Source organism: Miniopterus schreibersii, assembly GCF_964146895.1.
Source record: "Miniopterus schreibersii genome assembly, chromosome: 3".
NCBI lineage: Eukaryota > Metazoa > Chordata > Mammalia > Chiroptera > Miniopteridae > Miniopterus > Miniopterus schreibersii.
In genome coordinates this window covers 75,445,248-75,554,084 of record NC_138103.1, presented here as the reverse complement: position 1 = coordinate 75,554,084, position 108,837 = coordinate 75,445,248, and the positions used below count along the sequence as shown (strand labels likewise).

General features: G+C 39.5%; 1 protein-coding gene across 1 annotated transcript; it reads right to left on the bottom strand.

The window, feature by feature from the left end:
• Window positions 1-54,010: 54,010 nt before the first annotated feature.
• On the bottom strand, window positions 54,011-107,631 carry DEPDC1B (DEP domain containing 1B). The gene is made up of 11 exons (XM_081132318.1): window positions 107,512-107,631; window positions 97,541-97,806; window positions 82,887-83,022; window positions 79,901-80,028; window positions 79,115-79,245; window positions 77,491-77,538; window positions 73,752-73,892; window positions 60,919-61,085; window positions 59,069-59,245; window positions 56,204-56,389; window positions 54,011-55,002 (listed from the first exon to the last, which is right to left on the bottom strand). Exons 1-11 carry the CDS (start codon window positions 107,557-107,559, stop codon window positions 54,841-54,843), a joined length of 1,590 nt encoding a protein of 529 aa, XP_080988444.1. The 5' UTR covers window positions 107,560-107,631; the 3' UTR covers window positions 54,011-54,840.
• Between the last annotated feature and the right edge of the window lie 1,206 nt (window positions 107,632-108,837).

The following is a 108,837-nucleotide window of genomic DNA, read 5'->3' as shown; positions in this document are numbered from 1 at the left end:
AAAGGAAACATCGCCAGAAAAAGACGTTGATGAGATGGAGTTAAGCAAGTTATCAGAAACCGAGTTCAGAGTATGGATGATGAAGATGTTCAAGGAACTTAAGAAGGCTCTAGATGATAAGATCGAGGACTTTAGTGAAAACATGAAAAAAGAGATAAATACCATAAACAAAACTCAGACAGAGATAAAGAATGCTGTATCTGATCTTAAGAATGCACTGGCAGGAATTAAAAGCAGGCTCAGTGAAGCAGTGCATAGAATAAGTGACTTAGAAGACAAGGTAGAAAAAAATCATACAATCAGAGCAGCAAAAAGAAAAAACACTTAAAAAAGCATGAGGACAGTCTAAGGGAGCTTTGGGACAACATGAAGCGAAACAACATTCTCATTACAGAAATGCCAGAGGGGGAGGAAAGAGAGCAAGGGATAGAGAACTTGGAGGAGGAAATAATGTTAGAAAACTTCCCTAGGCTGGCGAAGGAGAAAGCCACACAAGTTGAGGAAGCACAGAGGGTTCCAAACAAGAGGGACCTAAAGAGACCCACTCCAAGACACATAACTAAAATGGCAAATGTCAAGGACAAAGAGAAAATATTAAGGGCTACAAAAAAGAGACAAGCAGTGACCTACAAGGGAACCCCCATAAGGCTGACAGCTGCTTTCTCAACAGAGACTCTTCAGGCCAGAAGGGAATGGCATGAAGTTCTGCAAGTAATGAAAAGCAAGAACATGCAACCAAGATTGCTTTATCCAGCAAGGCTATCATTTAAATTTGAAGGTGAAATAAAAAGCTTCCCAGACAAAAAAAGGCTAAAGGAGTTCAGTACCACTAAACCAGCATTGCAAGAAATGCTAAAAGGACTGCTTTAAGAAAAAGAAGGAATAGTGAGAGAAAGGTACATTAGCATAAAGGGGGAAAAATGGCATTAAATAAGTTGATATCAATAGTAACCTTAAATGTAAACAGAATAAATGATCCAATCAAAAGACAAAGGGTAGCTGAATGGATAAGAAAACAGGACCCAAATATATGCTGTCTACAAGAGGCCCACCTGAGAGCAAAAGACTCACACAGGCTAAAAGTGAAGGGATGGAGTAAAATATTCCATGCAAATGGAAAGGAAAAGAAAGCTGGAGTAGCAATTCTTATTTCTGACAAAACAGACTTCAAAATAAAGACCATAGCAAGAGACAAAGATGGTCACTATATATTACTAAAGGGATCAATCCAACAGGAGGAAATAACCCTTATAAACATTTATGAACCTGATACAGGAGCACCTAAATATATAAAAAATTTCTTGGGGGACTTTAAAGGGGAGATTGACAGCAACACAATCATAGCGGGGGACTTTAACACCCCACTGTCAGCATTGGAAAGATCATCAAGACAAAAAATCAATAGGGAAACACAGACCTTAAATGAATCACTAGATCTAATGGATTTAATTGACATTTACAGAACATTTCACCCCAAAGCAGCAGAATACACATTCTTCTCAAGTGCACATGGAACATTCTCAAAAATAGACCACATGTTAGGGCACAAGGCAAGTCTGTACACATATAAGAAGATTGAAATCATATCAAGCATCTTCTCGGATCACAATGCCATGAAACTAGAAATCAACCACTATAAAAAAACTCAAAAATATTCAAACACATGGAGGCTAAATAGCATGTTATTAAACAATGAATGGGTTACCAAGGAGATCAAGGAAGAAATCAAACACTTCATGGAAAGTAACGAAAATGAACAGACAACAACCCAAAACCTATGGGACACCGCGAAAGCAGTCTTGAGAGGAAAATTCATATCATTACAGGCCTATCTCAAGAAACAAGAAAAAGATCTAATGAACCATCTAACACAACAACTAAAAGAACTAGAATGAGAACAGCAAGAAAAGCCCCAAGGAAGTAGAAGGAAGGAAATAATAAAAATCAGAGCAGAGATTAATTACATAGAGACTAAAAAAACAATACAAAAAATCAATGAAACCAAGAGCTGGTTCTTTGAAAAGGTAAATAAGATTGATGCACCTTTAGCCAGACTCACTAAGAAACAAAGAGAGAGGACCCAAATAAATAAAATCGGAAATGAAAGAGGCGATATAACAACTAATCCAACAGAAATACAAAGGATTGTAAGAAAATATTATGAGCAACTATATGCCAACAAATTGGACAACATAGAGGAAATGGACAAATTCCTAGAAGCATACAACCTTCCAAAGCTGAATCAAAATGAGGCAGAAAATCTGAATAGGCCGATAACGACTAATGAAATTGAAGCAGTAATCAAAAAACTCCCAGCAAACAAAAGTCCTGGACCAGATGGATTTACAGGTGAGTTTTACCAAACATTCAAAGAAGAATTAACAGCTATTCTATTCAAACTATTCCAGAAAATTCAAGAGGAGGGAAAACTCCCAAACTCTTTTTATGAGGCCAGCATCACCCTAATCCCAAAACCAGATAAAGATACTACAAAGAAAGAAAATTACAGGCCTAGAGAAAATTACAGAACATAGATGCTAAAATCCTCACTAAAATACTAGCAAACCGGATCCAGCAATACATTAAAAAGATCATACATCATGACCAAGAGGGATTTATTCCAGGGATGCAAGGCTGGTACAACATCCGCAAATCAATAAATGTGATACATCACATAAACAAAATGAAGGACAAAAATCATATGATCATATCAATAGACGCAGAGAAAGCATTCGACAAAATCCAGCACCCATTTCTGATAAAAACTCTCAGCAAAGTGGTAATAGAGGGATCATACCTCAACATAATAAAGGCCATATACGACAGACCTACAGCCAACATCATACTCAATGGGCAAAAACTAAAACCATTTTCATTAAAAACTAGAACAAGACAGGGGTGTCCACTTTCACCACTCTTATTCAACATAGTACTGGAAGTCCTCACCATAGCCATCAGACAGGAAGAAAACATAAAAGGTATCCAAATTGGAAAGGAGAAAGTAAAACTGTCATTATTTGCAAATGACATGATATTGTACATAGAAAACCCTAAAGACTTCATCAAAGTACTACTAGATTTGATAAAGGAATTTGGCAAGGTAGCTGGACACAAAATCAACATCCAGAAATCAATGGCATTCTTAGACACCAACAATGAACTTTCAGAAAGAGAAACTAAAAAAGCAATACCATTTACCATTGCAACTAAAAAAATAAGATACCTAGGAATAAACTTAACCAAGGATGTAAAAGACCTGTACTTGGAAAACTACGTGACACTGAAAAAAGAAATAGAGGAAGATTTAAACAAGTGGAAGAATATACCATGCTCATGGATTGGAAGAATTAATATCATTAAAATGTCCATACTACCCAAAGCAATTTATAAATTCAATGCAATTCCTATTAAAATACCAACAGCATATTTCACAGACCTAGAACAAACATTTCGAAAATTTATATGGAACCAAAAAAGACCCCGAATAGCTGCAGCCATCTTGAGAAAAAAGAACAGAGTGGGAGGGATCACATTACCAGACTTCAAACTATTACAAAGCCACTGTAATCAAAACGGCCTGGTATTGGTACAACAACAGGCATATAGATCAATGGAACAGAACAGAGACCCCAGAAATAGACCCATGCCATTATGGTCAGTCATTATTTGACAAAGGAGGCAAGAGTATCCAATGGAGTAAAGACAGTCTCTTCAATAAGTGGTGCTGGAAAAATTGACAGATACATGCAAAAAAATGAAACTAGACCACCAACTTTCACCATACACAAAAATAAACTCAAAATGCATAAAAGACTTAAATGTAAGTCACGATACCATAAAAATCCTGGAAGAAAACATAGGCAGTAAAGTCACAGACATCCCACGTAGTGGACTTTTCACTGATACATCTCCTAGGGCAAGAGAACAAAAGAAAAAATAAACATATGGGACTACATCAAACTAAAAAGCTTCTGTACAGCAAAAGAAAACAGCCTCAAAATACAAAGGAACCCCATGGTCTGGGAAAACATATTTGCCAAGATGTATCTGATAAGGGGCTAATTTCCAAAGTATACAAAGAACTCATACTACTCAGCAAGAGGAAGACAAACAACCCAATTAAGAAACGGGCAAAGGACTTGAATAGACACTTCTCCAAAGAGGACATACGGATGGCCAAGAGACACATGAGAAAATGCTCAACGTCGCTGATCATCAGAGAGATGCAAATTAAAACCACAATGAGGTATCACTTCACACCTGTCAGAATGGCTCCATCAACAAATCAACAAACGACATGTGCTGGTGAGGGTGTGGGGAAAGGGGAGCCCTAGTACACTGCTGGTGGGAATGCAGACTGGGGCAGCCACTATGGAAAACAGTATGGAGGTTCCTCAGAAAATTAGAAATGGAGCTGCCTTTTGATCCAGTGATTCCACTCCTAGGAATGTATCCTAAGAATCCTGAAACATTAATCAGAAAGAATACATGTACCCCGATGTTCATAGCAGCACAGTTTACAATAGCTAAGATCTGGAAACAGCCCAAGTGCCCGTCAGTAGATGAGTGGATAAAAAAGCTGTGGGACATTTACATCATGGAATACTACACAGCTGTAAAGAAGAAGAATCTCGTACCCTTTGGGACAGTATGGATGGACCTGGAGATTATTATGCTAAGTGAAATAAGCCAGGCAGCGAAAGACAAACATCACATGATCTCGCTTATACGTGGAATCTAAAGAACTTAATAAACTGATGAATAGAATAGATTCAATGACATGGAAGCATAGATGAGACTGACAAACGTCAGAGGGATGGAGGACGGTGGGTGGGTGGAGCGGGAGAGAGTAACCAAAGAATTAATATGCATATATGCACAACCCAAGGACATGGACAATGGTGGGGAGAGGGACTGGGGGGGGGGGAATGGGATGGGGTGGAACGGGTCATTGGGGAGAAAAAGGGACATCTGTAATATTTTAAACAATAATAAAATTAAAAAAAAAATTGAACTAGCTTACCTAGCAGGGCGTGGCTCAGCGGTTGAGCATCGACCTAGGATCAAGGAGCTCGAGGTTTGATTCCCCGTCAGGGCACATGCCCAGGTTCTGGGCTCGATTCCCAGTTGGGGGCGTGTAGGAGGCAGCCGATCAATGACGACTTTCTCATCATTGATGTTTCTCTCTCTCTCCCTCTTACTTCCTCTTCCTTAAATCAATAAGGATATCTTTAAAAAAGGAAAAATAAAACTAGCTTAAGCTATACACATACATATCCACACACAAACATATGCACATGTATACAGAGACCGTGATGTAAAAATCTTTTTCCTATTGTTGATTGTAGTAAAAAATATTTGAAAAACCATACTCTGGAAACTACTTTTCAACAAAATCCTAGTTGCCATTACACATTATATCAGCTGGTACTTACTAAATGTAAATGGATTAAATGCTCTAATAAAATGACACAGGGTGGCTGAATGAACTAAAAAACAAGATCCATCTATATGCTGCTTACAAGAGACTCATTTCAAATTGAAAGACACATACAGACTGAAAGTGAAGGGATGGAAAAAGATATTCCATGCAAATAGAAACGGTAGCAGTACTCGTACCAGAAAAAATTTAAATTTAAAACAAAGAATATTTTTTAAATTATAAAGAGGTGAATCCAAGAAGATGATATAGCAACCACTATCTATGCACCCAACATAGGAGCATTGGTCCCTTTCTGAAAACCACTGTCATTTGCTTTCTGTGTGCTTTGGTCTTCCAGACTCTCCCTCAGTGGTTAATGAGTCACCCTGCCACCATGTCTGGCTCTCCATTTTTTCTCTCAAGAACCACCATTGCAATTTGCTCTCTAGGCTCTCTGGGTCAGGACCATCGTCTCCCTTACGATGCCTTCCAAAAGAGACTGGGGTGCTAAGACATGAAAAGGAGAGCAGCTTTAACATGAACACTGGGCTTACGCTACCCCGACCAGAAGAAACCCTGCAGGTCAAACATCTCCATATGGCACAGCAATTAGTGAAGAAGATTTAGAATTATAGAAAAAATTATAATGACGATGATGATGATGAGAGTTAATGTTTATTGAGTATCTATTTTGTGCCACGCATTGTTCCAAGCCTTTGACGTGAATGAATTCATTTAATGTTCACGGTAACACTGAGGTAGGTAATGTTACCCCCATTTGCAGATCAGGCAAATGAAACACATGAGTTTTTAAGTAACTAGCACACAGTCTCACAGCTAAAACGTTGTGGAGAATATAGAAAGAAAAGAACAAAAATCCAACTATGAAGTCATCCAGAAAGAAGAGAATATTGAATTATCTGCTTGACAAAGGGAGAGTCTATGAGTTTCCAGGGTATCTTTAGTCTGCCTTTAGTTAGAACTCCTCAAGGTAGGTAGATGCTTGGATACCAAATGCCTTTACCTGTCAACTTCAGTGTGGCATTTCTGGGGATCGCCAGTGTCAATCTCAGAGAGGTTTTTCCTTAAAGAAGATACTGCTTTTATTACTTCCAAACTCGAATCCTCATAATAAAATCTAACAAAATTTCTAGGCACTCACCAGGACGGTAAAGCGCAAAGCAAGAAGCCTTAGCACCTGGTGGCTAAAATTCACCCTACTTATGTGAGATAGGTTAGTCCCTACCTTATTTTGGGAAACTCAGCAAAAAGGCTGGTAGACAAAAGGTGCTATGAAGATCAACAAAGTAAGCCACTTAACACATGCATCCAAAGTCACTGAGGGGGGAAGTCACTGAATCCCAAATCAGTGAAGTACCCACTTCAGAAATTAATATCAAACAGCTGGGCTAAATATTGGTGATTCGATACTGGTTTTCAGGGAACTAAAAAAAAAAAAAAAGAAAAGAAAATCACTAAGGGCTGAGAGGAAGGAAGCAGAGGGTTATTAGCAGCTCTCTCTAGCAAATCTTAAGTGCTTATTAAAAAGAGAGAGGACCTCCAGCCTGACATTTAGACATTGCTGATGTGACGTGCACCGTCCCATTAGAGCCTGACCTAAATTTCAGAGTTTAAGAAGAACTAAGTCTCTGCTCCCACCCATTTCCAAAAGTCAGCTGAGAACTCATTTCTCAGACCCTTTTCATCTACAAGAAAGCCCTGAGAACTTTTTAAAAATTTAAGGACAAAAAGGTCAGAAAGTTAAAAACGCAGTATGCAGTCTCTCCTCCTTCCTAAAATGGCCATTTGGCTAAAAGCCATGACAATGTAAGAGTTAAAATTCTGCACTGTTTAAGAACAACCAGTTGACCTTTAACTATGCTGGTTTGAATCCAATCACCTTTCAACAAGCATGAAATTTGGCACAAGGCGTCCTAACACACACCAATTATTTTCATAGTGTACATGACGGAGCTCACAGCGTCCTGTTTAGAAAAAAGAATAAATGTTCGTTTTTCAAAAGCCAGACTCAGAGGCTGAGTGTCTCTGGTGACGGGTTTGTCCTTCGGTTAACTGTCTCCAAAAGTGCTGCTGGAGACGGCATTTTCTTGAAAAAGCACAGTTCTTTAAAGAAAACGACTTGTTCATGTTGTTTAAATTCTGTTCTGTGGAATGGTTTCCCCCAACTTTTAGTACATCGAAAGTAAATATAGCTGGGAAATAACTAATTACTATGCTCAGTTAAGAACTTTGCATACCATACAAGAGGGAAACTTGCTCCTCACACTGCAAGGGCGAAAGGCAGAATCCTACTTTGAGCAGATATATTAAAATCCAGAGATTCAACACCCACCGTTGAGTGTCTGCTCCCTAAAATGAGTCTTTGCTTTTCAGAGGTAATTGCTATGAGTCTTCTATAAGTGGTGATATTCCCTTGTGTCTTCAAAACAATTCCATTTTCAAAATTCTGGCTCAGGCTTCTTAAGAGCAAATTCCTTGGCTGTTTTGGTGCAACGTGCAGAGGTAGAAGCCCTCTCTGCAGGACTGTGCCAGGCAGACAGACAGACCGACAGCCTCTGGTCAATTGCAAGACTGTGTTCTTCATCACTTCCCCAGTTGTCTATCTCCAGGTCCCCTCCGTGACTCTCCTCAGCCCATTTCTGTCAGCCAGTTCCATGGAACACTAACCCCACACCTAGGCCATATTCTTGTCTGTTTTTTCTTTGTTTAACCCTTTGCCTTCGGACTGAGACTTCTGAGATTCCTTCCCAAATCTCAGAATCCTCCTCTCTCTCAGCATCTTGCTCTAGTGAGAGACTTCTGCCAGCCATGCCTCATTTGCCAGCCCCTCCTTGCCACAATATTTGACTTCATTTGCTCTGTGTCATTTGAGTCCAGAAAGAGAACAGTCAGGTTTCACAGCAACGTGAGCAGTGGCCCCAGGCCAGCACTTAGATTGTCACCCATCCAGCCACTTCTGCTTTGGGGCCGGGGTGGGGGGGCTTGATTCAGGAACAGAATCTCCTGGCTTGGGTACTGCTCACAGACTGGCAGGAAAATATCTGCCAGCCTGACGGTCCTTTGGGGTTTACTGTCTAACAGGACAGGCTGGTTACTTGTATTGTTCTGAGGACTCCTTTGAAATCAAAGGGACCCTCCAGGAGCTCTGGCAGTATAGGGTCATTCTACAGATGTGTCAGGCAAGACAGGCAGCCAAGGCTCCACAGGCCTCGCTCACTGCCCCTGCCCTAATTCTCACTCATTCCTAAGAAGCAGGGGCCCCTCGCCAGCCTCTTCTAGGCAGCCACTAATTCCAATCCCATTTTCCTACCTCCAGACCGAGTCAATGTTTTAAAGTCCAGGCTCTCATCACTGACCCCAACTCACAACTGATTTCCCACCCACCATTTGCCTTGCCAAGATTTAGGGAGCAAGGGACATGAAAGTGTCTTTTGCTACCATCCTCAGCTCAAGTGCCAATAGAAAAACTCAGGCCACCGAAGTATAAGGTGTGAACTACCACGAGGCCCACACCTGACCTTCTTAGTTACTCTCCTTAAACGCAGTGAGTGACTCCCTTGGTCACATCATCCTAAAGTCTGTGACACAAAAAAAGACCCAAAGCCCTGTATGCTTGAAGAATTGCATGGCAATACACTTAGTTAACATTTGCTATTTTATTAGGCAGGGTACACAGTTCTATGGTGGATGAGATTTGCTCAGGCTTCCCACGCCAGCTACAATTTCCTGTCCTTTCTGTCAGCATCCTGCACAGGGCAGCCTCCGCTAGAAACGCAATGTGGTACTGGGGAAAAGAAAACACGGAAGGCCCGGAGACAGGAGTCTGAGGATTCGGCCTCAGGTTATTAGCTGAGAGACTGGCTGAGTCACTGAAATTCACTAACACCTGTTTCATCTTCTGTAAAATGGGGATGGTAATATTCACCTCACAGGGTGTTACAAAAGGAGCAAATGAGATCATGAACATGAACATAATTTTGAATTATAAACAGAGAAAGAGGGTAAAAATGGAAAAAAACTAAAAAGATCCGCCTCCCTCACCCTTTTACACTAGAAGGTAAAAGAAAATGTTCAGACAAGGAACCTAAAGAAGGCAATTCAAAGTACAATATTCTTAGGAACTTTCAAAGGGGAAGCCACTCTGCTCTCCCTGGTCAAGAGCTCGGCCTGAGCAGCGTGTTGGGAGCCCTGAGTGCCTGGGGCACAGGCCGAAGCGCTGGGACCTGCAGCGAAAGACCAAGATGCTTCCCTCCTGTCAGTCCCAGGAGTAGGGACAAGAGCTGCTGAAGGACAAATGTTGAGAGTGAGGTGAGACAAACACCTCAGACTATCAACTTACTTTATTCCTTTGGCAGATCACCTTCAGGAGAAAGTCCCAGCATTGTGTTTCCTGCTTGGTCCCCTCGAATGGGAAGTTATGCTGAGAGACCCAAAATAGAAAACGGGAAGTTAACAGAACTGATTTTCCCAACTCCCCAAAGCAAATCACTGCACTTGTTACAGATGAGAACTGCAGTGAGGAGTAAAGCCCCTTTCGAAAGGAGGTAACATGTCGATTTGCCAGCTGTGTGAAGAAAATAGCTTCTGCCCGGAAACAATCCCTCAGCTTCCTTCCTAAATGAAGGAGGAAAGCAGAGTGGCATTGACAGTGAAGTAAAGGGTACCCAGGGTGTTCCCATCAGAACCAAACTGCCACTAAAAATAACCAAGTGCCCACTTTGATGCTGACACTAGTCTACGGCGCTTTTCTTAAAGGGGGGGTACTGGCATGACTCTCCCCCCAGCTTCCTCATTACTGTTCAGGGTACGAGTATTTCCTTAGAACCCCGTGTTTGAAAGTTTCAAGCTAAAATGCCAAGCTCCACCCCCGCCCATGCCTGTCCAATCAGTTTCTAGCCTGTAGCACCAGGTGCACCTCATTTGCATCAGGCACACACTCAGCTCGTTTTCCTACCACAGCTGGACTGGGGTGTGCACACCTGGCCATTTCCTCTGCTCTCTGGTCTGGATACCTAGCACCCCGTCTTCCTGCCTGCCCTCTTTCACAGGACCGCCAGATGGACCTCCCAGCACACTGACTGCTCACATCACCCCCTGCTCCAAGGTCTGCCACAGCCCCCTCGCGCTGATCAAACCTAAACTGTTCATAAGTGGTCTCGCCACAGCTACCCAGCGCTTAGCGAGCGTGTCACAGCAGGAGCGCCCGAGCCCGGGTGCCAGACGCACTGGGGGAGAACCGGCCCTGATGAGCTTTCTCGCTAAGCAGCTGTGTGGGCCTGAGCAGGTTACGAAACCTCTCTGCACTTGTTTCCTCATTCGTGGAAAAAAGATAATAGCACCCACCTACCTAGTGATTAAGGACGAGGTGGGACAACGCTTACAGAGCAGTCACCGTGGGTTTCAGTAGGAAAAAGAGTAATGAATGTTTACGGGGTGCTTACTACAGCCCAGGCTCTGTTCTGAGCGCCGCGCATGTACACATGTTTACACAGGTATTATTACTGTCCTCATCTTACAGAAGAGGAAATTGAGGCAGGTGAAAGCGAAATCACTGAAACCACACGATGACTCAGTATAAGAACCAGTGTTTGAACTCAAGCAGTCAGATTCCAGAGCCTGCACACTCAACTCCTTCCTACGTCTCCTTCCCTCCAGTTTTCACCAGCTAGCACAGCCCACGTGTCCACTCCCTCCTCCCCACCCGTCCAGGCTTCGCTCCACATCCCAGGCTCCCCTGATGGGTGCCACGCTGCATTTTCTCTCCAGCTTCACCTGACATCTTAAAAGCAGTTATTGCATTTTCTCTGTGCTCAATTATACCATCTCTCTACTCTTTAGTTTACCTTCACTCATACGATCAGCTTGTAATTGTCCTCCGGTTCCTTCTGTAATCTATTCCTAGAAACTGCATAAGAAAAATAGACTACATCTCCAAATTCCAGGATGTCCCAAAAGAAAAATGATATTTACACCAACAGCCCAGCTGCCATGATCAAGCCAGATCTCCTGGTTTCCGTTCATTTACCCAGCAAGCACTTACCAAACATCTGCCATGTTCGTTTCAATAGGTGAAGATGACATAAGCCCTGTCCTCTGGGAGCTCACAGTCTAGTGAGGAGATCATGTTTATATAGAAAATTGTAATAAATTGTGGTAAGTACAAAATGCATGCTGCTAACAGCATCTCCACCTTTGGCTCTTCTCGCTCAGGCATTTCCCAGGTCCTGTCCTTCACAGAGGCTGTCACACTGCCCCTTCCTTTTCATCTCTGCTGCCACCCTGTGGTCGACTTGCTCCCCATCTTGTTTCTGAACTATTGCAATCACCTCCCAACTTATCTCACCACCTACCTCACTCTCCTGCCCTTCAAAACCAGCCCACCTCCTGCTGCCCAATAACCTATGATGTCGCTCTCATATCTGAAAACCACATAGGCTGCTGAACCAAGTGCAAAAGGCCCTGAGCCTGAATAGGCAAAGCTGCCTAGAAACAAATCCAGCTTTTTATCGTTGCTTTGCTCCATTTCCCTCCACATAGATACACTTCACCTCACACACCACACCCAAGAGAGACTTGCAGTTCTTCAAAAATGATTCACCTTCCTACCTCCTATTGTTTCCTTTGCCTGCCCTCCCCTCCCACTCTATCAGCTCATTATTATCTCTGAAATTCAGGTGCTTCTCCAAGGTTCAGGTCAAGTCACCTCCTCCATGAAGCCTTCTCTGATTCTCCCACAATGTGTGATAGTTCTGTTCTCGGATTTGCTTTAGTCATGCATTTGTATCTCTTTTAGGGCACTTTAATTCTATCTTGCATTACAGTCATTTGTATGTTTTATCTTATGGTCTCTGCATCTTTAGGATAGTACTTTGTCTTTATGATCTTTGTTCAGTACAGCGCCTACATTAGGCCTCAAGCATAACATGCTCAATAAAGAATGAATATGCTCTTTATTTTTTGTATGTGATATAATGGGAGAAATATCTCATGAGGACCCAAGAAGAAACTCAAGTTTTTTTTCTTTTTTATTATTATCATCCAATTTTTCATTCCTAGGTAATATGCTAGGCAATAGAAGTACAAAAATAAAGATGCAAAGGCCTGCACTAAATAAATGTACATTTTCTATCAGGGAGATTGGCACATAATATGAATAAAATAATAAGATACTTGCAAAATAATATAAATTGCAAAAATATGGCAGTTCTACCACCAACCAGGTGTGCAACCTTGGGCATATTACTTATTCTGTGAGGTAAGTGTTGATAATTATAAAATCAAAATTCAAGGGCAGGCTATGAATTTATAAATCTAACCATTGCATGGCCTGCTCGGCTAATGGATGGCCCTCCCATATTAGTAAGTGCCAATATATCTGCAATAATTATTAATGCTAATTAATTCTAGGGAAATTAAGTATGCAACAACCAAAGAAAGGTAAAAGCCAGCAACTGAAATTGATAATTAGACAATGAGAAAAATCAATTATATGTGCTTTACCACCACCAGTAGATTTTTTTAATTGCCTGCCAGTCAGCTGTTTGTAGGCAGGGGACAAGACCGCATGGTCAGCATTTTGGTATCTTCCTGGCTGGAATGCGATCTATAGCAGCAAACTGATGGACACAGCCACGGTTACGGTTCTGAGGAGATGGCTGGGGCTTGATTAGCGACATTTCATTTGGAAGATGAGTCTGAGAGATGTCAAATGATGCACAAGGATACACAGCTGGTTAATGACAAAGCTGGGATGAGAAATTTCTCGATGCCACAAAATACAGAGTATGTGTATCTGGGCTCCTCCACCAAACCCCCAAAATGGAAATTAGATCACCCTCCAAGGTTCATGATTCAAACTATTAAAAATTAATAATCAGAATAGCCATGTGTTTTGTCACCTTAAAGAGAGCTGCCTTATAATACAATTGAAAACACATCTCATTAAAAAAAGACTTGATACAAAGAGTGGTTATCACTCATATAATCATAGGAAAGTGAGACCATAGAGGCAAATACAGGCAGCGCTCACCCAAGCTCTCTCCGGGTGAAAAGGAGTCTTGATCAGCAGATTCTGAGTTTGACATTTCTCGGCCAAGGCTATTCCAAAGATAGAGGTGAATGTCCTACTTTACTCCAGCATAAGACATACAGGTCATTTAACGGACTTTCTCTAGCGCTGAGGCTGTGCGCATCCAGCCTGGTTATTTGCTATAACGTTTGCCTGTTGGAATAGAATATGACGGTCAAGCTGATGAATATTTTGGTTTCTCAGACAGTTGTCTTTGTCATCACAAATTAATACGTCATTCTCACTGACACATCAGTCTTGTTAGCTGCTGAATGTGAGTCCTCCTCTAAGAAGCAGATGCCCTCTCAGAAGGCTCATGAAATCAAGTCTTTGGACCTGAAAGGCTGAGATTTAAACCTTGGAACTTGGAAAATTCTGCCGCACAGACACCTTGTAGGGGCTCCAGAAAGACAGTGGATTCCCTTCTCTTAGAGCCTTACTTGCCCGTTACACAAGCCATGTACCCTGTCTTCAAAATCTACTAGTTAGTACTTAAATTAGGTAAAAACTAGGTTGCTTTTTCCTTGTGCACCATGGGGCCCAGTGAGGAGCAGTGCTGTGGCAGGCATGAGAGACGCTCTCCCCTGGGCTCCCGTGCTGTGCCACTCGTATTGACCACAGGGGACCGGAGATGCATGTGTGTGCAAGTCAGCACCCTCCCTGCAATGCAGGCAAGGGCTTCACTTTGTTCATCTCTCTATCCCCGCACTGGGTTACTGGCTCACTGAAGATATTCAGTAAATGCTTGGGAATGAAGCAGTCTTAGTCAATACCATGAAAAACTTACTGAGGATTTAACATACTAAATTAAGAACTCCAAATGATATGGTTCCTATCCTCAAGTAAAATAGATTAAAAATTTAAGACCCAAACTGTGAACCATGACTTGGTCTTAGGTATGGGTCATTATCAAAAAAGCAACAACTCAGCAACCAAGAAGTAATTTCAAAACAACAAATTCTCTTTTTCCATTTCTCAAACATTGGGAAAGGGACTCTTAGTCCCCAGCAACAATTCATAAAGCCCTCTTCTTTTCATATGGTTGCTTCACATCGCTCAGGCTCTTTCCATGTACCTCTCTTCTTTAGATTCTCCCACCAAAGCACCTCTTCCAGACCTAATCCTTGAACCTCTGTCCTTCTAATCCTCCATTTCCCTTGATTCTGCATCACAAAAGCCCAAAAGAACTGTTTTGGCAAAATTAAGCCAGGCATGAAATTTAGAGACATAAAAAAACCAAATAAGCAAAACCAGGACCATTCTTTGTAGGCAGTGTTCTGAAAGAAGCACACCTCGAAATTGTCACACATTACAAATGATGGCCTGTTCATAGATAGATCCAATTTAAAGATGCCAAAATAACTAGGAAATAATACAAAGAAAAGAAAGTGCCTAAAATTTTTAAGCATCCACAATGTTTAAGAGACTTATGACAGACATCCTGCTACCTGATATTAAACTATACTACAATGCTATAGTAATCAGAACAACATGGTACTGGCATAAAAACAGACACATAGATCAATGGACTAGAGAACCCAGAAATAAAACTATACCTATATGGTCAATTAATCTATGTCAAAGGAGGCAAGATTATACAACGGGGTAAAAACAGTCTCTCCAATAAATGTTGTTGGGAAAACTGGACAGACACATGCAAAAGAATAAAAGTGGATCACTTTCTTACACCATATACAAGAGTAAACTCAAAATGAATTAAAGGTTTATATAAGACTCAAAACCATAAAACTCCTAGAACAAAACATAGGCACAAACTCTTTGACATTACTCTTAGTAATATTTTTTTTTTTGGACATGCCTCTTCAGGCAAGGGAAACAAAAGAAAAAATAAATAGAACTACATCAAACTGAAGAGTTTTTGCACAGTGAAGGAAGCCATCAACAAGATGAAAAGATTACCTACTGCATGGGAGAAGATATTCACCAATGATATGTCTGATAAGAGGTTAATATCCAAAATATATAAGGAACTCATATAACTTAAAACCAAAAAACAAACAATCTGATTAAAAAATGGGCAGAGAACCTGAAGAGACATTTCTCCAAAGAGGACATACAGATGGCCAATACACACATGAAAACCTGCTCCATCACTAAACATCAGGTAAAGCAAAGGGGACATCTGTAATTCTTTCAAAAATAAAGATAAATCTTTTTTAAAAAAGAAAAACACAATGAGATATCACCTCAAGCCTGTCAAAATGGCCATCATCAATAAATCAACAAATAAGTCTTGGTGAGGGTGTGGAGGAAAGGGAACTATCACACACTGTTAGTGGGATTGTAAATTGGTGGGGGCCACTAAGGAAAAAAGTATGGAACTTCCTCAAAAACTTAAAAATAGAGCAACCATAATGACCCAGCAATTCTATTTCTGGGTATTTATCTGAAGAAACATAAAACACTAATTTGAAAAGACATATGGACCCCTAATTTCATTGCAGTATTATTTACAATCGCCAAGACATGAAAGCAACCTAAGTGCCCATCGACAGACAAATGGATAGATAAGATGTGGTACATATCTACAATGGAATATGACTTAGCCATGAAACAGAATGACATCTTCTCATTTGCAACAACTTGGGTGGAACTAAAGGGTATTATGCTAAGTGAAATAAGTCAGAAAGAAAAAGACAAATACCATATGATTTTGCTTATATGTAAAATCTAAAAAACAAAATAAATGAACAGACAAAACAGAAACAAAGTCATAGATACAGAGAACAGACTGATGGTTGACAGATGGGAGGGGGCTTGGGGACATGGGTGAAAAAGGGAAGAGATTAAGAAATATAAATTGCCAGTTATAAAAACAGTCATGGGGATGTAAAATACATCATAGAGAATATAGTCAATAATATTGTAATTACTAGGTATGGTGTCAGATTGGTACTAAAATTTTGGGGGTGACCGCCTTGTAAGTTTTATAAATGTCTAATCACTATGTTGTATACCTAAAACTAATATAATATTGTAGGTCAACTGTAATTGAAATATATATATATATATTTTAAGAGACTTGAGACATTCAATAAGAATACATTTATTGAACACCTACTATAAGATTTTGGAAAGTATATTGTGTGGGGGTACTCAAGACCACCTGTACATTTGGATATTCACTAGAAGAACTCACAAAACTCAGCTTCTATTTGTATTTACAGCTAAGATTTCTTATAGCAATGTAGTAAGGACATACAACCAGATCATAAAGGAGAAGTCTACAGGATTCCATATACAGACTTCCTGAGGCTCTCTCCCTCTCATAAGAGATCATATGGAGAACACATCCTTCCACTACAAAAATGCAGCAACGTGTTCATGACGAATCACCTACGGAAGCTCCTTAGAGACTCAGTGCTCGAGGATTATATTGGGGGTTGGTCATGTCGGCACTCTCTGCCTAGAACGTAAAAAATTTTTCACTCCCAGAGGAAAGCAAATGTGCAAGCACAAACTGTATTGCTTGCACAAAACTCTAGGCACAGTGAGCAACACCTATCAGTTACCTGTTGACTGAGCGTACTCTTAGAACCAAATTCCCAGAGGTCAGCCAAGGGCCAACCTTGCTAACAGGACTTTCTAAGGGTAGCAGCCTCAGGCCTGCTATGTTAACTCTTTTCTGCATGAAGGCCAACTTCTTACCCTTGAGACAATTAAATTTAAATAAATAAGATTTATACAGAAAACATCAATGCATATACAGTAGGTATACCATGCTGGATAACACTAACACAACATTTCCCAAAATGTCCTCTAGACAGACTTTATCAGAATCACCAGGGGGCTTGTCAACCTACTGGCAAGTAGAATTGGGCATCAGTCAAAGCCATACGTTCAGGTGGGATTATAGGAGACCTTGAATACTATCATGAAAAATTTGAATTTGATTGTGTAGCCATGGGAGGTTTTCCCACTGAAGGTTTTCTTTTTTCTTCAACAGCTAATAATAAGATCAAAACAGCATTGTATGTAGATGATACTGATCACCTTACGCAGAACATAAAGGGTAAAAATAGTAAGCCAGGAAACCAAAACCTTGGAAAGAAAGTGATCATAACATCTAGAGACTGCTCACCAGGAGTTAGACACTATCCAAGGTGATTTACATGAATTCTACGTCAACCTTCTAAAGTAGGTGCTATTGTCCCATTTTATTGAAAAGCTTGCCCAAGGTCACACAAAGAACTCAAACCTAGATGGTGTGATTCCGAACTCGCTATCCAACAGACCCCTGGAACAGAAAGTCAGGACCGCAGAGAAAGAAACGAGTGGTAGGCCAGTGCCCACGGCACAGGAGAGGAAGTAATCGCGGGCTTATCTTGTCTTTCCTCCCTGTGGGCACTTTCTTCTAAGACGACAGGCAGAAAGTCATATTCCAAAAGAGGTGGAAGATCAGAAGAAAGAACAAAACCCAGAAATTGTCAAGTTTTTCTGAATAAGAGAGGTGAAGAATAAATAGGAGTCATGACTTCTTGACCCAGACTGAGAGCAAGAAACAAAGCACCACCCTGCATCTTGATCTAAAGAAAGGAGTGGACAGCTGGCGGCATCCTTTTACCTTTAATATCTCAGAAATTTATACTATTAAAAATCTTCCTTCCTGTTTATTTCCCTCTGATACAATACAACCCAAAAAATCACTTAATAACTGAGCTACTCTTGAGACTGTAATTCTTAAGACATCTAAAATTAACCCTCTAGAATCATCACAGTTACGTTGATTGATCACTTGATTGCATAAAAAGTTTTGCAGATGCTAGACTAAGACACTAACCCACAGGGCTTTAGAGGACGCAGTGCAAGTAATTTGCTCAATCGATAAATATCTATCTTGGTACTTCATAAAACCCAGAATTAAGCAACAAGACATGACAAGCCACGATTCACAGGGAATTAATCTGTTGCCTCAATTGGCATTAAGCAGGAGACCAAAGGCCATTAAAACAAGTCGAAATTAATGTAGCAAAATAACTCAGTCCTAGGGTACTGATCTTATCATGTTGAAAATGACTCTAAAATATTTATGAGCCATTAACATAACTTCTAAGCGAGCTGTCTATCTCTCTCCTACTCAAAAACCCTGTCAGCCAATTCAAGCGCTCAGAAGTATGGCCAAGAAATGACCAAGAGGAACAACTTGAACAAAATCTTCAAAACCTTTGACAACACCCGGACGGCCTGTGGAATGTACCCTGCGAATGGGGAAAATTCATTCTGATTCAGATATCCAGCTGAGTTACAGCTTGCGTGGGAATTCTTTTCCCCTAAGAGGTAATGTCAGTAGAGTTATTTGCTCATTTATGGTTACAGCACTCCGACATGGGATAAAAGGATGGAAGGAGACACAACCTGCCTTCCAGGAATCTCAGGAGAAAGATGGGACAGACACAGATAAAAGCAACATGAATACGTGCAGGTAAATACTTATGAATGGTGGTAAAACCATGGGTCGTAGAAGTCGAATGGCCGAGGTTTGCACCCTGGCTCCGCTAGTCACCATCTTCAGCAAGCTTTACAAATCTCTCTAAGCCTCAGTTTTCCCTTCTGAAAACTGAGTTAATAATACCCATCTCTTAAGTTGCTGCGAAGAGTCAGTAAAATATGTGAAGAGTCAGTAACAGAATGTGTAGCACACAAAAGTTCAACGAATGTGAGCAGCTATTGTTATCCTAAACAATATTTTGCTTTCACTACCCTTACGACTCCCCCTACCACTGTGGCTCTCTCATCTATATTTCGCCCCTACCTTAAAGATAAAGAGGCTCCCAGGCTGCATGAAGGGGTCCAGTGCAGATGGAATCATTCCTCTCGGGCTGGAAGTTGAGAGGCTCCCGGTGTGTCAGAAACGTCAAAGAGGAGCACTGTGCTGGAGGGGAAGGCTGTAGAGAGAGGAAGCCTAGCTTAGATAAAGCAGATAAGTCAGTTTGCTCTAAATGGCTTCCTGAGCTGAGGAAGGGCACATGTTCATAGGTCATATGATTTTCAGAGCTGGAAAGTGCCTTAGAAATCCTTAAGTTAGGCAAAAAAAAAAAAAAGCCACAAAAATGGTGTTTGTGACATTTTGGATAGCCACAAGAATTGTATGCCTTCCTCTAGGGTTATTTGAAACACTGAAACAAATTCAGTATCAAGGGGAAAAAATAGATGGATGCAATGGTATTTTTTTTTAATTTTTTTTTTTTTTATCTTTAAAGATACATATTTCTTCCTTCGATCATGTGGCAACAATGTGAGCACAGAATCTGCTTGCTCATTACCAGCCTTTCCTTTCTAAGTAACGGGGAAAGCAGAGCCCAAAGCAGGTTACTCTCAATGTCAAACTTATCTGCTGCTTTCTTTTCAAATGGCCTAGGACACTGTCACCCTGACTCCGATACACCCCACATGGGGCCAGGACAAAGGAGCTCAAGTAAGACTCAAGTGACTGCTCTTAGACACACAACTAGCTGGCAAAGGGAAGCAGGAGTCCTGCTGGTGGAGAGGAAATTCAGAGGAGGAAACAGATGATGGCGAGGGCTGGGAATAACGTGCTGAGGGAACCAAATGATGTGGGCAGCTGAGGAGATTTGAGCAAGAAAGCAACGGAAGCAAAATGATTTTTTTAGGAAAAGCATTCTCGCTGCTGTATACAGAGCACAATAAATTAACTGTGTCAGATTCCTTATCGCGACGAAATCTAGAATGAAAAATCCACAAAATATATTTAAAGGGAAAATCCAGTTGTAATTTTTTTCATTTGAGGAAGTTTTCTGTTTATAATCCACACTTAACCCAGTTTAGGAATGAAGTTAAAATGGTTTGGGTTGTGTGTTTTTCTCAGTTGGTTATAACAAACTTAAAGGCTAAGTGGCTTTAAAAAAATTGTTTTCTTTTTTTTTAAGGACAGAAAGTTACCAACTAAGCACGTGGGAGCTCAGACTATTTTTTAGGTATTCCCCAAGTCAAAAGTTGAGTTTCAGTCCTGCTTCCCTTAGAGACGTCCTTTTGCTCTGGCAACGTGAAGACCCTGAGTTCCCCTCAGCTCAGGTTTTTGATCCAGGGAACTGGAGGTAGGGCATTTTCCCAAGAGAGTCCTCCAATTTTCAACCCCTCTTTCCTTCCCAGGACACCTGTGTGCATATTGACCTAGTCCAGACCTGTGGTCTCGGTAGACTCTCAGCCAATGTTTAATGATGACCCCGGCCTTCAAGGCTCAGCCACCACCCTCAGCTTTTATAGCCTTTTCTCAAAGGGGAGAGAATGAAAAAAGAACTTTAAGACGGGAATGCACCCTGCTTAGCCACTGCCCCTACTAGCTATCAAAGGCCCTGCCGATGGGAATGCCCGTAAAGGGCAACATTCACACACCCATGTTTGAGCTGCCGTCTGAAAGCGAAGTCAAATACACTCGTAGCATTCCACCTGCTGACCAACAAACTGCCGCGTTTCCTCGGAAGAAAGGAAATGTGGGAATGCGGGAAACAGGCGGGGTTGGAGCAGGAAGCTGCCAAGAGGAGGACGCTGGGGGACTTCGCTGACAGCTGTGCTTGCAAGCGCCCTGCTACTGTGCGCACTGCAGGCTTCCTGGGCAGCTTCCTGGGTCTTACCAGGAGAGGAGCTGTAGCTGACGGAGCTGGTGCTTAGGTCCCCACATCCGAGAGATCCCCTGGCCTCCCACTGGAGGGTGAATGAAGAGGTGACAGGCCACAGTGGGGAAAGTCTTGGAGAACGATGAAAACCCTCTGTCCGTGCGTCGACTGGGGTACGAGTCTCTGACGTCTCTCACGCTGCTTAGGCCCTGGGAGGCTTCCCAGCCCAGGCCGCTGCGAAGTGCAGGGCCCTTCCTGGAGTGACGCGAGCGAATCCTTCCACGCCCACCGCCAGCATGTTCTCCCTGATTCGTATCTTGGGTCGGGTTTGACCAAAAAAAGTGAAATATTTTTTGAAGAGATAACACCATAAATGGTACAAAATTGTAAAGTTATACAAGAAAATAGTGTGAAATAGAATATTCCTCCCTACCTCTGTCTCTGAGCTACTCAACAACTGTTACAGTCTCTTGAATATAATTCCAATGCTGTTCTATACATATTCAAGAATGTACATGGCATGTATTTTTATGAAAAACTTACATATGACAAATATAGAAGAGTCATTTGCAAACTTTTTCACTGTGATCCGCAAAAAGAGAGGCAACTCTTCTTTCCACTGGTGTAGCTCCTGGTGCCCAGTGCCGAGGGCGTTAATCATCTTAGCTTCATAGTGTGTGTTCAGCAGGGCGTTTGTGCTTCTCATTGTTATTCTGATTCAGGATTTTTCCTGCCAATTCTTACTCTTTTATTTTTCCATATAAACTTTAGAATCAGCTTCTCTGGGCACATATGGTCTTTTTTGCTCTGTATTTTGCTGCCAATTGTTTTTGTTTTCTAAATATTCCGCAATTTCAGTTTCAGGAATTATTTACAGAGTATAATTTCCGGGAGGTCAGGTTTTGTGTGTGTGGGTTTTTTCCTATCTTCATTTTTAATTTCTGATTTGATCGCATTATCATCAGAGTATACTATTTTCATTTGGGAGGGTTTACTGCCATTTTCTTCGTGGTTTCATATGTGCTGGTTTGTGCGGCGGCTCCGCTGTTAAAGGGAAGCATGTTTTCCGAGAGCCTGATGGACATGCATCCGAGCGCTCACTGACTGTATCATTCAGACAGCCCATATCCTTCCTTGCTATTTTTTAACTTTGTGTGTCAGTAGTTAAGAGATAAAAATTAAAGTTTTCCATTGTTAAAGCATTTCTGTCTGTTCCTGTTTCCTGTAACTCTGGCACCATGTTTTCCAGGGGGGTTCACCCACACTGAATTTCGCCCCCAGCCGACACCCTTGGGCCGCCCCCACCTGTCTTCTCACAGTCCGCGCGGCCCCGGCGCCCGCACCTCGAGGGGACTTTCCTGCCGTCCCCACGGCCGGGCCCCTCCCGCGGCCGCGCTTCCCCAGCCGCGCCCTTCAAGCCTCCTGGGGTCGGTCATCTTTCCAACAGCGGGGGCCCGATGGCGGGGCTGATGGGGGGCTCCCCCTGCCACCCGGCCTCCTGCCGCTGCCGGCCACCCCCCTGCCGCTCCCTGGACTCACACTCACACTCACACACACTCACTCCATACACACACTCCATACACACTCACACACACTCACTCCATACACACACTCCATACACACACACACTCCCTCCATACACACACTCCATACACACTCACACACACTCACTCCATACACACACTCCATACACACACACACTCCCTCCATACACACACTCCATACACACTCACACACACTCACTCCATACACACACTCCATACACACACACACTCCCTCCATACACACACACACACTCACGCACACACACTCACACATACACATTCACACACACACTCCCACTCACACACACTCACTCCATACACACACTCCATACACACACACACTCACGCACACATACACATTCACACACACTCCCACACACACTCCCACTCACACACACACACATACACATTCACACACTCCCACACACACACTTTCACACTCACACACTCACACACTCCATACACACACACGCACACACACACACTCACACTCATACACACACTCCCATACACACACACAATCACACACATCAGTCACACACACCCTCTCACACACTCACACTCACACACACACACTCGTGTAGACACTATTCCTGTGATTCCAAAGAAAGGACGGTTTTGTCCCTCAGAGCGCCCTCTGCTGAAGAACATGGTTTTGTGGGCTGTGCCGAGATCTGCACCTCACCCCCTCGGGCCTGCGCACCCACAGCGACCTTGACTGCACCCATCCCTCCCCGTAGAGTATCTTTTGGGGGTTAGCCTTCAAGCTCTATGAAAGGTGAGATTCACACGTAGGCCGTCTTTCTCTGGCAAATTCTAAGGTGATGGAAAACATTTCTCGAATCTGCTCTTTTAAAAGGAAGCCCCAGTATTTACAAAAGGGAAAATAAAGTTTAAATAAACTTAAAAGAGCAGCCACACAGGGGGAAAGGTCCTGGCAGGGGGACACAGATCCTGAGAGCCGAGCAAGGAAGGGAGGGATGACATTCCCAGTGCCCAGTGCCCCCATGCGGGATCCGCATGTAGACTGTACTCGGGTCCCTCCTCATGACACTTATTTCCCCCGCCCCACTGTCTTGCCTCATCCCCTCCCTTTAGAGTCCTTGGTCCTGGAAGTGTGGTCCGTGGACCTGAAGCCTCAGCACCACGTGGAACTGGTTGGAGATGCAGAATCTCAGGCCCCTCCCCAGACCTGTCCCAGTACAGGACTCTTCATTCGAGCAAGATCTCCAGGTGATTAATAGGCATACTGGGGAAGTGCCAGCATACAGTAATTCCTCACTTAGCACTGTCAATACGTTCTTGGAACCTGCGACCTTAAGCAAAATGACATATTTCCAAACCAATTTTACCACAGGCTAATTAATATAAGCAACAACTAAGTTTCTGCAGCATATTTCTGGTCACAAAAACATCACCAAACTTCTAAATAAGAACCCAAAACACTTCTAATATTAGACATTAAAATAAATGTGAGCTATATATACATTTGAGAAAATGAATGAAAACTCAGAGCTTTTGCTTCCAAACTGCTTATTCCAGGTCAAGGTTACAGGTGGTTGGAGGCTATCCTGGCAGCTCAGGGCACAAGGTTGGCACGCACCCCGGACAGGGCCCCTTCCACGGCAGGATGCACTCACACCCCCCACACTCACTCACACCTACCCACACACACCCCTACCCCCACTCACACCCCCACGCTCACTCACACCCACCCACACTCACACTGGAACATTGTAGACAGGCCAGTTCATTTCATGTGCACATCTTTGGGATGTGGGAGGAAACTGGAATCCTCTGAGAAAACCCACACAGACACGGAAAGAACGTGAAAACAACACACTGACAGCGGCCTCAGCTGAGGATCAATTTTTTTTTATCAACACTGTAACAAAACACCATTATTAGAGGATCTGCTGTAGATCTCAGCTCGAGCATCACGTCCCTCTGCTAACCAGTCACCCCGGGCTGCTTTGTAAACACTCATAAAGCATCTGTTTTCTTTTGAGCGCTCAGTCTGTAACTATACTTCAGGACAATTTTTTCTATTCACCTGTATCCTCCCAACTAAACTACTGCCAGGCCCCACGACTCTCCAACAACCAATCAATAAGTGTTTGCTGAACAAGTAAATGAATGTGCATAATATTATATTTGCATCTCAGAGCATTTTTGGTGCCAGCTGGCTGACACCCGCACATTCTCCCACCAGGGGCCTCCCTGCAGGGAACCCACCCACACCTGCATCAGCCTGGGACTCCTCGAGCCAACCCTCCGACTGGCCCAACTCAGTGCCTGGCGTGGCCTTGGACAAGGCCCTGCCAGAAGTGAGCGAGGAAATCAAGGAATGAATGGCATCGCTGAAAAGAATCCAAGAAATCCCATTACACAGAGCACAGTTCCCCACGGCTGACATACTTGTAAATGGTACAAAGAGATCCTGCTACCCGAGTGTTATTTTGGAAAATCTGATCCCCATGTCTGTGGGAAGGGAACCCAGTCCCCACCCATTGGAGCAGCTTCCACAGCCCCACCAGCCCGGCCCACAGCGGGTGTGTGCAACGGCAAGGTCCCGGCAGACAGGAGTGGGAGGCCGCTGAGACGGGCCCCCCACGCTGGGCTCGCACTGAACCCCAGCAGTGGAATTTTCTCTCGCCCAGTGCCCTCACCGGGTATAGCTGAAATTGCCATTCTCAGCTGCGGGGGCTGTTTTGATGAGCAAGGAATGAAAGGTGACAGCTTGAAACTAGTTTCCCCGACTTGGATAATTAAACCTTCACTAAATATAGTAAGTTTAAATGAATGTTCACAACATTGAAACAGAACATGCTACTTCTAAAAATACAGACTCCCTTGCAGCAAAAGGCCTCTTGGGAAAGCAGACACTGACTCAAAACAATGATTTCATCCCTCCTGCCCACCCCCACCCCCCACCCCCCAGACCCAGTGAGCCAATTTTTTCCAAGATGAGGGTCACCAGGCAGGGGGGATGCCAGAGCTGTTACCAGGCACTCCATGAAACTCTCAGGAGACTGATGGTAGAAAGTCAAGAGAGGAGACTGTGGGATCCTGCCAGCCCCAAATCAAGCAAACCAGCACTTGTTATGTATACTCAATACAGGGTGTCCCAAAAAATGTATACACACTTTAAATAATTATAAAGGCAGTGTTTATTAAAATACATTTTATTTTCAAAATGTAATAGAATCAGCTGTTTAAGCATGTCTACATATCTTTGGGACACCCTGTATATGCAAATCTAAAAGTTCCTAGGGGAAGGAAATTTCATTAGGTTCCTTTGCATTGTACTCCAAAGTGTATTTTGTTAGAAAGGAGAGACATTTTAATGAGAGATTTCCTTTGAAGATGGTATAAACTTTCTAGGAAGTTTTCCTGAATGATTAAACCAAAAATGACCTCTCCCCATGGCCTCAAGAGCAGTTACATTCAGATCTCAAAGAACATTGTTCCCCGGTCGTAAAATTCTCCTTCACAATTCACCTGGTGTAATAAATGATCAACAGACCTCCTTGTAAGAGCTGAATTTGCTTGGTCTCCAATTCTAAACCTGTTTTCCTTTGAACCCACTCCAACCACAGAAAAGTTTGCATTGTGGTCACAATGCCCCTCATGTTGCTCAATCCAGTCGTCAGTCCCCAGTCACCTGAGCAGCATGTGACATGACTGATCACTCCCTTCTTGAAAATCTTCACATTTCATTCATTTGGCTCTCAGCCCACCCACCCTTCCCTCTTGGTTCTCCTAGGACCTCAGTAGGGACATCTTAGCTAGAACAGAAATTCAGATTCTGCTTATGTGTGGCCTCATCTCCAGTGCCCATGTATCCTGTTTTTGAAAGGCTTGAAATTTCAGTTATCTTTACAGCAAAACTGTGTACATGGACATGACAGAAATAGCAGCCTCTTTTTTCCCAAGATGACATGTGGATCCTCAATCCTTTGTACAGACAAGATCTCCTTTCCCTCCTTTTTCTAAAACTGGTAATTAGTCCTGACATGTGTGTTGCTCTAAGATATTCTGTAAAGCATTTTCACTTAATTTTCTTTTTTCAAAAAAAAATATATATATATGATCCAATTCATGGCTTTTGAAGAACAAGAAAAAATCATTGCCCCAGAAAGGAAGGAGTCATCATTTACCCCTCAAAAGGCTCTTTAGGAGGTTCAGACATCACAGCAACCCCCTCACCTGGTCCCCTGGGACATCCCCCTCTTTCTAGCACCCTGGTACACTGACACCCACACGAACACCTGGTGGCAGAGTTTTTCGATAAGCTTCTCTGTCTTCTGACTACGAGTTATCACATAACAAAGAATAGACTCGATAGAGCTGAATCCCTCGAATTCCCCTTTTGGGCACTTAGCTGATTCCCCCTTAGTGAATATGGGAACCTTCGGACTAGATACAAATATGCACAAATTACACCTACAATTCAGTGTAGGACAAAGGCTACTTGGCACCCTATTAATATGTGCCTGCTCTTGAGTTTTAAAGATTTTAGGACCGGAAGGAGGGCCTGAGTTTTAATGAGGGAATGGAGGCTCAGAGAGGTACACGGTTGCCTCTGTCCAGTGCAACAGCTCCAGGAGCTTAACTCTCTCCTGGAGAAAGGGAAAGTCAGACCGCCACACAGAACTTTCTAGCCACCTTCAGCTAATAGGGATGGAGGGTAGGGAAAACAATCAGAAAAGACGGTTCTTTCCTCAATCATTTCATTCCACCAGTAAGTTATTCGTACTGTTTATCACATCACAGCCATGCTTAAAGATTTGGTAAATACAACATCAAATCATTCCAGAAGGAGAGGTAGGAAGGGTTCTTTTTCTTTTTAAAGAATTGGGGGCAAGTAATGAGGGAGATGTGGGCCAGGAAAATTTGGTTTCAGAGGTATGAAAGGCTTATCTGCTTCTCCTACTTCATGATTATCAAGTAACATGAACTGTTATCTTTTTTAAATGGGAAAAGGCCATGTTCACAATAAGCTCACTTCATTTCCTCCTGTATCTGCATTTGTTATAGTCTTGACTTGTCTTCCAGTTCAACATAATCAAACCAGATTGACTGGGCAAATTGGCATAATTTCATATATTCTGAGGGTCTCCCTGCATGATATTTAAGGACTTTTCATATGTATTACTCAGGGAGCTAGACTTGAAAGGAGGAAACTGGTTGTTTCGAGAAGGCTTTCACCTTTGTGTGTAAATTCTTTAAACTGCCAATTGCCCTGCTGCCGTCTCCAAATGACGGTAACTCATTTATAATCTACAAGTTTATATAACTCAGGAATTCTTCTAGCGTAAGTTACATAAAGCACATTCTTAACGTCTACAATGTGATGGGTGTTCTATGTTATGTTTACTTTTTCCATGGGAGCTGCGAGAGAAATCTGGCAGGTCTGACACTTTTAAGAGTTGTGCTTGTTCTCTGCTCTGAGTCCAATTCAAACGTTGAAAGTTCAAGAGAAAATGCTTAAAAGGAAATGGCTACAACGTATATCTACACTATAGATAAGGACATTTATAATATATGAAGCATATATATAAATGTACAATTTATAATTGCCAGAATTTAATTACTTTGTAAACTTTCAAATAGGCAGCTATTTTAGGATCTATTTATATATTAAAAGGTAGAAAAAGAGTTGTGCCCTGGCTGCTGTTGCTCAGTGGTTAGAGTGTTGGCCTGCACCCTCAAGGGTCCCTGGTTCCATCCTGGTCAAGGGTATGTATGTGGGTTGCAGGTTCAATTCCCGGCCCCGGCTGGGGCGCATGTGGGAGGCAATTTGTCTCTCTCACATCTATGTTTCTCTCTCTCTCCCTCCCTTCTTCCCTCCTTCCCCCCTTCCACTCTCTCTAAAAATCAATGGAAAAAATATCCTAGAGTTAGGATATCTTTTTTTTTTTTTTTTTAAGTAAACTGCTCTTTTTTTTAAAAAAAATATATATCTTTATTGATTTCAGAGAGAGGAAAGGAGAAGGAGAGAGAGAGATAGAAACATCAACGATGAGAGAGTCATTGATCGAGCCCACAACCCGGGCATGTGCCCTGACCGGGAATCGAACCCCGATCGCCTGGATCCTAGGTCGACGCTCAACCGCTGAGCCACGCCCGGAAAGGCAGGCTATCTTAATTAACAAAGAAAAGGAGTTGTAAGATTATATTTTGCTCATTTTTTACTATATTCCCCCTTTACAAGCAGAATGTCGGCTCTTTGTTCACTGTTTTTGGGAAGAGTAAACAGGCAGAAAGCAGATAAGGCCCATGGGGTTTCCTAGCAGTGGTTTCTGAGGGGGGAGTGGAAACTGAACCCTTAAGGCTAAGAAAATAAACCACAAAGTGTCTGAGACAAACAAGAAAGGAAAATAATTTCCCGCCTCACCCTCCCATTAGCTCAGAACAAAAAGGTTTCCTGGGACTAGAGGAGAGCAGAGACTGGGGGAAGGGGTGTCCTTCAAAGGGGTGTCCCCTGTGCAGGGATTCTGGATCCCCAGCACTTCAGAGAAGCAGGCAGCTATAACGGCAGCACGAACGCAGCAGACAAGCCATCAGAAGGGGACATGCGCAGACAGGCATGAGGAACGACTCGGCAGCAACCCCCGAGGCCCAAGGGCCCAAGATCACGCAGGAACACAGTCACGAACAACTGCATAGGACCAGATGACTCATCTGCGACGTTAGAGCTATAGGACCAGATGAGTCATCGTCAACATTAGCAACAAGCCCTAGAACTGGGACTCCAAGTGTGAAATGAGAGAAAAGGTGGCCTCAGGCCTGACCAAGATTGTCTGCACTACACTAGCAGAATGGGGATTGATAATAGGAATTATGATGGGTTGTAGGAAAACCACCAATATTTGTGGACTGAGAGTCATACCCCTATGAGGGTAATATTTAATCATCTACTGTAAGCTTTTCAACTAAGCAGAAGGACATTTACGGTCTTCATTTCATTGAGCTTATCTGTTTTTATTGCATTGTGAAACCAGTACATTGTAAGGAAGCTTAAAATCTACGAACGTTTCTATAATCACAGTGCCCTCTACTTGGAGGTCAGGAGGAAAAGTTTATTATATTGCAGATAAAAACACTAAGACATAAAAATCAAAACAGAGCAGGTCAGTGATAGAACTGAACATAGTTTTGTTTCATTTTTTAATGGATCCTCTGGTGCTCAGAAAGTATTCTAACGACTATACCATATGCTAACAGGACATCATATGGTAACAAGACATCATAATGGCCAAAATAAGGATTATTTAATCATACAGCATCAGAAAGCCCAGAGACATTTAATTACTTATTATAGCCACAGGGCTGCTATTGCTAAAATTCAAACACAAAATTTAATAGTAGAGGTTGTTGAATATTCAATATCAGTTGAATTTACAATCTCACTAAGTTCCTAAGGTGAAAGTGAGGGTACTGATTTGGAAATAATGGAGCCATAAAATGTGGAATGAGGACACCTGGTTGTATTGAAATGAGGTTGACAATCCTAAAACCCCCAAGTCACCCGAGTCTTCCTTACCTGGGGAAGTAGCTTACCCTGGAGAAGTAGCTTACCCTATTTTGTCGGAGGACACCAGCCTTTCTTTGTTTGAAAAGCCTATGATGACATCACCTGGGAAGATGACAGGAAAGGGGGTGATCATTCTTCTCAAAACCCACCACAACTACAACTACCTCTTGTGGCCACTGAACCTGTAAGTAGGGCTGATTCTCAGCACGCTCCAGGGACTCAGGCACACACTATAACATAGAAGGAAATAGCTCACTCTCAAAAAGAAATGCAGGATTTTGCTAAATACATTGGCATAAACCAGGGGAATATATGTGGAAGTAGAGTCTAAGGGTGATAGCATAAGGATAGAATATAACATTTTACTGGGCCAAATTCACTGATATGGGTATACTTACTAGACATTCTGGATTTAATGTGTTAGATTGTGCAGCAAGAAGTGGCTCTAACAATTTATGTGGATGGCTGACTGAAACTTGGTCTCAACAGTGGTCTACATTTAATGAGGTTGAGATGTCAGGAAGTACATACACTTAGGGAGACAGGAGTGTTAGAGAAGATTTATTATGTATGACCTGCAAACCCACCTCCCAATGATAATCCCCAAGAAGGCTCAGAATATACTCTTCATTGAGACATTGATACATACATCATTGGGTGGAGCACCTATATCCTTAACAAGCTCTATGGTTGCTCACTTTATAGGCCTAGAATGACCATGAAAGGAGCTTCCACTGAAATGTGTCCCGATTTCAATGAAATGATGGGATTCCAGAGGAACAGAAGTCATGAGGCAGCAGTTAACCACCAAAGATCACCAGATGGACACCTTTACCATGAAGGGCACCAAAGATGTAATGGTGATCTGAAAAGAGGGTTTAATGGGAAAGAAAACTCTAAGTTTGGAGGCCAAGTGCCTTGCAACAAAGGATGGGAAGAGGTATTTAGATGTAATTCTCAGAACAAGCATAGTATAAAGATATTTGTGTTGCATGTGAATCCTTACCAAAGGGCATCCACTACAGAAGAGGCTCTTTAAAATGAGATTTTCTGAAGTCAGACTCTTTCCCAGCTACCCCATGCTACCTAAAGGGCCCATGAGCTAAGTGGCCAGAGAGTCAGGGATAGAGACTCTGCATAGATAGGCTCAACAGCACAGATTAGTCCTTAATAAGGCTGTCCTGGCTACCACTGCTATTGCCTTTCTAATTGGCCAACAGCAGAAACCAACACTGAGTCCCTCATATGGCACCATTTTCCAGGAGAACCAGCCAGCACCTGCTAGCAGTTTGGTTATGCTGGCCTTTTTCCATTACGGAGGGGATGGAAATTTGTCTTCTCTGTACTATACATAATCTCTGAATGTGGATTAGTCTTTCTGCTCATAATGCTTCTGTCAGAACCACCATTTGTGGACTCAAAGAATGCCTCATCCATCATCACGGTATTTCACACAGCACTGCTTCTGATCGAGGGATTGATTTCACAGCAAATGAAGTACAGCAATGAGCTTATGCCCAACTAATTAACTAATTTTATCACGTCTCACCACCCAGAAGCAACTAGGCTAATTGAAATGCTGAATGGCTGACTGAAGAGTCAGTTGCAGCACCAGTTGGGAGACAATACTCTAAAAGAATGGGGTTCTGTCTTATAGAATATGGTATATGCCTTGAATCAGAGATTTTATATGGTGCTATCTCCCCCACAGCCAGAAACATGGATCTGGGCATCAAAGGATGGAAATAAAAGTGGCTCTTCTCACTATAAAGGGTATGTGAAACACAGTTTATTCTTGTATAACTATTGAATTATTTTCCATATGAACTGTAAATCTACTTTTCCCTACCCTGTATAAATAATAATCCATTTGCAGAATTTGCACTTCCCTTCCCAGAAACTTTTACCTCTACTGGTTTAGAGATTTAGGTGATCAAGGAGACAATGCTTCCACCACGGGACATAGAAATGGTCCCACTGAGCCCTGGCTGGTGGCTCAGTTGGTTGGAGCATCATCTCGTACACCAAAGGGTTGCGGGTTTGATTCCCGGTCAGGATATTACCTAGGTTGCTGGCTCAATCCTCGGCTGGAGCAGGTAGGGGAGGCAACCAATCCATGTTTCTCTCTCACATCAATGTCTCTCTCTCTCTCTCCCCCCATCCCTCCCTCTAAAAATATTAATAAAAACACCCTAGGGTAAGGATTTAAAAAACAAAAATACTGGTTCCATTGAATTGTTGGATGAAAATGCCACCAGGCCATTTTGCACTCCTTACGCCACTGAACCGACAGAAAAAAAGAGTATCTATTGGCTGGAGTGATTGATTCCCATAACCAAGGGGAAATTAGGGTGCTGCTACCCAATGCAGGCAAGGAGGACCGTGTCTGGAATGTGGGGATCCTCTGGGGGCACCAATAGTAAGTATTAATGGGAAATTGTGGAGGTTTCTCAAAAAATTAAAAACAGAACTACCAGATGATCCAGCAATTCTTCTTCTGGATATTTACTCCAAAAAAAATATGAAAACACTTATTTGTAAAGTTATATGTACCCTTATGTTCACTGCAGCATTATTAACAATAGGCAAGACGTGGAAACACCCTAAGTGTCCTCTGGCAGGTGACTGGATAAAGAAGATGTGGGTTTAGTACAGTCACTCTGGGAAACTGCGGCAGTCAGTTCCTCAAAGTGGTAAACATATCGAGCGATTCCACCTCTAGGTATACACCCGAGATTAAATGGAAACATATGCCGCACAAAAACCAGTCCACGAATGTTCGCAGCAGCGTTATTTCTAATAGCCAAAAGGTGGAAACCATCCAAATTTCATCAACTGATAAATGGACAAATAAAGTGAGATATGTGTATACAATGGAATATTTAGTCATAAAAGGGAATATATGCTATAACAGGATGAGCCTTGAAAGTGTTATGCTAAGTGAAAAAAGCCAGAGCCGGCCATAAAAGCCCACATATGGTATGACTCCACTTGTATGAAAGTCTGGAGCAGACAAATCTGTCCAGCGCCAAGGGCGCAGCGGCTGCCTAGGGCAGGGAGGGGGCGGACAGAGCGTGTTGCTGATGGGAATGGGGCTTCTTGGGGGTTGATAAAAATGTTCTAAAATTAGATTGTGGCGATGTCTGCACAGCTCTGGGAATATAATAAAAACAGTGAACTATATACACTTTAAATAGGTAAATTTCAATGTACATGAATTAGATCTTAATAAAGCTATTTTGAAAATTTGTCTTTTAAAAGTGGCTTTACTTCTGCCACTATAGTTCATGAAATGTATCAAAGTGAGGCTACAATAAAACCAAGAATTAAACCCAGTAAATCACAAAATCTTCAATTTGAAAAGTTGATCTGGCTATTTCTTGCCGTTTCATTTTATTTGCTTTCAATAAAAGTTGTTTTGAGAAACATCTGAGAGGATAGCGGATGATTTTTCTCAGATGTGTTATAATAGGCTGTTTCATCAGCCTGCCTGAAGGGCATGCTTTGTGAGCGTGATTGAAAGCGCCCCGATCCTAAATCCATGCTAAAGACCAGCTCATCAGAGAGCAGAAGCAGGGGAGCCCACGGGAAATGCCAGGGGGCGTCCTTCTGGCTTCGCCTCTACACACGGAAGCCAGAGAAGCCTTCACCTCTCTGGGCCTCTCTTCCAACCTGTAAAAGGAGGGCGTTGAAAAGAGATGGGCTCTGAGGATCTCTGTGTCTCTCATTTCTGTGAGTTGAGCATCTGCTCTGCCGATTTCATAATCTTTTATCAATGATAGAAGGCAAAGGTAAGTACAGGTGAGATCTAAGCAAATTTTGCAAATGGAAGTAAATTTTTGATGCTAAATGCTGATGTGTGATGGCCCACATGACCATCAAATTTGCCTAGAAACACAGTCTCTCCAAAACAGCAAATTAGAAGCTAGATGGGAATCAAAACATAACCTGACTCTTCACAGTGAGCACTTTGGAATGAGGTTAAAAGAGTATTTGTTACAGTTGTCGGCTATATTTATTGCCACTTTCCCCAGGAAAAGTAATCATTTCTTCTTTTTTTTTTTTTTTTTAATAAAGGCTTCTGTAGTTATTCCTGATTGAAAAATAAAGCTGGGCAATTCTGAAATAATTAAACCCTCTATATAGTTTCCTTTCACACTACTCATCTATTCTCTTGCTCCCTGAGGATTTTGCAAAGCAACGTACCTCAGGAAAAATGCAGGAAAATGCAATTCCTTTTTTCCCCCCTATTTCTTTTTGTGTGCAGTAAGAGTCCCCAAAAGAGCTTTCTAGTGTAATGCCAAATGTACAAATCTGATTCTAATTGCTGCTTACATTAGCTAAGCTCACATTTAAATCATGTTGATGACATTTTATCAAGGCTTTGAAAAGGGCTTAAGCAATTTCTGTCTACTTGAATGAATTATAAGCTAGATGTTGCTCAAGGATTTTTAAATTTTAATTTTATTCCCTCAAATTTTACCTCATTTAATTTACTAAGTATGTAAAATGGTCAGCTATTCAGTGAATGAGAATCTTCTACCCACAAAATACAAAGGAAACTACAGACTTGGCCTTTACTGAGCAATATAAAATATGAATTAATAGAAAATGAACAAAATTATAAAATATAAATATGTTCTTATAAAAATATGAAATGAATATAAGTGTATATATAAAATATTTGATATAGAATACTATATACTATTAGGTACAGATATATAGTATTAGATACGAAGTATTCACTTAAAATTAAGAAAGAAATTACAAGTTATTAACTTTTAAAAGGTAATAAAGCTGATAAATATAACAAAATCTGGGGAAAAAAACTATTAATTAGCTGTCTAACACATTTCTAGAATACTTTTATCCCTACAATGTTAGTTGAATACTCTTTGGTTGCCTTGTCATATGATAATATGTGGGGGTTTTGAGAAGCATTGAGAAGCATCTCTTTTGTCCATTGTATGTCTGTTTGGTTCTCTGTAAATATTATGAGCTCATGATTCTGAAAAAGTCATTAAACATTGTTGAGTGAAATACTGCTCAAGTAACAAGTGATAACAAAAGATGACTATTTATCCAAAAGCAATGACCTCGTTATAATGCAGCCATTCCTGACCTTTGCACCCTTCTATTGGCTTTTTCACTTCCTGCTGGAGAAGGTCCTGGCTCTCATGAACATCTTTATGTCTCTGTTTTCATTTTTATTCACTATAGTTCCTGGTTATCTCGATTCTTTCCCTTATCTTCATGATTTGGAGCATTAGAGCTCTTAGTTCATATTGTGACACAGTAAGAGAGTTTTTGGTATGTCAGAGCTTCTGCCAGCCTTCTTTCTTTCAATCTTGTTTCTGGCTTCCCCTGGGGATACTTCTTTTGTATTTTTATTTTTGTGTAGTGAATAATTCTTCAGTAACTTACACAATATATAATTAACATGCAACATGTCATATAACTCATGCAACATATGACAATTCATCTGACATCCAGGCATACACAAGAGTAGGAGCTGGCATATTCTTAGGTAAAGAGTCAGATAGTAAATATTTTGCGTATTGGGGGGCCTTACAGTCTGTCTCAACTATAAAACTCTGCCTCTAGAGCACTAAAATAGCTGTGGACAATATGTAAATACATGGGCATGACTGCATTCCAGTAAAACTTACAAATAAGGCAGCTAGCTGGATTTGGTCCCCAGGCCATAGATTGTCAACTCCTGCCCAAGAGCAATTCAAGTACATTCTCAAAGTGCTGCTAGAGTGTATTAAGCCACACGATTACTCATATTACTCTTAAAACACCTTTTATACCGCATACACTGATTTATTAGTGAATTTTAGGAGTTCGGGCACTTGGACTCTTTCTTCTGGCTGCTTCACTGCATTGCTGGTGACAGGTGTGCCATTTCATCTGCGACCACAGGATTTTAGCAGGACAGATGCATCTGAAATGCTGAAACAATCCAATCCATGGGGAAACACTTAAAAAAATGACTTCACACACCTTGTAGTATGGCAACAGGTTTCAGTCTTACGTGGAAATTCTGATAAATTCTATTTTGCACGTATCCCATCAAAAGAGAAAAAATACATATGGTGCATCTGTTATTGACATGAGGCATTACTGAATATATTGCTGATAGGAATTTCCATTTTGACTAGAAATCAATGAATATAATTTTACAAGACTGGAAATTAGAATAGTTTTCCCAGACGAGCTTCTGGTTCTCTACACTTCAAACCTTGCTACATGACAACCATGCTTCTGTTGCTAGACACCATGTGATGCATTCAGATCTTGACCAAACTCTGGTTCTGTCCTCTCGTGTTCCCGCTCTGCTGGGCAGACTGACACGGTGGACGGCAGGAATATTCCTGGAAGCCACCCAACAGCAGGAGAGCCAGCAATAGCTCTGCTGCCTTTCTGTTTTTGTTTCTTGTGGCTGCTGTGATAGTTGCCACACACTTGGTGGCTTAAAACAACAACACACATTTACTGTCTTACAGTTCCGGAGATCAGAAATGTGAAATCAATGTCACTGGGCTGAAATCAAGGTGTCAGCAGGGCCACACTCCCTCTGGAGGCTACAGAAGAGAAACTGTTTCCTTACCTTTGCCCACATTCCTTGGCTTGTGGCACCTTTCCTGTTCTCTGAAGCCAGCAATGCAGCATCTTGCTTCAGTGGTCACTTTGCCCTCTTTTTTGAGTCAAATCTCCCTCTATCTCCTTCTTATAAAGATACTTCTGATTCATTTAAGGCCTACCCAGATAATCCAGGACAATCTCCCCATCTCAAGATTTAATCATATCAGCAGTCTCCATTGCCTCATAAGGAGACATTCATAGGTTCCAGGGATTAGGGCCTGGGTATTAGTGGGGACCATCAGACAGCCTATCACAGTATCTAAGTTATAAATATAACATCCCTGTCTCACAACTAACCCAAACTAAATGTATATCCCATTCACGCTCCCATCAGGCGGATTCCAAAAATGCCTGTGGCATTTTTCCCCAAAGGGAAAAATGACATAGAAGTCAGAGTGGAATGAGCAGTCTTAACTAACTTACGTTAGAATATATTACTTTTGTAAATTTCACAAAAATCTAGGACTTTGTTATATTAACTCAATTAATCCTCACAACTCCATTAGATTTTATAGATGAAGTACCTTAGTTTCAAACACATTGTAAGGGTCCCAAATGAGAGAGCTTCCAACTAAAGCTTCACTAACTTCAGGGAAACTCTCCTCCAACCCACTATTTACCTCCCCCAGGGTTGTTTTCATGTTTGTTTTCTTGCTAGTAAATGGGAAAGGCTGAATTTGTGGTCAAAGGCATTTCCACGCAGATTTTCAGTACTGCTTCCTTTGGTTTGTTTCATTTTTTAGAACTGAGGTGAAAGTCACACAACCATCATTCAATATGTGGCCTTTTGTGTTTGTCTTTTCACTCAGTGTGTTTTCAAGGTTCATCCACATTGTTGCAGGTATCAGTACTTCATTTTCTTTCATGGCTGAATAACAATCCATTCTATGGATGTAACACATTTTATCTTCTCAGGCATTCAAGTTGTTCCACCTTTTGGCTACTTTCTTATGAATATTTGTAAGGGTTCTGCACCCAATTTAACATGTGGGGGTTTTCCTCACACCACCGACCAATTCTCCAACACCAGCTGGGTGATCTACAGTTCAACTCAGTTCAGACACTATCTACCACGGGAGAGAGCACATTCCACAGGTAAGGATTCAGTCCTACAACACTGCCCCCCACACACACACTTCCAACACCAACCGAAAGTTCAGGACGTCACCTATGCTTCTGACCAACTGACTACAGAGTGGAGGTTCTAATGACGCCCTCCTCAGGTTGGATTAAATCACCAGAGCAGCTCACAGAACTCAGAGAAACCTTTCACTTACTAAATCACCAGTTTATTACAAAAGGCTCTAACTCGGGAATAGCCAGATGCACGAGATGCATACACATGGCAAGGTCTGGGGAAAGCGCAGGAGCTTCCAGGCCCTCTCCCTGCATGCCACGCTCCCCAAATCTCCACCTGTTCACCAGCCTGCAAGCACTCTGACACCTCTCCTTTTGGATTTGTACTGGAGGCTTCATTACAGAGGTCTGATTGATTAAACACTGCCCACTGGTAATTGATTCCATCTCCAGCCCCTCTCCCCTCCCAGGAGGCCAGGGGGTGCAAGCAGCACCCACCCTTAGGTGCTTCCCAAAAGTCATCTCATTAACGTAACAAGGCACCATTGTTTCTCTCCTCACTTAGGAAATTCCAAGGGTTTTAGCTTTGGGCCACAAACAGGGATGAAGACCAAATATACATTTCTTATTATAAATTACAATGTCACATTTATGTACAAGTATTTGTTGAACACCTATTTTCAATTTATTTGGGTATATAACTAGAAGTCGAATTGCTGCTTCATATGATAACTTTATGTTTTACTTTTTAAGGAACTCCCAGGGGGGTTTGCAATTTAAGCCTTGTTCCTGAGAGTGGTATTAACCTAAAAATAAAAGACCAAAGTGAGAGGCAACAAGTGTTTATTTGAGATTTAAAAAAATAACTATTCCGGGAGCACTGATTCAAGTCAAACCCCAATAGTGTTCAAATTAGGGAGTGAAGGCAAGGGGGCTTTATGAAAAAGGGAAAGGAGATATTTACATGAATTGAATGGAGGAATTTCTGTAGGTGCAAATAAACTAAGTTATCCTTTAGCTATATATGGTGGTATTAATTCTAAAGAATGTCTTTATTTTCAGCCCAGTAGTCAGAATGTCTGCTTTCCTGTTAGCTTTGCAAATAGTTGTTTGAAATACAGTGTTGGTTTGGCCCAGTCCAAAGGTTATTTTGCCTGTTCAAACATTCCAAAGGTTTCAGGAATCAGGCCTACAAGGCCGTTCCTCTGAAATGGCTGCCCTAGCGCTATTTTAAAATGGCTCCACTTATGTCAACTTTTCACAATGAAATAAAAAGCAACTTCTCTTAACATGGTCATGTAGGATAGAGTCATTTTGGGGGAGAAGGTGACCAAGAGAGTCGAGAAAGGAAAATGAAATTTCCCAAGTGGCTCTCAACCCTGGCTATACCTAAGAATCAGCTGGGTAATTTTTTTTCCAAATGGTAATTAAACATTTAGAAAACTTGATTTTAAAAAACCTTGGGAAACAGATTATTGTACCAAACATTCCCTTAAAATGTTTGAGTGGAGTTGCACGAACCAAAGTCCTTGCTTGTAGTTGGAGGTACTGGGACAGATTCCTGCACTGGCCTATGCATAGTAGAGTAAACCCTCAATTTTAGGGACCTTGATTTAATGGACTTTGGATTTCATGGACAAAATTTCTGGTCCATATGTCATATGTGACAATTAATACCCTGTTAATTTTAAAATGCTTTTAACCGAGGTTTGCTTATAATTAAATTAACAGGTTATATTTTTTGGTATTAATTCAGTTCTTTTTAACAAATTTTAGCAAATAGACTATATGTTGGAAAAAATACCGTAGTAATTTCACTGACATAAATAAATAGTACATATGTAAAACTATAGTCTACGTATTTAAATCCAAGAGTCACAACTGGTAAACAACGTTCAGAGAATGATTAGCACGTGATCACACCCATGGTGGGGTAATGGGTTCTGCTGTCCCTGGCGTGACTTTCTGCAGCTGTTTTAATTCCTGCTGGCTGATGTTCCCACGTGCACTAAGCTACGCCCCTGCCTTTGTGCATTTGTTTACTCCCGGTGACTGGTGAATGCTTGCATTTACTAAACCTATTTAGTATAAATTTAAAATTACTGCAATGCATATAGAAAAATTTTCTGTGAAATTAAACTTTTTATACCTGCTTAATTTTAATTACACAAACGTGTCTACATAAGTAAAAACAGGTAAACTAATTTGTCAATTAACATACACAGCGGGAAAGCCCACTTTATTCTATAACGGACTATCAGCTTTAATGGACACCACCTGGACTGAATTAGTCTATCGAGGTTTTACTGTATCGCCTCTGGCTTTGGGAAGACTGTATATATGAGACAGTCCTGAAGAAAAAGTGTTTGAAACTACTCAGAACCACCTGAAAGTGTGCTACAAACCTTTGAATTAAAACTAGAATTACTATCCATTTTAGGGATCTTATAGTAGCAGGAGGCATAGAATAGAAGTGGGTGGTCAGAGACACTTACCAGAAAGAAGGCAAAGAGGCCGAAGACAAACCATTTTACAACATTGTGATTCTGGTTGACTATGTGCCTAATAGCCAGTTGTCCACCTTCCTGGCTCACAGAACCCTATATAGCAACTGCTAGGCCCAGGAAATACACTAGGATGTAAGTAAGTCGGCATTTTCCAAGCTATGGAATATGCTCCACTTATGAGTTGTAAAATCAATGTGGCAGGTCAAAACCAACCAGAATAAAAACTGCCCTTATATTTCCTCAATTACAAGACACTAACAAATGTTAAGATACAACATCAATTTTTCCAAGCTTTGTTAAAATAATACATTAAATATACACATCGCATTTAAATGTATCTTATTTTTTCAAAAGTAAACATGTATATCTTAGATTCTGAAATATAAAGTCACTTAAATAAAAACTAAAATCAGACTTTTTTATGGCTTTTGCTATATAATAACATCAACGGAAAGTGAGCCCTGGAAGAGAATAGCTAAACCCATGAGTCAGAAACTTTCCATAGGGTAAGACTATAAATTATGAACACTGTGGGTGCTTCAGATATGTTGTGGACAGGAAGTGGGTTTTTTCCAACCCAAAGTATTGTATAGGAAGGTAAGTTATCTAAGTTTTCTATTGTGGACCCCTGGATCACACAACAAATAATAATAGCAATAGTACCGTTTGTTGAAAACTGACTTTGCCAGACATCGTACTAAGCATTTTGGTGACATTAGCTTATTTAGTCCTCCCAGCAACTTATTACACTTTGAAGATAAAGACCTTAGGCTCTTTAATAACCCCTGTGTGTTTACAAATTAAGAAATATACTTCTATATAACTGATAAACTCAAGAACTCACAATAGAAATAGAATACACTTCAAACTGACTTATAATAAAAATAATACACATCAAAACTCATTGGAGGCTACTAAAGCTGTGCTTAGAGGAAAATTTATAGCCTTATATGCATATATTAAAAAAAGACAAAATTCTGATAATAATCTAAGCTCTTATCTCACAAGAAATTCAAAGAAAAATAGCAAATTAAAGTCAAAGAAATAGAGTGAAGGAAATAAAGAACACAAGGTAAAGAAATAGAAAACATATACAGGAGAGGGATCAACAAGCTGAAGATTGGTTTATCACAGAGGATAAATAATTTGCCTAAATGACAGAGCTGAGTTAACCCAAAGCTCTTTGGCTCCCTAAACCAAACTCAGGCCATGGCCTAAAAAGCTACTCATAACCTACATCTGGTTCAGAGTCCCCTGAAGTGCATAATCTTAATAAAAAAACACCATTTATAGAAGATAGGACCAAAATGTAAGCAAAGCCTGCTTTTACAAATGGATTTCAACAGTGAAATCATTTTTGGTATTGTAACATATTTGCAAAGTTTTTTTGAAGCCCACATCTTCTCTGTTTTAAAATAACTCTTGAATTATTTTATAGGAAAAAAGCCGGAAAAAAGTCAATTGCTGCTTACCTGAAATAACTTTGCATGTATATACTGAACAAGAAACTATTAGATTACTATTTTAAACAAAACTGGGAAGAATTTTGCTAAGTAACATTCTCTATGGGATTATTCCAATTACTTGGAAAACCAAAACACTGTTTTACAGTTAAGATCCTAGGTAGCAGGAATTGTATACACTTACCTGAAACAGTTCTCTAACGCCTCGCATAATACTCTGCACTCTGTGACATTTAATAAATATTAATTCAGTATCTCATTGCACTGGTTTCTCTATTTTACTTAGGGTGTTTATATACCTGTTGCAGCTAAAAATCCCAATGGCTCGCGAAGTGTGGTTTCGGTACCAGCAGCATCAGCAATAGCAGCACCCAGGACCTTGTTAGATATGCAAATCCTCAGGCTACGTCGCACACCGAATCCCCCTCTCCAAGTGGAGCCCAGAAAGCTGTGGTTTAACAAGCCCTCCAGGTGGCTGTAATGCAGCTGAGGTCTGAGAAGCACTGCTCTAAGGTAAGTTGAGAAACACTTCCAGAAGCACCTCAAAATGTCATCAGCAGCCGCAGCTACAGGCAGCTCCCAGGGCTCTGCACATCCACAGCGTGGGCAGCTAATGCAGCTGCTAAGGGCTCTGAGTAAGACAGGAGACTCATTACCTGCGAGGAGCTTCCATGACTCTCACAGGTTCTACTTGCAAAAATGGGCCAAAAGCAGCACTTCCCCACTCGCTGCAAGACAAGACAAGACATTTAATGAGCTCACAACACCGAGACATCCTAGCCTGGACATTTGATCAGTCACCAGGGTAGAGTTGCCCCTCCCCTAAAAAAATCCTAAGCAGGAAAATAGAAATGAAGGAGCAGACGGAAAAAAAACACACCACCATTTCAAGAGCCGCCAATTAGAAAATGGTTGCTAGAATAAAAGGATGCATCAGCACTTTATCAGCAATTATTCTAAGGTGACAATGACTATGTTCCCTCACTAGTTCCCCTTGCCCTGTCCCTCCCTTTATTTTGAGAAGACAATGAAGAAAAATGCTTCCTCCTCATTTCCCTGAGCTCACACTCTTCAGCTAACGCTGGGCAGGGCCGAGAGGCTCCTCGTTTCTCTGAACAGAGCAGAGTCCCGGGGCACTTGCCTCTCCAGCTTTGTGTTTTGCTGCTGTTGTGTTGTTTTGATTACTGTTAATGCGCTTTCTCCTTTCGGATCGGACCAGAGAGTAAAGTGAAGATCTGAGCGGAGCTCTACTGATGACGGAGGGGGGAAGGGGTGTGTGCACATTTCACTACAATGTCTGTCTCCCGCTCACCCATGACCAATTTCTGTCCCACCCACTCCCGCCGTACAGGTTAGGGCCGGTCTCCTGCCACAGGCTGGGGAGCAGTGCCCTGGGGCCGCAGCCTTCTCCCCTCCTCCGTGTCACAGCGCACGTGCTGACTCTGTGCCTGGATCTTGAAAGAAAAACAGCTCTCTTTTATAATGATTCTGTAGTCTACTTTTTAAATTACGAAAGTAATTCGTGTGCATTTTAACTAATTAAAATACTCCAAAGCTGCTTCTATAATATCAATGTTTAATGTAAATAAATTTGTAATGGACAATTGTGGGGCAATCTTCAGTTGTGTAAATGTGGGTGGGAAACTGTTCTGCTTCCTTAGGGTTTCACAGCCTCACTCCCTGGTGCCCGGTGCCCGGTGCCTGGTGCCCGGTACAGGGCACATCAGCTCAACTCGCACCAACACTCGCCCCTGGGACTGTTGCATCCAAAGGCAGCGAAACAAGACCCCATGGCCAGTGGTGCCAGTGGGGTAATTCTAATGGTGGCCGCGCTAGAAGGGACAACTTCAACAGCACTATTTGTGCTGTGCCCCCCCCCCCTTGGTGTCCTCCACAGCCAATTTCCTGCCAAGTTCCTGAGCCTAGTTCTTCTTCAGCCTTAATTTTCTAACCAGGTCTGTGAGCCCCATTCAGCCAATTCTTTGGAATGTTCTCAACAGAGGTGAATCTTTTTCCTTTAAGGGTGGATTTGAATTTTGAAACAGTCAAAAGGCATTTGGAAACAAGTGATGATACTAGTCAACGCTACACACGGGCGCGCACAGACACACACAAATGAGATGTGATTATAAAGTTTTGACATTTTCCTGCCTGACAAAGACAAAGAAAATGGTGCCAAAAATGTCTTAAACAATGGAAACATTGTTAATTAAGATGAATGGATTTTCACATTTCTTAATCTCACTGTTTAAAAGGATGGAATTAAAATTTGCAAGTTAAAATCAGTCTCATTACTGCCTGCCTAGTACATAGCTTATGAGCCCAGGCATAACAGGAGTCACAGAGGCCCTAGGAATACTTCATAATTAATAAGAAAAAACTAGGCTTACAGGTCCATAAGTTAATGAAATATGGTAGTAGAGGTGATTGAATCCTAAAACACAAAAATTAACTATTTAAAATTATATTGGAGATACCATAAAAAGTCATAAATAGAAACAAGAACTTCTGGAATAAGCAAAAAGAAGTATTATCAAAGTACAGAATTTACCACAAAAAAATGTAACAAAGATGTAGGGTTTTGAGATATTCAATGCTCCCGAAATTTCACAATATCCACGTGGTTTGGTTATGAAATGAAAAAGCATATATATACAACTGGAATCATGGAAATGCCATTATTACCTACTGAGGACTCTGTCTTACAGCAAAATGACTAGGTCAGGAGGCTCTCGGGAACACACAGTGCTCCTTTGAAAGATGTTTCCTGAGAAACCTGCACAAGCTATAAAATAAATAATATAAACAGCAGTACAAGTTCTGCCAATTATATCCTTTCTTACTTCTGCAGACTGGTGATGTGCATAGGGATAGAAAAAAATTCCCTTGTAGTAAAAGAATATAAATGGAGTATAAAAAGAATATAAGAATTTTAAAACTACATCATTCTAGACTCTTAAAATAAATCGAGCTAGAAGAAAGCCATAGCATCTAAGTTTGACCAATACTCACTGCTTATAACTCAATCCCCTACTTAAATCTACTAGGGGCTATAAAAGTTTATAAAATCAGGCTTTTGATTATGAAAATATTCAACACTGGTAATGGGAATGTTTTGCATCTTTTGGTGAGTAAAAGGGCTATAAAGTCAAGAATATTTTAATGAAATGAGGAATAATTGAGAGATGCTTACTTCACACTTTCATTTTATATTGGGTTAAGAAAAACAAAAACAAAAACAGATCACCTTGGTTTTGACTTAATAATAAACTTGAAACCAGGAGTCATGACTTGAAGCTCTGTTCCAGCTCTAATACCCAGCTTCCCACGCTACTGAAAATTACCAGGAACATTAATAACCATATAAAAAGGGAGCCTGGGTTATATAAATGCAAGTCAATACTAATAGGGAAAAGACCATTTATTGTGATGAATGTGTTCACTGAATGTAAAAAGCAAATTATTGAAGATTGAGTGGAAGGGGAAAATCTATAAATATCGAGGCTTCCTGCAGTAGAAGGGGATTAACCGCATGGAAATTAAAGAAAAGCTAAAGGGAAAGACTGAGTTCACATGTGGAGAAAATATTAAAAGCATCTTACTGCAGGCAACAAGATTAAGGCCATGCATTTGCAGAGCCAGTTCTAACATTCATTAAATGTCATGAAATGAAACAGCACAGACCCAGAGGCATGGAATAGCACACTGTTGATGGAAAAATAGAAGCAGGCAAATAAAAGGATCCCTCTTTTAAATAGAGCACAAGGAACATTCATCAACACCAACAATTTTTGCAAGCTTTGTAAATGTATTGGTACAAACAAACAGTGGCATGCTCTGTGAGAACTTGGAAATGGAGACCATGATGTAGCAGCAACCTAAAAAGGATCCAAAAGTGAATTCCTAAAAGCCCTTGCATCTGGACCCATTGAGCTAGACTAGAAGAAAGCCCCTTGGAGCAGTTGTTCGAGAGATGCTATAAAATTCTTTAGTTAAAATAATGTCCTGCCTGCTCTGTCATAGTTCATGAAATCCCCTTACTGCCCACTCCTTTAGATTAAAGCCATTTAAGACTCTGTATTAAAATAAGTATTATCTGGACAATATGGAATGAAATCATTTCTAACCGCCACTACTAGAGCCTTATTTCATGCTGAGGCTGGTCCAGCCTCTCAGGGCTCAGCTTAAACATCAGTTCCTCAGTGACACCTTCCATGTCCCTCCACCTGCCCTGGAAAAACTGCCTTTCTCTCCCGTGTCCCCTGCGCTCTCAAGGGTTCTGGGGCACCAAGGTCATCATCCGTAGTTACACGGGGCCATGTTCGTTTTCTCAGCGGCTAAGGTCCCTTGGAGTTCGAGCTGCCTTTCTTCCTCCATCACTGCCCAGCCTAGAGCCCGCGTAGCAAGGCTCTAAAACTAAAATGAATGAGTGACAGGGCTCTAACTATGTGGCTAGCTAGCGGGCCTCCGAGAAGAGATGTAGTGCAGCCTGGATAAATTATGCCGAGGGCTAGGCCGGCACCACAGATGCGGTCCTGAAGCAGGAGGCAGTTCCAGGAGGGCACAGGCTGGCTCGCCAGCTCCTCAGACGCGTCTCATACAAGACCATAAACACACGGGCAGAGCTGAGGAGGTGGGGCGTGAAGAGAAAAGGACCCCTAAGAAAGAAGGGGCACGGCGGAGGGTACAGGGAAACAAAAGTAAGCCCCTCTGCCAAGATCTGCTGGGACCAAGCCCCTGTACTGCCTCTGAGTGTGGACTTGGTGGGGTGAAGGCTCCCAGGTCGTCAGAGAAAAGGCCAGAGTAACTGGGAACCTCTCTGAGTCTCAGTTTCCCCATCTTATTCTGTTTGCCCACCGGCATTTGAAAGGATTCAGTCAGAAAATATACGGGAAATCACTGTCCAAAGTCCTCTAGGAATGAAAAGTATTATTTGTTTTGGTCCAACCAACAAGACAGTGAAGGCAAAAAGCCACCGGTTCGTAAAAATAAACATATCATAGGCAAGGAGATTAAAGGTCGGCTCTGGAGATTTAGGTTGGCTCAAGGGCTGCCAAAAACTCTTGAGTATTTTATCAACAGCTCTGACATATAACACACAAGTATTGACACTAAGAAAGGAAAACCTTTGTTAGCTATTGCGGATTAAACCAACTGGCATAATAATATAAACAGACAAAGGCTAGTTCAGGCTACGCTAGGCCTTAGGCACATTAAGACAGCCAAAGTTTCAAGTTTCTTTCAGAAAAAACGCATTTCACGAAGCATTAGCATTGACTCTACGCTTACCCTGATCGGCTTTCTTCTGTCTGATACAGAACTGAACTTGCTGACAAGAGGGTTTCCCTCAGAAGCAGAGAAAGATGCAGATAGGAAACTCAGCACAAGGTACTACAGGGCCAAGTGTGCAAAATGGTTTTAAAAAAATCAGGAATCATTAGCATTGGAAGTGACCTTACAAACCATCTAATCCAAAGATCATCATCTCTACAGGTAGGATTAGTTTGGCCAACATGGGGCATTTGACATCTTTTTGGATCAAATATTTTGTTGTAGGACCCACACACTCCACTGGGCCCACTACTCTCGGCAACTTACCTCTTCCTGGCCCTGGAAGGTGGACTTTGTGACCTCCAAAATCCAGCCCCTTAACTTCACTGAGGAGGGGACCAAAGCCCAGACAGGTTGTGACTTGATCGAGGCCACCTGCCCAGCTCTTTACTGGCAGGTAGTGCTACAACTTAAAATCCAAACAGTCTGATTTCTAACCAAAACTGGTGCTACAAATTCTAGTAGGAAGGACCCTTGGATAATAATTTGGTTGGGGAGGGTCCAAGAGTCTTGCCTTGAGGTTGCATTTGAATAGCAAATACATAGCACTTACTTACCCATTTGTTTAAGGTGTGGGAGATGAAAGCTCCCCAAGCTCTCCAGGGGCATCTCTGCTGTTGCTGACACACTGCTCTTCCCAGGGCACTGTCCACCTCCCGTGAAGTCACTTATCCCAGTAACCTGCAGTGTTTCCTGGGCTTTGCTTGACTTGCTTGTAGCATGTTGACAACTGTAAGTCAACAAGGCCAAAGCCATTATTTCTAAATCCATGTTTTATCTTAATTCCACCTCTGCATTTATTATAAAGTGCTTGGTTTAGAGAGCAGAAGATTAGCTTAGTCAGGAATGAGAGTAAAACATTTATTTTAAGGAGAGAACAGGCAGTTATCCCCACATTGCAGAATGCAGCGAAGGCAAGGGGCTGATTTGCACAAAATTTTCATACCTGGGTCTTTTTCCCTCAAACTGAATTTCGCAGGCCTTTTCACTTTAAAACCTAATAATATGACATTTATTCCAGAGCACTGGCAGCTGCATTTAGATAATTACTCATTTTTACGTATAGCCCAGGTTGGAGAGTATTTAGCAAGCAGTAGCCTCCTCAGGCTTTGGGGGAAACCATAATAGGGAAGCCAAATATTACCGTTACTTTTGTTACAATAATTGATTTCTAAGTTTACTCTTCCACAATGACTAATTATATAAAACATACTGGACTTTTAAATAAAATCCCTAGTTTTTCCTTTATGGTACAATAATTACCAACTCAAGACTAACCCCTCCTGGGAACATCTGTCCTTGTGAGATGGATCATGACTTGCAAAAAGTCAAACAGCCTAAACCAGAAGCCTCCTAGAGCCTTAACAGATCATTGGTCTCTGTGAAAAGGTAGGAGGAACTTTCTGAAATCAAAGCCCTCATCATCTTTAAGCAGTAATTGTGTCTAATTATACTGGTATTTTGATAAGTAGAAAAATTTAAGAAATTTACAAATGCTGTCACTGTGTTTGAAATGTTAATTATTGCTTCAGATGATTAAGGGTTAGAATACTGAAGCAGCGTTATCCAGTCAGATGTGACCACCCTGTACGTAAGCATCAAAAAGCGTTTTGAAGATTGGAATCTTAGGACAAACTTGCAGATGGACAAAAACCAGGTTTAATAAAAAATTATACAGAACCTACTAGGCAAACGGCTGAAGTCAGTTATTTTCCTCTGTGGCCCATATTGTGGTCTGATTTAAGATCTTGTGTGAAGTTGATTTCAACCACATTGATTCTGATCCTCAAAACAGTTTTCCCATTTGACTTTGCTTTTTTTTTAATAGCAAAGTCTAAAACACACCTGATTTTAAAATATCGGTATAAGTACCAGTAACTAGACATAGACTGGAATCACGGGCTCTCAGAAAACCAGAGATTGCATTTTATCCTGGCATAACTATCTTTAGCAGCAAACCTTTCTGCTCTCTTGGTAAATGATCACTGAAATGTTTGTTGCAAGGGCTCTTCAAAAGGTCACAAGTTCTTAGTGGAAACAGTGAACAAAAGGCCTTTTTCATTCCCATGTTGGATTAGCCTACAACTAATCAAAGTACTTCAATTTTAAATATCAATGATAGTTTACTTATTGCTCATGAAAGCAAAATATTCTTTAGTCCTCTGGTGTGTGTTTTTAAATAAGGCTGCATTTATCTCACTAGAATTCTCAAGACTACATTGTTATTACTGTTAATTAGAGATGCTGACAGCAAGGTGTGGGACTTGCGGGGGCCAGAAGGACAAATAACTTTGTCGTATTCTCATAGGGAAGGCCTTGGATGCCATAAATGTCCTCAGTTTTGAAGGAAGAGCCCCCAAAGGAGGCAGTACAGAGTGAGCAGATCTAGCCAACTACATATTTTATTTTTTTGTTTTGAAATAGGTGTGGTTTATGGAAAACATAATTTATTCTAGATCCTCAAATGAAGCAAGCAATTTGCGTAACAATTCTCCAAGGTGGAATTTGCAAAAACTGTACATTTTTAATTAAATCTTACATTCATGAGGAAATTGTAAAACTTACATAGCAACACAAGTTAAGCACAAAACAACTAAAAAGGGACATTAAAAAAAACTGGGCTGGTACCCTATTTTCCCTGTATTGTTCCCATTTTATTTCCCCACATTGAAAGCTTGATTAAGGTTACTAGAAGCTACTACTTACCCTATTAGTGAATATACCCTCTACTTATCCCAGGCAGCATATTTGTTCTACAAAATGAAATAATGAATGCATTTCCAGTTGATACAAGTAAGTCAATTCTCTGTTTACTGATGTGGCCCCAGATCCCAACTCTCAAATCACTGGGGTACTCAGGAGCAAATAATTTCTTAAAGGCCCAATAATCAGTTTATACACTAGAGTAATGTGTTTGCCTGTAAGACCCAATGTGCGATGCTGTCAAGGTTTGTGGTTTATACTTTTTTGCAGGTTATGTTGTCTTAAGCAAGGAAACCCAAGCATGATTCCAACACCCTAAGGTTAGAATTTCCGGTCTCATTTTGAATTCAGTACTTCAAATTTAGGCAAATACTGTGATGACGGATAGAAACAGTTGAATTGCCTCTTAACATGGATTTTAGCAGGTAATAGTTTCACTTTGCTCCAGGCCTTTAATGTTTGAAGGTTTTTGTTCTTGAGGGTGAAAGTAAAGATATAATTTAATAAAGCCACACCCATATAGTAAAGAGCCTTTTTAACTGATTCCTGTCTTAATCATGATAAAAGATTTTTATGACATTTCAAACATATATTTAATTTCTTCTTATACATAAGCAATTCTCAAATACTAGCTGTTTTCAAGCTACATTTCCTATAAAAATATATAGAAACTCTCCCCTAGATTTAAGAATCAGAATCGGGCTCCTGGATAACACAAACACTGTCATGACTCATACGTATTTTACATTTGCTAGACCCTGGGTAGGATCCCCTGAAGGCAGATCCAGGAGATGTGTGAGAAGTCAGAATGATAAATGGCTGAATCCCATCATTCTGCTTACACACGAGGTACTTCAGCCTTAAAAATGTGCTGTAGTATTCTCAAATTTTCCGTGCAGAACACTCATTTGGTAAGTTCCTTATTGTAGTTTCTGAAATCAATGATAATCACTATGGCATTTTCTACTTGTCATACCTAAAAATAAAAGCAATTATACATAAATACTTTAAAAATCATACCTACAAATAAAACAAATACATGATTGCATTCACAGAGCTCCAAAAGAACACTTTGTTTTCATCATTGTTGAAGTATTTGGGGGGAATTGTGGGAAACTCAGTGAAAAATCATCACCAGGTATTTGTAAAAGTGACCAAAAGAAGCTTGGAATGAATTAGGCAAAGCTGGGTTAGGACAATGAAAACACTGCAAATCAAAAAGCCACCTGAGATCTCAAGTTTTAGAAAGTATAGGCTGAAAAAATAACATGTGAGCTTATATGTAACTCTCTAAAAAGTGTTCATAAAAACCATAAAATAGTGCTCACTGGGAGACAATAAGACATGTTAGTCAGGAGCCTGGGCTCTGCAGTCAGACAGAGCTGGCTACAGCTGCCCAGTGTGTTACTCACAAGCTGGGGATCTCAGGGAAGTTACCCAACCTCACCAAGTCTCGGTTTCCTGAGCTGTAGAATGGATACAACTTCCATAATAGTGGCTATAGGAATTTAACAGACTAGACTTACCTGAAGAAAGTGCTGAAATGGAAGAAATGCAGCACAGAAAGACAGCTGCATGAGAGTAGGAGACAGAGGACAGAGTGAGAAGATCTAAAATACGTTTATTCAAAGGCAGAGAGACTGTGACAATGACAACATTTAAGGTGATGAAAGACTTCAATCCTCTTATTTAAAAAGCCCTACAAGTCCCAAGCAGAATAACTGTTAAAAAGTTTATCATGTAAACTGAAGACAACCGAAGACAGAGGACATCCTAAAAAGCAGCCTGCAAAAAAAGACGTATTATCTATAAATAAGTGATGGAGTGACATTTCATAATGATAAAAAAAATAAAGGTGGGAAGGGGGGGCAAAGGGAGAAATAAAAATTGGAAAGTATAAAGTATCTATCGCTTCATAACAAATTACCCCAGAATTAAGTGGCTTAAAACAACAAATATTATCTCAGTTTCTGTGGGTCTGAAATCCAGGCACAGCGTAGTTGAATCCTCTGGCTTAGGGCCTCCCACAGGCTGCAATCAAGGTGTCAGCTAACACTGCCTTTATCTCAAGGCTCGACTAAAGGAGATTCTGCCAAGATCACTCATGCAGCTGTTGGCAAGCCTCAGAAGATCCACCTACAGGATCACTCATGCAGCAGTTGGCAGGCCTCATATATCTTCACTGGCTACTGGGAAGAGACATCAGATCCTTGCCTGATGGGCCCTCCACAGGCAGCTCCAGTCAATCAGCTGGCTTTCTTGAGAGCAGCCAGGGAGAGAGAGGGCAAGAAAGAGGGAAGCCAGAGCCTTTTTGTAATCTATTCTCAGAGGTGATACACCATCACTTTTACCACATTCAATCTGTTATAAGTGTGTCACTAAATCCAACCCACACTCAAGGAGAGATTATACAAGGGCATTAAGTACCACGAGGCAGGGGTCTTGGGGACATTTTAGATGCTGACAACCACAAAAATGAAAACCAAAAACAGTCTTTGTTTGCTTATATGCAGTAAATGTAGAAAATTCAAAAGAATCACACTAGATGTTTAGAACAGGAAAGTCTAGCAAGGTTGTTGGGTACAAAAATCAGTACACAAAACATGTATACACACACTATATAAGCAACAAACAGAAAACTGAAATTGTAAAATAACCCCATTTATAACAGAATCAAATATCAAGGCACCTGTTAGTTAAATAACTGTTGAAGCTAGGGATGAGTACTATTATCTTTACTTTTATATATATATGAAATTTTAATACATTTTTTAAACATGTCAAATACCTAGGAATAAATCTAACAAAATATTTGCAAACCTTTACAGAGAAATTTAAATATTTTTCTCATTTATTCTAAATAAATAAAGGTGTAAACTATGTTCATGGACTGAAAGGCTTAATACTGTAAAGATAGCAAGTCTCTTCAAATTGATTTATAAATTCAATACAGTACAAGTCAAAATCTCAACTGTGTATGTGTTTGTGTGTGTGTGTTTAGTTGATAACCTGATATTAAAATTTGAACAGAAGTGGAAAAAGTCAAAAAAATATTTGGAGCCCCGGCCGTTGTGGCTCAGTTGGTTGGGTGTCATCCCATACACCAAAGGGTTGTGGGTTCAATTCCCACTCAGGGTACATGGCCAGGGTTGCAGGCTCGATCCCCTGGGGGGGGGGGGGGTGCAGGAGGCAGCCGATCAATGTTCTGCTCTCACATGGGTGTTTCTCTCTCTCCCTCTCTCTCTAAATATCAATAAAAATACTTAAATATATATTATATATATATTTGGAAATAGTCTTTAACCATATTAATAATGCAAAGTAAAACCATAATGAGACCATCATATACCAGCAAGTCTTGCTGAGGATGCTGAGCAAAGGCACTCATGCTGCTGACGGGAGTGTGCACGGGTACAACCACTTTGAACAATTGCTATTATCCACTCAGCAATTTCACTCTCTCCATAAGTATATTATACTTAAAGAAAAGTAACATTAAGAAGAAGAAAAGGAAAACTAACATATATTTCCAAAGATAAGCAATAGGAAAGGAGACTCTGGAAAGTAACCTCTACTGTGGAGAGCAAATTGAGTAAACAGTAGACTTATTCTTTGCTCTAAACAGAATTCCAAGGTTTGAAAATAAATTCTGAAACACTAAAAAACTCTCATTACTTTATCTATTTGCAAAGTAAGGTGGTACCCAAACCAGTACAGATACTTTTATCTATTTTTAAGTAAGAAAATCTGAGTCAATTATTGGAGGCATTCTGCTACAAAAGAACAGGGGCAGATCTCAGGTGCAAGGAAAAATCAGAACAAAGAGCAGAGCATCCCATTAGCGAGTGTTGCTCTAACTTTTTGGGTAGTTGCTCTCAGAAGCCTTCCAGATACTCCATAATCCAAGGGTACCGCTATCTGCAAAAGCACAAAGTAAGCAAAAGAAATGGACAAAGTACCCTCCTGAAGCTGGTACAAAAGCTCAAATCTCACTTCTTATTTTATCACAGAAATAAGTGACTAATATACAGCCAAGGCAATGATGTTAAGCATTTGAAGATACTTAAATAAATGCCAAAAAACCATGTATATTATTTTTATACAAAACAACAGTATTTATTTAGATCCTATTTACTTTCAAAAGAATGAGGAAGTTGGGGGAAATATATTTATAAAGGTAGTCTCATTTTGCTTAACCCACTTGTGGTTTTCATGAAACAACAAAGATTTGACTTAGAATCACATGTGTAAAGGGAATAAAAGATTGTATCCTGTTCAGTTTTCCATCTCTAGTCAAGACTGAAATTACACCACCGCAGTCAGAAGAAAAACTGTTCCGCTTATAGGTAAACATCAACAAGTATATATCTTATAACAGAACCAGCTTCAGTAAAATCTGTAATAGCATCCAACAAACCTGCAATAAAAGACACAGACATGATAACACAGGACATTTAAGAATCTTTATGCAACAATGAAAAACAGAATTTACACAGGATATATCATAACTGACTATTAAGTCAATAGCATCACAGTCACGGTACCCAGTGTCTCTTATTCAAGTACATACACTATTCCTAAGACTTGGTTATAGCAGAGACATCAGTAACTAGGATGTACACACAATTATTTCATAAACACCATGAAAACAACAAATAAAAATACCCTTAAATTTTCTAATAATTATAAACATGTTAACATTATGACTATATATTTATTTCATAATGTTTAACTGATTTGTACACTTTAAAAATAGCATTGAGTTTTAGAAAAATACTGATAATGGCTCAACATTTTTTAAGTCAGATCATATTTATATTTCAGTAGTCTGTATTTTCTGCTCTTCTTTCTTCCACCACCATACTCTCTAACCACTCTTCTACTCAAAACAACATCAGAGCTCTCCACCGGCTGTGAAGTATTACATCCGAAAACTTCTAGTTCTTTGAAATGGTTGGAAAGGATTTCTTAGTGCCCACATTAGCAGCTGTGGTTTTGGTTTTGGTTTTTCAGGAAACAGGAGTGCTTCACTTTCTGGTGTGGGAAATCGTTCTTGGTAGACATCAGGATAGGATTTTTGAAACTAAAAAGAAAAGATCCACAATGAGTCCAAAAAACAGATGAAAGCCAATAAAATTGGGCAATCTAATTTTAAAATGAGTTCCTGATCCCATACTTTCCTGTTTTTGTTTTGTTTTAATGTTTATTGTTTTCTATCAGAAAAGAGAACAAAGAAAACAGATCACAAATTTACTTCAACACAATGCATTTATTTATGTTAAATCATTTGATTCCACTTTCTGTGTATCTAATTCATCTTTAATTTGTTTCAATCTTCAAATAAACTTCTCATTTAAGTCACATTTCTTAAAATGTCCCCCAGTGCTAACTGTAAATAAACCTTACTTTAAAAATATTCACAAGTAGCTCTGACTTGAAAATAACATGTTCTAAACAATTAAAGAAAATTTTGATCCAACTACATTTCACCATTTCCCTGCATCTCTAACTCAGCGGCCCCTGCTTCTGCCCAAATGGAAAGCATTCTAGTATACATTATATTGTGAAAAGCTTACAGAGAAGCAACATGTTTCTCCTTTGCTCCTCACCACTGAACTCTTCTCCAAAGTTACTGAGAAAAATCTGAGTGGGAATCTAGAGCTCTGGTGCTGTGTATGATCCTGTATGTACGGTGTGTTCAGTAATCAAGCTATGCAGGATTCAGTCTTTAAAAATAAAAACCATTCATTTAACCTTGGATCAACATTTTAAGAACGGTCATAGTAAACCTATTTTGAGTTGAAAACTATTGTCTGAAACCCTAAGCCATGTTGTCTAATAGGAATTAAAAACTTAGTGACGCCCGAGGCAAGAAACCAATTTGATAAGGCTATTAGAACCAAAGTCTTTTAATTTCTAGACATTCTATATATGTAAATCCATCCTGATTTGCCTTTCAAAGAAATCTGTCATTTATTAGCATCTCTAAATATAAAGTAATTGCTCCACTAACTCCTATCATATGCCACATATCAAAATAAAAGATGAATATTAGAGAACACATGAAGAGTTCAGTAATGGCAAAGGATCTACACTGGAGAATGAGCATGTGGGAAACAACCATGCAAATCAGTGAGGCTTCTGGAATGCATGAGCTAAACAATGTGCTTTCAGCACTGCTCTCTCAGAAGATGAGATCCCGATGAAACCTATCGCAATAGAGAATTAAAACCACATAAGAACAATAGGGAGGGAGAGAAATGACTAGAGAACAGCCTCTGTACCTGCTTCAGCTTTTTCTTCTTCTCTTTCCTGGAGAGCTTGGCATCTGTTATGACTTCCTCCAACAGAGCTGCCAGAGGTTCCTGAGAGCCATATGCTCTCTGGTATTCAAATTCCTCTGGACTAATTTGGCGACAAAACGATGGAGCAGATAGAGTGATATCCATGTCAGCGCCTGGGTATTTTATCTGAAGCAAAAGGATTCATAAAGAAAGAAAAAAGTGTATTTTCAAATAAATTACAGAAATTTTGTTCAGATCAAGCACAGCATATCTCCCACTAGGAATGCCATGTCACTCCTCAATTTAACTGGGGAAAACTCCATATTAAAAAGTTAAAGTGTTTCAAGAACTTAAAAAAAAAAATCACTTAAAGACACAGTTTTAAATGAGATTTTTACCTTTTTAAACCCAAGAGCCATTTTAATAAAATGTCCTCTTAATTAATAAGGTCTGAAATTAAAACATCAACTGAACATGTTAGCTACAAAACGATTCAAAACAAAAAATGATGTTGAACACACACAGTGAAGTATCCAGGTTCCTTCTCCCATCTGAAGAGTCTGGTCCTCCCTCCCTGGGGGATGGGTGAGGCACGCCTTAGCTCAGCTGTCATGTAGAGAAGTCCTACAACCATCTCCAAACATGTGATGGTGAGAATCAGTGAAAACAAGGAATGTGCAGACACTGCACAGGGCAAAGGGAGAAGGGAGAATTAAGAGGAAAGATGATACCAAGACCTGTGAATAAATGAGCATCCGTTAAAAATATTCAACTTCAGAGTCCAAGAGCGTCATCTTCTCAAAAATACAGCATCTACTGTTCTTCTGCTGTGGATAAAACTACTACTATTGCATTCACTTCTTTGGCTTAAGATTTTTTTCCAGAAGCCACAGTTAAAAATAAGTGTTGCCAAGAAGAATATTACATTAAGTACGTTCCATGCCTCAATATCAGTTTACCAGATCAGTTAGAGACAACCTAAGAGAGACAGACCAGAACCATAGGGGAAGAGGTATACATAGGATACTTCCTTTTTTATTTGAAGGCCAGAAAAAGCAGAAAAGGGCCAGAATAAAGGGGACAGCCAGAGCCTAGGACACGAGAAAAACACCAGATACCTATGATTAAAGGGCACAAGAGGAAGGGAGGGGTTGCAAATAAAGTTGGTAGAAGGCTGGTGTAAAAAACAATGCCTACTGCACAAATGATCTATCCCAAGGTCAGCCGGAAACTGCCCCGAAACAATTCACCAGGACAGTCCAAATAACACTGTTCATTTTCAGAGAAGCACTGCCCTAAATGTGTTATCACGTAGGGGCTAAGTAGTCTATGTGCGAGAACAGAGGTCTATAGGAGCTTAGTGCTAAAACAAACCGCTCTTTGGCAAGTCTACTGAATAATTCTAAGAGAGAGGGTTACTGGACAATTGAGTAGTTACTGATTGTATTCAGTGCCATCACAGGTAAATTAACCATCATAGCTCAGCTGCCTGATCTTCAACTGACAGAAAAGGGCTCACAGGTGTAAGTTGCTGCAGCACATGCCTGTGCTACGTGAATACACGAACTTAGCAAGTACCAGAGCAACACAGTTCTCGCGATCACCTTTCCTTACAGAAATACAGCAAAAGATCTCTTTTCTTTCTTTTTTTTAAAATCTGAAAAATATCTAGTGGAGGCAGGGAGATTAAAAGATTAAACTAAAATAGCAGTAAGATTACACTTTTCACCTATGAAATGGCAAAGGTATATATTTTAATAACACCCAAAGTAGACAAGGGTGTAAAGAAATGAACACTCTTCTAACACTAATGGGAATAAAAATTGGAATGCTCATTCTAAAGGGAAATTTGGCAACATGCAACCAACACTTAAAATCTACTCATGGCCTTTGACCATGCAATGCTGCTCCTAGAATTTATTCTTAGAAAATAATCACGGATCAATCCAAAAAAAATAATAAATCTAGCTATAGAAATGTTTACTGTTACATTGCTCACAACATTAAAAAAATGGAAACAATCTAAATATCAACCAAAGTAAATCACTGAAATAAATTATGGTAAACCATATTATGGAATACTATGTTATCAATAATAATGACATAGTGTGGTAATGTAACAACAGTGATGACAAAGCTACCAACTGAGAAGTTACTATGTGATAAACATTCTTCTAAGCACTTGACATCTTAAGCCATTCAATCCTCAAAACAACCCTAGGAAGTAGGTATTAACTATCATTATCTCATTTTACAGATAGAGAGAGATGTTGGGGCAGATGCTGAAGCAAACATACATTACATGGCAGAACCAAGGTCAGCCAGCTAATAACGGGCATGGCAGGAATTCAAACACCATTGAGCTCGAGTCTGTGTTCTTGGTTGCTCCAGTGTCAATCAAGAATAATTTTAATGATGTAGGAAAATTTTCTTCTTGTATTGTTAAGATAGGAGAAAATAAGTTATGAAAAAGAAAGAAAGGGGAGGGGAGGGGAGGACAGGGGAGGACAGGGGAGGACAGGGGAAGGGATGGGAGGGGAGGGGAGGGGAGGGGAGGACAGGGGAGGGGAAGGGAGGGGAGGACAGGACAGGGGAGGACAGGGGAGGGGAGGACAGGGGAGGACAGGACAGGGGAGGACAGGGCAGGACAGGACAGGACAGGACAGGACAGGACAGGACAGGACAGGACAGGACAGGACAGTGATAACAGACTTATAGTGCTTACTACGTGCCAAACCTTGTTGTAAGCACCTTGTACGTATTAATTCACTTAATCCTCATAACAAAAAGTCCCAAGAAGTCTACCATGCTTACATGACTTTCTGGGAACAATTTCGTAGGGTTTCGTAATATCCCTTCCTTTACCTGCACTCTTCGTAGGTGAGCCACACGCTCCTCGATGGAGGTCTGCAAGGACAAAGGGACTTTCAGAATCTCTTGGTAATTGTCCATTAGAAACGTCACCAACCTAGCAGCTAATAAATCATCCAAGTCCACTTCATCCCTGGAGCACAAGATGCAATGGGAAAATGTCTGAATCATCTAAAAAAGAAAAAGAAAAAAGGTGGGGGGATTTTAAAATAAATACCAATGATTTTTTTTTCTTACTCTGAATTGAGTCCAATTTAATTTGCAAAAAGCAAGTGTGACTAGTCAGTGAGAGATGGCCCATAGCACAGGGTGCACATCCTACCTGGCCCCTGGCCACACAAGTCATCTCAGATGGGCTGATTTTCTTATTAATCAGCATGAGCAGAATGTGCACCTCATCTCACAGAGACTTGGCAGAGATGCTTGTCTAAAAGCTTTTAAAACCCTTCCACAGATGGTTTTAAATATATATTTAAACAAATTCCAAAAATTAACATTACCACCATGACCCTGATCATGTAGCACTTCTAAGTTTGGTGTACTTTATAGCCATTTAGTCTGATAATATCCTAATTTCATTATTGATTTTTTTTTAATATACTAGCACAGTTTGTGTGCCTCAACCATTACACATTTTCCTAGTTAACTTATTTTTCTCTAGGGTTTTGAATGTACATTTGACAATGACCTTTGAAGAAAACTGTGAGAATTTACAAGAAGTGCATTAAGTGATGTGAGTCTTTAGAGTAAGCAGAAATACAAAAAATACTATAGCAGCTGCTGCCACAGAATTCACAGTAACTACTCCATCCTTATTGCTATCCTTTGGATGGATTTTCTTTTTCCTTTCTTATTAATGTTATTGCTGAGAATCTTATTTCAAAGCCTATAAGCATGCAATTCTGTTTACTAAGACGTCACTTTCTCAGCACTGCAGTGATGCTTCATCTTCACTCATATTTATGTGGACTGAGATTCTTTACAGGGAGACAACGGACCCCAGGAACCCCACGAATGCCTTGAAATGTATGCAAAATTTCACACATGCATTCTCCTGGGGAATAAGTGCCAACTCTTCTTCAGCTTTTCAGAAAGGTCCACCAGCCTCCCTACCCAACCACACAAAAAGGGTCAAGAATCACTCCACAGGGCACTGAGTACTCTTCTGATCTTACTCCGCACTTCTCAAACTGGGCCAGGGGGTCCCCAGGGGTACACAGGGGTTCACCAGGACATGGAAATAACATGCACATACCAACGAAGCATCAATTTGACTCCAAGACTTAGAGAGAAATTTAGCTAATAAGCAATTCTAAACATAAACCCTACTGTAAAACACACGCTGACATAACAAAGTAATATTCAAAATTCCTCAGTTTTAGCAAAGTTGAGCATATTTTAAGAAAAAGCCTCCCTCATGGAGGCGCAGGTTCTCTTGCTCCAGCTGTCACGTCCAACCCCGCATCTTACTCTTCCCTCACTCAGCCCTGTGTAGGCTGCATCTCTCCTACTGGTTGGAGTAACGGCTCTGCAACCCTTTTGACCTGGAGGAGAGAGCGTTGTTTTCTTGAGAGATCACTTATCCTTTCTGTCCACCCTTCCTTTTCTATGTGTTGACAGTACACAGGCATCTCTACACTCAGAGTCCACCCCTGCTCACTCTTTTATTATATTCGTTAAGACACCAAGACCAAAAGTACAATACTAGTCTGGGGGGATCCTAAGCCATGGCTCTTTGAGCAAGCCTGCCATGCACCTTCCTCTGGTTCCAAGCCAGTAAACTTTACTCAGGTGAATTTTATTTCAAAAACTCAAGTCATGTTCGATGTTAGAACTCAGCCTACCAGTGTTCGGGTCCCAAGGCCATCGCAAAGTGGTGGCATCTCCTTATTTGAGCAGATCCTTGTCATCATCCTCATCAACAGCTGTAACTTTCTCCTATTTTCAGGTGGCAGGAGGAGGCAGCAAATCTGAAATGCTTCAATGGCCATTTTCTCTTTCTGTAACAAACCTGATTTAGAAAGAAAGTTTTTACTCTATAAAAACCTATAGCCTAATTGACTCTATTATGTTCATATTTTTACAAAATATGTATTACTAAAATTATGTAAAACATGTTTAATATATTCAACTATACTGGGCGAACTGATTATAGATCCACTGTCACTCATAAATCAGCACAGAAAATGCAAATCACCAACCAGTGCTTAAAAATATATAGAACAAACACAGCCATTTCCCCACCACAACCTTGACAGATACACCCGAGTTTTCATAGCACTTTTCCACTGAACCAAGAGCAGTCAGGTTGAGCCCAACCTAAACCCTAACATTTACTCTGTTAATAGGTCCAAGATAACATGAGCAAGAACATGAATGTGCCATCACTGCCCTGAATTCTTCCCTTTGTATTATTTCTTCATGAAAAGCAGATCACCATCTTACACGATTCTCACAGACCAAATAATAGAACTAATTAATGCTCCTATAGCCAATCCACTGCCAAATGGCTCTGCTTCTTTCTAAATAGCACCTGCCCAACAACCCTTCCTCCCACTTAAGCTATTTTTTCTAGTTAAGGGGGCCAATTCAATTGCGCTACATGCCATCCCTCCTCACCCAGTATGATTTTGCTAAAAATTAGGGTGTTCTAATATAATATTGTCTGCTCTTCGTCCCTATTTGTCCCTGGACACAGCCATTCCAAGCCAACTAAAGAGATGAAACTGCTTTCATCAATTTACTGGTCCAGATCCAACCTTTTCAAGTTTCTAGACTCTGATTTGGCAAAACTATCTTTTACATTCCAAAATATTTTCTCACCATGTATGATATGCCAGGAACTATGCTAGGTCGTGGAATTATGAAAATATGCCAGATCCCTTCTTTGGAAGAGTATATTCCTTGTGAAAAGGAGAGACCCACAAAAAATAAATGGCAAAACGTAAGTGTAAGAGGTACTTTAAGAGACCTCTGTAAGGGGCATATTAGGGGAACAGTAAGTCACTCAGTATGAAAGCAGCATAGGCTGTGAGGTAAGGGCTTAGTATATAAGCGAAGCTAAAAACCTCATCAGCAGACATGAGATCTTAGAAACCTGGAATACCAGACTAAGGAGCTTGAGTTTGATCCCAAAGGCAATGGATGTGCAGTATGATATCCCAAAGGGGGCAGGGGGAGGGAGTTTTAATATGCCAAGTTCAGATCCTAAATGTTCACCAGAAATACTGCTGCTAATTATCATTATCATCTATGTAAATCTGCTTTCAATTCTACATAATCAAATCCATGAAAAGAAAAAAGGTTTATGTCCATATTTTAATTCATTCTTTCATTTATCTAATAAATATTTATTAAGCCCTGCCCAGTCCAAGAACTGTTTTAGAAAGGCTTCAGTGGGAAATAAAATCCTGTCTGATCTCATGGCACTCCCTTCCCAGTAGATAATAGGCAAAGAGATATATAAATATGACGTGAGGTGAAAAAGTGCAGTGAAGAAAATGAAGAAAAGGAGCTGGAGGGTGATGGGAAAACACTAGGGTTTTGGGAAAGGTCTCTTTCTGATGGTGACATTTGAGCAGTCATCTGAAGGAATGACAGTAAGCCAGGGAAATATCAAAGAGACAAATTTTCAAGGCTGAGGAAATATCAATTAAAGATTTTAATATGGGGGCATGTTTGAAATGTTTGAGGAACAGTAATGAGGCTCGTGTGAAGAGAGAACAGTGTGTAATGAATATTCAAATCAGAAGTGAGGTTAGAGAGGAAGCCGAGGGATACACAGAACCTTGTAGACCATCATTAATGACTTCCGGTTTTATCAGAAGTAACCTGAGGAGCCACTGGAGGATTCTGGGTAATACAAGGGTAAGGCAAAAGTAGGTTTACAGTTTTGAGTACACTAAACAGTTTATACTTGTAGTATTATTATTTATTAATAACTCTTATTTTCCACATGAACTGTAAACCTACTATTGCCACACTCTGTATGAACGTGAAACACCCTAAGACACAGTGAAATCTGACTCTCTTTAAAATTAGAAAAGCAAGGTATCTGTGGGCTAATGTGATAGAAGGCTTCATGGAAAAGTGAAGGCTTTGTGGAGAAATAAATCTAGAATTTAATGAGTTCTTACCAGTTCCAACTGCAACTTTATCTGAACATTGCATCTTCCTTCCTCCTTGTTACCCACTTACAGTCTATTCTCTACATAGCTGCCAGAGTAAAAAGTGATTCAGGAATGACAGACAAAGGAATTAGCAGAAAAATATGTTACATATTCATAGGTATTCTAACTATGCTTACATATTTAAAAGAAATATGAACACAGTGAGAGAAATGGAAATATAAAAGAGAACCAAATGGATCTTCTGGAGATGAAAATTACTAAGCCTGAAACGTTCACTAGATGAGAACCATTACAGATTAAACACTGCAAAAAAAAAAAATCAAGAACCTTAAATACACAGTAATATAAACTAGCCAAAATAGAAGGAAAGAGAAAAAAGTGAGTGTGTGTGGGGAGGGGGGGGGTAAGGGCGGATGAACAGAGCTGCAGCAACCTGTGGAAAAATATCAAATGATCTAACATATATGTAATTAGAAAAGGGAAAGGAGGTGCAGAAAAAAATTTGAAAAAATAATGGCCCAAAAGTTTCCAAAGTTGATGAAATCTATAAATGAACAGATCAAAGAAATTCACTGAATCAAAGCACAATAAACACAAAGAAAAAACAAATAGAGGCACATTGTAATTACATTACTGAAAATCATAGAAATCACGAGAGAAAACTTCAAAAGCATCAGAGGAAAAAAAGACACATTATACACAGAGGAACAAAAATAAGGAATTACCAAAGACTTTTCATCAGAAACTATTTAAGCCAGAAAACAAGAGATCGACACCTGAAAGAACAAAAACTTTTAACTTAGAATTCTGTATCCATTGAAAATATCTTTAAGAAGTCAGTCAAAACAAAGACTTTTCAGAGCCCCATGCCCCTCCCCAGAAGTAGAGCATTTGTTTTCCAATACACCTATACTATAAAAAATGTTAAGGACCCTTTCCAAGCAAGGGAAAATGACACCAGATGAAAGCCTGGATCTACACAAAGGAGTGAAGAATGTCAGAGAAGATTAATATGTGCATACATAAAACCTGTTCTATGTTTCTTAATTTCTTTGAAAGAAAATTGTCTGTTTAAAGAAAAAACAATAACAATGTGTAGTACGATTTATAATATGTTATTAAAAAACATATGTAGGACTAAAATGTAATGAAACAATAGTACAAAGAGAGAATGAAAGAATGCCATTGCATGTAGTAACATTATATGTCAAATAATATAATATTTAAGGTAGGCAAAGATTTCCTGACACACAAAGCATGAGCCATAAAAGAAAATGATAAAATAAACTTAATGAAAATTTTAAAAATTTTGCTTTTTAAAAGGCATTTTTAAGAAAAAGAAAACCACAATCCAGAGGGAAATATTTGCAATACACATAGCTAACGAAGGACTTAGATGCAGAGCATGAAAATAACTCTTATAACTCAGTAATAAAAGAACAAACAGACAATAAAAAAATGACAGAAATTTCAACAGACACTTTACAAAAGAAGATACATGAATGGCCATTGAGCAAATGAATAGACACCTAACACTACTAGTCATCAGAAAAATGCAAATTAAAACCAAAAAGATATACCATTACACACTCACTTGAGTAGCTAAAATTTAAAAGACTGATGATGTCAAGTGTTGAAGAAGATGTAAAGCTACTGGAACACTCATATCACTCATATCATGGGAATATAAAATGTCACAACTATTTTGGAAAACAGCGTGTCACTTTCATATAAAAGGAAACATACATTTTCCATACGATCCAGAAATTACACTTCTAGCTATTTTCCCAAAAGAAGACATATATTCATACAAAGTCTTATACATGGATGTTCATAACAGCTTTATTTATAACAGCCCAACACTGAAAATAATTTCACATTTCCCTCAACAGGTGAATGGGTAAATAAATTGTGGACTATCCAGCAATAAAATACCCAGCAATAAAATGTAACAAACTACTGGTACTGGCAATAACATGCACAAAGTTCAAAAAGATTAATTGAGCAAAAGAAGTCAGATACAAAATACATACTGTATAATTCCACTTGTATGAAACACTAAAACAAGAAAACAATCTATACAGACAGAAAGCTTCTATTTCTGGTTGTTTGGTGCAGTGATGGGGTTGAGGACTGACTAAAACAGAGCACAAGAGAGTTTTTAAGCGTAATGGAAATGGTCTACATTTTATTTGTAATTAACTAGTATAAATTGACCAAAACTCACTGAACTGTACTTAAAATGGGCGCATTTTAATTTTGTTAATTATACCTCAATAAAGTTAATTTAAAATAAATAAAGAGAACTTAAGAGACCTAAACATGAAATAAAACCTTAAAAAATCTTAGAAATATAGAATCTCTCTGTGACAGATATAGAAAGATTTCATGCAACACACAAGTTAATTTGACCAAAGTAAAACACAAAAGCTCTTTACCTTATGATTAACATCAAAGACAAGCCACAGACTAGGAAATGATATCTGTCAGACTAAAGGTAAAAAGGATTAATATTCAGAATATATTTTTAGAATGACAAAAAAGAAAAACCAAAAGAAGAGTAATGGGTAGAAAAAGTATTTCACCCAAGTAAAAACCCACATAAACAATAAACAGCAATAAGATTCCTTTTCACACCCATCAGAACAGAAAAATTAAAAAGCCTGATGAAATCAAGTATTGGTAAGGAAATGGTCAAATAGGAATATGGTGCTAATGGGGGTGTGTAAATTGCTGGAACCACTCTGGAAAACAATTTGCTAGAAGTAGTATTTACCAGACAACCTAGAAATTTTGTTTCTACATATAGAACGTTGCAAGATGTAGTATTAAATTAGGGGGGCGGGCGCATGAATGTCTGTTATATTAGTATCTGTTCTGCCAAATTAACACCACCACCATCCTCAAAGAGTATTTTGGTGGACATCTGGAAATCAAATTGCAGGGTTCCTTTTTAAAGTGGTAATTAAGAATGTTTTCTTTTTTATGAACAATACTTCCAATAACAATGAGCACATCTAGCACTAGATTTTAGCTTCTGAATATCATTCTTTACTTCGGACATAGACAAACTTTTTGGGGCTACTATATGTGTCCTAGATAAAAATCATTTTAAATTTGGATTGTGTTTTAGAAGTTCATCTATCAGCCATCTATCATCATTGTATTATGTCCGAAGTTATCTTTTGGCAAAATCTCCAGGAACCTGAAAAAAAGTCTTACGAGTCTAGTAGCCATTAAGTAAATCTATATTTTAAAAGAGATTAAACACAGAATATAAAGCAGACATGAATTAATAGCATTTCTCAACCACATTAAGACTATAATTTGAAATCACAAAATTATTATTAGAAAATTTACAAAACTGACAGGGAAATAGTTGATAATTTTTTTATGTTTGTGAATGTTTAAAGAGGCAATAGTGTAAAAAGTTACAATCCTAGAATTCCGTTAGTGTTAGGAACATGATGCTAAAGACAGGAAAAGAAACAGTCATAAGAACATTTGGCTCTGCCCCAGTTTATCACATCATTACACATATCATATAAAAACAGAACATATTAAAAATAAAATAGGAGCCATGTTTGCAGGAAGTAATGATGTGCAACACTTCCATGCCCTTAATCCCAAAGGGAGCAAATTCTTCTACCACATGGAAGAGCACATGACTTTCACATAGTATTTTAGAACTTGAGTAGATGATCTTCCACTACAGCTGAAAGAATTTTAAAGTCTGATCAAGTAGTTTTGGAGCTTACTTTTCTTTCTTTAAAAATTAGAACTAGTAACAGCAAATCTTTATAATGATGAAATTAATTTATAATGATGAAAATAGTTAGCATTTATTAAGCATTTTATTATGTACCTACCAGTGTGCTAAACAGTTAATATATCTCATTTAGTTTTTATAACAATCTCTGAGGTAGATACCATTATTATTTGCATTTACAGATTTATTTATTTTTTTAAAAGGTGAAGCTTAAAGATATTAGGTCATTTGCCCAAATACACAGCTATTTCGTGGTAGGTGGGATTTGAACCCACATGGTCTAGGGCATGTACTCCTAAAAACCATGCTATATTACCTACTTTTTCCAAGTGGTCAAGGAAAGTGCCTAGAAGTAGAAATGCTGGTTCAAAAGAGTACCACAAACATTTAATAAGCACTCAAAGAAAATACCATTCTACATCCTTCAGCTTGGGGGTAAGGATTAGAAACAATAAAAAGAACAGAGAATTTCTGAACAAAACTAAACCTGAAGCTAGTAGCTGTTTTATATTAAGGGGGGCACTTCAAAATCATTTTCTTAAAAGTTCAGAATGAAAGCCAGGTGATAACTACTACTAGTTTCCCTCTCATAAAGTAAAAAATAGAACGTAGTTTATGCCTGAAGAAACTCAAACCCCTTTAAAATGCTAATTTCACAACAATCAGAATGAAAAACTGAATAAAACTATAAAATATGAGCCGCAGATAAAAGCGATTTTTAATCTAAGTGTAAAGAACAAACCATGTGCTGCTTTATCTAAGCATAAAGGACAAACCATGTGTAATATAAGCATCTGTCATAACTGACTATTATTACTGTTAGTATCTAAGCAATATTATACTTTCTGAGAGGCCTTCACCTTCATTAAATCCTCACAATCACCTTACTATGTAGGCCGCTAGGTGAAGGTGAAATTTAGAGGGTTTAACAGTTTTTTACAACTAAAATTAATAATTATATTTTACATTGTAACAATACAATGCACATTCATAGGTATTTAAAACAAAACCTTCATAAAAACATCTACTTTTACCATATACAATGAACTCTGATATTTTGTGTATTAATCTATGTCTTTTTTTTTTTTAATCCTGTTTTACTACAAAGAATTCATATCCAACATGCAGTTTCTGAAACAATGGCTTAGGGACTACTGAGTTTGAACTGAGGCTCTTGTATAACAAACATCCAGGAATGCACAGCCAGAGGTCAGACAGATTCTCCGGTTTTGATTTCAGACACAGATCTGAGAGGAAGATAAGAACTGAAAATACTCAGCACATGGGTGATTCACGAAGTGGTATGGATCTATCAGAGAGAAGATAAAAGGGCTGAGGTCTGGCGTATCTCTAGTAACTTAAGTCCTTCCTGGCATCCAGTCCCAAGGATGTTATTTTTCAATCTGTTCAAATGTCAAAGTAGGACTCACTTTTAGTTCTGCCTTTAAATCTTGGAACTCTATGTATTGCTTTCCTCAGTTCAAATACATGTACAAATTTTTAGATTCTCAAAAATAGTTTAATCTGCACTCCTCTACTTTTGTTTCCTAATTTCTTTCTCATTGCTGACCATTACCTAATCTTTTTTCTTCAATAAAAGCTTATTGATAAAAGCACACTACAGGATTCAGCAAAAAATGATTGTAAGAGAACCTAGCTGTAAAATACAGTTGAACTGAAGCGACATCTCCAGCAAGTAATTTCGGGTTCTTCAAGATCATAAAGTATTACTGATTTTAAAAAGTGTCCTGGTTTTCTTAGATTCCGTTTTAAGAACTTCTGAAGGACATTAGCATTCTATTCTCATTTTACAGCCAAAGAGTTTTAATGTTGTAACTATTTTATTATTTGGATTCATTTCATTTTTCTAAAACAGAAGCTAAAAGAGTAGCCTTTTCATTTTTTATCATTTCCACAATCTCAATGTCATCATAAAAATACTGAACCATCCTTCTCCTGAGAAAACGGCAAGGGCCTTCTGTAGCCCCAGAGGCAACTGGTTCCTTTTCAGGATGATATAATAGTGCTTATCCCATTCATAGACTGTAAAGGTCTCTCATGAGTAATTTTACATAGAAAATCTTCCTATCATTTGAGAGAACTGACTAGATAGCAACATATGGTTATCCTATCGTAGTTTATGCACTGTTCCAATTTTTGTACTTTTCAAAACAAAGCAGAAAAGATACTCAGTGGGAAAATAAATGTTACCCATTGCTCTAAGTTTCATGTTTTCATATCTATTACTATGACATGCATTACTGCCATTTATCAATGAGAATCCTGGGGCCCAGAAAGGCAGAGCAATTATTAAAGTTGATACAACTAGGTCAAAATACCAAGTTACCTGAGCTTGGTAATGTTTCCATTGGTGAAATAAGAATAAAATAATGAAAAGATAATTAAAAAATCACCAAATCTTCTTTGAGTTTTTTCAATCATGAAAACATTTTGTTATATAAGTAGATTGAGGAACAATAACTGAATAAATAACTTAATACTCAAAGGAACCCAACTGTTCCTTGAGATAGAAATAAATAAAATCAAAATCAATGAAAATGTATAATATTCTATCTTATTACAGGTTAGGTGACACTTTGGCCATGATGACCTTCCTTTGTCACCCTCCCTCTCATTTCTCAATGGCTACATCAGATTTTTATTTTCAAATCATCAGGAAAACAAATTTTCATTTTTGCAAAGTAGACCTAATCATTCCACTAACATGTGTAATGTTCACAATAAGCTATTCCTTATGGGAGCTTCAAAAAAGAAGTGAAATATGAAGACTTTTGAGAAGGCCTGGAGTTCCCAGAAGGGCCACTGGGCCCATGTCTGTTCAGCCAGAGAACAAGAGATTCATGAAGGGTTTGTTGCAGTTTTTGAACAACCAAAGGAATAAAAAAATATGTCACAGTTTCATTTTCACTGAAAAGAGGTATAAAAAGGAAAAGGTTTACACTAAGCCAAAAGAATTCAGACTACACATCAATTGGTAAGAACACCCTGCTAAAGAAAGACACAGCAAGAAAGACTATTTCTCTAGAGGCTTTTAAAGAAAGGCAAACAAGTCGCCTTTGTGAATTGCTTAAAAGTAGATACAGATTCACCCACACACAAGATGATGCCCTTTCCTACATGCAGAGTCCCAATGCTTTAGCATATTTATGCCTTCTTTTGCTTTTGCACTTAGAAAGTCCTTCACCTACCCCAACGTCAGATAAATAACTATAATTTAGAATTTGAATTTTTTACATTTAATTCTCTAACCCAGCTGGAATTTATCCTGCTGAATGGTGGGAGAAAGGTATTAAGTTTTCCCCCGAAAGTTTTTCAGTCATCTTAGTGATTACCAGTATGCTTATAAATAGCTTTTGTATTTAGTTATAGCCAGGGAACACCTAGGCATTTCCACATTTAAGGAGTACCTAACACCACTTTTGCCAACAACCTTGACATAAAAGTAGTCATTACATTTGGAGGTGATTCAATATCCTTACCTTGGCCCATCTGCATCTTTAAAAGCCCCAGCCATAAGCAAGCCTGGTGTCCTGAGAGGAGAGACCACCACCAGCAAGAACTTTGGACTAACATGGGCAAGAGCAGTCTGTCTGATCAAGTACACCACCTAGGCACTCTCTGAGAAAAAGAATTGCTTTTCCTTAAGAATTACCATGGGACAAGGACCCCAAGATAACCTGAGGAACGTAAGTGCAGAGGTAACAAGGCAAAGATGGTGCTCGTCTCCAGAGGATTCCCTAGAAGTCACTAGACAAAAGAACCAAAGAATAGAAAATCTAACCTTATGGATATTTCTAGGTTAGAAACACAGGAGGAGATCTCAACCTATTGAATCCGATGATCCAGTGTTCAATCCGTCTAGTGAATTTCAATGGCATTTTCTAAACTTAACATTTAGGAAGAAGGGAACAGCAAAGAGCTACTATCTCAGTCTTCCAGCCTACTGGCAGGGGTCTCAAGCTCAAGTGCTTACAGGAGCAGACAAATGGAATAAATGAGTAAAGGGGATCAAGTGAACTGGGCTTTAGAGCCTGAAAGGCAATGCGGAGCATTGGAGACTTGGCAAATTGGAATTCATGTCCCTGAAACACTTGCTCCTTCTAGTGGAGAGTGTACACTACACAGCTGCAGGAGTTTGTGCCACTGAAAATTCAAGCCCCGAATTGCCAGATCTTCCAGTTTTTCTAAAAAAGCCAAAATTATAAGTTTATATGAATTTCTTGTTTCTTAGAGTTTGGCAATTAATTAAATTTCTTTTGAAAACACACAGGTCACACCAGATGTATTTATGAGCTAGAGCTGGCCAACAGAGAACTAGTGTGGGATCTCAAATTATAACATCATACATACAACCCACAAGTCACACAATTTTTTAAAGTACTCTTCCCTACTCCTATGCCCTACTGTGCTTCCTATCTGCTGCTCTTTTCCTCAATATGCCAAATTATTACAAGCTACACAGAACTTAGGGTGTGTGTGGAGTGTGAGTGAAGGATGCTATATTACCTCATTCACCCCATTCCAGAGTCAGACAAACTCTGATTTTTTTTTTTTTTGGTTTTGTTTAAACAAACTCTGATCTTAATACAAGGGCCTGCCATTTTGCAAATAAAGATTAATTGTTATGGACAGTTACGTTAGGTCAGACTGCTGAGCCAAATTTAAAATTTTTTTTTATTGTAAGTAAAGAATAAGTCTTACATCTCTGAAAATGTCTTTTTTTCCCCCTCTTTTTTCTTTAAGAACTCTAAAATGTCCTGTTTCATATATCAAAAATGACTAACTGCTCTCAGGGTAAAGGCTTTGACATCAGCTAGCATTATTTCATGCTAGAGGTAAAAGAAGCCTCAAAAGAAATTCATTAACAGAACTGAAAATCATTTCCACTAAAAAGGCTGCAGGATTTTTAGCCTCTACACAAAGTAGACTGATTACTTACTTTAAAACATGTTTACCTAATGGCACCCTATTCCAATCAAAGTCAAAAGGTTTAAGGAATGAGTTAACCCTACTGGGATTCAACCTACACATCTAGTCTGCAGATACATAATTTCTAGATATCTTTTCCCACAGGCTCTAACAGGATTTCTATATTAGATAATCATCATTAATCTTATAAACAAACTATGGTCTTCCATAATCTAGAAGACTTTCTTCTTTCACTACATAAGGATATGGTTTTCAATGCAGGGTGTCTCAAATACATTCACTTTAAGAAGTACTGGATCAGGGAAGGTTAATATATATCATGACCGCCCACACACATTAGTCTAGTCTTGCTGTTACCCAAGTGCGATAAATTCTCCATTCTACCCATTCTCCTCCACACCAAGCCAACTATAGATGATATTTTAGAGGGCAACCGACTCTGACATCAATTTGGAAATAATCAGCCATAATTCCTAGCTGAGTTCAAAATGAACACCATAAATATAACTGATTCAAATTAGAATTCATTTTTTAAAGTTCCAAGTTTTTTTTTTGTTTCTAAGTCAGATAATTTTACAATAGGACATTATAAAAATGGAAAATGAGAAAAAAAATCTAAGGAGTGATTTTTAATCCAGTCTTTAGAATTCTTCTTTTACCAGTAACATAACAGTAGTTAAGTAGCTATAATGAGAATCTACTCAATCAATCAATATGCATATTAATCAACAGCAAGTATTCATCATTAGGCATGATATTCATGAGTACATAAATCCCCAGTCCTCTGTGGTTGAAAACAAAATACCATGAAGACCCAGTGGCCTCAAAACTCAGTATTAGGACCAATTCCTTCATCTCTTCCCAATACTGTCTCTCTGAAAACAAACTCAGTTTTATGTACATGACTTGTAATTGTTGGGTTTTGTTTCTTATTATCAGAAAACCTACAAAATCTTAAATTTTAAAGTACTGTGCTATGAGATCAGGTAAATTATTCACATATACTTTATTTTGTTAGGATACTACGGCAGCATCCATACTTTCCAAGAAGAAAGTAAGACTGAAAGGAGAAAAGAAAGAGAAGGGAAAGATTGCTAACTCCACAAATAAGAGCATGCTAATTCCTACAAGTTTACATAACAGAGTATGATACCCACACAATGGTCTGGTGATTAAAGCAAACCTTTAGACAAGAAAACAATAGTACTTATTGAACTATCACAACAGCAAGAGGAAAATCTGCTTTCCTAGAAAAAGAAACAGTATTAGAAAGACCTATAGCAAATAGTGATTTTTCCCCCCTTTTTACCATGTTTTTTTGACAGTGTAAATTCTGAAGTATAAATCTATGTGAGGGATAGCAACAAGTTTTGGAGAATGATGAGTTACTATATTCTACATGTCACAAATAGCAAAGAGCTCTATAGAAATCTGTTCCTCCCATAAACAGAAATTCGATTTCTAAATGAAAATACGCCTCCCATACTTGACTGTTTATGACACCACATCCAGAGTAGCAGATTTACTCATGAACAGTAAATGTCAAATTTATATTCTTTTCTACCAATAAAGGCATGCTTTTATGTAAAAAATGACATACAACATATTATCCTTTCTTAGGAAATAATGGTGCTTGCTTTGAGTTTCATAACAGAGTTTAACCATTTTCTTTTCCCTTTTCAAGAGCAAGGCACCAACTAGGCAAGTACCCCATTAGTTTTTATTTCAAAAACACTATGGACATTTGGCTAATGGAGTCTCACGATAGTGAAAATGAAATGATTCAATATTGGTAATGCAGATAAATGCTCACTATATTCCAACTTACCTAGGGCACTGACAAAGGCATCAAAAAGATGAAATGTAAGCAGAGGCTCTTTCAAGTGACCATAGTAATCTGCTATGGTTTTAAAGACATCTTTTTCAAATCCTAAGTACATAGGCTGCTTCAAATCCGAACAATTAGGCCCTATTAAAAAAGAATGAGATAGGAAAAAACATTAGCAGGGCAACCACTGAGTATTAGCTTCTCTGCATATGTATGTTGTGTACAGATATTCAAAATCAGAAAAGTTTTCATGGGGAAAATGACATTAAACAAATTGACATTATACATTTCACTTACACAAATAAGAAAAAAACCACAGTTAACCTGATTTATGGCTACATTGATATCTATTATAAAACAATGAGGAAAACCACTGGCTTACTTCCATTTTAAATGAAATTCACTCTTTTTTTTGGTCCTTCCAAAAGGCATTTTTATTAAATGTAAACAATGATAATTTTCTTGAAATATTCAATATTTTCCTAGTTTTGACAGCACTGACCATGCTAACAATTAGCTCACACATGTAATAGACAAGTTATAAAGCAATTTCAAAGCTTTTCATTATTTTGAGTCAGAGCTGAGTAAAATAATCAATTTCTGCCTCTAAACTATTTCAGACTGGTAAGAATTTATACCTTTTTCTTAAAGATATTCTGAAAAGGAGATTTTACATTGTGTCTTGTAATGCATTCTGATTGTAAAACTCCATATTTAATCCCTAACCAACCAGCAAAAGATAGTTTATCAAGCAGAGTCATATTGCAAAGTTGGAAGAACTATAAGAAGCCTGAAACAACCTGGTCCCAGCCCTATCCTATGCCAGCAACAAGGCAAAGATCCACTTGTATCTGGGACGAAAGAGGAACAAGAAATGCTTAGCTCTCTGTGGAGTTGGCAGCAAATGCCCCCAACGATCCACAGAGAGACTGCAGGTTTATACTGCCAAGTGCAGAGATGAGCTAGAGCTGCCCGCGCCTTGAGGGAAACGGCGAGTGGTCCCAGGAGGCAGGGTAGCCAGCCTTCTCTCTTCCCATCACAGCACGGAAGAAAGTTCAACTGCTGGTAGGCTCTGGGCCAGCAGAACACACAACTAAACTCTACCCAAACAGAGCTCTACCTCAGGAGAACCTAAGATGAAGCCAGTAAGAACGGAAAGGAAATTCTAACTACATGATCGCTCTAACTAAAGACAAAGGATCAAACTAAAAAAGACAAGCATTCTGGGCCTTTATCTCAAGGCCACTGGGACACTGTGAATATGGCTTTTTGTGGGTCTCTCTAAAAACTCTTCTTACCTTTTAGTATTCTGAACACTTCTTAGAAAATAACTGAATTTGAGTGGCTAAAGTAATAAAAGTTTTGAAAGGTCTCTTGTGTGGTGCCACATAAACCTAGCATCAAACAGCAGACATTTCTGCTTGAGTCCCCCTCTAAAACATTGCAGGCTCAGTCAACTGAAATGCTGTCATTAGTTTACTAAGTCTAGCAAGCAATACACACTACTCCCTCCCCAGAATAAGTATGCAGTTCATTCTAAGCAACTGTACCCTTTTGTGAACATTTCATCATTCTTGTTAAAAATATGTAAAAAATAGTTTCCCTAAAAATGCCAGGTGCATAGTGAGCTCTATGAGGAGGCCATATTTCTAAGATCTTTTATTTCTTAATCATCTTGAATTTCAGAATTTTTTTTTAATTAGATTTTTATAAATGTTATTCTTGACATTTTGGGAAAGAGTTGTGTGTATCCATTTCTGATTGAACTCTTGCAAGCTGCATGCACAAAGAAGAAGAAAACCACAGTTGACCTGGTTTTATATTTATTTAGCATTAGTGCTTCATTCTGTGGTCAACCACTACGCTGGCCAAGTACCCAGGCCTGTGTGTACATGGTCTACAATTAATGTGGACAGGCTGAAAGGAAAGAAGGGAGGAGCAGATTTACAGAAAAGAGAGCACTAGGCCTTCAAAATACCATATAATCAGTCTACCCTTTCTGTTCCCTTTTAGATGACTATAATGGAAACCTAGACTCATTAAAAATAAAGAGGGTAAGAAATAGGTCATGACTTTAAAAGACTCAAAATAAACTTTGGAGACCAATGAGAATTTGGAAAAATTAATAATTTAATAGAACTATTCAAAAGGTCGAGCTTGTCCTTTCACCACCTTTTTTTCTGACATAAACAAACATCTTATGAATATGCCAACCATCCACTGCACTTGATACATCTGAGACATATCCTGTCCCAAGAATCTCCACCTAATATACCACCAGCAGACACACATGGAGAACATTACTGAGCCCCTCCACTGATGAGAAATTCCAGTTATTCTAGCTTTTCTGCAGAAGTTTGGTGGCTTTATGTGTACATTTTCCTTGAGGGAAAACTATGCTCTTTACTAAGTTTTGATCATCACTGAAAATTCAACATCATAGCCACACCTTAATATGCACTTTACAACATATTATAGCCTAGATTTCTTATTCTGGCTTCCTCTGTTCATTCCCAGTTGATCAACCTCCAGATCCTAAATTTGCCAGGAATTCAGAAATGGATAATTTAGTATCTTATTTATATCTTCTATCTTGTCACTGTCAACTCTGGCCAAGGATATAATTTAACTTTGATTTCAAATGAGCAAGAAAAAGAAAAATCACTTTCCCAAGGCAAAACCACAGAATTCTACATCTCAGAGGTTCCAAAATAGTTACCAAAAAATGATCATTTTAATAGTTAAACATAGAGAACTCTGGGCTTCACATAAACTAACACAATGTTGCTATTCACATTCAGAGTGATAGTATGTAATCATTTTCTGTATATTACCTCTGAAATCACCCACAGTAAGCTGAATCGTTATTTTAGTTTCATTCTATAATCAAACAAAATCAACTTCAGTTAAATAAATAATTCAGAGTCTACTAATTCAAGAATTTATACACTTATCTCTATACATACTAGTCTCACCCAAAAGGGAAGAAAGAAACTACCTCTCTGCAGTGATCTGTGATGTCATGTCTCAAAAGGCCCTAGAGAATAAATATCACCACCATCAATCAACCAAAATAACTAGAATTCTCATTAAAATCATTTGCTTGAGCTAAGCCATTAACCACTAGAATCCCTCTTTTGGGTCAAGCCTTCTGAAATCCCCCCCAAAATGACAGTGTTAAGTGAAATACCATAATTACTCGTTGCTTTGCAGTACCTCTGATATCCAATAAAATGGATTTCATATGCCTATGAAAACCTCAGAGGGACAGCCCTGACTCAGGCACCTTCACTGTACATCCAAAGACTGAAACAGTCTTTCTTGTTTCTCTGCATGCAGGTTCTTCTCCTTCCAGACCATCTAGCCTACCAGTTAGATTAGGCTTCTAAAATAGTTCTCTCCCAATTAAACTACTAATGGCCCTGTAAATAGCCATTAGTAGACAGGATCTGCTAAGCAAACTGTTGATGTAAATATAGGACGTACTTAGGAATACATGTTTTAGGAATAAAAATCATTCACTAGAAAATGGAAGCACAGATTCCTTTAAAAGTATTCTATAATTCATCCCTTTCACCAAGACACAAATTTATCACTAAAAGTACAGTAATCCCAAAACAATTAAAGGCTAGTCTCACAGGTGTCAAATCAATGTTCAGGCCATTGAGCAAAAATATACTCTAATTCAGGATGCTAATTTCTATGAATTTCATAAAACTGGAGGACAATTAGTACTTACAATTTGCCAAACACTTCATTGCTGACAGTACCCAATGAGGAAGTTCTTCTGCAGAAAAATAAAAACAAAAAGCTATCTTACTCAATTGCATATAACTTTAGAAGTTACATATATAGTTGGTATCATAAGAATATAGTACTTGCCCAAGTAATATGAAATGTATCTGCTAATCAAATCTACCTATTTATGTATAAATCATGCCTGCAAAATTCTCCAAGGACAAGATGAACTTTAGTGACATATTAATGTAGGCTATTCATATTAGAACACCCTTAAAATAATAATGGTTAACATTGCTACAAAAAAATCCTAGATGAGCCATTTGGTAGAGTCTCGTCTTCCTCCCTGGCCCTGCCACAGGCATCTGATGGATGGGCCAGCACTCATGCTTCCACTTTCTATCTTCTCCACCTTCAGCAAAACTGCAAGACAGTGGTTGAATTGTCAACCTAATGAGCCTGAGTCTTGTGAGTGCTCTCTTCTTTCTGAAAAACTTAATAAGACAAAAGATGCCTGGTCATCCAACTGGTAGCTAAAAGTATTAATGTTTGCTGTACTCAGAGAATGTGAAAGGATTCCAGATGTATTTCAAAGGCAACACCTCCTCATTCTATGTAACTTAATTTTACATGTTGGTATTTATTAACCAGACAACTCATGAATTCACAAATTTCTGCTCCCTGATGTCCTCCTGAGGCAGGGGCTATAAGAGGGGAAGCACTTAAGGCTTCAAAGACACATTCTGTTCCTGCCAGGAAACTTGGCCTAGAGCAACCTCTTCCTGCTCACCGCTGCTCGGCTCCTTCTGGCACAGCTCTGTCTGCTGCCTGGAGCCTCCAGCCTTCTCTCTAATAAATTATACAACCCAAAGTACTGTACCACATTCCCACATCCAGCGGTCATCCCAGTTCCAGCTGATGCCCAGGACCAAGGGTTTGAAGCGAAGAAAGGACCAATCAAAGAGCCCATCCAATTAAAGTCCCTCCCTTTATCCAGGGGAGGAAGCAGTAAAATCAGTTTGGAGATCCTGGCTCACTCCACATACCATGACGGTACTTTTCCAAATCAAAAACCAGAAGAGATAGCTACTAAATCTTTTTTTTCTTCTGATTTGTCAACTGGCTTGAAAAAGAGGTATACAAAATTGAAACACCTTCAACATTTAAAAAGCTACTTTTATAAAAAGAAAAAAATGACATAAACCACAAGTATCCCAGAAAAACTGACACAGACATACCATAACAAAAAGATCAATGAGAACCTAAAATCCATCAGACCCCAAGATCCACCTGAAAACTGACTCAAGTTCTAAGGTACGTCTTAAACCTAGTCACTTTTCAGGGACTTTCCAGGGATAATACAGAACCACTTAATGCGAGGGTGGCTAACAGTGAATTGGCCTCTGGATGGATTCTCCCGAGGTTTTCACTCCTGAGGATTCATCATTCTATGACATTTCTTTAATCCAAACAATTAGTTAAATGGCATCAGGACATGAGAGGAGACTATGTGTAATGAGGGGAAAAATTTATTTAGGATTTAAAGAAGTGTCAAATAGAAGCTGCAGACCTATGCAGCCAACGTATTGGATCAACCAGAAACAAAATGGTTTTTACGCACTTACTTGACTTGTCATCAAGGATAACAACTCCCTGCTTGCTCACACTATATACATTATGTATGATGAACTTGGGCTTGACGAGTTTAATGTCTAATACTTCTTCTAAGGAATCTAGGCCAAGGATTTTCTGTAAACTAAAAAGATAAATAAGAATTACATTAATTAGTTACTTTTTAAAAAATCATTATTTACCCCAAAACCCAGCACTGTAAAAGATCAGTCTTTAAAATGTGTTGTTTTCATTCATTTCACCCAATCTTTCTGGGGCAAAAAGGCTAGAAATTGAGTATAAGAGAACACACTTGAAAAATATCCTTTTGCCATTAATATATTGCTTCACTAATTTAATAACATAACACCTTGAATGCCAAAAAAATGATTTCATAGGATATCATAAAAACAAAAACTAGCTTATCTAATGATGAGAAACTGCTACTAGTACATTTTTGTGAGAAAAAACAACAACTTGCTATATCATTAACCTTAATTACCAACAGTACATCAGATATCTAAAAGATCAAATTTCTCATTCTGTTTCATTAACAGTTCAGTGTTACTAGGAAGTTTAAGAACTTTCAAATGTCTATTCTTAACTATTATATAAATGACACAGAAAATATTCAGAATTCAGTTAAATTATGTTTGATAAGCAGCACAGCTACAAATAATGCAATCAAAGTTGAAATTTTTATACGTAACTTCAGGAAATTAAGTATGCAGAGAATAGTGGAGAAGCAAATTAGAAAAAAACACACACTAAAAAGTGTCATTAATATCAAATGCACATACTATGATAATGTCATAGTCTTCCATATCTCTTCTACATTGGCCTCTGTCAGCTGTCTGCGGTAGACAAGACGGCAAGCTGGCACCTCTCCGATAGCAATACTGTGACGCTTGTACCACATCTCAGAATTCTAATGGCGGGAAGGGGAGTAGAAAGAAAGAAAATAAATATTTCAGTAGACACTGGTATGGTTTTATGAGAAATTCTTTAATTTGGTTACTTGCAATTTGATTTAAAAATAACAAGAAAAATAAACTTTCTTTGCATGGACTACAGAGAAATAAAATGACTCTTAAAGATCAGGTCATATCATAAATGAATATTCAAGAATTGCAAAAGAGCTATGATGATAAGCATGACATTTCCTTTGAGAGTTTCAAATAATCAGTGAAGTAGGAATGAAATAAAATTTTATTACTTCAAAATTAACTAAAGGAATTCCTATCCAACTTCACACACTGTCCAAACTGAATAATTATTTAAAATAAAATGATATTATATTCAAGAGTTCTCTATTTTTTTTTATAAGTAAAGATCAAATAAGTACAATGTTGAAGAGCAGCCCCCAGATCATAGGCATGTCTAAAAGGCAGGTAAAACAAGAGCTCCACAGGGACAGCTGGAGATGGGAAGGAGAAAAACTAATACTCAACAAAAATGGTAGTATTAATTCTCTCTGGATGATATTATGGGTAACTTTTTCCTTTTGTCTCTGCCTGTAAATAATTCTACTAAATACATTAATAAGAGAAATAGCAGTTAAGTTACTAAGTACCTGGGTGAACTCACTTGATTCTCATAACAACCTTACCCCAGAGGGGTATTATCATCTGGGTTCCACCAAAAAGAAAACTGAGAGAGGAACACAGTGAACGAAACAGAAACAAGCTCAAATAGCTAGTGAATGGAGGGGCCAAGACTCAAACCCAGCAGTCTGGCTCCAGGGCCCACACCCTTATTTTTGACATTATATTGCCCACTCAGCAAACACACGAAATAATTTTATGTATTTCATTTTTATTTGATATAATGGCTAAGCGAGAGAAGACAGGACAAAACAGAAACAAAAAACAACCAACAAAGTGGAGGCAGAGACAGAAAGAGGGAAAGTAAAAAAGAAAAAATGACTGAGTCAAGTTCTTTAAGATGAACTGTTTCTCTACTAACTCTACCTCATTACTCTAAAACCTGTATCAAGGGAAACAGATCCTGCTCCGCCATTCCTTCTTTGGACAATTCTCAGGAAGCAGCAGTCTAGGCTACAGTGGAATTATAACAAGCAGGGAGCTTTCAAACTTCTACCACTTCATTTAAGGGGGAAGTACGAGAAGAGGCACGACAATAGTTGTCAAAACAAATGTAGATTCAGATGACCAGGAAAATGATACACTGGGGGTCGGGGGTCGACAAATCGAGACACTGGTATACTACTTCAGGGCTCCTGAAAAATTTGAAACTGAAAACAGAAGAAAGAAGTCACTGTCACTGGTGCATTAAAGTATGCTAATGAGTTCTTGGTTTTCCTAGAGGTAATACCAGGAATTTTACAACTTCGCAGAACCAGACAGAACAGGAAAAGGAAGTTATATTGATGACAGACACATTAATTTAATATGGGATTATCTCTTTTGTAGAAACAACACTGGGTGACCTTATAATAAACAAATGTCTGTTGAATAACAACTCTACTGATGGGGTCATATTAGGTGTTTAATATGAATGTGCAAAAAAATGTACCTCATCTCATAGAGCTTATATTTTAATTTTCTCTAGGACAGGGACTATCAAGTAGACCTTAATTAAGTATTCCACATTGGGAATTAATTTAAAAATCCTCAAAAACCCTTTGTGCTCACTCTTTCAGAGTAGTTCCACTTTGTTTTCTAATAATCTACATTTGTATTGTATGCTTCACTAGACTATGAGTCCTTTTAAAGCAAAACTGTATGACATACTACTGTACCTGTAGAGCCTACCACAATGATTGGCACACAGCAGACACTCAATCTTTGTTGAGTGAATAAATTAATCACTTCCAAATATGACTTCTCCTCTACGTTCCAGCGCCATTATCTCCATCTGCCTATTAGACACTTCATTTAATATAACCCAACTTTGTCATCAAACATATTTAAAACCAATTTCATCACTGTCTCTGACATATCTGCAAGCCTTTATGGAGTCCTCATTTCTGTCACGTGTCACTTTTTCTTGCATTATCTTAGATAAAGCCTAAGCTGCTTAATGATTCTCTCCAAACTGAGATATAATACAACCTCTTCAGATAACTTTTTTCTTTTCTTTACATTGCCAAAAAATGTTTATATCAAATCTTTGCAAACAAAAGTATGAACTGGACACCAAGTCCTATAAGACTAGGTTAACTTAAAACATTGGTGTTACTATAATTATTAAAAACTGCCATACAAAATTTCTCTCTATATTTTATTTTTAAGCATTATTTAAATCTTGGTGGTCTTTACTGGGGGTATTTTAAAGAAAAAGTATGTTTCCCAAAAAGGAGTTCATTGCACAATGAGCTTAGGTTTTCCAAGACCAGCAGATTCTACCTTTGTTCATATTTTGTATAGGGCTCACTCTACAATACTCCATGCCCTAACCTTCTCACTCTCAACTGGTAATAAAATTCAGGTGGAGGAGACAAAGAGGGAAAAGAGCAAATTATAGAACAGAAAGGAAAAGAACATAATTTGAGGGAGTTGTAACAAAACTGTTTGGTCTGAACATATGAAAAAAGCTGCCATATATTCAGTCAAAATGTCAGTAGGAAACAGTGAAAAAATCTAAAACTCAGCCTTTCTTCATTATTGATGTCTCAGCTATTGACAGGTAAGGTATCGTTTTTAAAATACTTTCAGACCATAGTTCAGAAGGGAACAACAGGGAAATGGACTAAGCCTGGTGGTTCACAGACTACTACTTATTTCTCCCTGCTGCTAGCCCCAGTCTTTTAGTAATGGCACTTACCATCACAACTGGCCTCACTGGGATGTTCTCTTGTGAAGTGCCTGATGGGGGGTCATTCCACTCTGGAAATTTAATAACACCCTTTTGGTATGGGGGCCTCTTTGGATATGGTTTCAGGGGTGAGGAAGGAGGGAATCTAAAAACCAAGAAGAAAACCTCTATTATTATAGTCAGTGGAAGACACAGATATTTTAACAATATCACTTCTTGTATCCTTGAGAATTTATATAATGGCAAACTTCATATAATAAATGAGTTCATAGTTGATCAAATCATTATACATGGCTAATTATACCCAACAATATGATTTAAAAAAAAATATTCATCCATCATGCCCATCAAATACCATTTATGGAGAAAAACAGGAATCAAGCATGTGACACATTTTTAAATAAATAGAATTCATTTTCTTATCATTTGACTTTCATTAATATGTTCTTAATGTGATGCCCAAGTAAGCCATTCCTTTCACCTAGCTTGAAATCCTTACTGCCTCATAACTCCAGTTGAAATTTGTACATGGTAAGTATGCAAATAGAAATTATTGATAGATAAATCCTCAGCAATACTTGCTAAGGAAGCATATATTAGAACAAAAATCATTTGAGCCAGGCAGGTATGGCTCAGTTGGTTGAGTGTCACCCCATGTACCAAGAGGTCACTGGTTCGATTCCCAGTCATGGCACATGCCCAGGTTGCGGGCTCCATCCCAGTAGGGGGCGTGCAGGAGGCAGATGATCCATGTTTCTTTCTCCCCTCTACTTCCTCTCTCTCTAAAAATCAATAAAAACATTTTCAAAAAAATCATTTGATCTAATATTCATTTTTATAACTACTTCTAATATAGATCAATCCTCCTTCCCTAGAATATCCAACACTTCACACTGAGATAGAAGCTTCGGTCTAGAAATCCATCTCAAAGGAAATAGAAAGCTGTCCAATGTCCCTATTCTGGCTTTCAGTAATCCTGTTTCTGTCCCTCCTAGGTATCAACAGCATCACTCCAGAACTAACCAAAGAAGCCTAAATGCAATCTAAATATCTTTAAACTAGTCTAGACCATACCTGATAAAGAACAGAAATGTAATTAATACATATTTTACTTAGAGGATCTTTTTCTGTTAGCTTATTAAAAAATGATACACTATATTGCAATGTATTGCATTGCACTGATAAATCAATGCAAGAATTCTAGTTCTTAATGTTGACACAGAAGTCAGTAGACAATTCACTTTTTATTTTGACTTTTTATTTATTTAAGCCAAAATAAAGGCTTAAAATTTTGTCCATGATATCCATGGACAAAATAAAATTCAAATAAATTACAAAGATATTCCTAAAACAAATGAGGAAATCATTTACAAATGTCTATAGTTTATAAGGAAACTTTTATCAAGGTAAATCAGGAGGATCACAAATAGAGTACTACGGAGAAATGTTTCAAAAACAGTCACAATAGACTTGAAAAAAGATGACTGATGGAGAAAAGCTGAGTTTCATCTTCTCTCAAAAGAATATCCAATAACTGCATTTTATTTGAAAGGTCAATTCTGAGTTTGTATGAAAAAAATGAGGTCTTCAAATCATTAAATCAAGTTAAAGATAAATAAACTGAAAGATAGCTTAACTTTCTGGTATTAAGTTACTAAAGCAGTTATTTCCAAATGATTCCAAAATACAAATTAAATTGAACTCTAAAGCCAGTGAAAGTTACCCTGGTTCGTAAGTAGAGCATGGCTTATAGAAGTCCAATCCTGTTTCTTAGAAGCCAACAATCACTACAAAAGTCCCATTTCCAGCCAAAGTAAAGCATGTATACACACATACACACTCACACACACACACTCTCACATTCACATACAATACCATATATAATTCCAGCAACAATGTAAGGACAACAGCTACCTTAAGGCCATCCTGCCACAAGAAGCACAACCCATGTAGAGATGCCCTAGAGCAGGGGTGGGGAAATCATTCGGTCTAGCCCTGCCAACGCAACCGCAACCGCAGGCTGGACTTGAAATTCAATAAAGCTAGGAGCTTTTTTCCTAGCTAATTTTTAAGCTGATAATTTTGTATGGCCCTCGATTGATGTTATAAATATCCAAATGGCCCTTGGCAGAAAAAAAGTTCCCCACCCCTGCCCTAGAGGATGAAACCTCCTGTAGAAAGAGAGGGGCCAAAAGGCACAAAGGCATCACATTTGTGAGCAGAGAAGGAAGCCACCTTGGAAATGAATATTCTACAGACCAACAGCTATGGGTAAAGGCCAAACTGCCAGATGAACCTAGCATAAATTGTTGACAAAAAACAAACACACAAAAAACCATGAACAAAATAAAACACTTTAAGCCACTAAAATAATATCACAGGAGACAGTATTTCACACTTACCAGACTGGCAAGAATTTAAGCCAGTCAATATCAAATATTTTCTACTACTGGAATAAAAATTAGCATATTCACTATGGAAAAGCTTGGCATTACAAAGTAAAGTTGAACATGCATATATCCTCTAAACTAATTCCACTCCAAGGTAACTCTGGGTATCCTAAAGAAACTTCCACATGTACAAAAGGAAACATGTCCATAAATGTTCATGGGAGCATTGTTTATAACAGCAAAAAACTGAAAGAGGCTCAAATCACCATTAACAGAAGAACAGATAACTAGATTGTGGTATACTGATATAACAAAGCAGAATATAGATGAGAAAATCCCATCAACTATAATTAAATATATCAACATGGATGAATATCAAAAATCATGAGAAATAAAAGAACAAGTCATAAAAGGACACACACTCTTCGGTACATTTTATATAAAGTTCAAAACAGAAAAATACTTCAGAAACAAATCAATATATTGTTTAAGGATACAAGTGAAAGTGTTAAAACAGTAAAGAAAGTGAGGGCATAATTAAGACAAAAATCAGGATGTCGATGACCTCTGAGGAAAAGATTCAAATTGTGGGTAAACAAGTGTTCATTTTATTATTCTTATATAAATTGGTCAGCTACGGTTTATACATTCTTCTATGAATGATCTATTTTTCAATAAAATTGTCTGAGGGCATTTAAAAAGAACAGAGCTCCCTCTAGTGGACTAAATTTGTTTTTGCTTTATAAATTATAAATTTTATCCTAACATGATCATGGATTCCAGAATTTAAAGTCCCTTAAAAATGATCTAGTACAAACTCCACATTTGTACACTGAAGATAGAAAAGGTACTAACCACAGGTAGTCATCCTATAGAATAAGCCAGGTCTCTTACTGCTACCTCTGCTGCCAAATATTGGTTAAAAAAAAAAAAATTAGAAAATAATCTATATTAAACTATTATCCTTTGATGAATTTACTTGAAACAAATTAGAATTCATTACCTAATCAACTAGGGTATCTAAACCACAGGAAAAACATAGTTTATAATTTTAATAAATTTGACCCATAAGTGACAGAGAACACAATGACTTAAACTCTTTTCCATAATATATACTAAAATTATTCCTTTAGCATCAGCAGAAATTTGCAGCACCTACAGCTTTTGCCAGCCTGAGCCTGCCTCTTTGACTTCATAAGTAACCTAAAGCCTTTGTATAAAAAGCCAGCCGGGGTAGAGATTATTGTAGGAATTGACCTCTCTGAGACTGCCATTTCCCAGAAACCCATGGGTTCGGCAAACCCATAGCAATTTGCTGGGTTTCAATGTACTATGTACCCATTCAACATATTTTTCTAGTCCAGTAGTGCTATATAGTACTGTGTCATTTACATGCTGAAAAACTGCTAATGATTACATTTCACAATACGTAAAGTGTTCAAGGGAAGAATGAGAGATGAAGAGAAGTAATCAGTTGTCAAACTAAGAAAGCCTTGGAGCCCCAGTTCAGAAATGATTCCTTATTCCATGTGAATAAAATATGAGTAAAGGATCAAATGAGAATTTTTAAGGAGGGGAGAGATGTGATCCAATCTGAAAGCCACTCCTACTTTAGATTAGCAGTAACTATTTAGAAAATAAATTACATTTGAAACAGAAACATTTATATATATTTTTCATATATAAACTACCTAGGACTTCTAAAAAGTGTACAAGATTTACAGGGAAAACTACTACCATTTACAAGAGCACCAAACACCATTAACTACTTAGATCTAAATCTAACAAAACTTGTGTACAGTCTGTGTACTGAAAACTACAAAACACTACTGAAAGATTAAAAACCTAAATAAACTGAGAGATATACCATGTCCAGGATTTGGAAGACTCAATTTTGTTAATTTGTCAAATCTCTGCAAACTGATCTACAGATTCCATACAATTTCACTCAATATCTCAGCAGAAATTCTTGTAGAAATAAGCAAGTTGATTGTAAAATTTATGTGAAAAGGCAAAAGAACTAGAATAGCCAAAACAATTTTGAAAAAGAACAAAGTTAGGGACACACTACCAAATTTCAAGATTTATTATAAACTTACTATAATCAAGACAGTGTTGTACTGGAGAAAAGCTAGAATATAGGATGGACTCTATATGGTGCTGTGTCCCATATACATAGGAATACATGGCTAAGAACCATGGGCTGGATGCAGGAATAGCCTTACTCACCCCTCCTCCCAGGGCCCCATTCCCACAACTAGAGGTCCTGTCCCCTAAAGAGCGAGTACTCTTGCCAGGAAACATAGCAGGGCACTTTGGACTCCTTGTGGCAGGGAGCAACAGGCAAGACGAGGAATCACTAACACAGCAGCAGTAACTGATCCTCACCCGCAGAAAGAGGACAGGCTGCTCTGACCCCGTCAAGACAGGAACACTTGTGGCAGCTCTACTACCTTGTCCCACTGTAACTGTGAATGGGCGTGTACAGAAACATCAGCCTGAGAAGTGCATGGTTAGCAAGGGTTCCGACTCTCAGAAATGAACTTTTGGGTCACACTACCAGGTAAGCCAGCCAAAATCTGCCAAGGTGATAGGTGAGGGTGAGGAAATTTACAATGGAGAGTGGAGGAGGAGAGGATGAGCACCAGTTGTAGCTATGAGACCAGCTGCAGCAACAGGGACTATGTTCTTCTAGTAATTTCCGTCTCCTAGACTTCGCCTCAGGAAGAAAGGCCCATGAACGTGTGGAAAGCTGATCTGGAAAGCACAAGAAATGGAGGTGCACAGTCCATCTCTCCCTTCAAGAACCCAACAGACTCCAGTCTCTAGCTGCTGTACCTTTCATGCTTCTCCCAGGAAGCTTCCAGCACATGAATGAGCACAGTGAGGGCTCTGGAACCACATCAATCCTAACAGAAGACACAGGACTTCTCTAGCAGGCAACCTCTGCCCAAGGAATCCTCATCAGCCTGGTAAAGACTTTCTCAGAACTGCACCCTGTGGTCTGAGGCCCTTCCTACCCAATTCTTTCCCTCTGTTTCAGAGGTCAGACCTGTAGCACAATCTGAAGACTCACCCCAATTCCTGTTCCTTTCCCCTTTATTCTTTCCAGGTGCCCCAGAACCCTGGTATTAAATCACCTGCATTACCTATGTCCATCTTGGCATCTTCTTTTCTCAGAGGGCCTGAACAGAATCTTCTAGTAATTTGTACTCATTCATGTGTGATGGCTTCACATCACTTCAAACAATGTAAGTGCCTTCTACATGTCAGATACCACTAGGTAGCGGAGGTATGAAAATTAATAGGAGTTATTGCCCTCAAGAAACAGTCTAGTGCAGGAGTAAGCAACCGTGGCCTGCAGGCCAAGTCCCACCACTTGCTTTAATAAGTAAAGTTTTACTGGAACACAGTCATGCCCAGTCCCTTACATTTGCTCTGTGGCTGCTTGCAATAGCACTCAGGCAGTTGTACTGAGGTCGTCTGACCCACAAACATTTACTCCCTGGCCCTTTATGGAACAAGTTTGCTGAGCTCTCATCTAGTGAGACCAGAGGTACCCTCAAGACAGAAACGTAAGCATCCTTACTTTGTAGAGGAGGGCACGGAGGTTTAGAGTGTAAGCAATTTACCTAAGATGGCATGGGTAACAGTAACTCAGCTGGGATTTGAACCCAGGCCTGCCTCTCTCCAAACTCTGTGCTTGTCATAGCCCTTCCATTACTGAGCTTGTATTATACTTAACCACAGCTCACCTGACATGGGAAATGACTGAGCCACTTTTACTCAGGAATAAAGGTGGGGTGATTATTGCTTAACTCCTGCCCAGTAAAAAGGAAACTTCACTTACCAACCTTTGAACTTCTTTCTCAGTAAATACGAGGCATTGTGCTTGGTGTGGGGGACACAGATAAAAGCAAATTCTTTCACAACCTTTTCTACCAACACTCCTTGCATAATGACAGGCAACAAGTTCTTACATATTCCAACCTCACTCATGATGACATGATGATGGCTTTTATAAGCAAGTCCCCTAACCTTGACTGACCTCTCTCCATTCCTTGCCTGACAACCCCTATTGATGTATCAATACTCAACCTAAGTGTCACCTCTGAAGCAAAATATTCTCTGACTTACTCAAGCAGAGTTGATTCTCCAGTCCTCCAATGGCACGAAATGCAGCTCCTTAGAATAGCATTTGTGACAATGAATTCTGATTTATCTGTCTTCCTATCTAAACTTTAACTCTGAAGACAGGGCCACGCATCCAAAGTGTTCAGCAGTGAGGCTGGCATAAGTAGGCATCCATCAAGCTTGAGAAAGGAAAAGGAGGCAGGAAGGGGGGAGGATGGGAGAAGCAACACGTGAGGATCTAATTACCTGACCCCAAAAAACACCAAAAGCTTTAAGAAAAGGCCAGAACATAAGTATTAATTGAGCAACTGGTGAAATGCTGACTGGACATCAGTTGCATAAAAATGCTTAAATAGATACGCTTTCTGATACTCACATAAAACATTTGTCTGGCCTCTCCCACTTCTACTCTGCAAGCCTATAAACTCCTCAAATCCAGAGTGGTATACCCTCACCTTTAAAGGACTTTTATAAATCTGGTCTTATAACCTGCATCTCAAGGCAAGTTCCCACGCCTCTCAGAAAGTTATGGTTTAAGATTAACTGAGAAAAACTGACTGATACTGACAGGACCTTTATTACTTGGTTTCAAGATAAACAGTATTTGAGAAGTACTGTTCAATCCATCTTCTCTTCATCTAAAATGGGAGCATTCAGGGAGCCATGCTCCTTTGATTTTTCTGGCTTCCATTGCTCCATTCCCTATTAATGATAATAATCAGGCATCATGAATTCAGAGAAAAGAAACCTAGGTAAAGACTAAAGAAAGGCTTTTCAAAGGCAAGTTGGCAAAGACCGAGTGGATAAAACAAATAAATATAAAGGGAAGGGATCTAGAAACCTGACAGAGAACATAAAACACAGGAACATAAGACCACAATAAAGGGCCAGGAATAGAGAGATAAATCATGGGTTCAAAATTTTTACAAGCTAATCAAACTAACTACTTTTTGTGGGTCAGGACAATCTACTTTGATGCATTATTTAACACATCTGCATGTACTGTCATCTTTTAGATCCAAACATGGCAGTGGTAATGTAACCTCAGAATGGGTTGTACTTAAGTCCAATACAGGACTTTCAGCCCAGGGGCCAAGTGTAATCAGCCTACTACCTTCTCCCAGTGAACTGTACTCCTGTGTCTCAGGGACTATCAGGATCCTCAGCTGGAATATGTCCCCTGTCTCTAACTGCTACAGGCTGATCTGTTGCTTAGCTTTTGGGAAGTTCACATACACACAAAAATCCTGGCACTATTTCCCAGGCCCCAAAACTGCCTGTTTTGCTCCCTCTACAGGCACTGCTTGTTATATCAGTCTGAGTGAGTTCTTGGTGGCAGAAACAATTCTGGCTAATTTAATCAGAGAGAACTTGAAAACATCCAAATAAGTCACAAAATCAACAGGAGAGCTGAAGAATCAGGATTAGAAAAACACAAAAGCAGGGTTAAGGGGAGAAAGGAGGCCACAGCAGCACACATAGCAGGAACCACAAGGGACAGCCTAGTGTGAAAGTCACTGCTGGCACCATGGCCTCTACATGCCTCTGCCTCTATGCACTTCTGTCCTTGCTCCTGCAGGCCGCCACTGCTAGCACAAGGAATTCTAAGCTGTCCCTCCCTCTTTGCAACCCGCACTCAAGATTCAGTCCTAGGTAGGAACAAACCAACTGCCAAAGGTAGGACACAGGCCTGCACCTAACTGCTTAGGGCAGGAAGAGGGAGTATCTCACCTACCAAGGCTTCCACTGGTGGGAACAGGGCCCTGCCTCCCCCCATGGTTCCTACAAACAGGAATCCCACAAAATAGGAAAATTTAGAATGCCTGGAAACAATAATAATAATAATAATAATAAATGGTCAAATGTCTATCCTATTACTACTATTCAATTAACTCTAATCTACAGAACATAGACTTTATTTCTACTCGAAACACTAACCTTGACTGCCTTGTCTTTTTAAAATAAAAGTCTACTCGCAGCAGGTACTTAAGAAACTCCGTCAAATGTATCCCTATGACATCCTGACCTAAAACTTCTTCTGCAGCCAGGCCAGGCTCCTCCTCCTTCTCCCAGTAAAGCTGACATGCATTTCTGAGAGCCTCAGTCTTGCCATTCTTGTCACCTGAAATATCATCTCCCTTCCTGTCCCTTATTATTCAGATCCTGCCCCATTCTCAGGACCCAAGTTGAAGTTTTCCACTTCCTCTTCCATAAGGTCTCAAAACACTCCAGTATACACTGAGTAGATCACCGACACAATTCCTGCACTAGCCAGACAGACAGACATAATCATGACACAGTCTGGTATAATGTAGGGAAATGGTGGGAAGTGTGGCAACTGGAATGGGTTTATCTTATCTAAAGACTTTCAGGTTCATAATTTTGTAAGACAATGTGTTAGAACCTAATAGCATTAGGTGCCTCTGGGTAAGAGAAGTGGGTGGCTGGGGAAGAGAGGTGGAAAGGAGACTTTTTATTATATATACTCTTTTTTACTTTGTAAATTTTGAACCACATGAAAGTATTACCTTCACAAAATGAAAAATAAAAATCAGATAGATAAAATTTTAATGACCAAAACACTACACCAGTTGAACAAAATAGATGTGCCATCCCAAGGACCACCAGTGTAGCACATCTAATTTAATGTTTGTTATGCGTTCATTTGGGTTAATTAATTAAATAGCCTTGGTTCTGCTACTTATCTTTTTCACATATTTGTAATCTATCACAAGAGATTGCAAAGTTAGGGAAGAAAAGAATCATGTTATATTTCTTTTTATCTCCTTCATTGCCTTGGATTGAGAAACACGTGATTATGTACTCAGTATTTGGAATCATAAAAAGTCTGGAATTTGAAAAGGCCTTAAAGATCTAGTTCATCCCTGTCATTTTATAGATGAAAAAACTGATGCCTAGGAAGGCTAAGGAACTTATCTAACTATTACAGGACAAGAACCTTGGATTTGGTGAAATGAGTGAAAACAAAAGAGTAACATCACAGCCCTGGCCAGGCAGCTCCGTTCCTTGGAGTGCAGTCCCATACACCAAAAGGTAGCAGATTTGATTCTCCGTCAGGGCACCAGCCTAGATTGTGGGTTCAGTCCCCAGTCAGGGCTCATACGGGTGGAAACCTCGAAGTTTCTCTCTCACATCAATGTTTCTCTTTCTTTCTTTCTCTTTCTCTCTCTCTCCCTCTTCCTCTTGCTCTAAAATCAATACAACATATTCTTGGGTGAGGATAGAAAGAAAAATCACAGGCACAAATTCTGAGCGTTACTATTAAAGGATGTCCACTAGAGGGAGCCAAAAGTCCATTAGCTTGAAGGTGAGGTTCTTAAATCAGTTCCCCACAATCAGCAAACAGAACAGTTCCACTTCCCCTCCCCCCAAAAAACTCCCTCCTGCTCTGACTCTATAGGCACAGCCTCCTGCTCAACCCCCTACTCCCAACACACAGTACCATTCCATTGTACAGACATACAATGTTTACCCATTCATCCACTGAAGAACATTTAGGTTGTTTTCAGCTATTGGTGATTATTAAGAGAGCTGCCATAAATATTAATGTACCAGTTTTTGTGTGAACATAATTTCTCCTTTTTCTACGGTAAATGCCCAGGCGCAAGAATACTGAGTCACAGTGTAAGAATATGTTAAACTTTAAAAAAAACCTCCCAAACTGTTTTGTAAAGTGACTACCAATCTAGGCTTCCCACCCGCAATAAATGAGATTTCCAACTGCTCTGCATCCTCACTAGCTCTTGATATTGTATTTTTATTTTAGCCATTCCAATAGATATGTAGTGGTATCCTGTCATGGTTTTAATTTGCATTTCCCTAATACTAACTATGTAAAACATTTTTTCAAGTGTTTATTTGCTATCTAATTATCTTCGATGAAGTATCTGATCAAGTGTTCTGTTCATTTTTTAATTGGGTTGTTTTCTTACTGTTGAGTTTTATGATATATATATATGTGTGTGTGTGTGCGTGTGTGTACAGTGTCCAAAAAAATGTATACACACTTTAACAGCTTATAGCTCAATTGATGTTTCTTTCTTTTCAAATTTAACCCATTGGAATTAATAATTATTCAATGTGTATACATTTTGGGGGGACACCGTGTGTGTGTGTGTGTGTGTGTGTATTATTTCCCATTGATTTTAGAGAAAGAAATGAATGCAGAGGGAGAGAAAGAAACATTGATGAGGGAGAACCATCGATTGGCTGCCTCCTGCACACCTCCTATAGGGGATCGAGCCAGCGACCTCAGCACATGCCCTGACTGGGAATCAAACCAGTGACCTCTGGGTACATGGAACAACGCTCAACCAACTGAGCCACAGCAGCCAGGGCTCGTTCTTAATATTTTTGATACCAGTCCATTGTCATTTATGCATTTTGCAAATATTTTCTTCCCATTTGTGGCTTGTCTTCTCATCCTCTTAATAGTATCTTTCACAGAGCAAAAGTTTTTAATTTTGATGAAGTCCAATTTATCACGGGGTTTTTTTTCTTTCATAAATCACACTTTTGGTGTCATGTTTAAGAACATAAAAGACAAAGATTTTTTTCTGTTTAATTAAAATTTTTGTAGTTTTACATTTAAATCTATGATTCACTTTGAATTTTTTGTATAAAGTGTGAGGTTTAGGTTGAAGTTCATTTTCTTGTATATAGAAGATAGATATCCAATTGTTCCAACACCCTTTACTAAAAAGACTACTCTTTTTCCTTTAAATTTAAAAGAAATTTACACCTTTGTAAAAAATCAATTGGTCACATTTGTGTGTGTTTCTGGACTCTTCTGTTCCACTGATCTATGTCTATCCCTTCACCAACACCAGTCTTCATTATTGTGGCTTTATATTTAGTAAGTCTTAAAACTGGGTAGCATGATTCCTCCAGTTTTTTAAATTAAGAACTGTGAAAGTAACAGTATTCAATAAAGATGACAATATCTACATAAAATTTTTTAGTTTCAAATTATAATCAGTAGTTTGGAAATAGGCCAGAAAAAAAAGCAAGTATGAGGGAAAGGACCAGAAAAGAGAAAAATAAAGTAGGAGGAAACAAAAGGAAAAAGAAGGGAGCACGACAGTGACACACATGAAGGGGTGGAAAGAGAAAAAGAGGAACAGAGAAGAGGTAGGGGAATAAAAAGAAAATGGGTCCGCACACAGCAGCTCCAAACCGCTACAGCTGAGCCAGTGACGCCCCTCTGTAACCATGAACACCTTTTCAGTTAGCAGTACCCACCAGAGCCAGACCAGGAGTGAAAGCAGGTCAAGGGCTCCATCCTGCTGAAGACCTACACTAGGCCAAACACTTTCCTCATTAAATAGTCAGAACAATTAATTACCATATTACACACTTCTATTTTTACATAACCCATTACGTTAGGTTTAAGTAATCTTATATAATTGTCTGTTCACATACATAAATGGGGAGATTCTATGATCAGTATGACATTTCTTTAACTAGAATATTCCTGGTATTTTATTTAGATGTTTCAAAGAGAAAAGTGCCTGGTTCTCTGAGGATGAAATACCCACCTTGCCCATCTCACAGGGTTGTCATGAAAATGAGATCACAGAAGGGAAACTGCTTCAAAAACTGAAATTTCTTATAAAAACACTGGCTCTCCTCATCAGAAGTCTAGAGCCACGAAGTTTTGTTAGACACAGATGACAGCATCTGACTCAACTCTGAGGAACCTTAGGTGAAATCTAAAATAGTCTTCACTAGAAGCAAATCCAGATGACGACTTGATATCATCAGTATTAGTAACAGGAAATAACTCTGGGCACTTCTCTGCAACATCTTTTCTGATTATTATGAACAATTATGCAACAAGTCTGACACATCATAGGTGCTCTAGATTTTAGTTCCTTTCCTCCCAGCAAGAACTCTCAGCTGTGCCTGCCACCCTTCTTGATACAAAGTATAAAGGTTCCTCTACCAGAAAGCCTGATATTTAGAGGCATGTTTTAGAATTTCTTCACCTTACTGACTCTCCACCTACTCTCAGATCTAATCTGCCTCTAGCTCCTAATCTCCCTTGTCTGCTTTCACTATAATTCGGCTGTAGTGCTATTCAACTACGAGCAGCACTAGAAATAAAGCACGTAGGGCAGCCTGTGCTCTTGCCTGGAGCACTGGCATGTAATGGTGACGATCCAGAGCACTAGTCCAGAAGCTGTGTGTGCAACAGCTGCCTTCACATTCATTAGCTTACTCTCCGTTCAAGGCATATGCTCCTAGGCAAGCGATCTACATGTCTACATAGATTTACCCCAGATTAACCTGAGAACATCAAACATCTGGGGTTAACTTATAGAATTTCCACTCAGGAAAAAGGAAGACTGAGTTTTCAGATGGTAAATAATGAAAGAAAATACTGCTCCCTTATGACTCAAGTATTCCGTAAGAAAAACTGGGGGTAGGGGAAGGGGATCATTATTTCATGGACGAATTTAATCTGTGTGCACTGTTTTTTAAAGGGGAAACATGAGGAAGCTTTCATATTGAGGGAACATGCTCTACAATCAGTGCTGGGTGGTCAGCTCCTAGAGCATGACCCTATTTTACAGTGCTGATGACTCACTCTCAGAGCCTCATGGGCCTAATGAGAGGTACCCAATTTAAGGTGACAAAAGAACAGATTAGAAGTTGCTCATCCAGAGAATCTTTTAGCAGTGTGCTGGCTAAATCTTGATGGGGTACAAGCAATTAGTTTCCCAAGAGAAATAATTACTGAAGAATCCCCAATGAAGTACGGCATGTGGAACCAGGGCTAGAGTTTCTACTGCCTGATGCTAATAAGTACTATGGTCGCAGAATAGGCTAACATCATGCACGATCCTAATTAAAAGTTGGACCATCAGATCAAAAATAACTGCCAAATGGAGACACAACTAATAGACCAGATGACAACTTGATATCTAGAAGCTGAAGACTGCTGATGAAACTCTGTGAGGAAATTAGATTCTAAACATACAGCAACATCTGGTCTTGGCCTTGGCACCCTCTCCTTGTTCTGCAGCCTTTCTCAGCAGCTAGTCTTGAAGAAGCCAAAGAAATGGTTCAAGTTGGAAAAACTCAGGTTTTTTCTACTCAAAGCCAGGTATCCCAGCGGCCCCCAAACGCCCTCACTAAATATGTTCTAAGAGGATTCCTTATTTTTCTGGGGGCAAGCTGCCCTACCCTACCTGCTCTATGTCCAGTGCTGCTCAAAGTTGACTAGCACTACAGCAAAATTACAATGAAAGCAGACAAGGGAGATTAGGAGCTAGAGGCAGATTATGTTTGCAAACAGATGGAAAACCAATTCCTTATTTTTCTAGAGTAAAATAAAGCAAATGCTAAGAATCCATATTCTCCTTTTTCTAAATCCCTCTCAGTTTCTTAGCACGTTGGTAGGCCTCTCTGTGGATAACTCAACAATTCCTTTCTTCTGGACTCATGTAGCTTCATTCCTCTTTCTTCTCCCACTCCCTGAATCTGAGGTAGGTCCCTTCCACCTCCAGCAATAACAGCCCAGCAAGCAGTGGGCATGGAAGTACAAGCAAAGAGATGTCCATTTCTCTCAGATTACCTGGTGGTAAGTGTCCGATCATAACAAAGCACTGAAACATGAGCAAAAATGTTTGAGGAAAAGCAGACATGCATTGCCAGGGTTAATCTGAGACATCAGGGAAATCTAGTACAATTCTTCAGATAAGCCCTAAGCTCTGCTTAATGATCAGCCCCATTCTGTCACTAGCCCCCTTAAATATGCACCTTCTCATTGCGCACAAAGGCCACCCAGAGCTACTATTTAACCCTTTTCAGATTCTCCAGGACAAGTACTAAGCTATGGTAGCCATCTTCCCAGGTGTGCAAAAGGCATGAAAAGATTTCCTTACTGAAAGGTCACTGCAACAAAAGGCTGCTGTGGGATGCTCTATGGAGTCAAGAAACATTACATTCGGTTTATTTTAACAACACATTCAGTTCTCCACTCAACAAATCACAGGGGAAGCATCCCTCCAAGGGACAAGGTAAATTCTTTCACATAAGGAAGTTTCAACAGACTGACAGATCCATTCGTCTTCCCCATACTCCTCCCCTTCAGAGTTCACTGGATGCTGTTACCTGTACAAGTGACCGTTGTCTTCAAAATCTTCCTGACCCCATTTTCCCTTGATGTCTTCAATAACATGATTCTTCAGGAACTTTCTTAGCAACTGCACCGTTTGTTTGCGGGTCACTTCAGGGCCAAAGTTCTGACTGCACCTCAGCAGCTCATGTAGCCAATCCACAGCTTCGGCAGCTGTGAAGCAATGCTCATAACTTTTGAAACGACAGCGATGCTTCCGTAATGGCATCCTAGCACGAAAAAGCTCGACTGTTTCATTCCACTTGGAGAAAAAAGAGAGAAAGGCATTGAATAATCAGTTAATTTTTTAATGGTTATTGCATCCAAAATACTTAAGACAAATACAATTTTTCCATTTAGAAGGCTGCCTTAATACTAGACAGAGCTTTGAAATTTATGTATTTACAGGCTTCACACTGTAAAGAAAAAGTAATTTTTAAAAATGAATATATTCATTCAATAAATATTTACTGGAAATATTGTCATTAAGTTGTCCTATTATGTGAACTTAATGAATTTTTACATTAATGAGAAACATATGATCAAAAATAATAGTAAACAGAGCCCAATGTGCTTAATTCACTTCTTGGAGCCCTATGTTTAATATGACTTCACCTCACTCAGCAATTATTTACTGTTCATTTCATGAAAGGCATTATATGGGGAAAGGAAAAAAGAGACATAGTGCCTGATGTCAAAATGTGTTCTAAAATTCTGCAGAATGTTTTCCTATTTAAAAGTAAATCTAGGTAGTAAGGGGTAAAGGGGGCCAAATACATGGTGAAGGAAGATGATTCGACTTTGGGTGGTGGGCACACAATGCACATACAGATCATGTCTCACAGAAATACACACTGGAAACCTATATGATCTTATTAACCAATTTCACCCCAATAGATTTAATTTTTTAAAAAAGAAAAGACAAAAAATAAATCTAGACATCCACACCTTCATCAACCCTCCCTAGAATAAATGAAATGTTTACTGATGTGTTCTTCCTACATAATTACTCCAATATCTTTTAGGATCCTAGGTTTTCCACCTATCCCCCCCCAAAAGTCCTGAAAACTCAGTCTTATTCCCATACCCATTCTCTCTCCTCGTACTCTTCTCTCTCAAGCATGTTACGCCACAAGCTGTGAATTTTATTTTTCATCTCCCTTCCTACTGAAATCAGATTTTCTGATTTCACCTTTTCTCTCAGCTAGTTTTTATCTCATCATGTTCTGATCTCAGTATATTCTTTTTATTTTGCCCAACAATAGTTCCTTGTTTTCTCTTCTGATCAGGACTTTACTTCAGGTTTCTCTTCATACACTCTACTGCCCAAGCATCTCGGCAACTATTGTCCCTTTTCTCTTCTCTCTTTGATGGCTTTCTCAGCCACAGTAATAATTCCTGAGTATACATCAGGTGCTTGGGGGGCTAAAGTAGGCAGGGGCTGTGCAAGCATGTGTTGGGGAAGGTCATCAAGAAGACATGAGCACCTGTTGGACCCATGAGCTGGACCTGAGCAACTGGAGGCTCCCCCATCCTCCCCTGAGCTTGGAATACACGCTATTTGCCTTTCCTGCTCCCAGAAGGTGCTCCAAGGACACAAGCTTGACATAGAAACGTGGTGATAAGACTATGTGGACTGGGTACATGACTAAACCCAGTTAGTGCCTCAATATAAACTTTTAAGATTTGGCAGGTAGATGCGGAAAACGACTCATCTTGTGGCCGCCCAAGACAATCCTATGTGAGTTTCCTTGCTTATCAGCCCTGCCACTGACAAATCTTGAGTGGTCTGCCGTTTTCTTTGGACTCTCCCTGCCCTCTGTGGATGGAGGATAGTTTCATATTTCACCTGAGAAGCTCCCAAAGAGGTTGCAACCCAACAGCAAGCACCTTGGACATGTAGCACAGAGTACAACACACAGTAGGTATCCAATAAGCAAATGCTTAATTTGTCTCGTGTTTTCTGCTTTTTTAAAACCACCTTCTAACTTCATGCCATTTAATTCCACTCTGACTCCCAAACATGTCTTCCGCCTGGCCAAATTCAAACATCATTTTGTCTTATGCATATTAATCCTCTTACTATATTTGACACTGTTACAGGCAATGCTCTAAATTAAGTTGGTGCAGATTTAAAAGGCCTATAAAATCTCTTTAAAACACATACAGAAACAAGGCAAGCCACAGAGTAGGGTAACAAATAACCAGGATTTCCAAAACAAAACAAAGAATTCAAATCAACAAAAAAAAGACAGACACTCCAACAGAAAAATGGAAAAAGACTTAAGCAGGTACTTCACATAAAAGGATCTCCAAATTTACCACGGCATATGCAAAGATGTTCAGTCTTATTATCAGTGAAATGAAAAAGAAATCCACAGTGCAATATCACTGTAACCAATACAAAATGGCTACAATGAAAAAGACAGGCAACATTAAGTGCTGGTAAGAATGTGGAGTAACTGGAAATCTCATATATTGCTGGAGAAAATATAAATCTGTACAATCACTTTGGAAAACAGGTTGGCAGTATCTATAGCACACCTTATAGCACAGCAATTCCATTCCTAAGTATATATCCAACAGAAATGCATATGTATGTTCACCAAAAAACACACTGTTCATAGTAGCAATATTAATACGCAAAAACAATCCAAATGTACATCACCCTAAGAACAGAAAAATAGTGATTTATCTGTGCAATGGAGTGCTAGTACAGCAATGAAAATAAATGAACTATTGCTACATGCAACGATACAGATGAGTAACACAGATAAAAAATGTAATACTGGTATAAGAAGACCAGATATGAAAAGTAAATACTATATGAAGTAAATACTACATAAAGTTAATATGGATTATTAGAAATCATAATAACAGTGGCTAATTTGTATGGAGGTGGAGAACAGGAGGGGGCAGGCAGGCCTCTGGAATGCTGATAGTGCTACATTTCTTGATCTGGGTATTGTTACATGGGATACTCAATTTGTGAAAATTCACTGAGTTGTACACTTGAAATTTTTATGCTTAAAAACCAAAACACACACACACATATATATATGCACACAAATACATATATATTAAAATCCTCTTTAAGAGCAATCCACAATTTTAGATTACCAACCTGAAAGTTGGTAAATATGAACTGGCTGGCTGTGGTGGTAGACTGAATGCAGGAGAGAAAGAGGAGGGAGGGTGGAGCGGAAACCATGTGAGTTCATGAAAGAGAGACTGGACATAAGCAGAGGAACAGCAAAGCAAACTGTCTACAACTACATAAAGAATAGTGGAAAAAGAGCCCATGAAGAGTCTGTGGACATTGATATAACTTTATCTGCCTATCTACCTCACCAGGTTATTGTGAAGTCAAATGAAATCATCACCATGAAAGCACTTTGTAAAAGATAAAGCATTCCTCAAACATAAGGATAATATATAAAATTTCCAGGATAACCTCTTAAAACAAATTAGGGGGTTCAATCTATTGTAGAGCTGAAAGAAACTCTGGGACAAAATCAAGACCCAAAGAGGACTCAGAAATTGGCACATGTCACTCAAGGTACTTCGTCTCAGAATAACATCTGGAATCCTATGGTCTCCTCCTCAAGTGATCATTTCATTATGCCAACTACCTATGAATGTTAACATAACTTTAAACAATTTCCATGTATTTTTAACAATTTCTTTTAATCCTCTGCTGACACCTAGCTTTCATTTAGGTGCTCATCAAGTATGTTGGGAGGTAGAGAGGGAAGGCTAATAAAAAAGATTTTCATTTATTTTATGTTAATTGAATTATCATAATCTTATCAACTAGGCTTAGTGCATAGTATTTTGTGTATTATATAACATAATAAAGACATGGCTCTCTGGAACCCAATATTTTGAAATATAAATAAATTTCAATAAATAAAATGTATTAAATAAATGAATAAAGTTTATTAATTTAATCAGGCTGGTTAGCAGTTCCTCTACTTGTTACTTTAATTACAGAATGCATATTTTAACAAATGCAAAAATATATACAAGAGTCTGCCCTCTCTCTCCAAGTCTACATACCTATTAAACATGTATACACATATATAGAATTTCCCCCATTGTTTGTATGTGTTGTTTATTATTGTTGTTTGCTTCCTTTTTAAAGAAACAAGATCAATCATACTGCACACATTATCCTACAATCTGCTTCTGTATTGAACATACCATGGATATCTTTCTATCTATGTCAATACCTGCACACCCATTCTTATGAATACAAGTTTCATAATTCATTTGATTATTTTCTAACTCACGGGCATACAGCTATTTCCAGTTTGTGTTAAAAGTATGGTCTTGTTTATACAACCTAAAGTATCATGCTGTTATTTATTTACTTTTGATAGGACAGATTTCTAGAGTATCAGCATGTTTAAATCAGTTGTAGCAATTCACACTCCTACCAGCAATGTATGAGCCTACTGCCTCATCTTCAGCCATACCTAGGTGTTATCATTCCCTTCACTTCTGTCAACCACATACAAGCAATGCTACCTCCAGGTAGTGGTTGCATTTTCCTATCTTCATCTTTAGTCATTTTTATTTCATCATCTGAGACTTGCCATTTTTTCTATTGGGTTGTTTCTCTTTTTAATCAACTTTAAGAATTTAAATCTAAGTGCATATAAATCAGGAAAGTTAGTCTATTTTGATTAGTTCAGTATCCCCACCACCAAGGATAGTGTCTGGCATATAGTACGATGTTCAATAGATATATATTAAATGAAGAAATATGGACTATTAATTCTTCTTTAAATATTTTAGAAGTGTTTTTTCTCCTGGCTTTTCAATTTATTTATGTGGTTCTCTTGCTTTAGGAAGGTTTTGTTCTAAATGATGATGCTGTTTTAAAGAAACAAATATAATTTTTTTCTTTATGGCTTCAGGGTTTACGCTCTTAATTAAGAAAGTTTCCCCATCCTGAGGCACTAAAAATATTTACCAAAATTTTATTTTAATATCATAGAGGGATTTTATTTTAATATTTGAAACTTCGACTGAAATTTTTTATGGTGGGAGTTAAGAGAGCGCTAACTTTATTTTCTTCCAAATGGAGAGCCAATAATGCCATCCTTTTCTCACTGAATTGCAACAGTAAGTTACCTTACACATTACCTTTCTTGATTCTAAACTCTCTTTTCTATCCCACTGAGATACTTGTCTGTTCCTGTGCAATACTATACCCTTGTGATTACAGTCAATTAATACTAAGTTTAAATCTCTGGTAGGTCAAGGTGCCTACAGTCTTTAAAAATTGTTTTGAATTCTTGAACTTTTACTCTTGTGTATGAGCTTTCAACTCAATGCAGATCCCATTCAAAAGAAAATGTATCTATTGGGATTCTGATTGGGTTTTTAGCTGTTCTTACAGCTGGTTTTCTTTTCACACTAAAAATTTTATAAGACATCCTTATCAAAGGTTCATATCTCTTATTAAATAGGGAATTGCCCGGCCAGGCATGGCTCAGGGGTTGAGCGTCGACCTAGGATCCAGGCGATCGGGGTTCAATTCTCGGTCAGGGCACATGCCCGGGTTGTGGGCTCGATCAATGACTCTCTCATCATTGATGTTTCTGTCTCTCTCTTTCTCCCTCTCCTTTCCTCTGTCTGAAATCAATAAAGATATATTTTTAAAAAATAGGGAATTTATAAAAGACTTTTGAATTTCTTTATTTTGATTTTTAATGGCATTTATCATCACAGCTAACATTTACTCAATCCAGTGTTTCAACAAAAATTTCAAAACCTTCTGGTTTCTGCATCTACTTATTTCCAAATATAATTAAGTGGTTATTTGGCTACTCTGCCAAGAAAGAAAAATAATTAAGTTACCTTTAATTCACCATTCTCACTTACATTTAGGAAGAAAATATCCTATGCCAATAAAGAACAAGATAGAGTTTGAGAATGTGACTTTCTTCCATCACATATTACATTTGAAGAGATACTCTTTATAGCAAAGGGGACAAACAGACTTGTTTTATGATTAAAAATCTATTTTTGTTTCACTTATTTATTTCAGTCTCCTAATTTAAGAGAGAAAGAATCATAGGGCACAAATGTTTTTGCTTAACATCATGGCCTAAACTACAAAATACAACAGTATTGAAATGTGCTTCCTGTTCTTTCTTCCAGAATATTTATTCCATTTCCTTCCTTCTTAGCACCAAAATACTATGATAGTGGTGCTATAATAATATAGGCCCTGGGCAGGGAATTTGAAGACAACAAAATTCTAGATTTAGTTGTACTTGCCACATACTAGCAGTGTGAACTTGATCAAGTCAGTGAACTAGTCAAGTTAGATTGTCAAAACCAGACAATCTTTGAAGTATATTCTAGCTCTCAGATTCAATGATGGCTGTAAGTCTTTTCAAGTTCACCAGTTGCACCAGATGATATAAATAACTCAGAATTAAGTTCAAAGAAAGGATCAGTATATTTAAGTAATTTTCTTTCTCCTCATTATTTCTTTTAAAATAATTAACTATTTACATGTGGGTACAAAAATGAAAGCTATTTCAGTCATGATGAATAAGTTGCTAACTGGCATCCACATTCATCATGAACTGACTCATCAGTCTGTCATTTGATTTTTGGCATAAAAATTTACCTAGTCCATAAAATGTTATTTTCAGATAAGGCTTTGATGCTTTAGAAAACGGAGCTGTAGGCCGGCCAGGGGTGGCTCAGCCGTTGAGCATCTGCCTAGGATACAGGAGATCGAGGGTCAATTCCCAGTCAGGGCACATGCCCAGGGTTATGGGCTCGATCCCCAGTTGGGGGCATGCAGGAGGCAGATGATCAATGACTCTCTCATCATTGATGTTTCTGTCTCTCTCTCCGTCTCCCTTCCTCTCTGAAATCAATAAAAATATATTTTAAAACAAGAAAATGGAGCTGTATATGGTTTGCGAAAATCTAGTGAGTCACAAAAGCAACAAGTAAAGGCCTGCTCTTTGCATGCCAATATATTTTCCAAAGCTTTTCCTGAAGATTAGGTTGAGGGTGATGTTGAGAGAAGGGGTAAATGGTAAGCTGCTTTATGATTTACCTGGTAAAAGCTTTAAGGTACAATTGAATTTTGCTCAAAGAAACATTTATAAATTTCACAATGGGAGGAAAACACCTGTAATGAAAGTGGTATCAATGACAAATCAAAAATTCTTACTTAAAAAAACAACTGGCTATTGTTTCTGTGCTTTCAAAATCTTAGTTTAAGATCAAGTTTCTCAAATAGAATAAAGTTTAGAACTAGATTGACTACCTGGGAAATTCTGGTGAAATTGAGGTACTTTCATTAATTATTATCATAATTTAATTTTCTGCTTAACTTTATCAGTGTTGGCTAAACTAGGCTTGAATATCACTTCTTGGGGACTGAAGACTTCTGGAGAGTAGAAAGCACTTTTCTTTATAAATTCCTTTGATAATATATACTTTTAATAAGGGAAAGTTTAGTTAGAAAGTTACAGAAATAGAAGGGTCCTTGAGCTTAGGAGAAAGAGGGAGGGATACATGCTTTGAGGAAAGGAGGAGAGGTCCAGGCATGACCTGGGGAAGAGAGATCATGCCCTGGGGAAAGGCACATGGGCAGCTCCTCACATGACAATATTGTAATGTGACTCAGGATCAAGCACTGTCCAATACACAGGCACTCTGCATCTATGAAAAGTGGTACTTCATACATTTCTGTGAATATGAGATTAAAAAACAGTTCCAATTATGATGTGATTTTTTTTTTCAGCAGAAAGAATGAGAAACAGTTGTGCCAATATTCAAAGCCTCTCCGTTTCTCTTGCATAAGTGATGTGAACATATCGGGGGAGATGGGAGGATGTGTTATTTTCCTTCCTCAAAGAGAATAAAGTTTTTGAAAGACCCTGATAAAGCACAATCTCTAGTTCATCCCTGACATTGAACCTACCAGATGGTTTCAAATATTAGGGACAATTGTGAAGCAGAAGCAGATATAAAAACGTTATTTTTAAAACACCTTATTTGTTCCCTAAAAAGAACATCTAAAGAGGCTAGCAGAAAAGAAAATCAACATCTGTAGAGGCTAGCTGAAAGGAAAACTTAAATTTGTATTTATTTATTTATTTATTTATTTTTTTTAATGAATCACTCTGGGTGTCTGTAGCAGATTGTTTGCAAAGATGAATGCAATCATCCCCCCATCCTGTTCACAGGTACCTCTGTGATGTGACTGCAATTCTGTCCACAAAGAAGTGGAACTGACTAGGGAATATAGTCAGTAATACTGTAATAGATAGGTATGGTGTCAGGTGGGTACTAGGCTTTTGGGAGAGGGATCACCTCATAAGTTATATGTGTCTAACCACTATGCTGTACACCTGAAATATTGAACGTCAACTATAACTGGAAAAAAAAAATTTAACAAAAAAGAAAAGTGGAACTGAATTTCTACAATCTGAATGTAGCTGTTTGATGTGCTCTGACCAATGAGATCTAAACAAAAAGTTTCAAGCAAAAACCTTCTTTTGGTTATGATGGAACCACTATGCCCTATGTGAAGATTCTTGGTCCCGCTAACAGCCAAAACCAAGTCAAGGGGCCATCTTAGACCATCCTGGCCTAGTCACACCACCAGATGATCATAACACATGAATGGCCCCAACAGAAGAACCACTGACAAGCCCAGGCCAGACTGCTGACCCACAAAATTGTGGGCGAGTAAATGGTTAAGTCAAATGAAACAATGCTAGACTCTTCAAGTTCCCTGAAATCATAATTATAATTTCATGAGTATGTGGCATGTGCACTATTCTGTAAGAAGGAGATAATCTTTATAAGATTCTCAAAGAGGTCTATGAGCCAAATAAAAAATTAAACAACCATCTGCCCCAACCGTGGTTTCTCCTAGGAGCTGTCTTTCTGAGCTCTGGCTTGAGCCCACCAGTCATCTGACACTGGCTCTGGAAAGAAAAGGAAACCCTAATCATATCTCCCACTGTCCCACTGTCCTCATCTCTTCCACATTAAGGAGTCTAGTTGATTGAGAGTTTGGAACTTAACTCCCCTCTTTTCCTGGATATACATTAGGGTGCGCAGAACAATTCCCAAGTTAAGATGTGACCAGAAGTTGTGGCAGACCGAGAGATCCCTTCCTCCCAAATTACCATTACTCTTTCATAGAAAGCTAAAGACCTGCCATGGACATACCAAATTGACATCACGTCTCGCTTTGCGGTAATCCTTTGAAACAGAAATCACTACAATTACTTGCTCCAGGTTATAAACAAGTCAAGTAAGTACTTGACTGGAATACCCCTCAGAACTCTGAATACCAAAGCTCTTCCCCCAGCAGAAAAGGCCCGGATCACCAGGGTCTGCAAAGGCTCTTTCGGGCAACCAGGCCCCCCCTCATCTGAGTCGGTGATGCCAAAACAACAGAAACGCCAACCGGAAATACGGCCGGGAGGATCCACCTCAGTTCTGGGCACCGTTACAAAGAACCTCAAGTGTCACCACAAGTGACACGCCCTGCCCCGACTGCAGGAGGGGGTGGCCCTGAGGTTATGAACTGGGTTCTCCTCCGCCGGCAGCAGTCGCAGGGTTACTCAGGACAAAGAGGCTCGAGGGAGAGGGGTCACCTGGTCCTCCCCGCTTTCAAATTGGGAGGTGCCGCTGATTGCCGAGAACACCGCCAAGGTCTCGGAACAAAGCTGCGCCCCTGACGGCCTGGGCTCTGGGCCCCGTTTTCCTTTTTTCTTAACAACGTCCCGAAAACGGCGGCGACGACCTAAAGCCGGGCCGGGCCGGGCCGGGCCGGGCCGGGCCGGGCCTGACCTTCCGAAGCGAGGAGTGACCCGTCCGCGGTAAGGGCGGGGGATGGCGGGGCTGGAGGCATTGCCCACGCCCTCTCTCGCTCCCGCTCATGCTCCCGCTCCCGCTCCCGCTCACTCACCAGCCTGGTGGCCCGGTACGGCCCGGGCCCCACGATGCGGTGCTCCATGGCCCCCACACAGAGGCGGCGGCGGCGGCGACAGCGCTAATCTCCGCGAACCCTCGGAGCCCCGTTTGAATTGCGAGCCTGCGCGCAGCGGGCGCTGATTGGGCGTCGCGGCGGCACGTGACGGGAACTGCTGGGCGGGGCCGCCGGGACTCACTGCTTGGGGGCGGGGCCGCCGGGACGCACAGCTTGGGGGCGGGGCCGGTGTTTCCCTGGAGTCCTGCGGGGGGCAGAGCTGCGGGCGCGCTCGCAGCCGGGAGCAGGTCGGTTCCCGGCTCTTGCCGCACCTCGCGCACTCTCCAGGGGGGGTGCGGACTGACCATACTGGGGTGTCTCCGCCACGCCCTGGGGAGAAGGTGCCTGGAGTCCCCCGCCGACTACCCCATAGCCTGTCCACCCCGCACACGCAAGCTCTCCACAAAAACGTCCATGGACGTCTGTGCCTCAGTGCCCGAAACCCGCGGGACCGGGTAGAGATCCGCGTCCGCCCTTCCGAGTGCGCGGCCGAGTGGGGCGAAGTCTGTTGTGAAATGGAGCGAGCCCCCGGCGTCTGCCGGTGGAGGCCGGGGAAAAGCCAGGCGGGCGCTCCGCCGCCGGGAGCGTGGGTAAGAGCGAGCCACGGCGCTGGACCGGAGCCCCGGTCCGCGTTCCTGTCTGTCGTCTTGAAAGAGCACGTTTTCCCTGGAACTTGATACAAACTTCTGTAGTTTTTATCAGATCGAATTTTTCGGGCCGTTGCCGCAGAGCTGTGAGTTCTTTCTTCGCTGCTCAGGACTCGCCCCACCTGGGAGTTGGCCTGACGTTCAGTTTTCCCGAGGGACGAAGGAGGCGCCAGCTCCCTGCCGGTGCCCGGGGCTCAGGGTGCAGGTCTGATCGCCTCCGGGAGCACTCGGGGTACGACTCATGGGAGAGCTGAGTGGAGAGCCCGGTTCCCTCCGTAGCCCATCTTCATAGACCCCTTCCTCCATTTGCTGACTTAGGTATGTATTTGTCTGAATTTAGAAAGTCAGAAAAGTTCCTGAGATGATGCATATGTGTTTTGTAATCAGAAAAAGCAATAAAGATCATTTTATTTCCAAAGAGTGAATCCTTATCATAACTTCTTTGGGGGGGAGGGCGGGCCTCTGAATTCCAAGGAGGGGACCTCTCTTGTTCTTGGCAAGGAGAACCGCCAGCGGGGCACAGAAAGGAGAAAAGGAACCCCAGAGCCATGTCCGTGGGAACCCGCCACGGTGCTGGAACTGGGACCTGGTACAAAACGTCTTGTGTGCTTCCTGAGTG

Excerpts from the sequence above, each read along its gene's own strand:
- DEPDC1B (XM_081132318.1), bottom strand. The coding sequence starts at position 107,559 with ATGGAGCACCGCATCGTGGGGCCCGGGCCGTACCGGGCCACCAGGCTG. Across the intron at positions 83,023-97,540 it reads GACAACGGTCACTTGTACAG|ATTCCCTCCTTCCTCACCCC; the intron begins GTAACAGCATCC and ends CTTGGTTTTTAG. Across the intron at positions 59,246-60,918 it reads GCCTTGGGACCCGAACACTG|ATGATTCAGACATTTTCCCA; the intron begins GTAGGCTGAGTT and ends TTTCTTTTTTAG.